Genomic DNA, 144179 nt, shown 5'->3' with positions numbered 1-144179 from the left:
GGACGGCTTCACTGCAGAGTTCTACCAAACTTTCAGAGAAGAGTTAACACCACTACTACTAAAGGTATTCCAAAGCATAGAAAATGACGGAATACTACCCAACTCATTCTATGAAGTCACCATCTCCCTGATACCAAAACCAGGTAAAGACATTACAAAAAAAGAAAATTATAGACCTATATCCCTCATGAACATTGATGCAAAAATCCTCAACAAAATTCTAGCCAATAGAATCCAACAACACATCAAAAAAATAATTCACCCTGATCAAGTGGGATTTATACCAGGTATGCAAGGCTGGTTTAATATCAGAAAAACCATTAATGTAATCCATCACATAAATAAAACAAAAGACAAAAACCACATGATCTTATCAATTGATGCAGAAAAGGCATTTGACAAAGTCCAACACCCATTCATGATAAAAACTCTTACCAAAATAGGAATTGAAGGAAAATTCCTCAACATAATAAAGGGCATCTATGCAAAGCCAACAGCCAATATCACTCTAAATGGAGAGAACCTGAAAGCATTTCCCTTGAGAACGGGAACCAGACAAGGATGCCCTTTATCACCGCTCTTATTCAACATCGTGTTGGAAGTCTTAGCCAGGGCAATTAGGCTAGACAAAGAAATAAAAGGTATCCGGATTGGCAAGGAAGAAGTAAAGTTATCACTATTTGCAGATGACATGATTATATACACAGAAAACCCTAAGGAATCCTCCAGAAAACTACTGAAACTAATAGAAGAGTTTGGCAGAGTCTCAGGTTATAAAATAAACATACAAAAATCACTTGGATTCCTCTACATCAACAAAAAGAACACTGAAGAGGAAATAACCAAATCAATACCATTCACAGTAGCCCCCAAGAAGATAAGATACTTAGGAATAAATCTTACCAAGGATGTAAAAGACCTATACAAAGAAAACTACAAAGCTCTACTACAAGAAATTCAAAAGGACATACTTAAGTGGAAAAACATACCTTGCTCATGGATAGGAAGACTTAACATAGTAAAAATGTCGATTCTACCAAAAGCCATCTATACATTTAACGCACTTCCGATCCAAATTCCAATGTCATATTTTAAGGGGATAGAGAAACAAATCACCAATTTCATATGGAAGGGAAAGAAGCCCTGGATAAGCAAAGCACTATTGAAAAAGAAGAAGAAAGTGGGAGGCCTCACCTTACCTGACTTCAGAACCTATTATACAGCCACAGTAGTCAAAACAGCCTGGTATTGGTACAACAACAGACACATAGACCAATGGAACAGAATTGAGAACCCAGACATAGATGCATCCACGTATGAGCAGCTGATATTTGACAAAGGACCAGTGTCAATTAACTGGGGAAAAGATAGCCTTTTTAACAAATGGTGCTGGCATAACTGGATATCCATTTGCAAAAAAATGAAACAGGACCCATACCTCACACCATGCACAAAAACTAACTCCAAGTGGATCAAAGACCTAAACATAAAGACTAAAACGATAAAGATCATGGAAGAAAAAATTGGGACAACCCTAGGAGCCCTAATACAAGGTATAAACAGAATACAAAACATTACCAAAAATGATGAAGAGAAATCCAATAACTGGGAGCTCCTAAAACTCAAACACCTATGCTCATCTAAAGACTTCACCAAAAGAGTAAAAAGACCACGTACAGATTGGGAAAGAATTTTCAGCTATGACATCTCCGACCAGCGCCTGATCTCTAAAATCTACATGATTCTGTCAAAACTCAACCACAAAAAGACAAACAACCCAATCAAGAAGTGGGCAAAGGATATGAACACACATTTCTCTAAAGAAGATATTCAGGCAGCCAACAGATACATGAGAAAATGCTCTCGATCATTAGCCATTAGAGAAATGCAAATTAAAACTACGATGAGATTCCATCTCACACCAGCAAGGCTGGCATTAATCCAAAAAACACAAAATAATAAATGTTGGAGAGGCTGCGGAGAGATTGGAACTCTCATACACTGCTGGTGGGAATGTAAAATGGTACAACCACTTTGGAAATCTATCTGGCGTTATCTTGAACAGTTAGAAATAGAACTGCCATACAACCCAGAAATCCCACTCCTAGGAATATACCCTAGAGATACAAGAGCCTTCATACAAACAAATATATGCACACCCATGTTTATTGCAGCTCTGTTTACAATAGCAAAAAGTTGGAAGCAACCAAGGTGTCCATCAACGGATGAATGGGTAAATAAATTGTGGTATATTCACACAATGGAATACTACGCATCGATAAAGAACAGTGACGAATCTCTGAAACATTTCATAACTTGGAGGAACCTGGAAGGCATTATGCTGAGCGAAATTAGTCAGAGACAAAAGGACAAATATTGTATAAGACCACTATTATAAGATCTTGAGAAATAGTAAACCTGAGAAGAACACATACTTTCGCGGTTACGAGGCGGGGAGGGAGGGAGGGTGGGAGAGGGTTTTTTATTGATTAATCAGTAGATAAGAACTGCTTTAGGTGAAGGGAAAGACAACACTCAATACATGGAAGGTCAGCTCAATTGGACTGGACCAAAAGGAAAGAAGTTTCCGGGATAAAATGAATGCTTCAAAGGTCAGCGGAGCAAGCGCGGGGGTCTGGGGAACATGGTTTGCGGGGACTACTAAGTCAATTGGGAAAATAATTCTATTATGAAATCATTCTGCATCCCACTTTGAAATGTGGCGTCTGGGGTCTTAAATGCTAACAAGCGGCCATCTAAGATGTAGCAATTGGTCTCAACCCACCTGGAGCAAAGGAAAATGAAGAACACCAAGCCCACACGACAACTAAGAGCCCAAGAGACAGAAAGGGCCACATGAACCAGAGACCTACATCATCTTGAGACCAGAAGAACTAGTTGGTGCCCGGCCACAATCGATGACTGCCCTGACAGGGAGCACAGCAGAGGACCCCTGAGGGAACAGGAGATCAGTGGGATGCAGACCCCAAATTCTCATAAAAAGACCAAACTTAATGGTCTGACTGAGACTGGAGGAATCCCGGCGGCCATGTTCCCCAGACCTTCTTTTGACACAGGACAGGAACCATCCCCGAAGACAACTCATCAGAAATGAAAGGGACTGGTCAGCGGGTGTGGGAGAGACGCTGATGAAGAGTGAGCTAATTATATCAGGTGGACACTTGAGATTGTGTTGGCAACTCTTGTCTGGAGGGGGGATGGGAGGATAGAGAGAGAGGGAAGCCGGCAAAATTGTCAAGAAAGGAGAGACTGAAAGGGCTGACTCAATAGGGGGAGAGCAAGTGGGAGTAGGGAGTGAGATGTATGTAAACTTGTATGTGACAGACTGATTGGATTTGTAAACGTTCACTTGAAGCTTAATAAAAGTTATTAAAAAAAAAAAAACATGAATAGAAAGAAAATTCCTCAACATAATAAAGGGCATTTATACAAAGCCAACATCCAACATCATCCTAAATGGAGAGAGTCTGAAAGCATTCCCTTTGAGAACGGGAACCAGACAAGGATGCCCTTTATCACCGCTCTTATTCAACATTGTGCTGGAGGTCCTAGCAAGAGCAATTAGGCTAGCTAAAGAAATAAAGGCATCCAGATTGGTAAGGAAGAAGTAAAAGTATCTCTATTTGCAGATGACATGATCTTATACACAGAAAACCCTAAAGAATCCTCAAGAAAACTACTGAAACTCATAGTTCAACAGAGTATCAGGATACAATATAAACATACAAAAATCAGTTCGTTACCTCTACATCAACAAAGAGAACATTGAAGACAAAATCACCAAATCAATACCATTTACAATAGCCCCCAAGAAGATAAAATACTTAGGAATAAATCTAACCAGAAACATAACAGACCTATACAAAGAAAACTACAGGATGCTACTGTAAGTTATCAAGAGACCTACGTAAGTGGAAAAACATACCTTGGTCATGGTTAGGAAAACTCAACATTGTAAAAATATCTATTCTACCCAAAGCAATCTATAGATACAATGAAATCCCAATCCAGACACCAATGACATTTTTTAATGAGATGGAGAAACAAATCGCCAACTTCATATGGAAGGGAAAAAGGCCCCAGATAAGTAAACCATTACTGAAAAAGAAGAACAAAGTGGGAGACCTCACACTACCTGATTTTGGAAAATCTTATACTGCAACAGTAGTCAAAACAGCCTGGTACGGGTACAACAGATACATAGACTAGTGGAACAGAATTGAAAATCTAGGCATAAGTCCATCCACATATGAGCAGCTGATATTTGACAAAGGCCCACAGTCTGCTAAATGGAGAAAAGACAGTCTGTTTAACAAATGGTACTGGCATAACTGGATATCTGTCTGCAAAAAAATGAAACAAGACCCATACCTCACACCATGCAGAAAAAACTAACTCAAAATGGATCAAAGACCTGAATATAAAATCTAAAATGATAAAGATCATGGAAGAAAAAATAGAGAAAATGCTACAAGCCCTAACACATGGCATAAACAGTATACAAAACATTACTAACAATGCACAAACACCAGAAGAGAAACTGGATAACTGGGAGCTCCTAAAAATCAAACACCTATGCTAATCCGAAGTCTTCACCAAAAGATTAAAAAGATTACCTACAGCTATTACAATTCTGATCAGCATCTACATGATACTGCAAAAACTCAACAACAAAAAGACAAACCAATTTGAAAAATGGGCAAAGGTTATGAACAGGCATTTCACCAAGGAAGACGTTCAGGCAACTAACAGGTACATGAGGAAATGCTCGTGATCATTACCCATTAGAGAACTGCAAATCAAAACTACAGTGAGACACCATCTCACTCCAATGAGGCTGGCATTAATGCAAAAAACACAAAATAATAAATGTTGGAGAGGTTATGGAGAGACTAGAACACTTATCTACTGTTGGTAGGAATGTAAATTGGTACAACCACTTTGGAAATCGATTTAGCACTTGCTTAAAAAGCTAGAAATAGAACTACCATACGATCCAGCAATCCCACTCCTTGGAATATATCCTAGAGGAATAAGAGCCTTCACACAAACAGATACATGCACACCCATATTCATTGCAGCACTGTTTACAATTGCAAAAAGATGGAAGCAACCGAAGTGCCCATCAACGGATGAATGGATAAATAAATTATGGTATATTCACACAATATTACGCAATGATAAAGAACAACAGTGAATCTGTGAAACATATCATAATATGGGGGAATCTGGAAGGCATTATACTGAGTGAAATTAGTCAGTTACAAAAGGACAAATATTGTATGAGACCACTATTATAAGAACTCAAGTAATAGTTTAAACACAGAAGAAAATGTTCTTTGATGGTTATGAGGGTGGGGAGGGAAGGATAGGTGTATTCGCTAATCAGATAGTAGACAAGAACTATTTTAGGTGAAGGGAAAGACAACACACAGTACAGGAGAGGTCAGCACAACTGGATTAAACCAAAAGCAAAGAAGTTTTCTGAATACAACCGAACACTTCAAAGACCAGAGTAGCAAGGGTGGGGGCCTGGGAACCAAGGTTTCAGGAGACATCCAGGTCAACTGGCATAATAAAATGTATTAAGAAAATGCTCTGCATCCCACTTGGGTGCGTGGGGTCTGGGGTCTTAAATGCCAGCAAGTGGCCATCTAAGATGCATCAATTGGTATCAACCCACCTGGAGCAAAGGAGAATGAAGAACCCCAAAGACACAAGGTAATTATGAGCCCAAGAGGCAGAAAGGGCCACATTACCGGAGACTACATCAGCCTGAGACCAGAAGAACTAGGTGGCACCTGGCTACAACCGATGACTGCCCTGACAGGGAACACAACAGAGAATCCCTGATTGAGCAGGAGAACAGTGGGATGCGGAACTCAAATTCTCGTAAAAAGATCAGACTTAATAGTCTGACTGAGACTGGAAGGACCCTGGAGGTCATGGTTCCCAGACCTGTTAGCATAAGACTGGAACCATTCTGAAAGCCAACTTCTCAGACAGGGATTGTACTGGACTGTAAGACAGAAAATAATACTGGTGAGGAGTGAGTTTCTTGGCTCAAGTGGACACATGAGACTATGTGGGCAGCTCCTGTGAGGAGGCGAGATGGGAAGGCAGAGGGGGACAGGAACTGGCTAAATGGACATGGGGAATACAGGGTGGAGAGGAGGAGTGTGCTATCTTATTATGGGGAGAGCAACTAGGGGTACATAGCAAGGTGTATATATATAAGTTTTTGTATGAGAGACTGGCTTGATTTATAAACTTTCACTTAGAGCAAAAAAAAAAAAAAGAAGGAATACAGAGTGCCAGTGTACCAAAAAGAATTGGTCAATGTTAAGCCATTTCAGGAGGTAACATATGATCAAGAACTGATGGTACTGAAGGAAATCCAAGCTGCACTGAAGGCACTGGCAAAAAACAAGACTCCAGGAATTGATGAAATACCAACTGAAATGTTTCAACAAATGGATGCAGTGCTGGAGGTACTCACTCATCTATGCTAAGAAATTTGGAAGACAGCTATCTGGCCAACCAACTGGAAGAGATCCATATTTGTGCCCATTCCAAACAAAGATGATTCAACAGAATGTGTAAATTATTGAACAATATTATTAATATCACACATGTAAAATTTTGCTGAAGATCATTCAAAAGTTGTCTGCAGCAGTCCATTAACAGCAAACTATCAGAAATTCAAGCCAGATTCAGAAGAGGATGTGGAATAAGGGATATCGTTACTGATGTCAGATGAATCTTGGCTGAAAGCAAAGAATACCAGAAAGATGTTTACCTGTGTTTTATTGACTATGCAAAGGCGTTCAACTGTGTGGGTCATAACAAATTATAGGTAATGTTGCAAAGAATAGGGTCACTATGAGTCGGAATAGACTTGACGGCACTGGGTTTCATTGCAAAGAATGGGAATTTGAGAACACCTAATTGTGCTCATGAGGAACCTGTGCATATACCAAGAGGCAGTGGTTCGAACAGAACAAGAGGATACTGCGTGGTTTAAAGCCAGAAAAGGTTTGTGTCAGGGTTGTGTCCTTTTTCGCCATACTTATTCAATCTCTATGCTGAGCAAATAATCCCAGAAGCTGGACTATATGAAGGAGAATGTGGCATCAGGTTTGGAGGAAGACTCATTAACAACCTGCAATATGCAGATGATACAACTTTGCTTGCAGAAAGCTAAGAGGACTTGAAGCACTTACTGATGAAGATCAAAGACTACAGCCTTTAGTATGGATTGTACCTCAACATAAATAAAACAAAAATCCTCCCAACTGGACTAATAAGCAACATCATGATAAATGGAGAAAATATTGAAGTTGTTAAGATTTCATTTTACTTGGATCCACAATCAATTCCTGTGGAAGCAGCAATCAAGAAATCAAGTGACTTACTGCATTGGGCAAAAAAACAAAAATGTCACTTTGAGGACTAAGGTGTGCCTGACCCAAGTCATGGTATTTTCAATCACCTTATATGCATGGGAAAACTGGACAATAGATAAGGAAGACTGAAGAAGAATTGCTGCCTTTGAATTATGGTGTTGGTGAAGAATATTGAGTATACCACCGATTGCCAGAAGAATGCACAAACCTGTCTTGGAAGAAGTACAGCAAGAATGCTCCTTAGAAACAAGGATGGCAAGACTTCATCTCACATACTTTGGACATGTTATCAGGAGGGACCAGTCCTTGGAGAATGACATCGTGCTTGGTAAAGGGTCAGCGAAAAAGAGGAGGACCCTCAATGAAATGGATTGACACAGTGGCTTCAACAGTGGGCTCAAGCATAAGAACGGCTGTGAGGATGGCCCAGGACCGGGCAGTGTTTCGCTCTGTTGTACACAGGGCCACTATGAGTTGGAGCCGACTAGATGGCACCTAACAACAACAGCCTTTTAAACTGTGAGAGTATAAATTTCTGTTTGTTAAAGGCATCCACTTGTGGTATTTCTGTTGTAGCAGCACTAGATAACTAAGATGGGGGTTTAACAAGTATGTAACTTGAAAGCTATTATCATTCTCTAAAATTGGAAATTTGGTGGTGGCACAGTAGCCAAGCGCTATGGTGAAGTACAGCTGCTAACCAAAGGGCAGTTGGAATCCACCAGCCGCTCCTTGGAAACCCTATGGGGCAGTTCTACTCTGTCTTATAGGGTAGCGATGAGTCCAAATCCACTCAGTGGCAATGGGTTTTGTTTGCCCATGGTAAGAGAAATATCACTGGGCTAACATTAATAAAATTCAATAGCCCCCAGGTCAGGCTGACTGTATTTTGACTAAAGGTATTAATCCTGGTAGAGAAACACTACATCTCTCAGAAAGTGTAGCATGAGGGTTGGGAATGACTATTGGTTAGAAACGGAGAAACAGAGGCACAGAGATGAGAACTCAGAAGTGTCCACCTTGCTAGTGAGCTCTCTAACTTTGTTCTTGCCACTGAGATAAAAGTGTAGTTGATTAAGAGAAATTGGGTGCCTTATGCTGTTCTAGTCTGACAATACCGGTCTTCAAAGTCATCTAACTCTTGCCTAGGTGACCAGGTAGTCCTCTGGTAACACTCTACCATGCTGCTATTGCCCTTTCCATTTAAAGTAGAATAATAATTATTTGAAGTATGATTAAGAATAGCCATGCTTAAGCATCATGCAATTCATGCTGAAGACTTCTAATATTACAGAAAGGTAGAATTAGCTGTTTCTTTAACATATAGACTTAATCCGAAATAAATCACATGGTTACATCTAGCATGTAATACTACTAGCCTATTTTTCTGTCTACTGATCTCAGCTAACTTCCAGTAGAACCTGCTGCCCAATAGGTAAAGATATATCTTCCTTTTATTCAAACATTATACTTAATTTTATTACTAAATTAGTATACTTCTAGCACATCTACTTCTAAGTGTATTTGAGGCAGCTTTTATACTTGGATGGTCAGTTGGTATTGAGGACCTCAGTGTAAGAGTTTTATGGAGAATAAAACCATTAATTTAAATGTCTCAAAAAAGAGAAATATTGCCTAAACACATTAAAACTAAATAATGTACATTTTTATTCAAATATTTAATGACTAATTATTATTCATTCTATTTGTCAAGCACAATTAATTTACATTGTAAGGGGTCGAGAACAAAACTGTGTTTTTACGGAAAAATATTTTGTGTGTTAAATTGTTCGTGTTTTCCTTAGGAAAGAATTTAATTTCAAAGACATTAAAACCTATGGCATTATTCAGGTTATCGAGATGCATAATGTTGAAAACAGAGCTTTAGAAAATTCAATAAACAAATGTTTATTGAGTGCCAGAAGTGAATAAGCGCTATGTCAGTTGCTTGAGGGGATAAAAAGATGCTCAAAATAGGATTCCTTCCCCAGAGAGCTTGCAGTAGAAACCAAAAGTGAGAATATGTGATTAAGCCAAAGCAGATTCTCATAAATGGAGTAATGCAAATTCAGATGGAATGCTACTGACCAGAGAAAAAGTAGAAATTCATTCTGATGATGAAGATCAGAGAAGTATTCATGGAAGAGATAGGTTTGAACTGCAATATAAAAAATGGGAAAAGCAGGGATAAAAGAGAAGGGCATTCCTCGATTGCAAGTACTTTTTTGAAGAAGGGCACATGGATAATACAGGTTCTAAGCTCTGCCATAGTTGAAATGTCTTTCTGCGGAGCATATATGCAAACAACTACCTGGCTGCCTGTGAAATTATTGAATCACACCTTTTTCCCCTGGAAACTGTGATCACTCTGTTCACAGTTTAGTACTAGAGGGGAGAAGTCTGTGCCTAGGATGATTTTTGTTCTTTTGTAGATAACTGTTCTCTCTCTCTCTGGTTAATTGTAGATTTTTCTTTTCTTTTTTATCTTTATAATTAAAAAAAAAAAATTGCCAGAATATGTCTTGTGTTAATTTTGCATACTTGAGTCCTTTATTCAGTGCAAGAAAGTCCTATCGTCTTAGTTACATAGTGCTGCTATAACAAAAAAATACCACAGGTGGGTAGTTTTAAAGAACATAAGTTTATTTTCTCGTAGTTCAGGAGACTGGAAGTCCAAATTCAGAGTATGGCTCTGGGCAGGGGGTCCTTCTTTGTCTATTTCAGCATCTAGTAGCTGCCAGCAATACTTGATGTTCCTGGGCGTTAGATGCATCTGCCATATTATGTCTGTCTTTTTATACAGCATCTCCATCCCCTGTCCCCCCCACCATACTATGTGTCTATATCTGTTGAGCTCTTTTTATCATGCTAAAGTGATTAGGTTTAGAACCCACCCTACCCTGGAATGCTTCACTAACATAATAAATGAAAAACCCTATTTCCAAACAGGATCACATCCATGGTACAGGAGCCAGGACTTCAACACATATTTTTGGGAAACACAGTTCAACCCACAATGCTTATTTAATGACATCGTTGATTACTGCTTCTGTTCCAGCAGTTCTGATACTTTCTCTAGAATAATTGTAATATTTAGGTTAGATCTCCATTTCCATTTTTTTGCTTTTTTAAAAACCATTTTTGATACAGATTTTAGTTCTGCTGTTGCAATGTTGGCATCCTGGTGGCACAGTGGTTAAGAGCTTGGCCGTTAACCAAAAGGTTGACAGTTTGAATCCACCAAGCGCTCCTTGAAAACCCTATGGGGAAGTTCTATTCTGTTGTATAGGGTCGCTATGAGTTGGAATCAGCTTGATGGCAATGAGTTTGTTTTCTTTTGTTTTTTTTTTCATTGCAATATTAGTTTCCTCTCATCCTTTCCTCGCCTATCCTTTTACTTATGTCAGTCTCTCTCTCTTTTTTTTTAATTTCAGTTCTTTTCAACTCATTCTGATTTCCCCAAATGGCTCTACTCCTCTTCTATGTCTTTATGTAGTTTAAAATTAATTTTCCTGTGATTCCTATATTATTGTATTTCATTGTATTTAAAACACTTTGATTGTGTGTGTGTCTTTATCTTTCCAGAAGTAATCAGAAGATTTTCAAGTAACTATTTCATAACAGGCACCTGGCTTTAAAAAAAGAAAAAAAATTGGATCATAGAATCGGTGAAATAGGGTACATCGTTTTTCAGAATAGTGATCTTCTTTTAAATTATCAGAGTACTTTTTCTTCCTCTTGTATTGCCTTGTCCTTTCGTGAGCTCCATTTTGTTCATTCTTTTTAAATGTGTTAATGGGTGACTCTGTAGCCTCAAAAGACCTTGCCTTTTGGAAATAGGCTCATGTGACTGCAAGTTAGAGCTCTGCTTCTTATAAGCTATGTGGCTATATTAGCTGGGGTATAGGTTAGGCTGTTAGAACTAAAAAAAAATACTAAGAGACCCAAAAATACTGTAGCTTGCATAAGACAGAAATTATTTTCTTTCTCACATAATAGTCCAGAGGTGAGCAGTTCAGACTGGTGGAACAGCTCTGCCATCCTTGACAAATGGACCCTAGGAAGCTGCTCCATCATACGTCCCTGTCAATGGTAGGTGTTATGGATTAAATTCCTCCCTCCCCCCAACCTCCTCACCCCCGCCCCAATGTGTGTTGAAATCCTAGCTCATATACCTGTGCATGTAATCTCATTTGGGAATAGGATTTTTGTTATGTTAATGAGGCCATAGCAGAGTAGAGTGTGTCATAAACCTAATCTCTTCTGAGCTATAAAACAGGGCTTTGAACCCACTCCAACTAATTCAGTCATGGCCAAGGAAGCAAAATCAGAACTGACCCAAATTTTTTAAATTTAGGTGAAGTGGACTGATACCTGGAACAGGAAAAATTACTAGTCAAAGCCCTAGAATGGAAGACTAAGGAGAGGTGTAGTGAGCCCTTTCAGGAGCTTGATGTGGGAGACTGGATTATTGCCAGGACTGTGGAGAATGACACATTTTCAAAGCAGTGCTATTGGCGGCCACCTTTGAGTGGGTCACTGCTGTTTCTGACTTGCCAGCCAAGAGAATTGACTGCTATGCAACATGCATGCTGCCCTTGTTTTCGAAGAGGAAGATTAAGTTCTAGCAGGCCTTCAACCTGTAATTTTTCCCATTCCAGGTATTGTTCTGGTTCACCCACATTTTAAAAATTCAGGTCCGTTCAGGTTTTGCTTCATCAGCAGTGACTGAACTGGGCAGAAACAGTTTGAAGCCCTGTTACGAAAAGAGCAGGTTAGACACAGAAGCAGGCACAAATGAGGGCGGAAGAGGGGGTTGTTTGTTTTGTTACTAAAGGGAAGAAAAGAATGATGAATACTGGGAGACAGTGTTCTTCTTACCTGAAATATGGGAATAATAAAACCGAACTCTGTTAGGATAGTGGTCCCTCGTTGGCTAAAAGGAAAGTACATGGCTTGCCTTTAGCCATATTTTATGATTTTTTAGAGCTGGTGAAGTCTTCCTTTCAGCCCTCAGCTGCTTGTTTCTCTGGTAAATTGAACAGATGGAATCCCTGCAAAAATTCAGTGCTCAGTATGTCCTACTTCAAGGAATTTTCCCATCTCTGTCTCGCCCCGTAACTCTTTACTTCCTATCCTCATCAAGGGCATCAGAGGCTTTTTTTTATTGTTGTTGTTGTGCTTTAAGTGAAAGTTTACAAATCAGGTCAGTCCTTCACACAAAAACCCATATACACCTTGCTACACACTCCCAATTACTCTCCCCCTAATGAGACAGCCCGCTGTCTCCCTCTACTCTCTCTTTTCGTGTCCATTTCACCAGCTTCTAATCCCCTCCACCCTCTCATCTCCCCTCCAGGCAAGGAGATGCCAACATAGTCTCAAGTGTCCACCTCATCCAAGAAGCTCACTCCTCACCAGCATCCCTCTCCAATCCCTTGTCCAGTCCAATCCATGTCTGAAGAGTTGGCTTCGGGAATGGTTCCTGTCCTGGGCCAACAGAGGGTCTGGGGGCCATGACGACCAGAGTCCTTCTAGTCTCAGTCAGACCATTAAGTCTGGTCTTATGAGAATTTGGGGTCAGCATCCCACTGCTCTCCTGCTCCCTCAGGGGTTCTCTGTTGTGTTCCCTGTCAGGGCAGTCATCGGTTGTAGGCGGGCACTATCTAGTTCTTCTGGTCTCAGGGTGATGTAGTCTCTGGCTCATGTGGCCCTTTCTGCCTCTTGGGCTCGTAATCACCTTTTGTCCTTGGTGTTCTTCATTCTCCTTTGATCCAGGTGGGTTGAGACCAATTGATGCATCTTAGATGGCTGCTTGCTAGCCTTTAAGACCCCAGACGCCCATCAGAGGCTTTTTGACCCACTTAATCCAGAACTTGTGGTTGGTTCTTTCAAATTTATTTTCTTGTTTATCATCTTATTGAGATTTACTTTTCAAAAATAAGCTACTTTTGGGTATTATCTATCAGGGTACACTAGGAAAGCAGTGGACTAGATGGTTACCTCATGGGTTTTTGCTGATCGCTGCTGTCAGGCTGCAAGCTTTGAGCCCAGTTACAGCATTTCTCAGGATTTTTTGGTTTTGATTTTTTAAATTGTAATAAAATATATGGAACAAAATTTTTTAATTTTAGCCATTTTTAAATGAAGAATTCAATGACACTGATTACACTCACCATATTATGAAGCCATCACCATTACTCATTTCCAAAAGTTTTACTTCACCCCAAACAGAAGCTCAGTACCCTTTCAGCAATACTCCTCATGATTTTTTCTGCAGAAGAGGTCACCAGACATTTTCTGGAAAGGACCAAATAGTAAACATTTTCAACTTGTAGACCATCATTCTCTTTCAGAAGCACTCAACTTTGTCACAACTACTCGACCCTGCCCTTGGAGGGAAAAAGCAGCCATAGATAATGCATAAACAAATGGGTATGACTGTGCTCCAATAAAACTTTATTTACAAAAATAGGTGACTGATTGAATTTGGCCTTTAGACTGTTGACCCCTGTTCTAGAGCAGGGTTTCTCAACCTTGATGCTATTGACATTTTGGGCCAAGCAATTCTTTCCTGTGGGGGCTGTCCTGTGCATTGTAGGATGTTTACCAGTATTTTTGACCTCTACCTACAAGATGCCAGTAGCTTTACCCCTGTTAAATGCATTGCCATCCAGCTGATTCCGACTCATAACGACCCTATAGGACAGAGTAGAACTACCCCCAAAGGATTTCCAATGCACTAATCTTCATGGAAGCAGACTGCCACATCTTTCTCCTGTGGAGCGACCGGTGGGTTCAAACCACTGACCTTTCAGTCAGCACCCAAGCACTTAACCACTGCACCACCAGGGCTCCTTAGCTTTTCCCCAGGTCCCCATTTTTGACAATCTATACTCCAGACACAGGCCTAGGTAGGGCTTGAAAGTAACAGTGACCCCTGAGTCAGTTCTGTGTGCACACATCCTTCAACACATGGTGGCCTTGAGTTCTTATTTACCAGCTAGTCTTCCATATACATGCAAAATGCTTCAGAGAGTGAGAGGATCCAGGAGTCAGTGCTCCCACCTCCTACTACAGGGTGACCTCAGCAGGATTCCAGCTGGGAATGGTGTGGATCAGCCTTCACTGTGCCTATTCTATTGATAAACAGTGATCCCCTAATAGTTGACCTCCAGCAGATACTAGGAGGCCCTACGGAGTATGTGAAAAGTATACTCAGCAATTGTTCCCTGCAAGCTTAATATCAGAGTTCAGGTAACTCCTTTTTGTTTAACCCTGTTTCTTCATGCAACTGAGGAAGGTTACTTAAGGAAAAGGTATACTGAATGAAGAATATTGTTCATTTAGTGAGTACAGGTTTCAACCAGGGTTATCAGCGAGCAAGATAGGTATGAGGCATGAAAATTCTAATCGTAAACTTAAAAGGCCAAAACAGAAATAGCCTTTTGGTGAAGGACTCAAAGGCAGATGATAAGAGGATTTAAGCAAATAGGAATAGGACATCCCATGCTAGTTAATATCAACTTTCAAAAAGGAATCTGTGTCAGTTCACTTTAGGCAAAGACAATAAAGCCAGGCAAGGTCACTAAGCTGAGTAGCTGCAAATTAGGTTTGGAAAAAATCAGCCCAAGCCTCTCCTTTCTACTGTCTTTGCCTTGGGCCAGGCCCTTGTCTCACATTTGGACTATCACAACAGCCTCCTAAAAGATGTGAATGTTTGCATGATTGTTATTTCCATGCATGAAAGGATTTTCTGTCTTAAAACTGTCTTAACACTCACTCAATGGGGATGGAAGGTGGATGTTAACCCTCATTATAATATTGAATGCGTACATGTCTCTAGACATAATTATATGTAAATTTAATGTTTACATTTAAATCCACGGAGTCTGAAGAGCTTTCATACATCTGAAACAAACAAAAATTCTGTTTTTTATATGTCTGTTATAAATGAACAATCTAGCAAGCTAGGGATTTATTGGGGTTTGGAAATTTTTAGACATTTCTATTTAATATTTTATCTATCCATTTTTTTCTAAGCCACCTAGTGTGGAACATTCTATGCAGAGGATGCAGTTGGATGATTTAGACACCTGACCATATGGGGAAGAAAGTGTGGATTTTTGAGATACTGAGGAAGAGTGGCTACTAAAGTCTACACTCTGGAAGGAATTGGAATGTGGTCTATGTTTGACATTAGAGTAAGACTCAGAATTGTCTACCTTCAAAATTCATCTTGGCGTAGTGGATAAAAACAGTCTTGGAAGTTAGAAGATGTGAATTCTAGTCTGGACTTTTCTGATATCTAGCTGGGTGCCCATCATCAAACTACTTAATTATCATGATCTCAGTTTTCTGTGTCGTTAGCTGCCATCAAGTCAGTTCCGATTCATGGTGACCCCATGTACAACAAAACAAAATGTTGCCCAGTCCTGTGCTATCTTCATGATCATTGCTATGCTTGAGTCCATTGTTGCGGCCACTGTGTATTTTGAGTGCCTTCCAACCTTTTTTTTTTTTTTTTCCCCAACCTAGGGAGCTCATCTTCCAGCAGTATATTGGACAGTATTCTGTTGTGATCCGTAGGGTTTTCATTGGCTAATTTTCAGAAGTAGATCACTAGGCCTTTCTTCCTAGCCCGTCTTAGTTTTGAAGCTCCACTGAAAACTGTCCCCCATGGGTAACCCTGCTGGTATTTGAAATACTGGTGGCATAGCTTCCAGGATCATAGCAACACACAAGCCACCACAGTATGACAAACTGGCAGATGGGTGGTAGCAGTTTTCTATAGAGGAAGGATAATATCTAATTCAAGAAGGTTGCTATGAGCATCAAATGTGATGCATGTTACCTATCCTCTCTAATCCTCATTCTATCAAATGAAGACATTTGGATGAGATTATCTCTGGGCCATGATTTTGTGAGATCTTATTTATATCTTTATGTCAATATTTTCCAAAATGTGGTTCATAAAGTTTTAGGTATGCAGAAATACTTCTCTAATTGTAATAACTATGGCATCCAAGGCAGAGTGGAAGTGAGGGCCAACACTGGTCAGGGTGTGTGCCTGAGGCCAAATATCTTGGCCTCAGCTTGTCTTTACACAAATCGCAGCTGCCTGACCTTACTCTACCCTACAACTTTCCATAATTACCAAACTGATGAAATTAAAGCAGGGCAATGAAAGGTTAATTTTATGGTAACCATTTGGAGGCTTTCAGGTATAGGAAGAAGAGGCAATCAAAGTTTAATTTCACACCCATCCAGCTCCCTACTAGGACTCAAACACGTAGACTCATATAGCATGTGAGCTTCTGAAGGAATCCTAGAGTTGGGCCCTCAGTTGGGGTAGAGAGCCGTGTCCAGGTATTGTCATGCCTGCCTCTTGCCACAAAGGTCCGCTGTAGCATAAGAATGGAACAAACAGTGCCTTTAAATGTCCTGGCCAATTTCTTGAACTCAGGGGCTGTCTAGTGACAAGTTGGTGACTGTATAGACTGTCCAACAGAAAATTCTGCAGCAGTAGCAGCACACGCAGTAAGCAACAGTGAAATGAGACGATACAGTTAGTAGAGCCCTATGTATTTATTAGTTATCTTCTGTTATGGATTGAATTGTGCCCCCCACAAAACATATGTTGAAGTCTAATACCTGATACCTGTGAGCATGAACTTGTTTGAAAATAGGGTCTTTGAAGATGTTATCAGGGGGCAGTGGTGGTTCAGTGGTAGAATTCTCGCTTTCCATACAGAAGACCCGCGTTTGGTTCCAGGTAAACATACCTCATGCACAGCCACCACCTGTCTGCCAGAGGAGGCTTGCATGTTGCATTGATGCTGAACAGGTTTCAGCAGAGCTTCTAGACTAAAATGGACTAGGAAGAAAGGCCTGGTAACCCACTTCCAAAAATCAGCCAGTGAAAACCCTATGGATCACAACAGTCTGATCCACAACTGATCATACCAATGGCACAGGATCAGGTACAGCTCTGTTCTGTTGCTGATGAGGTCACCATGAGTCAAGTAGGGGCTGACTCAATAGCTGCTAATGACAAAGGTGTTATCAGTTAACATGAGGTCATACTGGAGAAGGGTAGGTCCTAAGCCAATGTGAGCGGTGACCTTATAAAAGAGAAGAGACACAGAAAGGACAGCCAGGTGAAGATGCATCTACAAGCCAAGGTACACCTGGGCTACCAGAAGCTGGGAGAGACAAGAAAGGATCTTCCCCTAGAGACTCTGGAGGGAGCATGGCCCAGCTGCCACACAGACTTTGAACTTGCCAGCCCCTACAGTCACATGAGCCAATTCCTTAAAACCAATCTCTCTCTCTCTCTCTCTCTCTGTTTCTCTGGAGAACTCTGACTAGTACACCTATTTCTAAAACCAAAACCAAACCCATTGCCACTGAGTCGATTCCGACTCATAGCCACCCTATAGGACTGAGTAGAACTGCCCCATAGGGTTTCCAAGAAGTGGCTGGTGGATTCCAACTGCAGACATTCTGGTTAGCAGCCGAGCTCTTAACCACTGCACTACCAGGGCTCTATTTATGATAAAGTGACATGGCTTCCCCATTTTCAATAGTGATACTTTTTTTTTTTTTTTATAAAAAAGCAAGTTGATTAAAAATAGGAATATTAACTAAATAGTATGTAGTGTGTAGATTCAGTAAAAATTGTGGTAGTATACAAGAATGGTTGAAGTTTGGGAAACACTGACACATTTTTTGGTTAAATTAAATACAAAGAAAAGATTGAAGTTGTCAAGGATTTCATTTTACTTGGATCCACAATCAACAGCCATGGAAGCAGCAGTCAAGAAATCAAAAGACGCATTGCATTGGGTAGATCTGCTGCAAAGGACCTCTTTAGAGTGTTGAAGAGCAAAGATGTCGCCTTGAAGACTAAGGTGTGCCTGACCCAAGCCATGGTACTTTAAATCGCATCGTATGCATGTGAAAGCTGGATAATGAATGAGGAAGACCGAAGAACTGACACCTTTGAATTGTGGTGTTGGCAAAGAACATTGAGTGTACCATGGACTGCCAAAAGAATGAACAAATCTGTCTTAGAAGTACAACCAGAACGCTCCTTAGAAGCAAGGATGGCGAGACTGCATCTTACATACTTTGGACATGTTGTCAGGAGGGATCAGTCCCTGGAGAAGGACATCATGCTTGGCAGAGTACAGGGTCAGCGGAAAAGAGGAAGACCCTCAACGAGGTGGAGTGACACAGTGGCTGCAACAATGAGCTCAAGCATAACAACGATTGTAAGGATGGCTCAGGACTGGGCAGTATTTTGTTCTGTTGTGCACAGGGTTGCTATGAGTCAGAACTGACTCGACGGCACCTAACAATGACAACAGCAGATACAAAGCGGCAAATATAATGAGAAGGAAAATAATGGAGAGGATCTTCCAGCAAATTATGGAGCGAGGAAAACAAACATCAACAACTACAACAAAGAAAGAGAAAAAGCAAGTTGCCTTGAAGTAGACGCCGCTTCATGGTGACCTCATGTATGTCAGAGTAGAGCTGTGCTCCACAGGGTTCTCAATGGCTAATTTCTCAGAGGTAGATTGCCAGGCCTTTCTTCCTAGGCACCTCTAGGGGGACTAGAACCTCCAACCTTTTGGCTAGCACTGAGCAGTCAACTGTTTGCACCACCCAGGGACAGCAAGGGAAGAGAATCTGGGTATTATTCAGGAGTGCCAAGATGGGCAAGAAAAAATGAAATCTATGAAACGTGAAAAAAAGCCATTTTTGGGTGTAATTGAAAGCAAACAAAAATTACTATTTTAAACCAAGGAAAATTTACAGAAGTTTATGAAGAATGAGAAAATTCCCACTAGAACAGTCCTTAACACCTACTAACATACCCCATACTCTAAGGGGGCATTCTTTCCAATGCTTTTTTTACTAAAAAGACATCAACATACATTCTTAGAAATACGTGTCTCCACAGAGCACTGAGCCCAGTCACAAGCCTTTATAAAGCAGCCAGTCTTATGTTTCTCACCTCAGGTCCACGCAAATGGCCATCACCACCAGTACCTCCCAAGGCCATTTTCCATAGAGGACAAATAGGTCTGTTTCACCAGGATTCTGCGGTCACTTTCTTTAATTTGTACATGTGGCCAAGAGTAACAGGCTGAAGTATATTTGGCATGACGTACCAGTATGAGTAGCATTCCAAACACACTGCAGTGATCACAGCTCAAAAGAATACAATGACAAGAAGTGAGGTAAGGCTCAAGCTAGGAGCCTTCCCTATTGGTGTCATCTATAAATTTTCTCATAAGCAAATGATGTCATGGAAGGCCCAAGTGAAAGATATTTGGCATGATTCTCCTTCAAGGTCCATATCATACACTGTTGCATGAAAAAAAAAAAATGTTCGCAAATGATACTCTCAACAGAGAACAGAAATGACTATTTAAAGATGATGGGTAGGCAGGAAGGAAAGGGGAAGGACAAAGCCTTAACCCTGAGGATACCAAGTACTCTGCAACAGCAAAACTGCTCACATTTACTCTGATAGAAGAAGTCAGGTGGGTACTGAAGGTAAAACCGTCTAGAAAATAAAGGAGTAAAGCATGTGAAGAGAAAACAAAGGTTTCTGAAAATTGTGTATAAAATTAAATGATATGCAGTGTTTGTAAAAAAAAAAAAAAAAATTCTTCGAATTTGGTTGTTGTGTCCCCTCGAGTCGATTTTGACTCATAATGACCCATAGGACAAAGAACTGCCCATAGGGCTTCCAAGGCCGTAATCTTTACAGAAGCAGAACTGCCACATCTTTCTCCCTCCGAGCAGCTTTTGAGTTCCAACTGCTGACTTTGCGGTTAGCATTCGAGCTCTGTAATCACTGTGCCACCAGGGCTCTTTCTGATTTGATTGAGCACCAATAAGCTGCTGCTGTTAGCTGCCATCAGATCAGCTCCTTACTCATGGCGCCCCCACACACAACAGAACAAAATGCTGCCCAGTCCTGCGCCATCCCCATGATTGGTCGTAGAGTGGACTGTTGTGCTCCATAGAGTTTTCTCTGGCTGATTTTCAGAAGAACATCGCCTGGCAAGATGGATCCCAATAAGGGCTCCCCCAAAATATTTCAAATTACCCCTTGGTTTGAAGCCCTGGGAGGTTTGACAGCCTAGGTCAAAGCACCTTAGTAAGATTCAGTATGGATGAAGAGTTCACTTTTTGAAAAGTGGGGCAAGAGTGACTGTACAAGTGGAGGTGCCGAAGGAGATCCCCATGGTATGAGGAGGGTAAAGCTGAAGACCTAGAGATGCATTAAAAGCATCCATTTCCATGTAGTACTTAGAAATCTTCATGTACCTCTCTGCACGTGTCCTCCAGTTTGAAGACCGCTACCTGTACCCTGAATCATTGTTTTCATTATATATATACATACATATATAATTTATTTTTGTGGTTGTCGAGACTATATATCAGTTCTTTCCCTCCCTTCTCCAGTCATTGATTGGCCTATTTCCTCCTTCCTGTGGGTGCGAGTCAGTAATCTTCAAACTCACACAAGCTTGCAAAGTAGTTCATTCAAAGCCTAACACCTATTATGCAACAAGCCCTGCCCTCTGTGATCTTCAGTCTAATGGCAGAGGCTGACTCAGCACATCACCACAGGCTTAAAGCAGGAGTAAGAATCAGAAGCTCTGGAAGTAGAGACTAATCCAGTGTAGGTGGGGCTAGGTTAGGGAGAGCCTCACGAAGGAAGGGGAATCTCAACTAGACCTGGAAGGATGTCCCCACTGGAGAAGGGCAAAGAACTCTCCAGCACTTGAAATGACTGGAAGAAAGGACATTTTGGAAATACTGCTGAGAAAGGGTAAGTATGAGGTACATGTGCAAACAGTGGACAAAGGCTGGAAGAGTAGGCTGGTTCCCTGCTGGCGCCCATTTACATAGGTACATTGATTTCCTTGCATTTTGTTTGCATATTTCATTAGCGACAGACAAAGCAGAGAGCAGAGTCCTGAGGCACAGAAAGATTGTGTTTTGATTGAGTAGGAAAGTGCTTCTCAACCCCAGCTGTAGATTGGACTTAATCTAGAAGCCTGATTGAGAAGATGGGCCCTCCCACCCCCACCTAGCAAATATTCTAAGTGGTCTGGGGTAGGGTCCAGGCATCAGTAATTTAAATCATCATCCCTGGTGAATGTGATAGGCATCTGGAGTTGAGAACAGGGGTGGGCCAGGTTGGGGCAGGACCAGGTTAGAGGAAGGAAACATTCCATGCTACATTGAGATGCCGTTTGAACTTTAGGGCAGCTTGAAGGCTTTGGAGATCTTGGGTGGTATAAATGGTTAATGCATTTTGCTGCTAATCGAACGAAGGTTTAAGCCCACCCAGAGGTGCCTCGAAAGCAAGTCCTGGCAAGCTACTTCCCCAAAATCAGCCACTGAAAACCCTGTCTATGGTGGTCAGGTTTCAGACGCACGAGGAAGACAGGCCTGGTTCTGCGCTGACACGCGTGGGGTCAACAGCAGCTGGAGTCGACTTGACCACAACGCTTTTTTCGTTGGTTTTCTTTCTTCTTTTTGTTAATTAAAGTTTTGAGCACTCGGGAAGAGGCCTGGAGTAGAAGGCATGAAACCAAAGGGGAAAGTGAAGGTGCTGAAACGATTATAATCTAATTCTGACAAAATTAGATTTCGTTTTGACTTACTGGTCATCGAGCTAATTTTGAAATTATACAATTAGATGCTGCTCATAATAGAATTTCATTGTGCATAGACTAAAATGTGTCTTCCAAACCGAGTATTCAGAGGATCTCGTTTTTCCTTCTACGGCTACTATTCAGGACTATCTTTCTTCCGTTGCCAGTGGCTTGTCTTGGAAAGGCCGTCCTGGGGATTCCCTGTAGTTCACGCTGTACAAGAATGTGCACGTGTACATTTGTTCTGCCCACTCTGTTCTACCAACAAGGAGGTTTGAATTCCTGTGTTGGTTAACTTCTAGAAGATTTAGAAAGGCATTTATAAAGGCCACTGGGAATCCATGGCTGGGGATTCTCATTGATAAATCACAACCACTCCCAGCCTCCAGCTTAAAAAGAATGATGGTAGATCTGATGCTTAAAGATTGAGTTATTAATTAATGAATTCAAAAAGAAAAACAACTGTCTCTGGATTCCATTTGAAATATGAACTTGCCTTTCAGACAGGGCAGTATAATCATTGTGTAGGCTCCTGGGCACTCAAGAACACTCAAGGGCACACCTGGGCACACTCAGTGCCTCTTGTCCTGTCGTCCAGGGGAATCAAGCGTGAATCCCGCTCAGCTTTGTAACAACTAGCCACTTCTTCATAAAACACACGTTTCTGACTTTGGATCATTTAAATTTGTTCCCTGTAACTCAGGGGCAGTAAGGAGTTCACCTCCAACTTTGTTATTTCATGAACACACGCATGAATCAGGTGTGCAGGAAAGAATCCCAAGCCAAACGTGCCTACCTAAAATTCAGTTTTTGCCACCATTTACATATTGCTAACTAGATGGTGCAGGAATCTGCCTGGCCATTGACATTGTCCTACCATCAACCTTCCTGTAAGGGCTCCTCTAACTGAATTGATTTAGACTTTGTAATTACCAATGACTTTTTCCTTTACCTCTAATCCAGAGGTTCTCAACTGGGGGTTATTTGAATCCCCCATAGGGCTCTTAACAAAATACTGATATCCAGGCCTTACCCAGACCTTCCCAACATGAAATACTGATATCCAGGCCTTACCCAGACCTTCATAACATGAAATACTGATATCCAGGCCTTACACAGACCTTCACAACATGAAATACTGATATCCAGGCCTTAACCAGACCTTCACAACATGAAACTCCAGTATTAAAGGCTGGGAATCCATGGATTTTTAATATTTACTGGAGGTTCAGAAGTGACCTCCTGGTTAAGAATTCCTTCCTTGTCCACTCAGCTTCCCAATGCTTTTATCACTCACCTTTAACTGAGTCAACCAGAATTCACCAATCATCTCAAATTCAACCCCCTGCCCAATGACAGATAGCTGCTATCAAGCTGACTCTGACTCATGGCGACCTTACGTACAATGTAAGAACATGTTAAATTTTCAGAGTTTATTTCCTTTCTTTGTTTATTAGCAGATAATATTGATCCATTCTCTTGCCTGAATGTTATATAGAAATGAAAAATTTTGGTAGGTTGCCCAGCCCTGCTCCATCCTCAAAATTGCCAGCATGTTAAGAGTCCACCCTTGCGGATGCTGTGTCAGTCTCTCTTACCCTTGTTGACCCTCTACTTCACCAAACATGATGTCTTCTAGTGACTGATCCCTCCTGATGACGTGTCCAAAGCAAGTGAGTCGGGCAGTGTTCTGTTGAGATCCCAAGAGCTTTCACTGCCTAATTTCCAGAAGTAGATCACCAGGCTTTTCTTCCTAGTATGTCTTAGTCTAGAAGCTCCCCTGAAACCTGTCCGCCGTGGGTGACCCTGCTAGTATTTGATATACTGGTGGTATAGCTTCCCGTATAATAGCAACGCGCAGTCACCACAGTATGACAAACTGACAGATGGGTGGTGGGCCAACAACCTAGTCTCTAATTCTTTAAGAAAAGCAAATACTAACTCAGAGATGAGTTTTTAAATATGATGGAAATGTTAAGTGAGGAAGTTTGTGGTTAACCAAAGAAACTGGTTATTCTTTGAAATAATAAAAACAGGGATTCTTTTTCTTTTACAAATTAAGTTTAATTGATAATTCCGGTTCAGAAATAAAAATAACTTCTAAAAGAAGTGTATAAACATGTTAAATGTTTTTCAGAGTTTATTTCCTTTCTTTGTTTATTAGCAGATAATATTGATCCATTCTCTTGCCTGAATGTTGTATAGAAATGAAAAATTTTGGTAGGTGAGCTACCTATACCCCTCCTAAAAACACCACAGATCCTCCTAGTAGCCTCAAAAGAAGAACAACGTCCAGGTTTTGTCTTCATGTTTATGGCTGGAATATAGCACCTGCTTGAAACAAAATAAGGAGTCAGAGTTCATCTAGCCACCACCTCAAAAGTGTTTGGCTTTAAACTCAAGGACTCAAATATTTCAGGAATTTGGAAGCTATTCAGCTTCTTAATAATGAAGCAAAGATTAAATGAAATGTATAAAGGTCGAAGGGTCTAAATGGGCCAACGTAGTAAAAGTATTACATTACCAGACAGTTACGAATGGAAAGCATCACGTTTCCAGCTGTTGGTGGAACTCTATAAAAATCCGAGGCAACAGGCTGCTTGTCTAGTAACACTTTAATTGCTGTTTGCAACTGTGTTTGTTTATAATTCATCCGCTGATCATTAAGGACTCAGATATAAAAACAGTTCCTGCTTTATTCCCTATAAGCTGTCAGCAAGATGGAAAAACAGGGGGCAGTTACAGCATACAGTAGCATAAGCAGAAAGGCTAATGAACATTCAACAGATGGAGACAACGGTGGGGTGTGCACGTATAGTCCTCTACAATGGAGCACAGCATGGTTTTAGACGGTGGTAGGACCAGATCCGGAACTTGTTAGGACGCACTGTCAAATCGCAGTGGTGACCACAAACTGAATGCTAGTAAAAACATCTAATAATTCATCCTACTCAAAATGAATTCACCCAAAAGCTATATAAAGGTTCTACAATGAAAGAACTTACCTCTATGTTGTTGACAATTAGTCCTTTCCTACTAACCCTCATTCATTTATGTTCTCTTCTGCCTTCTCCCTCATAGGTCATAAAACTAAAGGCAAAAAGGAGAAGTTCTGCCTGAAGAGCTATAAATATACTGGTTTCTGACTTGTCTCTTGTTATGAATCATTACTATAGAAACCTGTTTATTTAAAAAACAGAGCACTTATACATGGTCATCTCTCGAGAACCTGTACTAACAAGCTCTAGAAAAAGCCTGAAATCAATAAATATTCCTAAAAAACTCATTTTACTTAGTAACTTCATCTTCCTCTCTGGCAGATTAAGCTGACCTCAGTGTTTCCTGGTTTCCCTATTTTGGAGACTAAGTAAGGCAGCAAAATCCACTAGCTGGACTCTCTAGTCCTAAATAATGAAGAGTTGACTATAATTTCTATTTTTAAAAATTTAAGTTTTAAAAGATCTTTTGGGTAATCTGTTGCTATTCCCTGGAAGTTCCATCTCACAATATTAAATTCAAGTGTTGGAACTACAGTACCATTTATGCTTAAATATAACTAATCTTTGGATAAGCAAGAAGATCAAACACTGATATCCCAAATATATCCCCCTAGGGTTCATCATCACAGAAGCAGATTTTTAAAAAATAGCGAACATTTACCAATTTGTGATTTTTTTTCCTGATCTTGACTCTTGGATAGTTTCGATTTTCACATTTTTCACTTTCCTTCTGTCCCCAGATCCTCCTCACCCTGCTTGAGTTAATTCACTTTGTGTAATCAAAGAAACAAACACACCTGATATTTTCATTGCATTTGGCTAAAAATTAAGAAATAAAGACACCTATTTAGGAAGCATTCTATATCATATACTATAGAAACTCCACTTCAACCGTGTTATATTGTTGACAATTGCTGAGCTTCAAAATTTCATTTTTTTCCCCTTTTGGCTTAATAAAGCTTGTCAACATTTCCAGAAAACAAACTGTGACTTCAGCTTTTATTGCATTCTGCTGCAATCAACAATTACAGAACCTCAGAATCACAGGTCGCTCTCCCCATAGAGCGCGGACGAGAAGGCGGTGTAATCCAGGGCGCCAGGCACGCTGCCTGGGCCCGAGTAGGCAGGCATCCTCTTGATACAGTACTGGGCCTGGTCTGGGGGCAGCTCACGACGCAGCTCTTCCGCCAGGATATATGGCTGGAAAAGAGGACCCAGGTGTTTGCAAAATCAATCCCAGGGAACACTGGAACCCGAAAGGCTTTCATATTTACACATTTCTTGCATTTGTTTAATATTTTTTAAAAAAAGAAGGCAGGGGGAGTCTAATAGGTAGGGTGCCAGACAACCAACAAAAAGCTGAGTTTTAGGTGTAGGAGCTATCTGCAAGGTAACTCCTCTTTTTCCCAGCAGGGATTGCTATAAAGGCAAATGCGGCTTTATCACCAGGATTTCCCAAGCTAAGCCATTATCTGAGTGATAAATACTGTGACCCAATTTCATACCAGAAAGGTATGAGGACAAAGTGATGGGAACAAAAAATCACACCTGGTTGCGAATATAGGGATATTTAAGTGTATGTGCCATGTGCTTTTAGAACATAGAATCATTTTCCCCATGTTTATTAAAAGCTAGAGATATGTTGCCACCAAAGAATACCACTCTTGAAAACAAGATAAAAGACATCTAACAATGGAACTTTTTCTTTTAAGAGTCAAATGTCTATTGGGAAGTTAGACAATTCTGGTAAAGCAGACTGGATGGTTAAGAGTCAAAATAAATCGGAAATACCACGTTGTAATTTATAGTAGGAGTTTTTTGGAGTGTTGGATGAGCCATTGTTTATTACCTTCAGCTGGGCGCTTTCTCCTCCCTCCCCATGATAAATGATAACCCCATGATTAAGACAGGTTATCCTGTCTAATTCTTTTAAGGCTTGGGCTCTGTGATGTGTTTCAGTATCCTAACTTCTTTGTGGTGCCGTTGTTTCCCCTCTCAGCTAGAACAAAGGGTAAAAGAACCACGTCCCAAATTGAATTTATACATACTAAGATGTGTTTATGGAAACCTTGGTGGCGTAGTGGTTAAGTGCTAAGGCTGCTAACCAAAGGGTCGGCAGTTTGAATCCACCAGGCGCTCCTTCGAAACTCTATGCAGCAGCTCTACTCTGTCCTATAGGGTCACTATAAGTCAGAATCGACTCAACGGCACTGGGCTTGTTTTGGTTTTGGGAGATGTGTTTATAGTTTTGGGAGTGAAATTCCTGCTTAATTTCTAGGCTATGCATAATGAAGAGCTTGGCAATTTTTTTAACGAATGAATGGCTATATTTAACTTTGCTTCTGTGGCTGGGCACAAAGCAAAGGCCATAGATCCCTAAGAGAAGATTCCTGGTTCCATAACATTTGAATTGCATGGTATTTTCTTTCTAAATCCAATCTGCCAATCTGGAATGCAAAATGAGGTTGAACCAGTAAAACACAAAACCCCCACGAAATACACCTTATTGGTTCCTTCGATAAAACTCAGTGTGAGGCCCAAGCACAAATGCCAGAAGAGAACCTGTGTTTTCTCTCTTTTGGTTATGTGGCTGTGATGTTTATGCACCACTTTCCGAATTTAGTGCTGATTTTGTTCAAAATGCACTAGTATGAAAACAGTTTTTACTCCTGAAGCTCTTTCCTTTCAGTTAGAATGACACAGGAGACTATTGCTGAAAGAGAAGACAATCTGGAAATGCAGACCTTGTCAGAAGCCAGGATTCGGAAGGAGGCGATGACCTGCTCAGCAGTGTCGGTATCCGCCGTCTCTCTCGTCATGAAGTCAATGAAGGACTGGAAGGTGACAGTGCCCTGTGCGTTGGGGTCAACCAGGGTCATGATACGGGCAAATTCAGCTTCACCCTGAGGCAAGGTTACAAAGAAACACGTACTTCAACAAGACACAACTCCCAACAGTGTGGTTCTTATTCTTTTACCTACTGACATACAAGTTCCTTTTTGTTTGAAAATTTAAATATTCCGTGTTTCCCTTTGGAGTCCTTGGGTGGGCTTGTGCTGGGCTACAACCAAAAAGTCAAGGGTTTGAGCCCACCCAGTGGTACCTCAGAAGAAACACCTGGTGATCTACTTCCAAAAAATCAGCCACTGAAAACCTGCGGAGCACAGCTGTACTCTGAGACACACGGTCACCCTGAGTTGGAATCGACTCAGTGGCAACTAGTGTGTTTCCTTTGGGAGAGACTTCCAGTGAGGATAGTGTAGGTTTATTGCCATCAGACACTTTTAAGAGCTGTGTAGTCTCAAGCCAGAGACTCTGTCCTTCCCTCTGGGGTCCCACGTCATCTTCAGGCATTACTGTGATTGGAAGAGAGCATGGGCCTTTTCTCAGACTACAACTGGGAAGACATATTACTAAATAGAAGACTGTTTAGAAGATGGCTCTATTTTATTTTAAAAAGTCTGAACGGGCTCAACTGGGCGGGAGAGATGTGGAGGTACACTGGGACTACAGCAGCCCACAGGGAAAGGTACATTTTTCTTAGCTGATTTATGAGGAAAACCTTTTTACCTTCCGAAACATTAAAGGCAAAAAATGTTACAGAGCCATCCAAAACCAAACCAAACCCATCACCACTGAGTCAATTACGACTTATAGCGACCCAACAGGACAAAGTAGAACTGCCCCATAGAGTTTCCAAGGAGTGCCTGGTAGATTTGAAGTGCCAACCTTTTGGTTAGCAGCCATAGCACTTAACCACTATGCCACCAGGGTTTCCAAAGAGCCACTAGGGTAGTAAAAACCATTGAAGTGTACACTTTAAATGTGTGAATTAAATCTCTATAAAGGTGTTTTAAAAAATTCACTAGAAAAAATCTGAACAATTACTGAAGAAAAACACATTATCTTCTGGCTCTGTGGAATTATTTTTATATAACAGTAGATGGTCTACATCTTCAAAAAAATATTTGTCTATACAATGAAAATGAATCATTTCTAAATATGCTACCCCTCAAAAAAAACACATTGCCATTGAGTGGATTCTGACTCATAGTGACCCTATAGCATACAGCAGAACAGCCCCATAAAGTTTCCAAGACTGTAATCTTTATGAAAGCCAACTGCTACATCTTTCTCCCATGGAGTGGCTGGTGGGTTTGAACCACTGACCTTTTTGGTTAGCAGCCAAGTGCTTAACCACTGCACCACACCCAAACCAAAAACCCAAACCCAATGCCATCAAGTCGATTTCAACTCATAGCCACCGTATAGGACAGAGTAAACTGCCCCATAGGGTTTCTAAGGTTGTAATCTTTATGGAAGCAGACTGCCACATCTTTCTCCTGAGGGGAGGCTGGTGGGTTTGAACCACAGACCTTTTGGTTAGCAGCTGAGTACGAACTACTGTGCCACCGGGGCTCTTTAAATGTGCTACCCGTAAAAAAGAAAAACCAAACCCGCTGCCATCAGTCGATTCTGACTCAGAGTGACCTTATAGGACAGAGTAGAACTGCCCCATAGGGTTTCCCAGGGGCAGCTGGTGGATTCGAAATGCTGACCTTTTAACCATTGCACCACCCACTGCACCACCAGGCTCCAAATGTGCTACAGTACTATAAAAAAAGCTTTAAGTTATTTATTTCTTAAAATAGAAAGTCAATCTCAATAAAACGTCAAATCTTAGTAAAATGATCAATTTCTGTCATACCAGATCATAACCCATGGAAATTAGGCAGGCTCTGAAATCTTCGTGATCCATCAGGCCATTCTTCCTCTGTTGACAGATACAGGGAGCAGAGAAAATGGACATGAGCAGCAGTGCTTGACAAAATGAGCAGAGCACCATGAACAAACTCCGAGCACAAAGGTCACCACCAACTTACAGGATGGATGGAGCCAACACAAGGAGGCTACAAAATAATTTCTCAGAAAGAACAAAGCCTAGGGGTAGGGGAGCTAAGACCAGGCAAAAGTGAGAGACTACCTACGAAAAACCAAAAGCAAAACCAAACCCACTGCCATGGAGTCTATTCCGACTCATAGCCTATAGGACAGAGCAGAACTGCCCCCATAGCATTTCCAAGGAGCAACTGGCGGATCTGAAGTGCCAGTTGGCGTTAGTAAATATTCTGTGTCCTTGTCAACGTTTTAGGAAACAGACTTACAATGACAGCATGAATACGGTTTCACACATTTTTTAATGTCCTTATTTCTGACTTTCAAATAACTAAAGAAACTACTGTACCCTGTCAAAGTGGTTGAAAGAAGCTCTGAACTCATTCATCTGCTCCTGGGTGATGCCCTTAGCGTCTCTCGTGAGGATCTGAGTCTCGACCTCATTGATGGTCCTGGCAATGGTTGTCAGCAGTAACTCCCATCCAACACGAATGTGCTACCAAGGAAAAGAGGAAATGATCAACTCTAGGTTGTTTCAGCACATCAATTTTGCCTCTTTATTCTCACAACAGGAGAGTCGACCCAAAGGGATGTAAGCAGAGCTTACTGTAGACTTTCCTCTATTTTTCAAATTCTACTTTTCCACTTTTTGCAAGATTCTGTAGTAGGAAATAATCAGAACTAGCAGCAGGGTTCTAACAGTCACAATAGGCACTAGATTAAATATACAAGGTATATTCTTCTTGTCACTAAAAATAGTTTTCCATTTACCAAGTAGCAGGATGGGCCCTGGATTATATCCACTGGCTCTCAGGGAGATCAAACTGGGCAAAACTGGAGAAAAAAAGCAATAGTCCAATGTGTGGTACTTTCTCCAAAGAAGCGTAAAGGATTTACTGGAGTGATAATAATGACGTTTTTGTTGTTGATAACAATGATAATTAATATTTAGTGCTCTACAGAGTTCACAAAGCTTTTTCACATATAGTGAGAGGGAAGCTTTAAAGACCCCCAATTCTTACACTTACAGAACTTACCAGGAATAAACAGAGACATGTGTATGGAAAAAAAAAAAACACGCCCTGAAAAGGTGAAAAGCTCACAGTTAGATGCAACAGTAATAAAGGCGTGTCTGGCTGCTGTACCTCCATGGTGTAGTTAGTGTGCTTGTTGTCAAAGACCAGAGCCTCCTGGATGAGCTGATGGTCGCCTTCCAGCTTGTCAATGTTGTTCTTGTAGTTAATGATGTTGTGCTCGTACTGCTTCAGCTGGTTCATCTGGTCTTCCAGGGCTCCTGTGATCTGGATGGAGCTCCGGGCAATCTCCTGACAGATGGAAATGGGCCCGCAGGAACAGGGTGGGAAACAAAGTCAGCAAACCCCATCATTCCTTACCCTGCTTCAGGTACTAAGCTGGCATTGGGAAGCAGCAAAGTCACTTGGTTTTCTCAGACAGAGTGGGAACCAGGGGTGTGTCACAGAATGAAGCGTGTTCTGGTTCTAGTCACTTTAAAGACTGGAGAAAAGTCACCCAAGAGCCAAAAAAGAGAAGCAAGAGAGGTAAGTAATGAGTTGTTTCAACCTGACGGCAGTGAGGATGAAAGCCTCCTTAGTCGGCCGTGACCCCTTTGAAGGAGGAGGGGGGTGTGCCGCATGAAAAGAGTTGCCAGATAGACTTAAGACCACTAGGTACTTCATCCGGCACAAGAATTCATGTTTTTAGATGTTTTCCCCTTCAAGAAAAAAATAAATATTTGATCACCAAAAGGGAGGTGGGGAGAGAAATACATGGCCTAATAAATGTGTTCTGGCTGTTCTTGATGACAGGATGAACCCAGAGATCAGTGTCATTCAAAGACTACTTTTCCTTACATGTTCTAAAAATGCCAAGTGACTCTCCACACGTCCTTCTTAGTGATAAAAGTGATAGAGTGGTTTAAAACCCAGGCCAAAAATTGAGAAAAAGCCCTGTCAACTTTCTTAATAACAAAATAATCAGATGGCAGCAGGAACATCCTGTTGCTCCTCAGTGTGCCCCTTCGGACTCTCCGAAGTACTGACGTCCACGCACACATATTGTCTGTAACAGCCAGGCGCTGAACAGAGGAAAACCCAGAGTGACAGGGGAAAGGTGCTTTCACAGCACTGAGGGGGGCTACCAGAAACTTCTCACAAGATGTGTCATTTATGAGCTGTGTCCGCTAAGGGACGTATTTCAAGGCCTGTGAGAAGCTCACTGAACGGCGCCAACCTACCTCCATCTTGTTCTGGATCCAGGGCCCGATGGCATTGGCCTGTGCGGCAAACTGGCGCCGCAGGCGCTCGTTAGCATGCTGGCGAGCCAGCTCCTCCTGCAGGGACTGGTCCCGGATTGGCACGAGCTGCTTCACCTGTAGGCCCAATGGCAACAGGGGTGAGAAAACAGCTTTGGTCCAGTATGTGCAACCACAGGATAAGGTAACAAGGGGAGCGGAGCAGAGAGGTGGGGGGAGGGAGGACAAGAAGGGGTCAGAAAAGACAAGACAGAAGAGATGGCAAAGGTGAAAGGAGGACACAGGAGGGAAGGGAAGGACATGGAGGGCAAGTGGGAAGGGAAGGAAGAGGGATGGAGGTGTTTACTGAGCCTGTTCTGTGAGACACGCCCTTCAGACAGTGTCTAAGCTTTCAGATCATGGTTGGCCCTCCCCCCAGGAACCCTTCATTCCAGAACATCTACTTTACTGTCTTCGAGCCCAGCATTTAAGTACATAAGCCTTGCTTCAAAAGTTCACTAAGTGTCCCTACTCTAGAGAATAGAGGGAGAGCCCAATGGAGCACTGACTGTCACCTTGCACCACCTAGTGCCTGCTGGAAGACTGAACGAGCCGAAGGTTATGTAAGTGCCTGTGCTAAGAACAGCAGCGTTCCTCCAGCCAGGGGCTCTCAGCCTGCAGCACCCATTCCATGGGGTCCAGGGTGCAGACGGTTTTTAGTGTGGACAGTTTGTGAACTTCGATGAGGGGAAAATGACATCTGTACTTTCACTGTCTCTAGTTGAAATTTAACATTTCCTTCAATTATGAATGTGGGCAGTAAATCCACCATGGTATTTAGCAGTACCTGTGACCTCACCACAACAGAGATCACAGACATTCTCATATAACATTACCGTTACTGCCTGTACCTCAAGACATACACACACATCACTACTTCAAAATCATATTGTTAAATCTTGTTTTTAAACGTGCTAATAAAGGGGCATAGAAGTTACTAACGCTAACCTTGTTTTTAAATATTTTAATAACTACATTTCCATACTGTTTGCTTCCTTTGTCATCATAAATACTTTTTATGCATTTACAAACGTTATCATCAGAAGGGATCCAGGGCCTTCCCAGACTGCCAAAAGGATTCCTGACACAAAAAAGTTAAGAATCCTGTAAAGTTCATGAACTCAATTCCTATATAATGTTGGGCCACTGAAAGGGTTCTATCTGGCCTACAAGCTTTCCATTCAGTTTAGAAATATGCTCTGTGAGTTCCATGTTAATGCCTCAGTTCTCTTTGAATCAACAGTTGAGCAGAAATCTTTTTGTATCATTTGCAAAACTGCTGGTAAACACTTATTCAATATCCCAATAACGGAAGTCCACGTGACCAATTTTGTTTTATAATTCACTGACAGGAGAAAAGTTTGTTTCACTTTAAGAAATAACCTATTTCCTGTTTTTCAAGGAAACTACTTAGCTCAACATGTTTCCTTTCTCACTTTTGCTTCCAAGAAGACCGTAGCTAAATGTAAACTTAAAAGTAATAACTACCAGCTCTCAGAAAAAAACACACTCCTTCCTCCCATACATTTTTTTTTATTCTTCTTTTGCATGGCTTATAACTAACATATTTCACCTACTTCTCACTTATTAACTATCTCATTATTAGACATTTTGTATTTACAACAATAGCAAAAATCTACTATCCAAAAAAAAAAAAAAAACTATCTTGCACACTAACAATGTAAGTCTGGCAGTAATGAACGCCGAGGTGCAAGGCAAGAGTAATGCTGGCTGTGACAGTTAAGTTTATGTGTCAACTTGGCTGAGCCACGATTCTGAGTGGTTTGGCAGTTATGTAATGATGTAATTTGGTAGTTGTGTAATGATGTGGTCATCCTCCATTTTCATATAACACTTATTTTCGCATAATGACCCAGTCTTTGGAAACTAATCATGTGGATAAGTGAGGAGTGGGTGTAGTTATAACTAAGCATGTGTGTTTTTATAGTAAGCTATCTCAAACCCACATGGTACAGTTAATCCTTATAGACTATGTATTAACATGATAAAATGACTAATTGTGCAATAATTTAAACTATGAAAAAAATTTCTCTTAAGAATGAGACAAAAAGGCTCAAATGATCCCATTCTGACTATAATATTTGCTGGCAGTCTCCCAAAATTTAAAAGGCAGCAGATTAGTAAGAATACTTTAGCTCCCCAGGTAGAGTATAGTTTTCTAAGCAATTTTTCTGCATTTAAAATGCACACACATTTGGGAAATTGTTCATTCCACATTCTGAATATTCTTTAATGAAGTACTATAGGCAAGCCGATTCCACCAAATTTTCAGCTGGAATTTTTTAAATAATTTCCCCTATAGTATCGTTGTCATAATCTGTACTGGTTTTTGCCAATATTTATAAGGTTTTCTTCCTTAAGGAAAATAATGTCTACTTTCTTTTCCCACAAACTGTAGAAGCTGCTGAATGGCAACATATTTCATATGTGGAATGAGAAGTAAGTTTGGGATGAATGGAAAACCTGATCGTGATGCAGAATCAGCCAGCCACTCTAATTTGCCAAGGTTCCAGCCTGCTCCCTGAGCCTAGGCTTTAAGGAATGACTCATGGTGGGCGTCACCGTTTAGGAAGCACTGAGTATCTGCTTAGGGTGATGGAACACTTGGCAATGGACACTGGTGATGGCTGCATAACATGGTTAATGTACAGGCAGTCCCAGATTACAAATGAGTTCCGTTCCGAAGTCTGTCTTCAAGTCAAATTTGTACTGAAGCTGGAACAATGAGGTACAGTTTCTGTCTAACACCAGTTAGTCCAATGCTTTTCTTAGTTTATAGTATATAGCGTACCTTCCTATGCATAAAAAACATTAAGGAAAAACTTCCAAATACACTAAAACATCTTTTGCACAATAATACAGTAGTAATAATTAAAACATTAAAACATGAGCACTACAAAATAGCGCCCGTTTGTTATTATGAATCATTGTATGTACCTCAAATTTTTCATATAATAGGTTTATGGGGGTTGGTTTGTAATTACAGGTTGTACGTAAGTCTGACGTTCGTAACCCGGGGATTGCCTGTAATTGGTGTCACTGAATCAATTGTACGTGTAAAAAATGTTGAACTGGCAAATGTCGTATTATACATAACATACTCAATCCTTAAAGCGCCCACCTTGTCCCACTTGGCCCGGAGTTCATCCATGGTGACAGTGCTGTACGGGTTGCTCGAGCTGATTCGGATGCTGTAGCTCTGGATCACCTTCTCCACCTCATTCTGGATAGCCGAGATGGACTGCCTCTCTCCATCCGCCTCCGGCAACGTAGCCTTGAACTGCTCGTGGGCAGTGATCAGACTCTGAACCAGGGACACAAGTCAAGAAAACCAGATCATACTTCAGCGTTCGTTTTATAGGCCTCCACATTCCCCTCTGCAGACATGTGCATATACTTTCAGAATTCTCTGTTAGAAAACATTCTGCATGCTTTAGAAAAGCTGTCTCATGCTCAGAAGTCAAGTTCCTTGAAAATGGGAAAAAGATATCACTATTCAACAGTCTAATATCCATTTAATTGATGGATATTAATCTAGAGTCTTCAAAAAATTTTTTCTTTTTTAAAATGTTTGCTTTCATTATTTCTGGTCCCCAACTATTGTTTAGGTCTTGCTCTCTCCACTAACAAGGAGCCCTGGTGGCACAGTGGTTAAGCACTCAGCTGCTAACTGAAAGGTCAGCAGTGCAAACCCACCAGCCACTCCACGGGAGAAAGATGTGGCAGTCTGCTTCCATAAAGGTTTACTGCCTTGGAAACCCTATGGGGCAGTTTTACTCTGTCCTGTAGGGTTGCTATGAGTCAGCATCAACTCGACGGCAATGGGTAACATGATGACTCCGCTAACAAACAGAACTCAACTTAGCTGCTCTTCCTAATTACCAGTTTCACATTGCAGTCTTCCAAAAAGAACATCTGCTGCCTTTATACCTAAAGCACATCCTAGTCTTCGAAAAGAAAAGGCCACAGAAACCTATTCTTTCCTATAAAGCTCTGTAAAACCTACATTTATCAAACCTTTTTTATACTTTGGCCTTAAAGTGTAAGACAGCAGTCCTTTAGGTTCAGCAGTAGGGAGACCTCACTGCCATGTGGATTGCCTTCAAGTGAGAAGTTAATGCTCAGTTTGGGTGCTGCAACAGGTCAGCTGCTAACAGACCTTTCACTAAGCAAAGAAACGACTTTGTGCATCGAGTGTGGCTTTCAAGGCATACGTGGAAGTCTCGCTTATTCCAAAAATAAAAGAAAGGGCCATTAACCTGTGCTTAAGAGTGCACGCACTACCATCCAAACCTCTTCCAGAACACAACTGCAATGTTCAAAGAAGTCATTTCCTTCCCCTTATGCCCAGGTGCAAATCCTTCTAGAATGTGTCTTGAAAGAAAGGTATGGGTCAAATCTCAACCTTCAGTATTTCCTTATACTTTTATTATTTTTGATGACACATATATTTTACAGAAAAAAAGAAAAAGTCTTTTCTGTTTATATTCTATTATACATCAAATTCAATGAGGTGTTCTAGAATTCCCGTTCTTCAGAATGTTATCCATAATTTGTTATGGTCCATACAGTCAAATGCCTTTGCACAGTCAATAGAACACCGGTAAACATCTTTCTGGTATTTTCTGCTATCATGCTCATGAGGAACCTGTACTTAGATCAAGAGGCAGTCGTTCGAACAGAACAAGAGGATACTGCATGGTTTAAAATCAGCAAAGGTGTGCGTCAGGGTCTTTCACTACATTATTTAATCTGTACGCTCAGCAAATAATCCAAAAAGCTAGACTATATGAAGAGGAACAGGGCATTAAGACTGGAGGAAGACTCATTAACAACCTATGAAGTGCAGATGACACCACCTTGCTTGCTGAAAGTGAAGAGGACTTGAAGCACTTATTGATGAAGATCAAAGACCACAGCCTTCAGTATGGATTACACCTCAACATAAAGAAAACAAAAATCCTCACAACTGGACCAACAAGTACCATTATGATAAATGGAGAAAAGATTGAAGTTGTCATGGATTTCATTTTACTTGGATTCACAATCAATGCCCATGGCAGCAGTGGTCAAGAAATCAAACGATGCATTGCATTGGGCAAATCTGCTACAAAAGACCTCTTTAAAGTGTTAAAAAGCAAAGACGTCACTTTAAGGACTAAGGTGCACATGACCCAAGCCATGGTGTTTTCAATTGCCTCAGATGCATGGCAAGGCTGGACAATGAATAAGGAAGACCAAAGATGAATTGATGCCTGTGTTGGCGAAGAATATTGAATATGCCATGGACTCCAAGAAGAACAAACAAATCTGTCTTGAAAGAAGTGGAGTGAGAATACTCCTTAGAATTGAGGATGGCAAGACTTCAGTACCTAGCAACAACAACATACATCAAACTCACTGTCTAACAATCTGTAAATAAATTGGGTCCTGGCTGTTTGAGAGTAATTTAAGTCTTGTTTACAACTTTGAAGTTTCAGAAGAAATTATAAAGCAGGACATTTTGGATCAGCAGGAGGCAGAAGGTGCTAATTTGTAAATTTTCTTATGCAAAAAACCGGTAATAGGCACACATTTTGCAAAGTAGTTAATTCAGCTGCCAGCAAACTCATAAATTTCCATGAATAACACCAAGTGTATGTGGGTATGTATATATCAGTGGTTCACTGTTCTTTACTAAAGAATAGACCCTTTTAGATACAGTTACCATTATTGATTGATGTTAATTTGGTTGCAGCAAATAGCAGTAAACACAATTTTAAGCTAAGATTCAAAAGTTAATCTGGGCTTTCTAGCCACGTGTGTCTTAGTAAAAAACAAATGAAATGGAGCTCCAGGTTTAAATTGAAGTTCCTTTCCAATGCAGTATGAGTGCTGAGTTGGAGTTCAATTACCTGGATTTCCTCAATGCTGTGGACGATAAACACGTCTTGCAGATCCTCCATGGCGCCCTCCATCCAGTTGTTGAAGGGAGCAGCCCTCTTGGCAAACTCCAGATGCAGCTGATCAATGGTTTCTAGCAATTTCTCAGTTCTCTGAAGATTAAACAGAAGCAGGCATTACCACAGACTACACAGAACTCTGAAAACAGAAGCAGGCATTACCACAGACTACACAGAACTCTGAAAACAGAAGCAGGCATTATCACAGACTACACAGAACTCTCTGAAAATTCAAGTAAGTATTCCAGAACAGTAAACCATCATCAGACATTTCATTAAGCACAACGTTCCCATCATTTGCCAGAGTATACAAAAGATTAACAAATGCTCAAATGATTAGGCTAAGGCCCGGCAGGTCTCTGAAAGTGCCTTCTGTATCAAAGACGGACTTAATAACACCCAGCATACTTTTATTTTTAAAGTACTCTACTAAAAAAAAAAAATCAACCCTGCTATCAGCAAGTTGATTGCGGCCCCATGTGTTACAGTGTAGAACTGAGCTGCCTAGGGTTTTCTTGGCTGTAATCTTTATGGAAGCAGACTACCAGGTCTTTCTTCCATGATGCTGCTGGGTGGGTTCGAACAGCCAACCTTTGGGTTCGTGGTTGAGTGCAAATCATTTCCCCCACCCAGGGACCTGAAGTACTCTATATGCTACTTTTTTTTTTTTTTTTAACTGAGATCCCACATACAGTATAGAGGACCTTGCTTTTAGTGGTGTTTTATAAATGAGAGGATATCAGAAAATCTGGAGTCCCTGGGCGGTCCAAATAATTAATGCACTCGACCGGGGCTGCCGTGAGTCGGAGTCAACCTGGTGGCCACTGAGTTCTTACTGACTGTTATTTATGTAAGTGTTATAATTGGAAAAGCCAAATCCACTCTGTTTCATATCAATTTTTCCTTACTTCAATGATTATTTGTTGCATTTTTCTTTTGCACATCTACAGTTAGGCTCTTCCTGATTTCCTGCCTCAATTTACTCTTACAGAAAGATTTTTGGCAACTTACTGTAATTATGATTTGCTAACCAAAAGGTTGGAGTTGGTTCAAGTCCACCCAGAGGCTCCTGGGAAGCAAGGCCTGGTGACCTACTTCTGAAAAATCAGCCACTGAAAACCCTATGAATAGCGATAGTAGCCGCACGACACGCAGAACATAATCAATGTCACTCAACGTAAATTATTATGTTGGCAAATATTTTGCTATGTATTCTTTTCACCACGATAAAAAAGTAAATAAATAAAAATCAATTTAAAAAACAAAAAAGAAAAGAAAACCCTATGGAACACAGTTCTGCTCTGACATACATGGGGTCACCGTGAGCTGGAATCGACTCCATAACAACTAGTATTGGTAACAGAAAATTCAGAGTATCTTCCTCATTTTCTAGTCGCCGTGTACAGAGATGTTGTGTGCCTTTCCCAAAGCCACCTGCCTAGTGAAGGTAGAAGGAACTGCAGTTTAAAGTCTTCAAACCCTCATTCAGGATTTAACGCAGAGATTCTCTCTTGCCTTCCTGGTCACGTGCAATCACAAGGCTTCACACCGCAGAGAATAATCCTGGGCTTCTTTCATGTGACCAAGGTAATGGGGAGCAGAAAGGGGGAGCATTCCGTTCTGTAGGGCTTCCTGAACGAGATTCAATCATTCTCCCGCTGTAAAAGACTGGAGCTCTGTTACATGCCTGCTCCGCTCTTGCTCTCAACATTTCTTTTATTAGGTGGATATGTAACAGTCATTTAGCATTTAGGAAGACTGAGATCACTGATTTTAAAAGCTTCCTCAGAGTCAAGATGAAAAGACTCAGAAAGCTGGTAACTGGATCTTTCTTTCACATTTATGAGTCTTCAGTGATGCAAGATAATTAGCTATAAATTAAACACCAGCTACTTACTGCTGGTGGTGTAAATGGTTAATGGACTCAGCTGCTAACCAAGAAGTCAGGGGTTTGAGTTCACCCAGAGGTGCCTTGGAAGAAAGGCCTTCCAGAAATTCAGCCGTTGAAAATCCTATGCAACACAGTTCTCTGATACACATGGGGCTGCCGTGACTCGGAGTCAACCTGGTGGCCACTGAGTTCTTACTGTTATTTATGTAAGTGTTATAATTGGAAAAGCCAAATTCACTGTTTGATATCATTTTTTCCTTATTTCAATGATTATTTGTTGCATTTTTCCTTTGCACATTTACAGTTAGGCTCTTCCTGATTTCCTGCCTCAATTTACTCTTACAGAAAGATTTTTGGCAACTTACCGTAATTATGATTTGATACAAAATGGGTTTGTATCATTATCTTATTATACCTGGATTTTTTTAAATCAAAAGTGTGCTTCAGTGTTACATGGATACATTCTAGCACAAAGCTACCACTTTCCAATTCCTTCTTTCCACCTTTTTTCCTATTTAGAGTCTCTTTTCACTAGATAATCTGTTTAGCTTTGTATACATAATGCCACAGAAGAACAGAAAAATAATAGCAGTGACTTAATTAAAGAGCTTCTATTAAAAGATTTCATGTCAACAGGTGCCATAAAGACTTCACCTCCAGGGCCTCTCTCCTCTTCTGAGTAAGCGTCCCCAGTCTGTCCCACTGGTCACAAATCTTCTGGCACCGATCATTGATATTCACGGCATCGTGATAGTCCAGTTCACTATTAAAAGTGAAAACGAAGATTAACTCTTCAAGATTACATGAGGAAAAATGAATACAGGCTCAAAATAAACAGAAAAAAAAATTTTTTTTTAAAGATGTGCTAGTTCAGGGTTTTGTTACTCATTGCCATTGCAAACATTACCGCTATTCTCTAACAATTCTGAGAAGAATCAGTAAAATTCCTGCTAGCCAACAGATTTCTAAGAAGAGAAAAACTGCCTTCTTAATGCCCCAGGCTAACTATATTCTTTCTCAGTTCCCTCAGCCAGGCCCCCAAAGAGCATTATTTTTATATGTCTGTGTACCTGTAAAGTAACCTGACTCTGACCTGGCCACAGTGACTAGAACATCAAAATGAGTCAAGAGGGGGAGGAGGTATCGGCTTGCACTGCATTGTGTCCTTGGCGCCTCTCAAAGGGCACGCACCTCAGCCCTGGATGGGAGCGTCATGTCCAGAAAAGGCACTGTGCCTCTACCTGGCACGGGAGGGGTTTCTACAACACAACCTGAAAAGCGCCCTCCGACTTACAGGCACAGATGCTGAATTTAGTACTATGCCGCTGGTGAGAAAGACAAGAAGAAAGTGATTTCTCACTAACTCTTTGCTTTCGCTCACCAGGCTTGTCTATACATCTTGTTGTTAGCTGTTGTCAGTCTGAAGTAGATTACGAGGACTTTCTTCCTAGTTCATCTTAGTCTGGAAGCTCCACTGAAACCTATTCAGCATCATAGCAACACCCAAGCCTCCACTGACAGATGGGTGATGGCTGTGCTTGAGGTGCACTGGCCGGGAATCGAACCTGGGTCTCCCGCGTGGAAGGCGAGAATTCTACCACTGAATCACCACTGCCTTCCTGTCTACACATCCTACATGGGATCTTTGGGAGATGAGGTATTTTGAAGTTGACTTTACAGCAAATGTTGACTAGAAGGTTAACCTAGTTATTTCTAGGGATAAAGTTTGAATCATATCCAATTTAATCATCCTTTAAGTTCAGACTGAAAGCAAACTCATAGAAGTTTAAAGACATATTCAGGAGATTTCTTCCAAAATAGTACAAGATAAGACAACTTTTAGGAAAGTCCCTCCTAGCCTACCAAATCCATTTCCCTGAAGCTTCAATTTGTTTATTTTTTCTTTTGACCTTAAATTAAGGCAACGGTTATTCATTGCTTATTTGTGTTTTTTTGTTGTTGTTTTCCTTAAAGAGTATTAAACTTGTCCTTCCTGGATTTTATTGTTTCTGTTACTGAATAAAGTAGACATATATTGCAGTTAGTTGATGGTTCTTTCAGCAGGTAAGAAGCTCCATATCACCTCATTAAAGCTTGTCCAGTTCCCAAGAGGAAACAGCAGCTTTCTACATATAGATACTTTTCACTAGACTGAGGTACAAAGTGAAAAGGTTATGGCTCTTCAGAATGCAAATATTAAAGGGAAGAAAGACTTATCCCAAAAACAAAAATCTGAGAATCCTTCTACAGACCCACATCGCAGACAACAATGCTCACCCCGCACAGTTATCTTTAGGCGATGCATTTCTCCATTTTCTCTCTAATTCCTACCTTTTTTTTTTAAGAGTTCTACCTAAAACTGTTCTTAAGGAGTTAGAGTTCTAAGCTGTGCATAATTAGTTTTCTAGGCACTTTGAGAACTGCACAAAAATTTTGATTTATTATTTTAAGAAGAAAAAAACAAACCCATTGCCATCGAGTCAATTCTGACTCACAGCAACCCTCTAGGACAGAGTAGAACTGCCCCATAGTGTTTCCAAGGAGCGCCTCGTGGATTCAAACTGTCAGCCTTCTGGTCAGCAGCTGTAGCACTTAACCACTATGTCACCAGGGTTTCCATTTTAGGAAAGGTAAGGAGAAAAGGGACATTAATTAGTGGCAGCAAGATGAGCACAGACTTAAATGCTGTCTATGATCATCTCTTAACTATGAAGAAATAGGCACCAGGGATACTAATAATATAAAATGATTACTCAAATTTTATAGGCAACACTTGAAACCATTTCAAATTGCTTATAGGAACTATTACAGAGTGATTAAATGGCTTGAGTTTCTTTTCATCCCCTTATTTTATTTGTGAGTACCTACTAATGAGCAACCAAATGGTCAACAGTCAAGAAGCATGAGAAATAAGACAATGTAAAGTCCACAAATACACTGGATCTGAAGACCACAAATAATTAAGGGTTTACAAATACAATGTAAAGTCCACAAATACACTGGATCTGAAGACCACAAATAATTAAGGGTTTACTGGGGCAAAGCCAAAAAGTTAGACACTCTTAAAAGAGGCCATATCTGTTAATTAAGGGGTTTGCTCTCATGAAAAGTGAGCAACATGGGACTGCAAAAATGTATTATATTAAAATACACTTTTATTATTTATTTTGAAAAGTTACCACTACGTGAAACACTTTAACGAGCTGGTAGACATGTAAGCGATAACACAATGAAGAGGAGAAGAGTAGAGAATGACATTTTTTAGTTATCAAAAAGGGGCACAGGTCTTTTAAAAAAGCTTGAGAAATGCCACATTGAGGCCTCTGTCCTCCTGGAGGGTGTCTTTGAATGGTGCGGACCTTTAACCTTTAAAGCACTTGGCTGCCAACTGAAAAACTAGCGGTTAGAGTCCAGCTTTCCAGGGGTGCCTTGAAAAAAAGACCCGGAGATCTACTTCCGAAAAATAAAACACTAAAAACCGTATGGAGCACAGTTCTATTCTGACACATATGGGGTCACCACAAGTCTGAATCAACTCGACGACAGCTGCTTTGTAATTGGTCCTCCCGGAGGGTGGACTCAGCAGTAGAGATGGGGACTCTGTCACTTCGCCTCAGTTTTTAAACTAGCCTGGGTTCTATGATGAATGATGATGGCATTGGCTAGGTTCCTCCCGTAAGATAAAAAATATGAAAATGAAATATAACTTATTTTATGATACAGAAAAGTGAGGCAGTAATACTTGTCTGTTCCTTCAGAGGTAAGACAGTAATTTTTGTTTTGTTTGTTTCTTGGACGGGCAATATGATACCATTTCCTGCACTCCACCTGGGTTAGGCTGCCCGTCAGTTCCACACCCCAGGCCTCCAGGTTTATTTCTCATCCTCTGGAAGCTCAGCTCCCTGTGCTGGGGGATGAGGTGCTGCTGAATGAAAGGACACGGCAATCCTACCGCAACTAAAGAACCGAAGTCGCAGTCAGTTTATTTATTTAAAAAACCGTTGGTGTCAAGTAAACTGACTCAGTGACGCCATCTGTGTTACAGTGGAACTGAGCTACACAGGGTCTTCTTTTTTAAAACTTTTGTTTGTTTATTTTTATAAGGTTTTCAATGGCTAATTTTTTGGAAGTAGATCGCCAGACCTTTCTTCTGAGGTGTCTCTGTCTCAGGGGTGACTCCAACTGTCAGAGTAAGTGAACTGTTTGTACCACCTGGGGAGTCCTTTACTTATTTAAATGAACAAACAAAAATAACAAAAACCAAGGAAACCTCCACCACAGAGTTCTCCAGCTGGGTCCATTCTAAATTTAGTCTAGAGAAAGAAAGGCAGACCCCTGAGTCCCTCCCTGGTGGCGCTCTCGGGAAGCTCTCTGTGGCATCCTTACATTGTACCTATGACCCGATCAGGTTCACGGGAAAGAGCAACTCAGCTAAATGTCAGCAGCTGTGTGCCTGGAAATAGAACGTACTTCAGCTCCTGGGCGATAGCAGCAATCTGTTCCACCCGGTCCTGGTGGGCTGCCAGGTCACTCTCGAAGGCCTCGTGTTTCCGCAACAAAGCCCGGACCTCAGTTAGGGACGCCGACTCATAATCCTTCTGCAGCAAGATCTGCTCTTTGCCTGGAAAGGTTGCAGCAGGGGTTATTAATACTCTGATCTCATGCCGCAACCTCTTCCTATCAGCAGAGCTCTGGCTGATCATTAAAATTCCAACGAATCAAGAGAAGTGGGGGGGCAGAGTGACAGTACTGAAGAGGCAGGCAAGTATTTCAGTTGGAATTCAGGAACTGGAATCCCACTAATGGTGCACCAATTCCCATTCCATTCCGAGCTCATGTCTACGAATACCTCATAAATACTGATGCTCCTCCAGATTTCTAAATACAAATTTATATTATTCATTAAAATACAAATTTGTGTTATTCATAACTCTAAGCAAGACATATTTGATTTTCCAGTGTCACACTCAGTTAAGTTACTAACCATTAGCTCACAAAAGCTACCTGGGTTGGTGAGACCAAAGATTTGTTCTCTATTTGCCTACCCCACTGGTTCTACCCTGACCCCAATTCTTTTTGTGGTTAAATGCAGCCTGCATTTTTTTTCCTGATAATCCTAGCATTTTTCCTTTCTGAACCTCTACCGATTTCCTCAGAAATATTTCTTAAATCTCACAACTTCTGTGATCCTCGTAACTGGGCCCAAATTTAATCTCCGGCTGGTGACCTTTAAGAATTTAATTCTACAAAGCTAGAAAAGGAAGTAAATCCTCATATATTTAATGATCACATATAGACCAACTATGTGCCAGTTACTAATTTACTTTATAAATAAAAACTCATTAAATCTTCATAAAAACCAAATGTGGTAGATATTACTGTTATTCCCATTGTGAAGAGGGCAGTGAGGCCCAGAGAGGTTAGGGATTCATCCAAGCACACAGTTAAGCGTTGGAGCTGGGACTCCAACCATGTCTGTGACTACCTTGCTATGCAGTAATAAAGAGCCAAACAGTGATAAAGCAAAAGGGAACCAAAGGACGAGAGCAAGCCTCCCTGACCTTTCCTCACAATAGATTATTACGTGATGGGGAGAGTGTTTTATTCTTCTACTCCAGCAAGAAGGATGCCACTATTTAGTCCAGCAGGCAGCCAAAGAATATTATGAACATATTAGCATGGCTATGGAGACATGGCCTGAAAGAAATTGGGAAATCCAAGGGAAAAAAGTGAAGCTAGACTACAGAAAATGATACCTTGAAGTCTTCCTTTCCAGGTAGATTTTCTAAGTGTGAGATTGTGTTGCTTTGTGGAACTTGTATCTGGGCCAGGGCTGTGCGACCCACACTTAGGGACTAAGCAGATACTTGCTGAATCAAACAGGGAAAGACCGAAGGAGGCCAGAACTTACACAGGTAAGTGTGAGAAGAACACATTTTGGGTGCCATTTTGTGAAAAAATATATTATCTGCTGTCCTTCCCACCTCTCCTAGAAAAATTTAGTAATAAGACAGCAAAGCAGGAAAAAGAGAAGACACCTGCCTGCAGGGTCAGAGAAGTTAGAGACAGAGTTAATAACTGGCCTTGGCCCTTCTGTCCACAGCTCAACTCTCATTTTTCAAAATCCAAATCTGAGTCGAGTCCACTTACCATATGCCCAAGTCTCATGTGTTGAAGCCTTCTGCCTAAACTTCTCAGCCAGATGCTCCACGCGTTCCAGCCTCCGTATCTCATTGAGCAGCCATTCCTCGTAGCCCTTCTCGGCCTGCTCCAGCCTCTGCCAAGCCCCAGCGATGTCCTAGAAGAGTGTGAGGACAGAGAGAAGGCACATTCGTTATGTTTCGGCTCTCAGCTTCTTTTACTATCACTCAACATCACGCATTTGACAGCGTCTTCCTGGCTGTTTTTCTTTTCCTTCCCTTCCCCGCACCCCCAAACAAACCATTCAACTGGTTTGGTTTCCAAATGTTTTATCATTGGGGGATTTTAGTTGTACCATCAGCTAATAAAACTTGATGCTTCCCCAGATTTAACAAAGACTTACAGGATTTTAGTTTTCTGGCTAGAAAAGTTGAAGTTTCAAAGTGAATCAGTTCAAAATAACTCTTACTTGGTGATGGGGGCCAATCACCCACCCATCCGTTCAGTCATCAACAACTATTTACAAAGCATCTAGTGTGTGCCAGGCATGTGGGAGAAACTTTATAAGAGTAAATAACACCTAAAAAGTCCTCCAGGGGCAGTGGTGGCTCAGCGGTAGAATTCTTGCCCTCCATGAGGGAGATTAGGGTTCGATTCTCAGCCAATGCACCTCACGTGCAGCCACCACCCCATATGTCAGGAGAGGCTTATGTGTTGCTGTGATGCTGGACGGGTTTCGGCGAAGCTTCTAAACTAGGACAGACTAGGAAGAAAGGCCTGATGATCTTCTGAAAATCAGCCAATGAAAACCCTATGGATCACAAAGGTCTGATTCTCAACTGACCACGGGGATGGGCGCAGGGCCTGGCAGCATTTTGTTCCATTGTGCAAGGGATCACAATGAGTTGGGGGTTGACTAAATGGCAGGGAACAACATAAGGTCCCCTGTCCCTTGCTTTCATGATTGTGCGGAGATAGTATACAAGTAATTAACCAAACAAGTTAATTTGAGCTATGAAGGAAAACAAAGTAGGGTCAAGTGATACTGTGGGGAGGGATGGTTCCCTTGGGCAGGTTACAGAGAAGACCCCTGGTGAGGAGGTGCATTTGAGCAGAGTCCTCACTGCAGAGAAGACAAGCCATGTGAGGAGCAGGGCACAAGAACTCAGGCCAAGGGAACAAGCTGAAAGCCTGAGGCGGGGATGACTCTGGTATGTTGGGAGAAGGAAAGAAGGCCAGTGAGGCAGTGGTGTACGGAGTGAGGGGCAAGGAGCTGAGGTCAGTGAGGTTGGGAAAGTCAGACCAGGTAGAAATGATCTGAAGTGGTGACAAACAGTAAATAATAACAAATTTGGATTTTATTCTAAGTATTTTGGGATGTCAAGGGAGGCTCTGAAATAAAAGGAGGAATGTCTGATTTTCATTTTGAAAGATCACTGTGGCTACTGTGTGGAGAATGAATTTTAGGGAGAATGATTCAGCCGAGAAGAAGAAACTGATGATACTAATAGGATCTTGAGAAGGTGAATAGGACAGGTCACAGCAGTAGGGAGGAGAGAGTACCTGATCTAACCCTGGGAGATTTCATGGGGGAAGATGAGACAAGATCACGAGGAGGCAGAGGAGAGCAAAAGCATTTACTGAAGGCCTGCTCTGTGAGAGGTATGATACCCGTGGCTATACCAGAGCCATGGGAGCATGGTGGTTAAGAGCTTGGCTGCCAAACAAAAGGTCAGCAGTTCAAATTCACCAGCCACTGCTTGGAAACTCAATGGGGCAGTTCTACTGTCCTATGAGTCGGAATCGACTCAATGGCACAGGTTTGTTGGTTGGTTTTGGTTTTATACCAATGGCAGGTAGGAGTCAAGAAGGCATGACGGTAGGTAGAAAAAGGAGTCCCGGGTGGTGCACACGGTTAAGCACTTGCCTGCTAAGCAAAAGGCTCAAGATTTGAGCCTACCCAGAGGTACCTCGAAAAAAAGGCCTGGTGATCTACTTCTGAAAAATCAGCCATTGAAAACCCTGTGGAACACAGTTCTACTCTGATACACATGAGTCAAAGTTGATTTGATGGCAATTTTTTTTTTTAAATGGGTTTAGGGAGGAAAAAAAATCAAAATGAAGTGGTTACTAATCCAAAATTATATCATGTAACTCCAAAGATTCACGAAATCAACACCTCCCTCACTGCCCAACAAAAGCCTTTGTGGAAAGAGGTGGGTTCCCATGGGGCCAGGAGGCTCCTTTCTCTCACACGCACCGACACCATCTTGCCCTCGGACGGCATGAAGGCAGGCCGGTTGCTGATCCTCAGCTTGGTCTGCAGGGTGTTGAAGTTGATCTCCAGCTGGCACTTCTCCTGCACCTTGGGTGGCTTGTGCTTTCGACGGTAGTCCCGGAAGTCCTCCAGCTTCTTCTGCATGGCTTGCATGGTCTTCTCAGGGGTCCGATTCTCTAGCCAGGGGATGGTGCGACGAATCCATTCCAAAAGCTGTTCCCAAAACACAAAAAAAGACTGCTGAAACTCACCTACCAAACTGCCCCAATTCAAAAACAGAGGCACCTAAGGATTTGGGATGGAATACCCTAATGCTCCTAAATGTACACAGGTGTGATTACAAGACCCCTGACTAAAAGGAGGGCGCTGGGGCACAGATGGAATCCTCAGTGCTTTTGGACACAGCATTCACATCGCCATTCCCATTCTGCCCCCCACCCACAGCCACCAGTAATCACCTCCATGAAACCACACACAGGTAGAAAACTGAAACGCAGCACGAGTCATGGTGTACAAAAATGGGACGTTCACAGAAAACTCAGGGACCAGACATTAGCAGACAAATGCTGGATGGAGCTTTCAAATTAAAAACAAACAAAATACCTAATGTGGTGGAAATGTGGTGTAATAAAATCAGCAAATGATTGGGGCTAACCTAAGATATACTTGTATTTTAAATAAGCTCAAATCTAATTAATCTCTTTTCTAAATAAATGTATTGTAAACCTGGGATTGATTCAATGCCAAAGTAGATTTTAGCATCTTAACTTCCCTTAACATTTAAGGAAATCCACGTGATTAAGTGAACATGGCAGCGAATTTTTAAGGATAAAGCACCCACCCCATCTCCTGAATTACTACCTCTGCCTTAGAGATGACCTGCTGATAATGCACTTAGCATCTACACTTTTGCCTACTGACCACTTGGAAGATCACAGCAGATTAGAATAAAAAATAAATGAAATGGTTCATAGTCTACGGGCTTGAGGAGAATCACTAAAAGGCCAAAGAAGACAAGGAAGGATGGATATATATTATTGAGGACTGTCTGCCCTTTGGTCCTTGTCATGCTTTGGCCCCTAGGTTTCTCACTGGTATTAAAACAATGCACCCAAATTGAATTTTTCCACAGCAGTAGTATGAACATAAAAAGTCAATCTCATTAGATTGGATTAATATAAATTACTCTTTGGGAAGACTGATTCCAAGCGTCCTGATACTTTTCCCAGTGCAGACCAAATGGGAGCTAAATTAAGTCAGACAGAAATCATTGGTCTCAAATATGTGTCACTGGGCTCAAGTTCAATTTAGAAAGGATGTGGCTGTGTACCTCACTCAGCCCTAACCTGTATCAGGGAAAACATGGAGCAGGTAGTGACAAGACTGCTGAGTTGCTATATATGCTCTTATAAGGACAAAAAGAGAAGCCATATGAAAAGTGCTGCTCTAACCAAGAACCTGGCTGAAGAGCCGTGGGCAGCACTACACAGACGCTCAAATATCTTGGACAGAGGGCTCTGTTTGCCAGATAACCCTCTGGATATTTAGATATACACATGCCTGAGCCACGTCCTCACACAGGCTGGGCAAGCTCCTTTGCAGTGGGTCCCTGCGTGGAAAAAGCTTCTGGGTATGGACAGCACCCCACGTGATGTCAGAAGCCAATGAAGCGGGGAAAAAAAACAAGGAATGCACTATCTTCTAGGGAGGTCCGGCCCTGGAGGTGCACGCTGAGAATGCAATCACATTCTACCATCTGAAACCACGCAAGCTCTCTCTATGTCTTGGGTTTGTTGGAAAGGCCATCAGGACGACATCTGTGCCAATAATTATGTTACTACAGGAGGAGGTCAAGTGTCTTTTCCTAGGTTTTTTTCCCCCATCTGAGATGAAAAATGCAAAAAAAAAAAACACTGAAAGTCCATGTTCACCATCCGTGCCTCACCCTCTGGGTGAGCGTGGACAGGGCTGCAGGTCCCCAGTTTCCTTTACCTCACTTGCTAGCCTCTCATATTCTTCCATCAGCCTCTCATTCTCTTGATTCACAGCAAGAACCTTACATATCCTGTTAGCTGCTGTCTCGGCCTGTAAAACACAATAGGTAAACAGGACAGCTCTGTCGACAGGGCATGCAGACACAAAACCGGGCATGGTGGGAAGCGGGAATGGGGAGAGATGGTGGGCTGTAAAGGGTGCAGACTCTGGGTTAGGGTGTAATCAGACTGAGGGTATGGCTGTTTAATACTGTGAATCATTCCACACTTTTTTTTTTTTTTTTTACAGTTTTCACACAGACTTACACGGCAGGCTGAATATACTGTAGGGGAATAATGGGGAGATACCATTAGTCCAAAGCACAGGCTTTGTAAAACACCAAGCAAGTTAGTGACAGAGATGAATGGGTCAAGGAAACCAAGCTCTTTGGTCCCTGCATAACTCCCTGACCACTCCACTGATCTCGTGATGTTGGGATGGAAAAGGCTCTGAATGGCATTAGCATACTGAAATCAAAGCAAAAATTACTGGGCCCTGAATATATATGTCATTGCACTTGAGATCACCTCTTCTCCTCAAAAGAATACGTAGCACGCACTAGATGGTAGCCTTCCACTCATGGCAACCCCATGTGTGCAGAGTAGGACTACTCCACAGGGTTTTCATGGCTGTGACCTTTCAGAGGCAGGTCACCAGGCCTTTCTTCCAAGGCACTTCTGGGTGAGTTCAAGCCACCAACCTTTTGGTTAGTAGTTGAGTGCTACATGGGGTCACCGTGAGATGGAATCCACGGCAATTGGTTTTTTTTCTCTTTTTTTTGGTTTTATCATTCCGCAGAGCTGAGGTTCCTTTAAGGCTTTGTTTAATCTACATAAGGAGTCACTGAGGTAATAAGTAATTCTCTACTCTTGTTTTTGGAAAGGGGACTTGGATCAAGAGTGGAACTTGGGCCACGATCATGTGATGAATTAAGAAGAGGAACTTGCCTGCCCCGGCTTCCAGCCACAGCCTATGCCAGAGCCTTGGCTTTAAAGCCCTAAAATGGGCCAGTTTCCAGGTCTTAAGGAGATCACAGAAATAGTACAGACTTTGTCCACCCCAGTCTATCAGCCCTCTCCAAGTAGAGATACTTGAAGGGGCAAAAAACAGCAACAGGTGAATACACAGAACTCTGAAAGACATTCCCCCACGACGTTCCTCAGGCTATTTATCTTGAGGAATACGTATTTTTTGGAGGTTCTAACATTGGTAACCCCTTCATTCCTTCAGTTCAAATAAGATTAGTCTTTAAAGATCTTAGAAGAAATTACTGAATGGTGAAGGCAATTTCTAGGCAGAGGAGAACAAAGTGCATTGGAAAGGCATTCGTTTCGCCTTTTCAAGCTCCCCCTCCACTGCTCAATGTATGTGGCTCAACTTCAGTGGTACTTGTTATTTTTTTCCTATAGCACAAATGGTTTCCACAATTTAATAATGAAATAAAAAAAAAAAAGTTCCTGGAAGGAAAGATAGATACAAACACTTCAGGAACTGTATCTAAAGTTAAAGCTGTTAAGAAAGTATTCACAGTTTGGAACTTGCTATATTAGATAGTTATAACACACTTAGAAAGAGTCCAAGGAAAGATGTGAAGCGCACAAACACACACCCAGGTACACACACACAATTAAAACCGATGCTGAAGAGCAGCACAACCACCCAAGTGGACGAGTGTTAAATACCTGCTCCGCTCCCGCAAAAGCATGGTAGAAGCAAGAGACGTATGTCATGATAGCTCTTTCATCGGGTTTAGGAGTGTTCACAATGTCTGAGGGGAGGGAAAAAATAACACAGAAAACAAACACACACACACACGGATGAAGAGGAGAAACCAGGGTGAACAAGGGGAAGAACAAATTGGTTTGCACCGATCAATTTTCTGTTGCGTTTCCTGGGCCCAGCATCTGAGCCTCGGGAAGACTGTATGGTACCAAAATGATCCGTGAGCAGGACGTCTGAGCCAGCATGTTTTCTGAATGATCAAACTGGGGGTTTGCTCCCTCCCCCACCCCTTGATGGGTTTTAAAAGCACATTCATCAGATTAATATGCGGACCCATCTGCTGCATATCGGAGCTTGTTACTGCCTCCTAGGCACTCATAAGGCCTACATCCTCTTGTCTGTGGGCCCTATCAGGTCACCTGCCACTTTTGTTCTGAGGAATGTATGTCACTTTGCAAAAAACACTGGCAAGACCAGCAGAGCTCTCTAGCCCCATCACTTCTGCTACTTAACCACCCCCAACCTTGTAATTTGTTAGCTTCCGCTCTGCAAACTACACTGGCCTATGTGAGGATGAAATTCACCGGAGACGGTGTGTCTTTTAATACCTTCTACGCATATACAGGAGCCCCGGTGGCACAGTGGTTAAGTGTTTTGCTGCTAACCAAAAGGTTGACAGTTCAAATTCACCAACAACCCCTTGGAAACAGTATGGGGCAGTTCTACTCTGTCCTACAGGGTCGCAGTGAGTCAGGATCAACTTGACAGCAACGGTTTTTGGTTTTTATGTATACACAGTAGAACCGTGCTTCACAGGATTTTCAATGGTTGGTTTTTTGGAAGCAAATCACCAGGCCTTTCTTTGAAGGCTTCTCTGGGTGGCCTCAAACCACCACCCTTTTGGTTTGTAGCTGAGAGTGTTAACCATTTGCACCACCCAGGGAACTCCACACATACTTACCATGCCATGTATAGAAATCGCCAAAGGTAACAAAGCATCTCAAGAGAAGGGTATTTGTACATCTCTATATTTGTTTTTTTATATTTGTGCTTGTATTTATTATGACTTTTGCTACCATTTTTAGTAGCTGCTGAAAAAACCAACAGGTAGAACAAAAACAGAACCATGTGAACGCACATCCCCTCCTCCTCCACCTTAGCAACATCCTATTTTGGTGTACTGCTTTTCAATCTTGTTCTTATACTTGGTTCTGTCAAAGGACACGATGAAGCTAAACAAATACCTTGTAACTCCCTGAGGTGAAACATTGTAATTGGGTTTAGAAAGGATGTGGGATTGTATAACAGTATGGAATCTTCTGGAAACAAACATGAATAACTTACTCTTCATAGACAGAAGGTAAGTTTCAAAGAAAACTAGACTAAAAAAGACAAACAATTGCCTCCTCAGAACTAGACAGGTTTCTTTACTCAGAGGAGAGAAAAAAGAAAAGAGAAAACAACTGAAAAAAAATTAAGACACAGAAGGTGAAGGGTGAGAGGTGACTCATCTTTTACATTCTCACCTTCTGTGCCCCAGCAAAAGCATGATAGTAACAGGAAACATAAGTCATTATGGCTCTTTCATCAGGTCTGGCAGTGTATACTAAATCTGTGTGGAGAAAAGAAGGTTAACTGCTTGGATGTTCTAGTAACATCAGGTTTCTGCTAAGTATTGCCTCAAGGGTAGGGGCAGAGAAGTCAAAGTAGTGAACCTCCCCCCCTTCCATCCATACACAAAGCACTGTTGTTAAAATCTTGCTTAAATCAAAGAAGTCACACCTGCAAAGTCATTACTTCCTGTGTACTTTTGAGAATTGCCAAGGGAAATCAAGGAACTGCCAAAGAAAAGGGCATGGCTAGCCAGAAGACCCCTGAACTAGGAAGAGAGTCATATATGGTGAGAATTGTTGCTGCTAGCTGCTGCTGAGTCAGCCCACAACTCATGACAACCCCATGTATAATGAACTATCAGTTGTGGATCTAACAGTGTTCCATTGTGATCTACAGGGTTTTCACTGGCTGATTTTAGGACGTAGACTGTTGGACCTTTCTTCCTAGTCCATCTTGGTCTGGTAGCTGCACTGAAACCCGTCGTCAGCATCATAGCAACATGCAAGCCTCCATGGACAGATGGATGGTGGCTGTGCATGAGGAGTACTGGCCAGGAATGAAACCTGGTCTCCACCATGAGAAATGAGAATTCTACCATTGAACCTCTAGAATTCAATGGAATGCTAGCAACTGGGAATACACAACTGCATATCCCCAGGGGCTTTCTATCACTATATATACCAAGGGCCCAAGGTCATCAAGATTCCTGTTCCAAGTCCACATGGAACTCTGCACCCACCAATCTAGACCTAGAACTCATCAAAAAAAAGTTTGTGAAGGCAAATAGGGAAACAATATTCATAACATTTTAAAAACATGGTAGAGAGTACAGATGAGGAAGACTTTCACCAGTTTTCACCACAAGTGAGTACGTCAATTAGCTACTGGAAAATCTCCATTTAGATTTCAGAGTTCAACACGAATAGAGAAAGTAAGGGCAATAGAAACAAGTAGGAAGGCCAGGATTCACCTGCTCTTAGGAGAATCACTAAAAGGGATTAGCGATCTGGGAGGACACCTGGACAAGACAATAAAAGAATGGCAGAGCTAAGCCATTTTTAATATAACACTGTGGTGATGGTAAGTCCGAATGTATCTAGCAAAGATACAAATGGTTAACCCATGGGTGAAATCTGTTGGGCAATTATTTCACAACATAACATACCCCACACCCAAGTCAGTCAAGTTCACAATTCTTCGTCAGCTGATTCTTATGAAAAGTTACCATACAAAGATCATAACATAGCATGAACATTTTTTCTCAACTATCAAACAGAAAGATGAAGACAAGTAATGGGAGACTGGAATGTGTCACAATGGAAGAAGAAATTAATAGGCTGCTAACCCATCTCATCACTTAGAAACGATAAACAGAATAGATGTATGCCCAGATATAGACTCAGAGATGAAGTAAAAATCTAAGAGCTGAGAAGAGTTAGAAATGCCAGAAAAAAATGATGACGATCCTGATAATAACCATAAATGAGTTTTTGAATATGAAACACACCCTCCATCTCAGGATATTTAAAAAAAAAAAAAAAAACCTGCTGCCATCGAGTCTATTCTGACTCATAGCGACCCTATAGGACAGAGTAGAACTGCCTCATAGAGTTTCCAGGGAGTGCCTGGTGGATTTGAACTGCCAACCCTTTGGTTAGCAGCCATAGTTCTTAACCACTACACCACCAGGGTTTCCCTTAGGACATTAGAGAGGCATTAATGAACTGGGAAATGAATTTACTAAATGTCACCTATTTACTCCTTTCTTTAGTATCCTGGGTATTAATTCAGGTGGGTAAACTCTGAGAAGTTATCTACCATATGGATAAGTCCAAGGACAGACCACACAAATGTAAACTTAGTTTGGAGAGGAGGGATGGACAAAGAGGAAAAGGACATTTTCTATGTTGCTTCTTCATTGTTTTATTGACTTTTTTCTTCTAAAGAGTTTTGGAGAAACCATATGTAGAACTCTGAATAGTGTGTTCAAGTGTTAACACTAATAATCCAGGTGTCTGATAAATGATTAAATAAATAGGCAAAATTTGAGTCCACATTGAAGGGTAACAATAGATGAGAAAGAAGATTGACTATTGGCTATAATCAAGTTCTGTGCTTTTCCCTAATAACGATAATTAGTGGAAGCAGCGGGCCTTTAAGGAATGATAACAACAAGAACAAACACTGGATCTAAGAACATTAGGTTCCTTGGGGTCAGGACCCTATCTCATACAGCTCACCATCTCCTGCAGTACCTAGCAGAGGGTCTTGATCAGAGCAGGTGCTCAATACATGTCTGTTGAGTGACAAATGAATCATGAATAAATGAAATGAATAAATGATCTCAACCTGCCTGTGCTTGAAATGGTGTGCTACAGGCACAACTCATACAAATCTCTTTCAGATCTAATTAAGTTTAATTTAATTTAGGAAATTTAAAAAATGCAACGTAAAAGTTTGGATGGTGCGCTGATGGCTAAAATGTTCTACAATCTATATTTCAATTCTTTAACTGCTACATGAAAGGAAGGATTTTTTTCCTTGTGTTGTCTTAACTACTCCACAAAGAGGTTTGTCTGCTGTACTTGTCCTATGTGGTAAGGAAGATACATTATGTTGTTGAAAAAATAAAGATAGAAAGGTTTTCTTTGAAAATCATTAGCCAAAGCATTTTGTTTCTTAGCCAAAGCCATACTTTTTATCAAATCTTCTCACTATGGTTTTGCTGGTTTGTTTTTGAGCAGGATTTTTAAAACTCATTTATGAGCTAGCTACACATGGAATTCTCTACTACTCAAGTGGCCAATGATAGAAACTTGTTGGGACTCATAAGTACTTTCAACACAACTTGGCTATCAAGTTTTACGAAGTCCCCATGTATAGCCATAACATATGCAGCCCATAAATTTTTACGTCAGTCAGGAAACACAATTTTTATCTCACCTTCAGCATCCAACATTTTAGGAATATCCAGGTGCTTCTCTGCAATTTCCATGGCCAGGTTAATGTTTCCTATTGGGTCATCCTACATGAAAAACAATATAACCAGTTTTTAAAAATACACATTTTAAATGGAACTTATGAACAATGTTTTTTATATGCCTCACTTTTAGCAGGAGACCTATCTACCCCCACACAACCACTGCAGTCTAAGTAACTTCTTATTTTTTCCCATTCACTTCCAGTGTTTAGAGGAACATCAAAAACTGTATTAAAAACCACTCAGTCCATGCACACTGCAATCCATAGATGTGAGCAAAGGTTTACACGTACAAATGCTTTAAGGCTGGGAGACAAGTTTGTCAAACATTTTCTCACTAATAAGAAAGAACATGCCGAAAACTCCAGAGCTTATTTTCAACCCTATTAGCAATGAAATTGAACCTATTCTAAAAGAAATCATGAAACATAAATTTCCCAGATCTGGAAGGGCATCTTGGAGATCATTTAATCTAACACCCTTGTTTTAAATGTAAGAAGGCTGAGGCATGAGAAGTGAAGGAAATATGCTAAGTGAAATGTTTGGGTCACAAAAGAATGTTTATTACACGGTGGTTACAAAGAGCAAAAATGATGTCTCTATGCTAACGATGACAACCAAAACCAAAAATCCCAGTGCTGTCGAGTCAGTTGCGACTCACAGCAACCCTATAGGACAGAGCAGAACTGCCCCATAGAGTTTCCAAGGAGCGCCTGGTGGATTCAAACTGCCGACTCTTTGGTTAGCAGCCTTAGCACTTAACCACTACGCCACCAGGGTTTCCAATGATGACAAGGGATTCCAAAATCTTAAAAGCGTAATTGAAAATGGTGAAGAATTTGTATACGCTATGTTCATTTGCCACTATGAAACTGGTTAAATACATCTATATAACAAGATTAATTTAACCCGAGGTGTACAACTGAAACACTGAAAAACTAAAGGACTGGCATTTTTAACATTTTCTGACTTAATGTCTAATGAGAACGAGCTCTTGTGAGTCTAAAACAGGATGGGGGTATGTGTAAGACAGAAAAATCAAAGTGAAAAGTGGCGTTAGTCCTGGGATAAATTTAATGAATTTTCCTGTCAAAACCATTTAAATATTTTAGAAACTCTTCAATGCTATGCAGGGAGCACAGTCATTTTAATGCTGAGAAACCTGAAAAGCACAGGCTTCAAGAACACACAGTGCTAAATGAGGAAACCACATCAAGCATCCTGGCCTCTCATAGTATACAGTTATCTCAGGCATAAAATATTTCAACTAAATGTTGTTTCAACAAAGCATATAATCATTTGATTGAAAGCATCCATATCATTAAGCAAATCTTACCTGAATATTTTATGAAATGTCTGTAAAGCCAAATAGTTGAGTACAAGGGTCTCCTTTTCTCTCTCTTTTAATTTATAAGAGTTTCTCATTAAAAGCAGAGTAATGATTATGAGACTTCATGAAAGCTATGTCACTTAGACTGTAAACTTAAAGAGATAAAATGTGGCAACTAAGTACTTCCTGGCTTAGTTACTGGCTGTGTGACCTTGGGCAGATTACTGAACTTCTCTGTGTCTCAATTTCTTCATCTGTAAAGTTGGAATAATAACAGAATCTACTTTATAGGGTTACTGTGCATTGTGAAGGAGCCCTGGTAGCATAGTGATTAAAGAGACTGACTGCTAACCGAAACGTCAGCATTTTGAAGCCACCAGCGGTTCCGTGAGAGAAAAATGTGGCAGTCTGCTTCCATAGAGATTCACAGCCTTAGAACCCTATGGGGTTGCTGTGAGTTGGAACTGACTCGACAGCAGTGGGTTTTTGGGGTACTGTGAAGACTGGATGCATGCGCATGTTTATGTGTGTGACTTTTATATATACATGTACACACACATATACATACATATCTATATTTATAAATATATATATTTAGAACCGTGCCTGACAGACACAGCACTATATAAGTGTTAGCTGCTATTGTTACGATCATTTCCCCACCCATCTTAGATAGCCAATCACCATAGGTCTACTGACCTCTTCTAATAAAACCTGACCATTATAAACTGCTAATGAAACTGGATCTATCCAGTACAATCATCCTCATTTTGCAAATGACATAAAGCTTACAGTAACTGGAAAAAGAGGTACTCTGTCTATCTGTTGAGACATTTCAAAATAACGCAGAGGATAAGAAAACTTGTGTTCAAAAGCTAGTAAACGCTGGCTGTTCAGTCTTCTACAATATTAGAGTACTACGATATTAATCTTGAGAATACAGCGGTAAATTCTTCATGTGGTACCCGGTAGTCATGGAGAGAGGCCAGGAGAGGGGTGGTGGGCAAATGGTCATTTAAAAGACAGTGAAAGTCAGGACACTCTTCCAGCAACCCCCACGACACAGAGGGGAGGGCCAGCATGCAGCAGGAGCAGATGCCATGCCAGACACAGAGAGACAATGTGAACAGCCGGTTAAGCACACCAGCAACCAGGAGAAGTGTGATGTAATGACCACTGGCAGGACCGTTTATCCAGGCACGCGATGCCTCAGCTTTAAGTGTCCTTATTTCTAGGGCAGCATAAATCAGCCACCACAAGATTCAGAAGGGGCACTTAATTCTTTTTCCATCCCAGGTGACATTTTTAAACTACTTTTAATGAGAGAATTCAAACATGTATTTGAGGCTTAAGCATACTCAGGCTTAAGCTTAAAGGGAGAACTAAAGCTAAGTTGAATTTTCTGAAAAAAGAAAACCTCTTTCCTAAGGCTCAACTAATGTCTTAAGTCAACACTGAGGTACTTACAAAGTGTTCCCTCCGCAGGAAACAAGTTAATCAATTCTGAGTAAATAACGTCTGTAACTATATACTCCAGAAAAGGTAAAGGGAAATTAAAAAAAAAAAAAGTTTTGGAGTATTTGAACTTTTCTTTTCCCCCAAAATATATACTTTTCTTTTTATAGGTACAATCCAGGAACGAAAAATCTCTAAGAAACACTACATAAAGCCCTCACATTAGATCAAGCCAAATCAATAAACATCTTAATTTGAGCAAAAGGGTTGATGCGTCTTTAGATCTCGTCCTTGCCCTAACTGTAAGAGATAAATGTCTTCCTGGCTACCCATCCATACTTTTCATTCCGTGAAAAGCTAGCGAAGAGAAGATGTATCCTCCCAGTGACTTTTTCTGGAGTACTGGGGGTTAGTGGAGTGCTGATGTGCTCATCCAGAGAAGACATGCGGAGGCGCCCGGGCCAAGACCCAGCATGCTGGCCACCCAGAATGACCTTATTAAGCTTTGAGTAGTCAATGAGGTCAGGTCGGTGTCTGTGGATAAGTGCACAGAGTCCAAGGCCGTCTTTCCAGCTTCACAGCCGTTGAAAAGAACAGGAATACACGTTAATCAAGGTAAAGCAGTGGCAAGGTTCTGCTCTTGGTCAGGTGTTTCCCTGAAATTTGGGATGAGTAGTCTCTACCTTACTTCTGACTTAATATACCCAGCCAGTGCCCCTGTGGCCCCATGAGCACCCCTCTTCTTCCCTGGGCCCCCAAGGACTTCCATCCCTTGTTCCTCTCTTCCCACCCTTTTGGGGTTCATCCCAATGTCCTGCCCGAGTCCGTTCTGTGGGGGGAGAATTGGCAGCAAGAGAGGAGAGGCACTACTTGACTATCACTGCTCGTCTTGTCTATCACTGCCCGACAAGGCCCAGGTGTCCCTCCCGACCCTTCAGCAAGTCTCCATTCTACTCCTTACCCCAGGGTCTATCCGATAAACACGCACAAGGACTTCTGCCCTAAAATGTCCAAGACAGACTTTCTCCCAAGAGGTCTCAGTATACTTAAAAAGCCATCACTAGCTCCCAGGTACTCCTCTTTCTTTCTTTATAACGTTGCTTACTGAAAAACCCACAAAACAGAAAACAAAGGCCAAGATATGTAGGAACCCAAGGGACTGGAGGGAAGGAAACACAACTAGCAGGGAGATTTTGATTTCTGATCTGTTTCCCCATAGACGCCAGCACTAAACATTCTTTAGACAACATCAGGCTCTGAGCTTGTGGGGGAGGACCAGTAGGTTCAGGGAAATCAGGAAGCGAGGGTCCTGTTCCTCAAAGGAAACCCTGGTGGGGGCGTCAGGGTTACACTGTCGAAGGCTACACTGTTGGCCCAATCTTGGGGCAGAGGAAGAAAAGCAAGAAGGTGCACAGGAAGCAAGTCTGAGACCTCTCTGCTTATGTTGGCAGCAGATCCCCGCCCTTCCCGACTCCTGCCATCCCAAGACAGCGCTGTGGGGCCAGGGAGGGGCCCCTTCTTCCCTGTGACTTCAAGGCTGGACTCAGTGCCTGACACTCCGTAAACACTCTAATAATTTGTCTAACTAGAACAGCCTTCCTGGTTTTTCCTGTGGCTCATCCTTGCCCTTCGTTTCTCTAATTATCCTTGGCCACCCAATGGCCTGTTTATAGTCATGGGTAGCCCACCATCCAGAGGATGAAAATATAATCAACTCTTCTACTTATACATAATAACAACAAAATATCTGCAGGAGAAAGAAGGCTGAAGCAAATGAAAAACCATGCTCTCATATTATGTCAGTTCTACTCCGTCCTATAAGGTCGCTATGAGTAGGAATCAACCTGACAGCAATGGGGTTTTTTTAGGTTTCATATTGTGTTTGGATTTCATCCATCCAGTTTCCTGCAATTTTTCAAACATGATTTTCCTACTTCTCTTGAGTTCCAGGACAGCAAAGCTGAATGGTTAAGTATCTTTCGTGTCTCGAGCTGCTGCAGGGGCAGAGGGACCAGGGTGCAGTGAACACACAGCCTCACGGAGTCTTTGCTTGCCTTGTTCCTGAGGAGCAACGGCCATTCCTGCCTTCTCCTAACACAGAGTCCCTGGTTGATGCAAACAGTTAACATGCTCAGCTGCTAACCGAAATGTTGAGGGTTCCAAGTCCACTCACTGGCCTTTGGAAGAAAGGTGATCTACTTCTAAAAAATCTGCCATTGAAAACCCTGTGGAGCTCAGTTCTACTGTGACACACATGGGGTCACCATCGGTTGGAGTCAATTCAATGGCAACTAGTTTTCTGCTAACCAGTGGAAAATCAAAGTAAGGTACATTCTTATACCCCAAAATTCTGAGGAACCATTCTGGCACTGTACAATAAAAAAAAACCAGTGCCATCGAGTTTTTTTTTTCATATTAATGTATAAATACAGTGCTGTTTCTCTAGGATCCTAAACCTTTAAACTATTTCCTGTGAAAGGCTTTAAGCATCAAAAATTCTATAGCCTTAAGTCTCCTACATACAGAAGAAAAATATGTGTGTAAATAAACATGGGTCTCCCCAGCACCAGTGGGTTCCAGCAAGACCCTGAGGACCCTAAGGATCCTGGCTGCTTACCTAGTATGGAAGTTCTGTATATTCACATTTCTGTAAGGAGCCGTTTTCCTTTGACACCAAAGCAGCAGACCTTCTTTGGCAGAGGTTTCTGTAAGGAAAGCCAAGAAAAAGTGTTCAGAGGAAAATACTGACCACCTGCCCTGCCCTCTCTGAGCAGACATCACCAGTGGTAGCTACTTGCCACACCCGTCACCTCTTCTCATAGCCCCAGTGAAGGGTGGAGTTGGACACCAGGGAGTGACTTATCCTGATGACATTGCAGGGACTTCAAAAGGACAATGCAGGAGCAACTGCAAGTTACAACACAGACACTGCCGAAACCAGACTGCAGGGCTACGGGCGCTTTACCCGTTTTTTATGAAAATAAAAAATGCGCGTGGTTTGTGACTTAACTAACTTGTGATTCATCTCACTTTTAATTTATATTCTTCAATAAATGGAAATTCACAGAGGCTACTATGTCCTCAAATTTATCCCCCTACCCAGTGATTTCACAATACTTAAAAGGACTTGACTGGTAAATTTCAAGTTTGGTCACTTGAGTTTTGAAAATTAAAAAACACCACCACCCTGTGGTTAACCATGAAAAGGTGCTGCTTTTGAGGTCAAGTTCACCTCTGTAATACTTGTGGAAAAGAGATTTGCTAGTCCAGCCAATGCAATAGTGTGAACAAGATTTTTTTTTAAATAGCATTTCTTCTTTAGAGTTCAACTGTCAAATTATTTAAATTCAGAAGTAAATAAAAATGGATAAAATTAGGACAAATTACTCTTTATTAATAAAGCAAGAGGAGCTTTCACAAAACATCTTATTTTCATTACCACGAAGGGAATCCCTTTTAATAAAGCCATATTTTTAAAAGTTTGCAGATTCAGTCTATTGACTAATTCAAGCTGGCTGTCATTCTTAAGCCTGGATGATTGAGGCTTTAACGTCATTGTATTTTAGTTTGATTTTAAATGACAGAAATGGGTCTCCAGTGCCAGAAGGGAATGATCTAACTAGATTACTCACTCCTGAAGTGCAAGTCTGCAGGTTTCAGGTCACCTGGTGCCATGTTAGGCAAATTGTATGCTCCTCATGTGTGCTGACCGATAGCAACTAAAATCACTTTAAGAGGCACAGTCAGAGGGTACTCTGGCCTGGGCAGAACTATAAACAGCACCCCATTCCTCACCAGCTTAGGTACACGGTCACAGAGTTAGGGACGCCTGGCTAGCTCAACAATTCAGACTGCTCTTACATACCTTCTGCAGGTTTACAGCTTGTGATTTGGGGGCTAAATAGGCAAAGTTCTAGTTTTAAGAACATCAATTTGACACTTTTCAACTGTGCTGAATTCATCAAAATATTTGGGAGTGCAGTGGGAGTGAAAGACTAAAGGTTTTTGTCTTCAGAGGTGGTGCCAAAGATGAAGATTCTGTTATGATCAGGGAACAGTTATTAGGTAGAAAGACATAATGACAACAGAGATTTTGTTTAAAAAAAAAAATAAGAACTTGGATTTTAATAAGTCATTTTTCTGCACCAGGACGAGGCGGGTGGGATAGTTCAGCTGTAAGCCTGAAGAATTGTCATAGCCGTGAACTTACTAGTATAACAAGCAGTAAAGAAGCTCAATAAATGCTAATTGTTAAAAGCTAATTCTGTTCTGAAAAGTGCTCTTCCCCACCCCCACCCCCACCCCCCGCCAGTGATTCCACCTGCATGAATGAAACAGCATTGCCAGGGTCTTCCCCATACAAATACGAAACTTACTAAAACCCAACTCATGCAATCTTTCATTCAGCCATGTAAGAGGCTGTTCAATTTTATGATGCACTAATTCAAATATTTAATCCATAAGTTCAGTTTACAGATTGTGCTACATATCTGAATCAGCTTTTTAAGCATGTCATTTACCTTCAACTGAAATATCCTGAATAGCAAAGCGAAGGATGATGGTCCAGATCATACCCAGCGTCATTTTCACATTGCCATCAACAATTTCTTTAGGTAAGAAAAACAACAAGAAGTTACTGTAAAGACAACACTAGCAGTACATCAACTTTTCCTATGTATAAGTTTGGCTTCAGAGCTACTGGAAACATACATATGGAAATACCAGTTCATGCTGTTATACGCGTTGCAGTGGGTCTAGTTATAAATACGGTATTCATAACCAAACGTCTCAAGTTGAAATGAATCCCAAGCTAATAATAAGCACAAATCTTGCATATGCACTATCACTGAAAATAACCGAGGAGTTTCCAAAGCTTTGCGACCACGTGAGCTAAGGTTTGAAATAATCCAAGGCAACAGGCTCGTCTTTGCCCTGGTCCTCTGACAGCGCTCCCAAGTGGCAGTTATGCAGGGGACAGTTATACACAAGGAGACAGATGCAAGGCAGTCCCTAGCAACATGGCCGTGCTTCCTAATCTCCCACAGAGAATCAGGAGGCCAGCTCCTTCCTTCTAATTAGTTCTTTCTGGTTCCTGTAATCAGTGTGAACAAGATATATACAAATAAGCCCAGAGCCTGGTCTGTCATTCACAGTGCCATTTGTTCTCATCCCCATATGCCCAGTGCCTAGCAGAGAACCCGACCCGAAGCAGGCACAGCAAATGCTCCTGGGAAGGAGGGAGGGAAGGACGAGCAGAGCTGGAGGCCACACACCACTGTGAGATCAGTATGGCAGCTGGACTATGCCCATCAATCCCTCGTTTACCTTCCGCCCCAATGGACACCAGCTTCACGCCTTTGCTGGCTATGTAATCCAAGGCCTTGTTGACATTAGCAATTTTGTGGAATCGCATTTTTCCTCGGTCAGGTTTGGGCAGCCTTTCCCCTGTCAGATGAAAAAAGAATAGTGTAGACATAGAGAAAATGAACCTTGATATATGATCAAAAAAAAAAAAAAAAAAATTCAGAGTCTGCGCTTTCTGGAAACAGTAAATATGTTACTATAACCCTGGTTTCTCTATTATCAAAACCCAGGGGGAACTCTAATCAAAAAAAACTTTTACAATCCAATGGACCAGTGGGGAGCCACACTAGTAAGGCTGGGTGCTTTTCAGGTGTGCTGGGAGAGGTGACCTACAAAAGAGTAAAGAGAGAAGCTGCTCAGTGTCCTGGAGTATTTGGAGCTATTGGCCTGCTGCTAGAGGAAGCCGGGAAAATCTAGTTCAAGTCACAGCCGCTGCCAGGGCTCATCGGAGCCTGGTTATGAAGATATATGCATCAGGGAGACTGGCCAGAAGCCTTCCCAGGCACTTCTTCGAGTGTGGTCCATTCTCTAGTCTAAGGTCCAATCCAGCCAAGGGAAATTCAGGACACAAGATAACACCACTGAAGTTTTAACTCATGTTTTCTAAGTTATGCTAAAACGTATGTTGGCATTTTAGATGTGAGATGATTTCTAGGATACACACAAACAAGCTGGACTAAGAGCAGAGAAGGCAACAACAGTAGACAGTCACATATACGTCACGTTTGCTTTTCCTGTTTCAAGGTGGGTGGTATAAATATTATTTTAATAAGTCAATGTGAAACAGAATTCACTTCTTTTTTTAGAACAGAAAAGTAATTCCTGGCGGACAGCTCTTTAGAAAGATTGTCTTTGCCAATAACTCCATGTGCTCGTCTGGCCAGGTTAAAGGGGGAACTTCTGGGGCAGTCATCTTCAAATGGATGCTTGTTTACCGCTTACACACAGAGAGAGAACTGAAACCTCTGAAAAACGTTTTACCACCAACCTGAGATGACCTCCAAAAGCAGCATGAGCTTAAGGCCATTCCTGAAGTCTTCCTCAATGTTCTCGATCTGGGTGCCAGCCTTTCGCAGGTGGGAGTTACACCAGGCAGTGAAGGTCTGCAAGGAAACCAAACACTGCTGAGCACAGGACCACCTGCCGCCAGACTCCCTGTGGGAAACAGCCAACACTGTATGCATTCTGGGGAGCTCACGTGGCGGGGACTCCTCAAGCCTTTTAGTAAAATATCGTCTTTAGAGACCAAAACTCATTTATTTGACATACTAACCTGAGGAATTTCTGCCTTTAGTTTACACCAACACCTTCACCTTTTGAAAACCTCTTACTCTGTAGGAAAGACTGTCTTACTTTACTGCAGAGGGTGGGTGATAATGTGTACTAAGTATAAAGGAAAAGAGAGCAGGGACCCATCATCATTAATTATCTACTCGTTTCTCCTGGACAAACAACAATTTTAAATTAGTAATTGAATCAAACAAATTTGCAGTGCAGTCATTCATTTAATAATAATACTAATAATGACCTCCTTCTGGCATATTCCAGGCCCTGGGCTGGACCCGAGCTTTCACAAAACAGATACAGCCCAGCCCTAGAAGGGCTCATGGTCCAGCCGTCTTAACAGATTACAGGGCAATCTTCAGCAGAAAGATGGACTATATATTAAATGGCATCCAAAGTCATTCTGCTTATTTTCCAAGCTTCTTTTAACTTGGCTTCCATTTGGGCACGATTTCCTGCCAAAACCAGATTAGAAACGCAGCAGGCAGCTGCCGGCTAGGAATACAAACTGTTCCCTAGTCTTACAACAGCTGCTGGGCTCAAGAACAAAGTGTCTGCCTGGTACTTTAAACTGGGGGGAGGACACACAAATAGGGGCTGTGTTACAGATTAGAAACCCAACCTAACCTCTCAAAAACAGGCTGCTTCCAAGTAAGACTACAAAAAGATATACCAAAAAAAAAAAAAAAAACCTGTTGCCGTTGATTCCGACTCATAGTAACCCTATCCCATAAAAATTATTTTTTCATGTAATAAAGGAGATTTTCAGCCTGACTAATAGTCCCTTTTTCAGGAACTTTGTGGTAGCATTAGTTTCTAAGGTGAAAAGAAAATTTAGATATTTTCTTAGATTTTTGTGTAATGAATTTTACCCTGAAAGCCTAAACTCATAATTATTGCTTCTAAAACACATCTAAACTGCAGTCAGTTCTAACTAGAAGAGATACTCTAAGCCATTTACTCTAGGTCTATGCCGTCCAATCAATATGGCAGCCACTAGCCACACACGGCAGCTGTTTAAATTAATTAAAATGAAATAAAATGAAAAATTCCATTTCTCAGTCGCACAAGCCACCTTTCAAGTGCTCAGTTGCTACATGTAGCTAGCTACTATATTAGACAATGCAGATATAGAACCTTTCCATCATCACGGAAAGTTCTATTGGGCAGCACTACTCTAGATAATTAAGCTTTGTTTTTTAACCTAAGAGTCTATTATTTATTTATTTAAACGTTAATTTTATTTACTTTTTTGAACAGCTAATACATTTCCTTGTTCATCTACCCAGTTCCCCTCCCTAGAGGCAACAAATGGTGTCAGCTTCTTATGTATCCCTTCAAAGATAGCCTATGCATATGTAAATACACACGTATGTTCTTTTGTCCTCTTAACACAAGTCAAAGTGTATACATTGTTCTGCACCTTGCCTTTTTTACCCACCTAAAAAAATATATAATCTACAAATCATTCCATATCAGTATAGATCATTCTTTTTATGGCTGCATAGTATTCCACCGTATTGTGTATACCAGATTTTATGTAACTAGCTCCCAATTGAGAGACATTTAGATTATTTTAGATAATTAAATTCTTATAATAAAAATCATCTAAGATCCTTTTTCAGCAAGTAAGACTATTTTAAAGGGGTTTAGTTTTGTTTTATCTGGCAATATTGAGACCAATCAAATACCTGATTTTTGGGGAAAGGAGCAAGAGAACAGAATGGTTGTGATAAGAAAAAAAAAAAAAAACTGGAATTGACAGAGAGAAAATATAATGATATAAAATATTTATAGAGCTGTTTTTATTTTATTTTATTCTATTCTACAGTACCACCCCATCTGTTGTTTCACTTTCCATTGTTTCAGTTACCCAGAGTCAACCACAGTCTGCAGTGCCTGTGTTCAAAGAACTCTTATTTTACTTAGTAACAGCCCCAAAGTGCAAGTGTAGTGATATTGGCAATTCAGATATGCCAAAGGGAAGCCACAAAATGCTTCTATTTTATTATTAGTTATTGTTGTTAGTCTCTTACCGTGCCTAATTTATAAACTAAACTTTATCATAGGTACGTATAGGAAAAAACATAGCGTTTATAGGGTTTACTATCCACGGTTTCATGGGGGCCTTGGAATGTATTCCCCACAGATAAGGGCAGACTACTGTACTTAAAAATGGCGAATTACCAAAAAAGAAGAAAACCCAAGAATCAGAGAAGGAACTGGACTACAGGACTAATTGTCTACATGAACCACTGCCTCCTTTGCATTGAGACCAGAAGAACTAGATGGTGCCCAGCTACTATTACTGAACATTTTGATCAAAGATTCTACAGAAGAATGTTGATCAAAAGGGGGGAAATGAAGTAGAGAATTTCAAATTCCCAAGGAATCCAGAATTTCTGGAGCCATGAAACCTGGATGAACCCTCAAACAACTGCCCTGAGATAATCTTTTAAATCTTAAACCAAAAATATGCCCAGAAGCCTTCTTAAAAGCAAATAATAGTTTAGCTTAACTACTAAAGAATGTCTGCCTTGAGCATTGTGCTCTTTTAAGAACTATCTATATGGGATCAAATTGACAAAAGTAACTCAAAAGATTAGATAGGAAACTTAGGGGCAGTGAGTTTATGTTAATGGAGGAGAAACAACTCAGAAAATGAGAGTGTGAATGGTTGTACAACTCAAAGAATGTAATCAATGTCACTGAATTTTACATGTAAAGATTGTTGAATTGTCGTATGTTCTGCTGTGCATAATCGCAACAACAAAATTAAATTATACGAAAAAAAGCATTTGTATTAGTCACTAGCTGCAGAAGAACAGGGAATAAGCTGTTCACCAGGAAAGAGGTAGAGAAAGGTTTGAGTTGGAGTCAAGAGAGGAGGTCAGAGGACCTCAAACGGGACTGGGCAACTTCTGGGCTGAGCTGTGGGCTGGGTTGACATTGGCCTCTTTCCTTGATGGTCTGTGCTTGGTTCAGAGGGCACCATTTCTCTAAAGAAAGGACACTGGGCTTGTTATATTCTGTTTTGGCTTCACTAGAGAGCTTGTAAGCCAAGGCGATCAGCCTCCAAAATCATGTAGACTTACCTTCACGCCCATTTTAGTTCTCCAAGATTTAGCTTCCATGGACCTTAATGATGCATGCTGCTATTCAAACAGGAAGAGACTCCACGAAGAAGTCTTCAGTAAGATTTGTGGGTTTTGTTGGCATTGCTGCGTTTATCTCCTCCACCATTAGCAGGATTTTTGCAGAAACAGGACAAATGAAAAGGCATAGGGACAGTCTCCCTAGGCTGAGGTAATTAAAACTGTAAATAGAATGAGAATTAAACCTCTAATAAAGCTTCCTTTCTTCCTTTTTTGGAGTATACTGGCCTCTTTGGAAGCTATTATTTCAGAGCTGCTGGAGTTCTTTTTCGCAGTTAAGTTGGTTAGTCACCTCCTTTATTGGCTCTCAGGAGCACTCGCTAAAGAAAGGGAAACTTCATTAGGTTTAACTCAACTAAATAAATTGACCTTTTAGTTTAAATTCATTCTCCGGATTTGCACAGCTGAATAATTACCTATGGTAAATCACCTTGTTTGTATACCTATAAAAAGGTAGTATCAAACCAACTTTCACAGTTAGTTCATACTGGGGATCAGGAAATTTGCACTGATTTTATGAGCAGCTTTGGGGTTATATCTGGAAGCACCTCTGGTACCTTTATTATTAAGGGACTTAAATAATAAGGTAACAAGGTAAGGTAATTGCCAAATTTTTATTTTATTTTTGGTGAAAATATACACAGCAAAACCTACTTCTATTCGACAGTTTTAGTGACTTTGGTTAAATTCTTCATATTGTGTCAACATTCTCATTATTTCTGTTCCAGTTGTTTCACTTCCATTTACTTCATCTCCCTGCCCCCTAACCATCTCATCCACACTTTAAAACAGCTGGTGATCCTTCGGTCTTATGTGATTTTTTTTTTTTTTAAACTAACGCAATACTCAAGCATGACAGTCTTTACTCTTTGAAATAAATAAACTGTTAGTTTAAAGGTGACTTCTGGGGATAGTTTCAATTCAAGGTTTGAAGAGCAACTCAGGGCCATAGCCTCAGCCTTACAAGCCTTAATACGCTGCTAAGTCTGGATTCTTTAAGAATTTGAAGTTCTGTTCCACATTTCTCTCCCTTTTTATCAGGATTTTCTATCATGTTCCCAGAACACAATGTTCGGTAGTGTCAGCCAGGCACCATCTAGATCTTCTGGTCTCACGGCAAAGGGTGCAGTTGTTCATGGGGCCAATTAGCCTCACATTCCATTTCCTCTTCGTATTTCTGACTCTCCTTCCTCTGTTGCTCAAGACGAATAGAGACCAACTGTTCTGCCTTGGATGTTCACTTGCAAGCTTAAAAGCAGGCACTACACCATGAACAGAAGCACTAAACATGCTCTCAGGCCAATTAACTGGAATAGCTCACAAAATCATGACACTAAATCTCCAAACCAAGCAACCAAATCCCATGAGGTGTTTGGCTGTACATAAGGAGCCTCAACATCTACTCTTTTCTTTTTTTGTCCCTGCAGTAAATATATCACACAACTTTCGCCAATTCAAGTTTTTACAGGTGTACAACTTATTGACAGCATTTATATTAATCAGCTGTGCAACTCTACCCTTAATCAATGGGATTTTTCCATCACCATAAACCGAAACTCAGTACTCCAAAAGCAATAACCCTCTTTCTCCCTCCCTCCTGACCCTGGTAACCACTAATAAACTTTGGTCTCCATACATTTGCCTGTTCTTGTCTTTTTATCTAAGTGAGCCCATACAATATTTGTCCTTTTGTGACTGGCTTATTTCACTCAGCACAATGTCTTCAAGCTTCATCCATAGCGTAGTATGTATTAAGACTTCATTTCATTTACTGGCTGAGTAGTATTCCATTGTACATATATATGTACCACATTTTGTTTACCCATTCATCTACTGATGAGTATTTAGGCTGTTTAATACAAATGCTTTTAGCCTCTTAAAATTAAGCACATAAAAATGTTTCAGGAGTGGTACAAAGAGAACAAGATGGAAAACCACAGAACCACCTATGGTTGGTTTTCCAGAGAGGAAAGACAGATTTTTTTTTTAGCCCTAATCACTCTCAAAAGCAGATCTGTGACAAAGCTAAAAGAAACACCATTCAACTTACAGAGAGAGGAAAATGGAAATGCAGTGGAAGGCACACCTTCATGATGTACATTCCTTAGAAAACTGGAACAGTATCAGCATCTCTTTCCTAAATATGAGGTATCGCAGCCCATAAGTCACTGGCCAGGATGGGCAGTCTTGTAAGCACAGACTGATCTACACTGCCCTGACAGGCTTTTCTGGCCCCAGTGTGGAAAGACTCCAATCCAAAGAGAAGGAGCCTTGTGGTTAAGGCCACATGCTGGTGACTTGTAGTTTTGAGGTTTCATAAGATAAGACTGATGAATATTTAAACTATCAGAAGTCTCTGCCACCTTTACATTCCTGAACATAATGCTGCTGTTGTTAGCTCCTGCAGTCAGCCCCTGACTCCCTGACTCACGGAGACACCATGAACAATGAAGGAAACACTGCTTGGTCCTGCCCAGCCCCATGATGGGTTGCAGATCAGACCACTGTGATCCATAGGGTTTTGCTTTTTTTCTTTTTTAAATAATGTTGTGTTTTGGTGAAAGTTTACATTGCAAGTTAGGTTCCAGTTTGACAATTTCCATGCAAACTGATCAGTGATATTATATTTTGTACAATGTGTAGACATTCTCTTTAATTGTATTCTGGTTGGACCATTACCAATACTCTAGTTTCCCTGCCCCCTTATCTTCTCATCTTTGTTTCAGATTAAATGTTGACCTTTTGGACTCATACAGATGGTTTTTTGGTAGAGTACCAATCTAATGGGTAATATCCTTTGTGTGTCACTCTGCTTTTCTGGTAAAAGGTGATTTCAGGGGACAGTTTTGGTTCAAGGTCTAAAGAGTATCTCAGGGCAATAGTCTCAGGGAGTCCCCTGGTCTCAGGTGGTCCAGTCAGTCTGGCGTTCTTTAAGAATTTAAGTTTTGTTCTGTATTTTTCTCCCCTTCTATCCAGGATCACCTATTGTGACCCTGGTCAGATCAGTCAGTGGTGATAGCAGGATACCATCTAGTTCTTCTGGTCTCTGGGTAGTTGAAGTTGTGGCTCATGTAGGCTACCAGCCTTATAAATTTGTTTCTTCTCTGAGATTTTGGTTATCTTCTTACTCTTTTGCTGCTAATGAGTAGAGACCAATAGTCTTATCTTAGATGGCTGCTCGAAAGCTCTTAAGATCCCAGACACTACTCACTTCACTAGTATGCAGGACATGAACTTCATGAAGTATATTATGCCAATTGACGGAGTTGTCCCAGGAGACTATGGTCCTAAGTTTTCCAACCCAGAAAACCAACCTCAGAAGGTGTCTGATTATGCCTGAGGAGTATCTATAGTTGTGTCTTTAATGAATATATGTGCCTACCCACACATACCTGTATTTACATGTACACATAGATACTTCTATCTGTTCTCACATATGTATAACACCTGTACCCACCTGTATACCAACATGCCTATACCCATCCATGTGTGATCCTAGACTCCCAGGTATATACCCTAGAGATCTAGTAATAATTTCATAAAATATTCATTTCAGATCACATTTCCCAAGATGGAGGCTCATTACAGGCATGGGACTTTTGTAAACTAAATCGAACGGGGAAAATTGAGAACTGGGACAGCCACTTTGTGAGGGGATACTCTGGGATAGGCAGGTCTGAGTAACTTTTAGCTTTTAAACTCATAAGGAGTCCCTGGGTAGCACAATGGTTAACAAGCTCAGCTGTCAACTGAAGTTCACCCAGAGGTGCCTTGGAGGAATGACCTCGTGATCTACTTCCAAAAAATCAGCCATTGAAAAACCTTGGGGCACAGCTCTACTCTGATATACATGGGGTTGCTATGAGTTGAGGTTGACTCTATTGTAATAGGCAACCAACAATTTCAGGCCATCAATTATAAAACACCATTGTCTAACAGGTCAACAATGTCTTGAGGCAATCTCAGAGTGTTCTATGGTTTTGAGGTTCCATATGATTTAAGTTCCTCAGTAAGTAAAGCATCAAGAAGCACCACCGGCTCATTCCGGGCCTTCCTGACCCTGACTCTGATGTGTATCCTTCGGGAGGAATGGCTGCAGCACCAAGTGAAGGAGCAGCAGTGGCACCTGAGAGGGTGCCATGAAGGACAGGTGCAAGGCAGGCCAGCCAGCAGTCATGGCTCAGAACTGGGATTCTCTTTCTGACTCTGACCCCTTGTAAGTATTTGTCCTTCATGTCCTGCTACTTCCCCAACTATTCAAAGGCAGGATCATTGCCATGATCAACTTTATGAGATGTTTCAAAGTAATATTGAGAAGAAAAGCAATAAAAAAAAAGTAGGCCGCCCAACACTACCCATCACAAGGGTTCTGAATACCTCCTCATGTAAAACTACTGAAAAACAAATCTATTGAGTTTCTAAAAATGCTCCATTTATTTTTCTATTTACAATAATCACTTTAATAGTGTTTTCTACTTCACAAGTTCCCAATTTACCAAGCTTACTTCTAATAGCTTTTCTGGTTCATTCTGAATATTTGAAAAGCAAGAGTGCTCTAGAAAGCTGTACACATTTTAAAAATCTCTGGTTAAGGTGGGAGAGAAGGCCCAGGGCTGCTGCTTTGCAGTGAACGTGATCTCGGTTTTAGTATCATGAGAAGAGACTCTTCCCCCACGAAGAGCACGTGCCTAATCCCTGGGAAGGTAGAAATTTCTGCAATCCACATTGCTGGCAGAAACAGAAAGTACTGTTCATTACAAAGCTTTCCAATCCAGATAAATACCTACCTTCCTGCAGCCAAAGGGACACACATCACACTCAGACTTGCACTGGCTGATCCTCCCAAATGCTACAATGCCTCAGACAGTGACCTACTCCTGAATCACACCAGAAAGCAGCAGTATCATCTTCGATTTAAATACTCATATACTCAATCATCTTTAAAAAACACTTAAGAATTGTTTCTGCTGGAGTTTACAACACTAACATCAAGGAAGTTCTCTGAACCCCAAAATAATTCCCAGTATTGACTAACCATTCAGCATAATAATTAGTTATCATCTGATTTGAAAACACAAACCTTCAAGGTTGTCACGTGCCCAGAAACTCCATCCAAGTACACAAAATTAAAAGTTAAGTCAAAGCAAGAAGCATGTAAGTACAAAGAGTTCATTCTAAAAATTCTGTATGTGCTACAGTCAATTACTGAGATGTCTCGGAAGCCCATTTGGGGCCCTAATTTTCTCATAGCTTACATAACTAGGCATCTGACTACACTCTGGGCAGCCCTTTTCTTCTTTGCTCACAAATCTCTGCTTATTCTCCAAGACGCTATTAGATAACATGGTATATGACAGTTCACTTTAACAATCCCTGAAAAACAGTAGTTCTTAAATGCAAAACCTGGCTCTGTTACCAGCACAGTGTCTGATGTGAGCCAGTTCCTCTCTCCTGGGCTTTTTGCTTCCCCTAAGGAGTGCACTATTCACCGAATTCAACTTGTTTGCTGTGAAATAGGATGGATTATAGAAAATATTTTGCAAATCTAAATCCTATAGAAACACAAAAGAACAGCAATCAGTGATGGCAATTCAAAGAAATCTGAGGTGCTTTTGCGTTTAAACGGAAAGAGAATTAGTCATTCCAGAATCTTGCTCGGTAGGGCAAGATTATTAAGCTCAGAAATATAAAGACAGCCTGTAGTCACGATCTAAGTCTGCTTGAGCATAGGAAATATCCCACCTCCACTAACTAGGCATCAACATGTCGTTGCTTATCACAGTTCACATAATGCTGCTGTACACAGACAGGGGGCGGGAAGCAAGAAGATTTATGATTCAAGAACACAGACAGCTTCCAGGTCTTTGTCTTTTTGTGCTTTATCGCCATTTACACCACTGATCAAAAACAAAAGAGCAGCATTATCGTATCTTAACTTCCTCAGGGTTGAAGGTGTTCAGAACATCAGTTTTTGCCATTAGGAGGTAAAAGCATTCTACCTATGCATTTTTCTAAACTTATTTCTAAGGAGCAATTAACATGATGGGTTATGCTTTAATCAGACTCACTCAGCTCATAATACACCAACTATGAAGACCCTTAAAATTAATTCTTGTAAAAAGGCAGAGCCCCTTGCATTCCGTTGCCATAAGAAGGCCCACAACAGGCTTTCCAGGCTTTTATACACCTCAAGCACAACATATTATGAATCAAAATTAACACCTTAACCCAGTTGCTGTAGAGCCGATTCCGACTCATGGCAACTCAGAGTAGAACCGTGCTCCATCACGTTGTTTTTTATTTTTACTTTTTAGAATTGCAGTGAAAATATACACAACAAAACATACACCAATTCGACATTCATGGGATTTCCAGTGGCTGATTTTTCAGAAGCAGAGTGCCAGGCCTTTCTTCCATAGTGCCTGTGGACAGACTCGAACCTCTAACCTTTCACTTAGCAGTTGAGTCCTTTGACCATAACCCATTGCTGTCAAGTCGTTTCCAAGGAGTGGCTGGTGGGTTCGAACGGCTGACCTTTTGGTTAGCAGTCACAGCTCTTAACCACTGCACCACCAGGGCTCCCTTCTCCACCCAGGGACTCCTAAAATAAACATAGTAGCTTCTAATCTTACCTTATCCACCTTTGTATCACCTAGAAAACCCAGTCTCTAGCAGGTACAAACGAGTATCTGGGTGGCACAAGCAGCTAAGTGCTTGATTATGAACTGAAAGGTTGGAGGTTTGAATCCACCCAGAGGTGCCTGAGAAGAAAGCCTTGGCAATCTACTTCTAAAAGGTCACAGCCATTGATAACCCTGCGGAGCACAGTTCTAGCCTGACACACGTGGGCTCACTGTGAGCTGGAACTGACTTGATGACAGCTGGTTAGCAGGTATAAACTAGAGGTCTATTGAATGAATGTACACCTGCAGTCACACACACAACACTAGTATGTGCCCAAAGTTTCTATACTTCAAGTTTAAACTGTGGCCATTTCAGCCATAAATAAATTGGAACTTCAAAAGTACCAAATTATTGCTTTAACTTGAGTTCCGACACAGATTTAATTACTCCAACAAACCTGTCTGCAAGGAGGATTCAAGATCTCTTCCTACATGACACCTTAGTATACTTAACAGCCTCAAACTAAGAGGTAAGAAAGCCCACAAACAACTTGTGTTCTCTGAGGCACCATTACCACCACCACCAGAACGTTCTAAGAAACGCTGGCGAACGTGACTCACGAAGGAGCAGGGATCTTTGTTTGGATCTTTGTTTTGTGTTCAAAACAGGGCTTAGAACATAGTGGCACTCAATAAGTATCTGTTGAATAAGATCTTATTTGTCAGACTCTCTGGGACAAATCAAAGAGGACAGCAATCAGATTTTTTTTTTGTAAACTGGAAAAATAAAAAAGACCCAGGAGCTAAAAGCCTGTTACCTGTTCAAGTTTCAGGTTTTTTACTTTTTACTATCATTTCAAACTTAACCAGAGAAGCCTTAAATGTTAAGACTCTGTAACACTGCAAGAAAAAAAAAACCTTGTAAAAAGGAACAGGCAACCTCACTGCCGAGGGTCTCTAAAAACAGAAAGGGCCTAATGGATGACACCTTAAGTGGGCAGGTTAAAGATCGCTCTCCCAGCACTTGGAAAGATAGGCCTATCCAGTTCTGGATTTGATCAGAAATCCTGAAATGTGAGTTTTAAGCTTCAAGTGCCAGTCTCAGAGGGCTGGCTTCCATTTAGTCCATGGGCTGTTCTATTCAGAATACACACAAAAAAGGGTGTAAACTCCTTTTAAAAATGCTTTTCAGGCTCTTAACAACTGTAAATCCAGCCTAATTTCAGTCTGATGAACGGCTCTCTGATATGTGCAATCTCTCCCATAACATCCAGACGGGATGGAACAAATTAAAGTTACGGAATATGGGAAGGGGAAATGGCTGACAAAGCTACCTGATGCAGGGAAAGGAGGATGCAGTGCGGTTTGACGGCAGACTTCTTGCCTTCCGTGACGGAGACCCAGGTTTGATTTGGGAAGGCCTTGCTCTGACGCTGAACAGGTTTCAGCACCGCTTCCACTTGGCTTGACTAGTTGGCAGCTAAAAATAACATTTAGGGAAAACTCTGTCCTTCGATAGGAAATGTGTGCAATTTCTACAAAAAAAAAAAAAAAAAAAAAAATTTCTACAGCACCCTCTATATTATTTCACAGCTTCGTAAATTGTAGCTGAGAAGCCCTGGTGGCGCAACAGTTAAGTGCTCAGCTGCTAACCTGAAGGTTGGTGGTTCAAACCCACCCAGCGGCTCTGCGGGAGAAAGACTTGGCTATCTATTCCTGTAAAGACTACAGTCAAAAAAAAACTCTGTAAGGCAGTTGTATTCTGTCATACGGGGTTGTTATGAGTCAGAATCAATACACAACACCTAACAACAAGTTTTAGATAACTGACACCAATACAAAACAATTCTTCTCTAAAACCCATTGTCGCTGAGTCGATTCCAGCTCAGCAACTCAATGGACACAGTAGAACTGCCCCACAGGATTTTTTTCAAGGAGGAGCGACTGGTGGATCTGAACTGCAGACCTTTTGGTAAGCAGTAAGCTCTTAATCCACTTTACCACCAGGGCTCCAATTCTTCTCTAGAGGGACGCAAATGCATTCCGTCCGGTAGCCAGACAACCCTCCTCCCTCCCATGGATGTGCCTTTCATCTTCCTGATGTATAAATGCGTCTTTGGGTTCTCTTCTAAACTGACTGTACCACCTCACCAGATTCCTCACTAATGAATTAAATAGCATCCTTAACATGTGCTCATTTTTATATTTGTATGAGTGTCATGATTTTATGATTTTACCTTTATGTGAGAATTATCTTTTAATACTTAGTTTCAGAATCTTTCTCCTAAAAACAGATCAACATTCAAATATGCTAAAATATTCACTCTTCCAATTCAAAATGTACTTATTTCAATGAAGACAAATAATCATTAATACATGAGAATGGCACACAGACTCCCTGAAGGTTATTGTTTACTGATCTTATAGTGTGCCTCCCCTGTCTGTGAAAATGACAACTGTCTTAAGTCTTGGCTTACTCTCACTGCATTCCTTTCCCATGTCAAACTCTCTATTTAAAACCCAACATGTGTCCCCACGTTCCCTCTTATACTGATCACCATAATTAATACTGAATTTGGGTTAAATAACTTAGTACTTTTCTCTGTTTCATAAAGATATTGCATTTATCTGGAAGCTAAAGTATTTCTATCTGTTAGTTTCCTCCCTGCTCAAGACAATTCCCTACAAACATTTTATCACCACTTGTAAGAGTCCTTAATACTCATTCTCTCAATTCTTATTGTTCAGCTGCAATTATTCATCTCTATGTATCTTTAATTCCCAATTTAGAGTTAAGCAGCAGAGCAAAGACATCAATATTTCTGAGCCATTTAATCCAGTGCTAGTTTTAACTCAAGCTAGCTCTGCCTTAATTCCAAAGGGTGTTTTACAAGTCTTAAAACAATAAAATTTTTATTTTGTTGTTGTTGTTGAGAATATACACAGAAAAACATAAACCAATTCAACAGTTTCTACAGGTACCATTTACTTAACACTGATTACATTCTTTGAGTTGTACAACCATTCTCACCCTCCTTTTTTGAGTTGTTCCTCCCCATTAACATAAATTCACTGCCCCCTAAGGTTCCTAAATAATCTTTCAAGTTGCTGTTGTCAGTTTGATCCCATAAAGGTAGTTCTTGAAAAGCATAATGCTCAAGGTAGACATTATTTACTAGTTAAGCTAAACTATTGTTTGGTTTTAAGAAGACCTCAGGGAATAGTTTTGGTTTAAGATTTAAAGATTATCTCAGGGCAATAGTTTCAGGGGTTCATCAAAGTTTCATGGCTCCAGGAAATCTGGAGTCCCTGAGAATTTGAAATTCTGTTCTGCATTTTCCCCTTTTTGGTCAGGATTCTACTACAGAATCTTTGATCAAAATGTTCAGTAATGGTAGCCGGTACCATCGAGTTCTTCCGGCCTCATGGCAAAGGAGGCAGTTGTTCAGGGAGGCAGTTAGCCACACATTTCATATCCTCCTCCTATTCCTGACTCTCCTTCTTCCTCGGTTGCTCCAGGTCAATCGAGACCAATTGCTATGCCTTGAATGGCCACCTGCAAGCTATTAAGATCCCAGACACTACATAACAAACTAAGAGGTGAACAAAAGCACTAAACATATTAGATCAGTTCAATGGAATGTCCCATGAAACCATGACCCTGAACCTCCAAACCAAGAAACCAAATCCCATGAGGTGTTTGGTTGTACATAAGCAGGCTCAGCAGCTATTCTTTTGTTGTTGTTGTTGCTGTCATTGTTGTAAATATATCTATCACACAACTTTTGCCAATTCAGCTTTTTACAGGTGTACAACTTATTGACAGCAATTACAATAATTGGCTGTGTAATCCTACCCTTAATCAGTAAGGTATTTCCACCACTGTTGACCCCCGCCCGCCCTTTTCTCCTCCCTCCTGCCCCTGGTCTCTATACATTTGCCTTTTCTTGTCTTTTTATAGAAGTGAGGTCATACAATATTTGTCCTTTTGTGATTGATTTATTTCACTCAGCGTATCATCTTCCAGCATTATCCGTATGGTAGCACGTATCAAGACTTCATTTCTCCTACTGGCTGGGTCATATTCCATTGTATGTATGTACCACATTTTGTTTATCCATTCATCTGCTGATGGGCATTTAGGCTGTTTCCACTTTTTGGCTATTGTGAATAGTGCTACAATGAACACTGGTATCTCTGAGTCTCTGCTAGAAGTGGAATTGCTGGGTCATATGGTAGTTCTATTTTTAGTTTTTTGAGGAATCATCACACTGTTTTCCACAACGGCTGTTCCATTTTGCATTCCTACCCGCAACGGGTAAGGGTTCCAATTTCCCCACATCCTCAACAACACTTGTTTTTTTCTGTTTTTTTTATAGCATTCTCTCTTTAAGGGGACAGTTAAGTGATACTTTATGAAACTCCCCATTTTGACTGCTAACCAAATCCAAAAGAAAGAGTAGAAATATTCAGATTCTTCTCAAACTATTTAAGGGCTAGAAACATAGGTGAAACTAAAATCAAATATCCTCAGAATCAAAGTCTAACTCATCTTTACTCTAAAAGGTAAGAAGCAGTAAGTTCAAAGAACCATAGGAAAGCTACTGATGCACAGTTACCCGTGCTTAAAGGTTTCCCAAGGCTTCACACATGGTTCTGTAGAGCTGGCCCAGCTGATGTGGAGAGTTCCTTCGGGGACGTTCTGGTACGCAAGCATCTCAGGCTCCCAGCAAACAGCCTTACATACGATTGATCCTGAGCTATGCTTCCCAGAATAACCTGTTCCCTTAGAGCCTATGTAATCATGTGCACGATGTGGACGTGGGATAGGGCAGACCAAACTGTTGCTTGGTTTTAGGCAATATCAACATTTACTGAGTTTCCACTACACTCTCCTTGAGGAAGAACTGAAGCTTAAAGAAAAGCACACTGATGTTTTCCCCCCGCCCTTTCCCAGCAACTGGGGAAGCAGCTTGTACTATGCAGACAGTAAAATAAATATTCTTTAATTCAAGTTCACCATATTGTTGCTATTTTCAGGGACCCAAATAAATGGCTGCCTACACAGAGGGATTAAAGCCTTCGTTTGAGAATGGAACCGTTCTCTGTAATACACTGTATTCTCTGGATTGGTGTACTAGGCCAGAGTACAATTCTAAGTAAGGAACAGCCCACAGTCAGGTATATATACATACAGGTTTCCTCTACATATGGGGAAAATGCTGGGTACCATATGGGGTGAAAAACAGAGAAGTCAGCATTTCCAAAGTCCCTGCCGATTCCACAGTGGAGGGAACCAAGGCTGGGATTTCCTCCATCAAGATGCTCTTCCCCAGGGCTCATGCTGAATGAAGTGTCCATACAAATAGACTAAGTCTTTGTATCCTGAGTCATTGCAGACAATTATATAAGTATAAAATACATAAACATGGTGGCACAGTGGTTAAGAGCTCAGCTGCTAACCAAAAGGTCAGCAGTTCGAATTCACCAGCTGCTCCTTGGAAACCCTATGGGGCAGTTCTACCCCGTCCTTTAGGGTCCATACGAGTCAAAATCAACTCCATGGCAATGGGTCTGGTTTAGTTTACTTACATTACGGCATAAGGTGATCTATTAGGCATTACGGCCAAATGATAAAACTGTTTTTCTCTGGGTTGTGGCTTTTTAAAATTTTTCATCTATATTTTCTACAAGGAACATGTATTACTTGTGGAATCATTTAAAAGTTTATCTTAAAAAAATAATTTAGGAATCTATATGCAATTTGTCAGCTCAGATGCATAAACTATTTTCTTTCCTCTCCACTGGGTTATCTTCAACTATGCTAAAAAATTAATTATGCTAGCTAGCTTTATTTCATTAATCCTCCATATTCCTAAATGCAAAAAACCTACTCAAATTGGATATAATTCAGCAACCCGAGATTTCTGAAGTTAATCACCCAATGAAGTGCCTTCAAAAATTGTTTCACGTTAACATTTCTGTGTTGACATTACATTTAAGAACACTTAATTGTGCTCATGCAGAACCTGCACATAGACCAGAAGGCAGTCATTTGAACAGAACAATGGGCTCCTGCATAGTTTAAAATCAGGAAATGAGTGCGGCAGAGTTGTATCCTTTCACCATGCTTATTCATTCTGTATGCTGAGCAAATAATCCAAGAAAACTGGACTGTATGAAGAAGAACATGGCATCAGGATTGGAGGGAGACTCATTAACAACCTGTGATATGCAGATGACAAAATCTTGCTTGCTAAAAGCAAAGAGGACTTGAAGCACTTACTGATGAAGATCAAAGACCACAGCCTTCAGTATGGATTACACCTCAACATTAAGAAAACATAAATCCTCACAACTGGACCAATAAGCAACATCATGATAAACAGAGAAAAGATCAAAGTTGTCAAGAACTTCATTTTACTTGGATCCACAATCAACACCCATGGAAGCAGCAGTCAAGAAATCAAACGATGCACTGCATTGGGCAAATCTGTTATAAAAGACCTCTTGAAATTGTTAAAAAGCAAAGTCACCTTGAGGACTAAGGTGTGCATGACCCAAGCCATGGTATTTTCAATCACCTCATATGCATGCAAAAGCTGGACAATGAACAAGGAAGACCGAAGAAGACTTGATGCCTTTGAATTACGGTGCTGGAGAAGAATATCGAATATTCCATTAAGTGCCAGAAGAATGAACAAATCCATCTTGGAAGAAGTACAGCCAGAATGTTCCTTAGAAGTGAGGATGGTGAGACTTCTCATGTACTTTGGACATGTGATCAGGAGGGACCAGTCCCTGAAGGACATCATGCTTGATAAAGTACAAAAAAAACAGGGTCATCAAAAAAGAGGAAGACCCTCAATGAGATAAATTTACCCAGTGACTTGCAACAATGGGCTCAAGCATAACAACAATTGTGACGATGGTGCAGGACTGGACAGAGTTTCATTCTGTTGTGTATAGGGTCACCATGGGGTCACTGACTCAACAGCACCTAACAATAATACCACAATGGAGAAGGTACACACTGCCAAGTTCTAGGCCCACAGAATAGAAATCCTCTGGAGTCCTTAACATCCAGTTACCTCAGATATGAGTTACAGCAATAGAACCTACTGACACACATCAGGTATTTCTGACAGAGCTTTTCCTGCTCCTCTACAAAGTCCTTAAAGAGCTCTAACAGTGACAGCCCCAGCTTGTGTCTAATTATAGAAGGAAAATTTTTATGTTAAACATGACTTTGTCACACAATAAAGTAAGACTCACTTTCCTCCTATTTTTCTAATTTTCACTCCTAGATTTTCAAGCATCAAAACACATAAATAAATTCTTATAATTTTTAGGCAAGGCTTAACATATCAGAAGAACAAATCTAGAGGCCTAACTTTGGTTGTTGTTTCAGATATTTAAATAAGGTTTAACCCTTAGTTTTTCAGATGTGCAAAATAAGCAGCCATAAGGCCTAGTACATTAATATCAAATTGTCTGAAGTATGAGTATTTAAAATATGTATAAAACCATACGCTATTGCTGTTGTTAGCTATTGTTGGCAGAGGGTCAGCAAAAATGAGATGGATTGACACAGTAGCTACAAAAATGGGCTCAAGCATAACAACAGTCATGAGGATGGCACAGGACCAGGCAGTGTTTTGTTCTGTTGTACACAGGGTCACTATGAGTTGGAACCAACTCGATGGCACCTAACAACAACAACAAGCTACTGTTGAGACGGCCCCCAACTTATGGCAACCACGTGTACAACGGAATGAAATGCTGTCTGGTCTTGTGCCATCCCCATGATCGGCTGCAGATAGGACTGTAGTGATCCATAGGGTTTTCACTGGCTGATTTTCAGAAACAGATCACCAGGCCTTTCTTCCTAGTTTATCTTAATCTGGAAGCCTAACTAAAACCTGTTCAGCATCATAGCCACATAAAAGCCTCCACTAACAGACAGGTGGTGGCTGTGCATGAAGTACATTGGCTGGGTATCGAACCCGGGTCTCCTGCATGAAAGGTGAGAATTCTACCACTTAACTATCAGTGCTCCCATAAAAACATGTATAACCCCAAACCCAACCCCCTGCTGTCGAGTCGATTCCGACTCATAGCGACCCTACAGGACAGAGTAGAACTGCCCCGTACGGTTTCCAAGGAGCACCTGGTGGATTTGAACTGCAGACCTTTTGGTTAAGCAGCTGTAGCTCTTAACCACTATGCCACCAGGGTTTCCAAACCATGTATATCATATGTAAAATACCAAAAGTGCAACCACAGCACGTATTTCAGAGAGGAACCTTGCCCACTGGAGGCCTCCAGGGGGCACAACTGTCCCCATAGCCCTCCTATCACAAGGCTCACTCCCATAGCTCTCTGCAAGACTCGGTCTTCCAAGATTCATGAATTAGACAATTCAGAAATTACCAGACTCCTGGTATATATTTCAAAGTATTAGGAATCTTGACTTTACCAATATTTGCATTTTTTATTGTAAAAAATACATAACAAAAATTTGCCATTTCAACCATTTTTACATGTATAATTCGGTGACATTAATTACATTCACGATGTTGTGCAGCCATCACCTCTATCTGTCCAAATTTTTTCATCACCTTTAACAGAAACTCAGTACCCCTTAAGTACTCTCTCCATGTCTTCCCTTCTCACCTGCCTCTACTAACCACTAATAAACTCTGGTCTCTATGCCCCGTAAGGTTTCCAAGAAGCAGCTGGTGGGTTATAACTGCCGACCTTATGGGTTAACAGCAAGCTCTTAATCACTGCGCCACCAGGGCTCCCTATGCATTTGCCTATTTGCATTTTCTTAAAGCTCAGAAATAAACCAGTCCTTTGAGAAAAGATATTACTATGCTACGTGTAAATTACTGGTTTCCCAGCATTATTTTAACCTTCCATAAGGTTGCCTTCTATATCTCCTCAGAACAGGGTAACCATATAGTTTGTACCCTGAACTGGGCTACTTTTGAGAGTCAAAGGAGGCACTATTTATAATTACTGAGACAAGAGTCAAAACTGGGATTGCCCTGGGAAAACCTGGATGGATGGCCACCCTCCCCCTGAAGTTACTACACTGTCCTTCATCACTGCATTCCTTAAAAGAGGAGAGGTGCTGACAGATGACGTGAGGGGCCCAAGGTCACGTGACTATTTTGCTGCTCCTCACACACTCTCTGGGTGAAAACGAACCTTGTAAGGAATGAGGTGTGTTTGCAGCCCCCGCCATCACTTCCGGGGCTACCCTTGAAATTCACATATCTAAGAGGGCAAAGCCTGATCTGTGTCTAAATAAAAGTCCCCCCCTCCCCCAGGAAGCAGTCTTGGCAAAGCTGCCCCTAAAAATAACCTTTCCCGAAGAACCCTTTAAACGTCTGTTCTGCTCCTTCCTGTAGCTGTATCCCGGGGGTGGTGAAAGAAATAAAGATGCCCAAGTATCAAATTCAGTATCCTCAGACACTGTTTGTTGAAGAGCAAAGATGTCACCCTGAAGACTAAGGTGCACCTGACCCAAGCCATGGTATTTTCAAACACATCATATACATGTGAAAGCCGGACAATGAATAACGAAGACCGAAGAAGAGTTGACTCCTTTGAATTGTGTTGGTGAAGAATATTGAATATACCATGGACTGCCAAAAGAACGAACAAATCTGTCTTGGAAGAAGTGCGGCCAGAATGCTCCTTAGAGGCAAGGATGGCAAGAGTGCATCTTACATACTTTGGACATGTTGTTAGGAGGGATCAGTCCCTGGAGAAGGACGTCATGCTTGGCAGAGTACAGGGTCAGCGGAAAAGGGGAAGACCCTCAATGAGGTGGATGGACACAGTGGCTGCAACGATGAGCTCAAGCATAACAACGACTGTAAGGATGGCGCAGGACCGGGCAGTGTTTCATTCTGTTGTGCACAGGGTCGCTATGAGTCGGAACCAACTCGACGGCACCTAACAACAACAATAACAACAGACACTGTTCCCACCTCCCGTCTCAAATGCAAGCGCAGCACTCAAAGCTGTAAAAGCAGTGCTCAGAGGAGATGAGAGACTAGACTAGTAAATCTGATATGGTCTGTAGTATAGTATTAAAAAAAAAACCCCACCGTTGTCAAGTTGGTTCTGACTCATAGCAACCCTACAAGACAGAGCAGAACTGCCCCATAGGGTTTCCAAGGAGCAGCTGGTGGACTCAAACTGCTGACATTTTGGTTAGCAGCCTGAGATCTTAACCACTGTGCCACGAGGGCTCCCTCTGTAGTATAGAGTTAGTTTATAAGATCAGTGTGCAGCAAATACTCTGGGGGGGAGAGAGACATGCTCCTTACACACAGCCTGTGTCCTAACAGTGCAGACATCACACAGCGGCACAAACCGTGGTTAACCACCCAGAGTTACAACATGTTAGAAGGCTTCACCTGTGCCAAAAGTGCTGTCTTAGCACATCTTCTCCTATGGGCCTGAAGTTCACCATGAGGTTCCTTCCCAGAAACGGACAACAGGAGTAGCGTCTCAGAAAGATCAATTTTAAAATGTCAGTGATCTCTGGAAAGGGAAGACAGGTCTTGGGAATCTTTACTGGAATGCCAGTTGCCATAGAGTCAACCCCAATTCAGGGCGATGCTACATGTGCCAGCGTAGAACCGCTCTCCATAGGGTTTTCAATGGCTGATTTTTCAGAAGCAGATCACCAGGCTTTTCTTCTGAGGCACCTCTGGGTAGACTCAGACCTCCAACCTTTCAGTTAGCACTATCCACTTGCACTGCCCAAGGACTACAGTTTAAAGGAATAAATAATTATGTTAAGGGCATGAGAAATCATTAGGAAAATCTGGGAGTTGGAGAAGGTGTACAAGTAAGTATGCAGAAGGCCTAGCTGACCAGAAAGGGGTAGCAGGAAGCATAGGGTCTATAGGAAGAAGAGAGGAGTACCAACACAGGAAAGCAGTTAAGTACTCACTGGCCTACTTTCAAGTTCACTGCATGCCAGTTTCTTTCATAATTTATTTTAAAGAATAAAGCATTTGTTGGCCATAAAGACTTTTTTTTTTTTTTTTTTTCATTTTAGAATTGGACATCCCCTATCTATGGGACTTAGTTTTTCCAATTACAAAGCTGGCTTTTTCCTTGGCCAGTTGGGTTTGGAGGGATTTGTTATATCCTCTCTGCTTTTGTGTATGTTTGAAATTTCCCACAGTAAGAATTAAATAAATAAAAGCAGGTTTTTTTTTTTTTTTTAATGTAAAGAAAATATGTTCTTGATACTATCTTTTCAAAATGTGTTAGGCTAAAGCTGTGTGGTACTCTCTTAGACAGCACTCCTGTAGATTTAGACAACACCGATTAGAACATCTAATCTCCACTCTTGCCTCTCGAAGTCTCATTTTCCAGTTCTAAAAAGGAATCAACTCAGATACTTACGCATCCTGAACTGTGGCTTCTTTTGGAATGGAGTCAGACATACCAGCAGTGAATTCCAAAGACATGCCCTTAATAGCGTGCACCATTTAGAAGGTTTAGTTGGCTTTTCCTGTGGTCTCTTTCCTCCTACTCTCGCATTTCTTTTGGACAAGGCAACTGCTAGAGCTTGACTTGGAGACTCGACCACGCTGAGGAACTGATTTGTCTCATTCTCATCAGATGTTTCAGTTGTATAGTTCAGAGATTAAAATCTTATAGACACACACACCCTTCCACATGGGCATCAGGTTTTTGGTCAGTGAAAAATTAAGAATAGTGAATCCCAGGCTTCAGTTCTGGGCTGCTGGATCGACTAGTGTCTCAAATTAGAGCAAACCAGAAACCAAACCAGTTGCCGTCAAGTCGATTCTGACTCCTGGTGACCCCATGTGTGTCAAGGTAGAACTGTGCTCCATAGAGTTTTCAGTGACTGACTTTTTGGAAGCAGATCTCCAGGCCTTTCTTCTGAAGTGCCTCTGGACAGATTCGAACCTCCAACCTTTTGGTTAACTGCCGAATGTTTAACCGTTTGCACCACCCAGGGACTCCAAAAACCAAGGCAGAAAGCAATAAAAAGAGGAAGCTTAGTGGTTAAAAGTATGGTCTTTAGATTTAAGCAGCCTGAATCTGAAGCTTAGTTCTACCATCCCCAGGCCAAAATATACAGTAAGATAATCAGCACCTCTACATTTTATACATTTAAATTGTGGAACACAACTATGTCTCCATAATTTATGCAAAATTCTACTTGCATTTTCCGCTACCACTTCCACACCCCAACTGAAAGTTACCCAACCTTCCTAACTAAAAAGTGTGGCTAATGATATTCATCTCTCAATATTGTTGTCAAAATCAAGTCAAATCATAATATATGGTTAAAACAGTGTCTGGAAATTCTCAATAAATTGTTGCTTCTCTGCCTTATGCAGTGACTGCTTTGGGATGCTCAAAATGACATACAAAATCCCTTCCCCTCCTATTTTCATCACTGGCACAAATGTATATGTTAAAATATCGCTTTTACTCTCATTGGAATTCTTTGTGTTTTTGTATCACACTGAAAAAAAATTATTTTTGCATTATCCAACATTTAACATAAAAGGGCTAAATGTGCAGTAAAATAATCGATCACCTTATATTTCATAAAATTACAACAGTGGAGTCGAAATTACACAGTTTGTAAGATGTAAAAAAACATGGCATATACTTTTTCAACTAACATGCCTCTCCCCGTATCCCAGCCCTACCTGACACTCATCCCTGCCTCCCCCACAAAAATGTGTTTTTTTGAAAATAGAAATATATTATCCTGTACGGGCTATCTCTGAAGCTCTGGTGGCACAGTGATTAAGAGCTCAGTTGCTAAACCAAAGGTTGGCAGTTCGAATCTACCAGCCACTCCTTGGAAACCTTATGGGGCAGTTCTGCTCTGTCCTATGAGGCCACTAAGAGTTGGAATCAATTTGACAGCAATGAATTTGGTTTTTTGGTTTGGTTATGGGTCATCTCCAAGCTGATTATAATTACTTATGTTTTTACCGGGTTCATGACTAATATTCTCCCACACACAAAACACCTATGATTAAAAAAACAACTTAATGCACCTAAATGAGGACAATCATTGATTTTACTGGTCTTAATTTTATAAATAATAAATGATAAAAGAGAAAAAGAAAAATTTATCTCAGGTTAATTCCTATATGTGGTATGTTAAGATGAAACAAATTCTCTTTTTTCAGTTGCTCTTACGAATTTACAGTCTTCTTCAATAAAGCCTATCATTGGCCTTTCCGATCACAGAAGGATTTTATGTCACAGTCTTGAGCTCAACACCATGAATAATTTCTTACAGTCTTTCACTTCCTTTGAAACTATAACTTGTCTCATGAGCTAAAAGATGTCCCATTCCATAGTGCTAAATCCTCGGAATTCTCTTCCAGCAACTAAACCACCAATTCCAGTGCCAGATTCAAGCTTACTGACAAAGTTCCCATGGTATACCAGGGTGAGATTTCTCCAGGAAGAAAATCAAAGACATCTTGACAGTTTAAGTGACTCCAACCCCTTCCATCTTTCTCCTTGTGTTTTAATCCTGAGAAGCACTGCTTCCTCCAGGAGTTCTCTATTCTTAGCTCACCTCAGTGCTTGCTGGGAAGATCTTCTTCCCCACTCCATGCACCTACTTTCCACCAGTGCCTCTTATGCACCTAATTCCTAGGCCTAAATCTCTAGCCTTTTTGCAAATTTAAATCTATATAAAATACCTGAAAAAAAACACACACTTAAATCCACGTGTGTGTGCATGTATATATATATAATCCATTGCCATCGAGTCGATTCTGACTCACAGCAACCCTACAGGACAGAGTAGAACTACCCCATAGGTTTTCCAAGGAGCAGCTGGTGGATTTGAACTGCTGGCCTTTCAGTTAGCAGCCTGAGCTCTTAACCACTGTGTCACCAGGGCTCCATATGCGTAGCCCACCCACTGCCGTCAAGTCGATTCTGACTCATAGTGACCAAACTGGAAACAAATTATGGTGATGGTTGTACTAGATGATGAACATAATCAATGTTGCTGACTTGCACATATAAAAAGTGTTGAAATGGCCAATGTTTTGCTATCCATTCCATTGCCATCAAGTCAATTCCAACTCATAGTGACCCTCCAGAACAGAGCAGAACTGCCCCATTGGGTTTCCAAGGCAGTAATCTTTAGGGAAGCAACTGGCACATCTCTCTCCCAAGGAGTGGCTGGTGGGTTCGAACCACTGACTTTTTGGTTAGCAACCAAGTGCTTTACCACTGCACCGCCAGGGAGTCAATACATAAACAATACATATTTGTTTATGTATTGACTCTAACTCATGCTTGAGTTAAAGTCAATAAATTTATAGCTCAAGGAGCTATAAGAATGCCAAAAACTTTTAAGGGTACTAAATCCTTTTCAGAAATATGGTTCATAACTCATTCATTCAACAAATGTGATTGCAGACTCTGCAGGCACGGTCAGGGCACTGAGGGCTACAGAGAACAGAGCAGCTCACAGCCCTCAGAGGGGAGACAAAGAAAGCCCTGAGTGATACAGGAGGGCAGGTCTGGGGTGCTGTGGGACCACCAAGGAAGGGTCTGGAGGATGAGGAATTCCCTCCCAAGATGAGTGGAGGAAGTAGGGGCTGTGTATAAGACAGAGGAGCAAGTGAAACCTAGTGAGGACACTCAGCAGGGTCAGATCTCAGAGAACCTGAGGTTAAGGAGACAGAGCCTCACTCAGGCAGGGCCTCATAAACCACTTGAAGAGGTCTGAGCTCTCACCTGAACCACAGAGGGCCTTTAAGCAGGAAAATAGCACGACCAGCCTTGTGTTTTATAAAGACCATTCTTGTCAGCATCATGGAGAAGAGCCTGACCCATGGAAGGGTGAAAATCAGGAGGCTACACCATAATCTAGGTGAGAATGCAGAGGGGCTAAAGCAGAGGCACATAAAGAGAGGAAGGGACAGGGTCCAGAGGGGAGATGGACACCACCATGGCTGGTTGGCTGTGGTATGGGAGAGGGAGGCATCAAGGATGATACCCAGGTTTCTGGCTTGGGTACCTGGGTGGGAAGTGTTTCCATTCACCATGACAGAGAATGTAGCACAGGAGGGGTGACTTTGGAAATATTTTTTAATTCTTTCTACCTGGTTGAGTTGAGTTTACCATGGTGCTTCTTACTAACTTGTTTTGTCCCTTGAACTAGGCTGTGAGCCCCTTAAGGGCCAGGGTAGTATCAACTCAGTTCTCCATCCTGGACCCCTTGTTAGTTGCTGTTGAGTCATCTACGACTCACGGCAAGCCCACGTGTAACAGAAAAAAATACTGCTGGGCCTGTGCCATCTTCACAATCCTCGGTATACTCGAGCCCATTGCTGTGGCTACTGAGTATTTTGAGCGCCTTCCAACCTAGGGGAAACCCTGGTGGCGTAGTGGTTAAGAGCTATAGCTGCTAACCAAAAGGTCAGCAGTTCAAATCCACCAAGCACTCCCTGGAAACTCTACGGGGCAGTTCTATTTTGTCCTATAGGGTCGCTATGAGTCAGAATCGACTCAATGGCAACGGGTTTGGTTTTGTTTTTTTTTTTCCAACCTAGGGGGCTCACCTTCCAGGACTACATCAAATAATATTCTACTGTGACTCATTCGGTTTCCAATGGCTAATTTCCAGTAGATTGCCAGGCCTTTCTTCCTGGTCTGTCTTAGTCTGGAAGCTCTGCTGAAACCTGTCCACCACAGGTGGCCCTGCTGATATTTGAAATTTTGGTGGCATAGCTTCCATGTCATAGCAATGCAAAAGCCACCACAGTATGACCAATTAACAAATGGATGCAGCAGTCTGACCCTGACCCTGGCAGGACCATAATACATGTTTGCCAGATTAATAAAAGGATGAATGATCATGCTTGTGCTCCCACTGTTACTCAATAGTACTGCACGTAAAAACATCTTCCAGTTTCTAATCCAGAAAACTGTGGAGTGGGAAGGTTGTGTGTGCATACATGTGCTCAAACAGGTAAGTATTGGTGTAAAAAATTTTCGTCAGACTTCTTTAGAAAGATCAAATTCTTGTACTCAAGATCTTCCTTCCTTTGAAATTTGTCTAGCACAGTTAGCAGGCTCTTCACTAATCTTTGCTTTCTGTTCTCTCTGGAAGAATCAGTACCGTTCCCAGGGAAACGACGGGACAATTCTGACTGTCCTCCAACGTATTCCGTATCAACTCCTCTGCTCATCATGGTAGCTCCCCCACCCACTCCAGAGCTGTGCCTTTTCTGTAGGTGTCTCCCAGCTGCAGCTACTGACTGCAGAGCTTTCTGACAGTTTTCTGAAGCTGCCTTAATTAAGTTTCCCAGCTAAGAGTTACATTCCTCCTCCCACACACTGAAAACCTTACTTTGGGCTCAAATTTCCTTCTTAATGAATTTGGCTAGAGGGTTAGGGCAGATCCCAGGACACAAAGAGTGATGCTTTCACCTTTGAACTCATGCACCTATGATTCACCACAGCAAACTAAATGCATATTGAACAGTCCCTCTGGGAGCAGAGGTTTCTTAGGGTTCCTATAAGAACCTCCCTCCCACCATGACCCAATTTTCCTTTACACTCTTACCCATCAACAAATTCTTCCCCCAACATCAAAGACTACCTGAAACTCCAGCTCTCCCTCCAGGGAATGGCCATGAAGACAGAAGACTTGCCACCTCAGCTCGGTGGCTCATTTCCCTGCACTGAATAATGACACATCCTGTAAATATTTAGCTTTCCATCTAGACACAATCTATTAGAGGATAAACAGACTCTCCTTATTAGTTTGTTTGCTACTTGTCAATATCACTGTCTTGAGTTTCAAGTACAGGAACGCTAATGGTGAGGATCATGTCTGCTTAATTGGATTTATACAACACCCTACAGTGGAATCACACGTGGTTATTTAATACTTTTTATAATCCCTCCTGATCACTCTCAAATTGATGCCTTCCTCACCATCGCTTCTACTACCCCCCACTTCTAATCCTCATCACTTGATTTGTATAATCCCACAGCTTTGAAAGCCTGAGTCCCCCAGCCTCAGGTCTTTACCCACTCCAACTTATTCTGGAAAAAAAATGCTACTTTAAACATGGCTCTTCCTAGCTCAAAAACCATCAGAGCTCAGCACTGCTGGCAGAGTAAAGTCCCCACTCACGCTGGCATCCAAGGCCCTCTATAATCCGGCCACGTTTTATCTATCCCACTTTCTCTCTAAATGTGAATATGAAACTTTAGCTTCAATTAAGCCTGTCTCCTCTTCACACTTCCTCAAACACATTGTGAGTAGTAATGTCATTCCAGAATTTGGAACTGGGAGCCGGAAGATCTGAATTCTGGTCTCGCCATCTTGGATACTTTCTTGTCTTATAGTCTTAATTCTCTAAGTTTATCTCATCTCTTTATCAGAGATGAAATACTTCGTAGAGAGGATGAGGGGGTACCATGAAATAAGGGATTCAAGGGAGCCATGACAGTGCCAATGGGTTAGGTAAACACTTTATTATTTTTATATTATACTTTATTATATTACACTTATCATTCCCTTCCCCACCAACACACACACACACACACACACACAGAGCGGGGTTTTTACTCTATTTCTCTAGCCAGGTACCTCTCTCCTCTCCACTCAATCTATATTTAATTGTTACTCAAATTAAGGTCCAACTTAATGTCAAGTCCCTTATAAACTCTGTCCTCCTTATTCTCCACAATGATTTTCCTCCTATCATTTTTATTCTTTACACATCATGCATTCCAGCCATTAATATTAAAGAATTTCTTATGTTCTCAGTTTTCAGGTATGTAAATCCTATCTTTAGAAAATACTGTACATCAAATTCACCAAGGACCAAATCTTGTGTTTCATTACCTCTCAGAAGACCAAACATGGTGCTGATATAAAATTAACCCTATGAAATTAACAAATATTTGCTGCACAAGGATAACATTTACAGATCACTTTATAGTTGATAAAGCCCCTTCAACATCAATTAGTTCCACCGCTGGATCCTGACAACCCTGTGAGATAAGAAAAAAAAAAAGGCAGCTGCAGTGGAGTTGACTCTGACTCCTGGCAATCCCCCGTGTGGCGTGGTAGAACTGGAATCCACAGGGTTTTCCATAGTTGATTGTTGGGAAGTAGATTGCCAGGACTTTCTTCCGAGGTGCCTCTGGATAGACTCGAACCTCCAACCTTTCAATTAGCAGCCAAGCATGTTAACCATTTCGACCACCCAGGGATTTCAAGGTAAGAATGGCAAGTATCATATATCTTTAACTTGGAGATTAAAAACCTGAGGTTCAAAAGTTTTTGTGGCTCGACTGGGGTCATAAAGAGTACCAGGCAGAGCGGAGATTCACTGGGTCTCACGAATCTGAGTAATTTCACAACCTTTTTCTTAATTGTTCACTGTGTTAGAACAGAGGAGTCAGTACCTCTTCTCCTGGGAAGAATTCATGCCATGCTTCATTACCCAGGGGAGAACAGAATTCACCTTGAGGCCTTAATGAGCAGTTGGTCTCACAGAACACTAACTACTAGCAGCGACTCTCCAATTCCCAGGCCCTCTTTAACCTGGACCCTGAGGACAGCTGCTCCTGCATGTGCGTCCTTCCATGCTGCCTGACTCTATAGTTCAGTGGCCATCGAGTCAACCTGACTCATGGCCACCCCGCATGTCAGAGAACTGTGCTCCATAGGGTTTTCCACTGCTGATTTTTTCAGAAGTAGATTGTCAGGCCTTTCTTCCAGCGTACCTCTGGGTGGACTCAAACCTCCAACCTTAGGGTTAACAGCTGGGCATATTCACTACAGCACGAGGGGCTCTGGCTAGTTTTTCAGGGCAAAGGATTAGCCTAGGGTGCCAGAGCTGACAGAAGGTGCTCCAAGACAGATCAGTCTAAGTTGTGAACAGTAACGAATAACTTGAATTTCATTAGGGACTATTAAAACAATCAGAACTCGGAATATAAAATAAATGAACTACTCTCTTATGCTCTGTTATGGATTGAATTGTACCCCCGCCTCGCCCCCGCCCCACCCAATATGTGTTGTGAATCCTAACTAGCCTCTGTGGTTATAACCCCATTTGGGAATGGGTTGTCTTTGCTATGTTAATGAGCCGGGATTAGTGTAAGTGTCTAAAATCAATCTCTTTTGAGATATAAACAGAGATTAAACAATCAAGAGAAGCGGAGATGGGGAATGATTGAAGCCAAGTCACATGTAGATCTCCAAGGAACCAGGAAACAAGCTAAAGAGACAAGGATCTTCCTCAAGGACTGACAGAGAGAGAAAGCCTTGCCCTAGAGCCAGCACCTTGAATTCAGCCTTCTAGCCTCCTAAGCTGTGAGAAAATAAATTTCTGTTTGCTAAAGCCAGCCACGTGTGATATTTGTTACAGCGGCACTAAATAACTAAGACATGCTCGCTACAACTAGTACAAAGGTTTGCTGACCATCTACCCATATGCAGATTAAGGATGTATGAACCCTTCATGTATCGAAACACATATTCTATGACCTTAAAAGGCCTGTTTAGCCTCCCAGAGTGGTTCAGGACAGCATGTTGTGCTTATTGACATAGTACACATATTTAGCATTGCTGCTCTGACAGGTCAGCTCCTGATTCCGCTTCAGTTGAGTTAGAAGCTGAGTATGTTCCTTGGTTCCAGAAGAAGGCTGCTTCTAGACACCAAAGCTCCACACGCAACTTCAACAGTAAAACTGAAGAGAGTACTTTATTGTGAAAACAAATTCCCAAACTGAGTCCTATATGGTTAAAAGTCTCTTTGACTCCAGTAGTAAGTTTCACAACTTAGTCTTTTTTAGCAGGCCATTACTATTTTAAATATTATAACACTGCAGGAGTTTTTCTTCTACCCATGAGTTGTATGAAGTAAAGTACAATTGTATTTACAGAAAATACATAAATAGTCTTATCCCTGAACTAAACACACCCCTGAAAGTTAAAGGGAGCACTTTGAAATGCCTTGTACATACTAAAGCTAAGTCCAGCATCTCCTGGATTGCTTCCTTTTATAAAAAGCACTACACTTTTACTAAGTCCTTCTGCAGCAAGGAATTCCATACTAGAGAGCAAGGATTACCATAGCCCATGAAACTCTCTGAACTGTGGATATAATTAGGCACCACATCCATTATAACGCTACAGACGTCATCATGTGTTACCAGCATCTGTTGACAGATCTCATACCCAGCATATCACTGAAATGGCAAGTGTGGAGAAGGTAGCCCACAATAGAAACAATGGCATTTTATCCTTGGCCTGTTCCAACAGTTTGTCTCATAGGGCATAAATAGAGGCCATGGCTCTGGCTGCACTGAGCTCACAGTTCAATATTATTTTACTGACTTGAGCAGGTTCTATACCAAAAGTAGAAATTGAGTATCTTCTGGAATTTTTCAGTCTGTGTCCCAAGGGAGTTTTTTGTTTTTTCTTCCAGCATCTACAACAGTCAACCTATCTTATGGGGGGGTGGGGGGGGGTGGGGGAATTCTCACTCTAAACTCCTTAGCATTATTTTAAAATGGGATCTGGAAGTATGTGTTTTTAAATAATATACTTAAAGTGCTATACAATTATGATACTATATTCACAAAGAGATCCCAAAACTGAAAAAAAATCACTATGCCATTATATCAGAAAATACTGTGAATAGATTAAAAAATTAAATAAGGCAGAAGACTTGCCAATGTGGCCTTTGGAAATTCACATTAGCTGTATCGTGCTATCGCACTGTACTTAAAAAAAAATCAAAATTATTAAGAATCATTGTGATTAGACAATCACTTTTCAAAACAATGAACAGACTATCTGTTTGCTATTTGTATTGTTCCTCGCAAGAAAAAAAAATCTTTGAACCCAAAGGGTCAGGAGTTTTTTAAAAATCCATGAAAAATGTGGTAATGAAAGTTGTGAGAGAAAAATTAAAAAAAAAAAAACTTAAAAATTAAAGTCACTTTTTAAAAACTGTATTATAACTTCTTGCTGACCGATGATGCGTCAACTCGTCTGGGGAACTTGTTAATGTTCCTCAGGCCACATGTTTCCCTCACGCTAAATCCTTTAAAAAAGGGTAAAAACAAAACCAAACCCATTGCCATCGAGTCAATTCTGACTCATAGGACCTTATAGGACAGAGCAGAACTGCCCCATCGGGTTTCCAAGGAGCACCTGGTGGATTCAAACTGCTGATCTTCTGGTTAATAGCCACAGCACTTAACCACTACACCACCAGGATTTCCAAAAAATAAAAAAACTATAGGTTTGAAATGTTGTTTTCCTTCATAAATTCAACATTTATCACTCTCATTCTCTTGCTTCCACGAAAGGAGGGGATGGTAGATGCCTTAGGAAATTACGAGGTGATGATGGAAATGTAGCTAAATTAGAGCTTTAAAATGATAATTAAATGGTATTTTAACAGAGAGGAGAGACAAAAAGAGAAACCTTGATATAAAAAAAGTGCTGGTTACTTGATAATTATCCAAATATGGGACCCCTTTCCTTACTGCTAACACCATGGTCTGAGAGAGATGTATGTGATAAGTGTGTTTTACACCGTGGTCAATTAATTTACCATACACTATCATGCAATCACCCCCAGTGTCAGCTACATGGGCTCCTCCCACTGGGTCAACACAGGTTATCCACTTAAAACCAGTCCCTTACGAGGGAAATCCACTTTGCCCTACTCCCACAAAAATGGGAGAAAAAAATCAGAAGCACTTCGCTTTTGCCATGACACTGTCATCACAAGATTGGATTAGCAGGTCTCTGCCGAGAGCCTGACCCAGCCAGGCTCCAGCACCACTCCAAAAGGGGGCAGGATCAGCCTCCCCCGGTGAGCACTCCCTGCTTGTCCCGGCCCAGAGGATCAAGAGGAAACCTTGAAATGGTGGAATGTTCCATTGGGCCCCCGGAGTGTGCCAACCAGGATGGGCAGGGAGTTTTTAGACCTGGCTGACTCCCTTGTCCCTGTGTGCTTACCTCAATGAACTATAAATAGAGTGTGAAATAATTATTACTTTATCGGGGAATATCTCCTATTCATGCAGCATCCCTCACTAAAGAGCCTGAAACATTTAAAGAATAATTTTCAGTTACTCTTTGGAGCAGTCCTGTGAAAAGCAAAGCTGATGCTAATTTGATCACTTTTATTTAGAGAGTGATGGGTTATGCACACAAAGGGGCCGGGAGAGTATGATACTGTGGCCAAGGTCACCGGACTCAAGGGATGAGGAGCAGACCCCAGATTCTCTCACATTCTGGTCTAATGCAAGTTGGTATGGCAACAGAAACACACATAGCACTTTTCTTCAATATTTTTCGTTTTGTAACTCTATGTCTCTCTCACACACACACACACACACACACACACACACACACACGAAGGGCAGCCAGTTTCATGTTTGTCCCTGGACGTGTTCTCCTCTCTAACGGGGTTTCTCATCAAGGCTACGCTGACACGGGACAACACACCCCTACAGAACCCTCTCAGCTAGTCCGCACCGTCGGCGATGCCCACCGGCCGGGGCCCCACGCAGGGACAGAGACCCACAGACACGGGCCGCGCGCGCAGACGGCGCCCCGGGACCCCTTGCTGACCTTCCTCTGCTGCTTCTCCCAGGCCGGGTCCAGGAGCAGGTCACGGTCCCACTCCTCCTCCTGGATCATGTACTCGTCGTCTTCGTAGACATAGTTGTACTGCACGCCGGGCTCGATCTGGTTCATGGTGCTGGCTGGTGGGGGCTCGGACGGGCGCACGGACTTACAGACAGACGGACGGAGACGCTTCCGGGCCGGCGGGGCGCGGCGGGCAGGGGGTTGTGACCCGGGCGGGGCGCGCGGGGCTCTGGAGGGGCGACAGCGGTGGGAGCTGGCGGGCAGGTGGGCGCAGAGTGACCTTCGCGCAGGCTCCTGTGCGGGTGGGACGCTGGGGCGCTGGGTCTCCGGCGAAGCACCAGCTCGGGCTGCGAGCAGCTGCGGCGCCGCTTAATAGCCCCGCCACCGTCACGTGGCCCCCGGCCCGCGCCCCACGCCGGCCCTACCCGCCCCTTTCGCTGTTCCCACCGGCCGCGCCCGCCGCCCGCCCGGGCCGCGCCCGCCTCGCCGTGCACCGGCCCCGCCCGTCGAGCCTGCGCAGCCGGCCACAGCGAGCCACGTGCGGGCGAGAAGGGGGCGCCCGGCCCGGCTCCCGAGCCCTGGCTCCGCCGCTGCCAGCCTGCCCCCAAACCTCCTTGATGCCGCGTGCTGTTGCAGCGGAGAATGTGCAGCCGAGGGGCGGAAAGCCAGCGCCAGCCCACGCCTCCCGCGGACTCTCTGCTCCCGCCTGGCGCGCGGCCCGGGATCACTTGCAGGCGCCTCTGGTCGGTTACCCGGTGGGTGTACGCGGCTCGGTGAGGGAGACACCTATGGTCCGGGGTCAGTGACACGTCCTCTGGGTGAAGTACTCTGACCACTCCCAACCCACCCAAGTTTTCCATGTATTATTTGCATACTGAAGTTTTCCATGTATTTCTACATATTAAATATCACGCACACACACACATTTATTAAATATCACACACACCCCCCTAAAAGGTAAAGTTTAAAAGCTACGTAATAGCCGCTTTCTTTCTTCCTCTCTTCTCTACCCTCCCTGAGAGAAATCAAGGCAAGAGACTTGGGTCAACCATATTGAAATGTCAGGAACTAAACCAAAGACAGGAAGTGTCAGCTCTCACCTGCCAGTCATAAATTTAAGAGAACTGACAATGAAGGACGTGCAGCCAGCTTCGTGTTGCATTTCCAGCTTGCCCTGATGTGTTGCACTAAACCCTTTTCGTCCCAATGGCGCTGGGAAGAGGTGGGTGCAAGTTTTCCATTAGATATTTATTAAGCATCTATCTTAAGGCAGACACTGCCCTTAGGGACTCAGGATACACAGGCGAGCTGATAAGCAGGGATCTGCCCTCAGAAGGCTTTTGTCTGAATTCAATAAAAGTTGCCCACGGATGGATGTTACAGTACAGACTGTGACTCAGGGCTGCTAATTTGTTGAAGTGTTTCAAGCTCGAAGTGTGCCTGAAAATATTATTGCTCCTTACAATTTTTACATCATTTAGCTTAATTGTTTTGGGCTTTCTGCAAAAGCATTGAGATAACATCTTTTTCAAACATACTGTGATGTAAACTCCAGGAGGACAGGGATTTTGATTTTTTCCTTTTCACAGCTGTAATCTCCAGCAACTAGAAGTGTGCCTAACACATAATTAAACCATTTGCTGTCCAGTCAGCTCTGGCTCGTGGTGACCCCCATGTGTGTCAGAGTAGAACTGTGCTCCACAAACTTTTTAATGGCTGGTTTTTTGGAAGTAGATTATATATGGGTGGACTTGAACCTCCAGCCTTTCAGTTAACAGCTGAGCATGTTAAGCGTTTACACCACAGAGGCTGCTGGCACATAATAGGTATTCAGACATTTGTTGAATGTATAAATATCCCTGGAAACAGTGACTGACCTAATTTGTTTGGTCAATTGTTAAGCTAAAAGTTTATCATTTGAATTTAAGTTATGTTCTCTGGACAATTAATATATCTTGACAATTAAAAATCAAGTCAACAATAACAAAAAATACTTTAGTGTTAAATCTTTGCCTTCCAAAATTAACTGTGGGGACTTTAGGTTCAAAACAAGATGGAGTAAAACGCACCAGATTTACTGTACTACCTGAAATGACTAAAATGACTAGAAACTGGAAAAATATGTGGAAGAAGGATTTTTAAGACATTGACTATCAAGATGAAGGATTACTCTAAAGCAAAGGTGAAAGAGTAAGGGGACAGGAAAACCATATTACTGGAAATGAAACTTCCAGAACAGAATTAATGAGAATGTTGACAAATTCCAAAAACGTAACCAGTGTCACTGAGCAATTTGTGTAGTAATTGTTAAATGGAAACCTAATTTACTGGGTAAACATTCACCAAAGACCCAATAAAATGTTATATAAGAGAAAAAAAAAAGACCTTGGACATCAGGCAAGAAAGGGCAATGATCCCTGAGAAAGGAAATAAATGAGCCCTGTGATTGCCCACAATTTATTGCCTAGAAAGTGTCTAAGATACAGTGTAGTAAATGGGAACCCAGTCATGGCTTATTGGTCTCCCTGAATTGAGAAGACAGAACCAGAAGTTCAGAGAGGCCAAGGTGGCTACAGTTTGCAGGGCCAATTACCAGAGCCAGCGGAGAGAGTTGCAAAGGCGGACAGTCCTGAAGATTTTCAAACGGCCCCTTGGAGTCTGATCAGGGAATACATGGGAGAAAAATACCTGAAGCCAGGAGAGAAGCACCCAAAAGGGTTAGAAGGAACGATATTTGGAACTCATAAAGGGCCAGGTAGGAGAAGCGGTTGCAGCAGTACATAGACGGGGAACTGCCAGAAATTCAAACCAGATACAAAAGAGGACATTGTTGATGTCAGATGGATCGTGGCTGAAAGCAGAGAATACGAGAAAGATATTTACCTGTGTTTTATTGACTATGCACAGGTATTCGACTGTGTGGATTAAAACAAATTATGGATAACATTGCGAAGAATGGGAATCCCAGAACACTTAATTGTCCTCATGCAGAAACTGTATATAGAACAATAGGCATTCATTCAAACTGAACAGGGAGATACCGTGTGGTTTAAAGTTAGGGAAGGTGTGTGTCAGGGTTGTATCCTTTCACCATACTTACTCAGTCTGTATGCTGAGCAGATAATCCAGAAGCTGGACTATGTGAAGAAGAATGCGGCATCAGAATTGGAGGAAGACTCATTAACAACCAGCGTTATGCAGATGACACAACCTTTCTTGCTGAAGGTGAAGAGGACTCGAAGCACTTACTGATGAAGATCAAAAACTACAGCCTTCAGTATGGATTGTACCTCAACATAAACAAAACAAAAATCCTCACAACTGGACCAATAAGCAACAGCATGATAAACAGAGAAAATATAGACATTGTCAAGAATTTCCATTTTGCTTGGATCCGCAATCGGTGCCAATGGAAGCAGCAGTCGAGAAATCAAGCAACATGTTATACCTTGGGCAAATCTGCTGCAAAAGACCTCTTTAAAAGCAAAATGTTGCTTTGAGGACTAAGGTGCGCCTGACCCAAGCTGTGGTATTTTCAATTGCCTCAAATGCATGTGAAAGCTGAACAATGAATAAGGAAGACCGAAGAAGAACTGATGTCTTTGAATTATGGTCTTGGTGAAGAATATTGAATATACCAAACAAACAAATCTGTCTTTGCAGAAGTACAGCCAGAACGCTCCTCGGAAGCAAGAACGGCAAGACCTCGACTCACGTACTTTGAACATGTAATCAGGAGGGATCAGTCCCTGGAGAAGGACATCATGCTTGCTAAAGTAGAGGGTCAGTGAAAAAGAGGAAGACTCTCAATGAGATGGACTAATAGTGGCTGCAACAATGGGTTCAAGCATAACAGCAATTGTGAGGATGGTGCAGGACTGGGCAGTGTTTCATTCTGTTGTACCTAGGGTCGCTGTGGGTCGGAACTGACTTGATGGCACCTAATAACAACAAAAGGGCCAGGAATAGTTTCTATCCCTATCAGCCAGAGTAGAAAACTTCTTAGTTCACAGAGCCTTGGGTAGAGTACTCAGAACAGTTTATCATCAGAAGTCAGAGAAGATTAGCCCCAGACTAAATGCTGTACCAGTCCTATCTGGAGAAGCTCAGATGTAAGACTGGAAACCATCAAACTGCTTCCAAGTAACTTAATTGCGTCCCAAAACAAAGCTCAAGAATATTTATAGGAATAAAGAAATATATATATGCAGTACTCAACAAGGTAAAATTCACAGTTTTTGACATCTAATAAAAAATTATCAGGTGTGCAAAGAATCAGGAAAATATGACTTATAATAAGAATAACAATCAAAACTGACCCAGAAATGGCATAGATGATAGCATTAGTAGAAAAGAACATTAAATAAGTAGTTATAACTATATTCTACGTATTCAAGAAAGGGAAGAAAAATTAAAAATGCTAAATAAGGTCACGGAAGATACAAAAAAACAAATTGAATTTCTAGAAATAAAAATGACTATGTCTGAGATGAATACACTGAATTGGCTTAACTACAGAGTAGACACTCGTAGGCAGAAGAAAAGATGCATGAACTTGAAGACATAGCAATAGAAACGATCCAATATGAAACACAGAGAGAAAAACGGCTTTTAAAAAATGAACAGAGGATCAGTGAGCTGGGGAAAACTTAAGCAGCCTAATATCCATGTAATTGGAGTCCTCAAAGTAGAGAGGACAAAAAAAAAAAATTTGATGACACAATGGCTAAAGTTAAAAAAAAAAAAAAGGAGACTTCTGCTTTTGGCCAAGACCCAGTAACCAAAAAAAAAAAAAAAAAAAGCCAAACGCATTCCTTACTGTTGAATTGATTTCGACTCATAGTGACCCTATAGGACAGAGTATGATTGCCCCATAGAGTTTCCAAGTAGGGCCTGGTGGGTTTGAACTGCCAAACTTTTGGTTAGCAGCCATAACAGTTAACTACTACACCACCAGGGTTTCCAAACAGAGTAATGGAATGGAATTACCCTCTTTTCTGAAACAACCTCAACCCTCCTTCCCCACCCCACCACCCCAAAAAAGACCTAGTGCTGTTGTAACAGAAATACCAAAAGTAAGTGGCTTTAAAGAACAGAAATTAATTTTCTCACAGTTCTTCAGTCTGAAAGTCCAAATCAAGGTCTCTGCCATGTAAAATTCCTTACTTGTTGGTAGCTCCACATGCTCCATGGCTCCTTGACTTACAGACAGACCTCACGTGGTGTCTGTTCCCCATTACCACCACCATGTGTGTCTCTGCATCTATTCTGGCCTCTTTATAGCTCAGAAGTCAATAGGGTCATGATCCACCCTACACAGGTATTACCTTACTAACATAACAAAGGAAAAAGACTGTTTCCAAACAGGATCACATTCGCAGGGATAAGAGCCAGGAATTCAACACATATTTGGAGGGGGTGGGGGGGAGGGTTGGAATACAATTCAACTCATAACACTAGATATCAGATAATGAAGGGCAGTGATACTGAGAGATGGGAAACCAGTGAGGGAGGTCCTACGACTGTGCCACTTACAGCCTTGAGAGTTTCCAGCACTAAGCAGAGTCCAGGGGACTCCTTGTATTGAGGAGATGAAGGTAACAGCCTGGGAAGAACAAAGCAGCTAGTATTCATAGCACAGAGTATGAGAGAGGAGACATCTGCAAGAGAGAACCCCAGAGATCTGCAGAGAGTTCTCCTTGAGTGGAGGAACAATCAGAGCGTGTGTGTGAGAAAACTACCCAAGGTCAAGGAAAGAGCCATCTGAAAGGACTGGAGGAAGCAGGGCACAGTGCTCACAAATGGGACAAGTGAGTGCCTGTTCTTACCAGCAAGACTCGAAAAACTCATAATTCACAGGGCATCGGGTAGACTATTTAGGATTGTCTTGCCTCAGTAGTAGCAAAGATTACCAGGTGTGGGTAATACAAGGAAACATAGCTCATAGTAAAGGGAAAAACAGTTACTCAAAACTGACTCAGAACTGTCACAAATATTAGAATTTGAAGATAAGAACATTAAAAGAATTTTTGTAACTGTATTCTGTAAGTTCAAAATTTAAATAGAGTGATGGAAGATATAAAAAAGACCTATATCAAACTTCTAGAGATGAAAACTATTATGTCTGAGATGAAGGATACACTGAGTGGAATTAAGAACAGATGAGACATTGAAGAAGAAAAGATTAGTGACCTAGAAAGAATAGCAGTAGAAACGATCCAGAATGGAACACAGAAAGAAAACATCATTCGAAATAATGAAAAAAGCTTCAGTGAGTTTGTTAGAGGAGCAGTCTGTTGTAGGTCCTGAGCATCCCCGCACGTTCTTGCTGAGTACACCAAGAATGCAGGACCCTGCTAACTCTACCCAGGCCATTTCTCAGGGATGTATTTGCAGTGAACAACCTTGAGAAATGAAGTGATATATCCAGAACAGAGAGAAGGCTTGCTTCTGCTTACAAGTAGTGAATCCCCAAGCTCAGTGTTCCTCTCCTGTGACATAACCCACTGAATGTGCACACTTCCATTGTGAGCACCCCCATGAGACTTGAGGGTTATGGGAAACTAGTATGAGCATCAAGATAGATCATATTCAGGAGCAAGTCTCAATAACTTTACAAGGATTCAAGTCACACAAAGTATACTCTCAGACCACAATAGAATTAAATTAGAAATCAGTGAAAGAAAGATCCCTGGAAAATCCCTGATATTTGTAAAGTCAATAACACTTTTCTAGGTAACCCATGGATCAAAAAATAAATCAAAAGGCACATTAGAAAATATTTTTAGCTGAATGAATATAAAGATACAATATATCAAAATTGTGCAATGCCACTAAGTCAATACTTATGGGGAAATTTGTAGCACTAAATCCTATATTAGAAAAGAAGAATCTTAAATCAATGACTTTAGCATCCACCTTAAGAAACTAGGGGAAAAAAAGAGCAAACTAAAATCAAAATAAACAGAAGAAAGGAAATAATAAAGATCAAAGTGGAAATCGATGAAATTTTAAAAAACCAAGAATGAGTAGAAAAATGAATGAACCCAAAAGTGATTCTTTGATATCAATAAAATTGATACACCTTGAGCCAGACTGATCAGCAAAAAAAGCAATAATACGCAAATTATCAATGTCAGGGATGAAAGAGGTGACATCACTACAGAGTCTATAGATATTGAAACAATAATATGGGAATAGGATGAATAACTGTATGCCAAAAATCAACTCACATTAAATGGACATTCCTTTAAAGACGCAACTACCAAAGTGCACTCAAGAAGAGAGAAAGGATATAGGGACAACATACAAAAGTCAGTTGAGTTTCTATGCATCAGCAATGAACAAGCTTAGAAGGAAATTAAGGAAACAATTCCATTTGTAGTAATATCTAAAAGAATAAACTACCCAGAAATAAATTTAACCAGGAGGGTAAAGTCTTGAATGCTTAAAACTAGAAAACATTAAAAAATTAAAGCAGACCTAAGTAAATGGAAAGACATTTTGTAGTCATTGATTACGAGACTTACTATTGTTAAGATGTCAGTATTTCCCAAAGCAACTTATAAATTTAATGAAATTCCCATCAAAAGTCCCATACCCCCTTTTGTAGAAATGGAAAAGCCAATTCTCAAATTTATATGGAATAGTAAACCAAACCAAACCTATTGCTCCCAAGTCAATTCTGACTCATAGTTACCCTATGGGACAGAGTAGAACTGCCCTGTAGGGTTTCCAAGGTGTGGCTTGTGGATTCGAGCTATTGACCTTTTGATTAGCAGCAGAGCTCTTAACTATTGCGCCACCAGGGTTCCAACCAAACCAGAAACCAAACCTGTTGCCGTCAATTCCCACTGAGAGGAACGCAAAGCAATTTTGAAAAACAAAAATAAGGTGGGAATACTCCCATTTCCTAATTTTAAAACATACTATAAAGCTATCCCAACACACCTATTGCGATCGAGTTAATTCCAACTCATAGCGACCCTATAGTTACAGTAATCAAAAAAGCCTGGTATAATAGCCACATAGACCAATGGAATGGAATGGAGAGTCCAGAAATAAAGCTATACATCTATGGCCAATTGATTTTCAACAAGAGTGCTAAGCCCATTCAACAGAAAAGAAGAGTCTCTTTAATAAATGGTGCTGGGAAAACTGGATTTCCATGTGCCAAGGAATGAAGCAGGATCCATACCTCATTCTGCATATGAAAACCAATTCCAAAAGAACAAAGACCTAAATATGAGAACTAAAACCATAACATTCTTAGCAGAAAAGATAAGGATATGGCTACAGGACTTAGTTTTTAACAATGGATTCTTAGATATGATACCAAAAGCACAACTAGCAAAAGACAAAATACATAAATGGGACCTCATAAAAATTAAATACCTCTGTGCATCAAAGGACTTTATCAACAAAGTGAAGAGACAACCTACAGACTGGGAGAAAATTTGGGGGAACCATATATCTGATAAAGGTTTAACATCCAGAATATATACAGAACTCATACAACTTAACAGCAAAGAGAAAAAGAACCCAATTGAAAAACTGGCAACCCTTAACCACTGTGCCACCAGAGTTTCCCATTAGCCATTATAGAGATGCAAATCAAAACCACAATGAGATAACAACTCACCCCCACTAGACTACCTATGCTAAGTTAAAAAAAAAAAAGGAACAGATATTGGTGAGGATGTGGAGAAATTAGAACTCAAATCCATTGCTGGTAGGAATACAAAATGGTACAGCCATTGTGGAAAACAGTTTGGCAGCTCCTCAAAAAATTGAACATAGAATTACCATATGACCTAGCCTTTCCACTCCTAGGTATATACCCAGACGAAGTGAAAGCAGGAATGAAAACAGAAACATGTACGCCAATGTTCATTGCAGCACCATTCACAATAGCCAAAAGGTGGAAACAACCTAAACGTCCATCAACAGATGAATGACTAAACAAAATGTGGTACATACATACAATGGAATATTACTTAGCCATAAAGAGAAACGAAGTCCTGATACATGCCACAACACAGATGAACCTTGAGGACATGCTGAGTGAAATAAGGCGATCACAAAGACAAATACTGTATGATCACACTTATATGAAATAAGCAAATGTATAGAGACCAAAGCTTTTTAGTGGTTACCAGAGTCGGGAAGGAAAGGGAAAGGGAAAGTTATTCCTTAGGGGCACTGAGTTTCTGTTAATGGTGGTAGAATAATCGGAAAAAGGATAATGTAATGTCTGTGTGACATGATGGATGTAATCAATGTCACTGAATTATACACATAAAAATTGTTGAGTTATCAAATGTCTTCTTACATATATTTTTATCACAATCAAAATAATTTAAAAAAGAAAAATAGCCTTAATAGCCCTATATCTATAAAGAAATTCAATTTGTAGTTAAAAACTTTCCCATGAAAAAACAAAACTCAAGGCCAGTTGTTTTCAGTGAAGAATTCTACTAACATTTAAGAAGGAAATAATATCAATTATACACATCCAAGAAACTGAAGAACAAAAAATACTTCCCAACTTGTTCTATGAGGCCAGGCTTAGTCTGACACCAAAGATAGAGACATTACAAGAAAAGAAAACTACAGATCAATATCTGTCATGAATATAGATGCAAAAATTCTTAACAAAATTTTAGCAAGTTGAATCCAACAGTACATCATGATCAAGTGAGTTTTTTTTTTTTTCTGGGAATGCAAGGTTTGTTTAATATTAATATTAAAAAATCAATCAAGGTGACATCTTTGCTTTTCAACACTTTAAAAAAGGTCTTTTGCAACAGATTTCCCTAGTGCAATTTGTCTTTTAATTTCTTGACTGCTGCCTCCATGGGTGTTGATTGTGAATCCAAGTAAAATGAAATCCTTGAAAACGTCAATCTTTTCTCCATTCATCACGATGTTGCTTATTGGTCTAGTTGTGAGGATTTTTGTTTTCTTTATGTTGAGGTATAATCCCTACTGAAGGCTGTGGTCTTTGATCTTCATCCTAAGTGCTTCAAGTCCTCTTCACTTTCAGCAAACAAGGTTGTGTCATCTGCATAACGCAGGTTGTTAATGAGTCTTCCTCCAGTCTTGATGCCCCATGCTCGAATTAGTCCAGCTTTTCAGATTATTTGTTCAGCATACAGATTAAACAGGTATGATGAAAAGCTACAGCTCTAACGCACACCTTTCCTGACTTTAAACCACACAGTACCCCTTGTTCTGTTTGAACAACTTCCTCTTGATCTCAGTACAGGTTACTCACAAGCACATTAAATGTTCTGGAATTCCCATTCTTCACAATGTTATCCATAATTTATTATGATCTACACAGTCGAATGCCTTTGCATAGTCAATAAAACACAGGTAAACATCTTTCTGGTGTTCTCTGTTTTTAGCCGGGATCATCTGACATCAGCAATGATATCCCTGGTTCCACGTCCTCTTCTGAATCAGGCTTGAATTTCTGGCATTAATTAACTAGTTAATTTCTGATATTAATGATATTGTTCGATAATTTCCTCATTCAGTTGGATCCCCTTTCTTGGGAATGGGCATAAATGTGGATCTCTTCCAGTCAGTTGGCCAGATAGCTGTCTTCCAAATTTCTTGGCATAGACAAATGAGCACTTCCAGTGCTGCATCTGTTTGTTGAAACGTCTCAATTGATATTCTGTCAATTCCCAGAGCCTTGTTTTTTGCCAATGCTTTCAGTGCAGCTTGGACTTCTTTCTTCAATGCCACCCATTCCTGATCATATGCTACCTCTTGAAATGGTTGAAGGTCGACCAATTCTTTTTAGTACAGTGACTCTCTATATTCCTTCCGTCTTCTTTTGATGCTTCCTGTGTCGTTCAGTATTTTTCCCTGTCAAATCCTTCAATATTGCAACTCAAGGCTTGAATTTTTTCTTCAGTTCTACCAGTTTGAGAAATGCTGAGCTTGTTCTTCCCTTTTGGTTTTCTATCTCCAGCTCTTTGCACATGTCATTATAATACTTTACTTTGTCTTCTCAAGTCACTCTTTGAAATTTTCTGTTCAGCTCTTTTACTTACCATTTCTTCCTTTTGCTTTAGCTACTCAACGTTCAAGAGCAAGTTTCAGAGTCTCTTCTGATATCCATTTTGGTCTTTTCTTTCTCTCCTGTCTTTTTAATGACCTCTTGCTTTCACACATATGATGTCTTTGATGTCATTCCACAGCTCTTCTTGTCTTCAATCATTAGTGTTCAACACATCAAATCTATTTTTGAGATGGTCTCTGAATTCAGGTTGTTCAAGGTCGTACTTTGGCACTTGTTGACTTGTTCTAATTTTCTTCAGTTTCAACTTCAACTTGCATATGAGCAATTAATGGTCTGTTTCACAATCGGCACCTGGCCTTGTTCTGACTGATGATATTGAGCTTTTCCATTGTCTCTTTCCACAGATGTAGTGGATTTGATTCCTGTGTATTCCATCTGGCAAGGTCCACATGTATAGTCACTGTTTATGTTGGTGAAAAAAGGTATTTGCAATGAAGAAGTCCTTGGCCTTGCAAAATTGTGTCATGCGACCTCCAGCATCATTTCTATCACCAAGGCTGTACTTTCCAACTACCAGTTCTTCTTTGTCTCCAACTTTCACATTCCAATCGCCAGTAATTATCAATGTGTCTAATACTTATATTATCAATGTACCTAAATAATTATAGCTAGTATTTATTAAACGCTCTGTGCCAGGAATAATGGGAAATGTTTTGAATGCTACCTAATTTAATCTCATAACAATCTTATGTGTGAATAAAATATAATTATTCCCATTAAATGTGAGGAAACTACAGCTTAGAGAAGTTAATAACCTGCCCCAGATCATACAACTAATAGTTGGCCAAACCCAGAACCCGAACCCAGGGCTTTTAACCACTGCTAAAGAGATTAGGTGCCTTAGCGGTTAAGAGCTTGACTGCTGCCATGGGTTGAATTGTGTCCCCCAAAAATATCTGTCAACTTGACTAGGTCATGATTCCCAGTGTTACGTGATTGTCCACCATTTTGTCATCTGGTATGATTTCCCTCTGTGTTATAAATCCTGTCTCTATGATGTTAATGAGATGGGATAAACAGCAGTTACTCAGACTCACTCTATAAGATTTACCTACAATTTAAGCCAACCTCTTTTGAGATATAAAAGAGAGAAGTGAGCATAGAGACAGGGGGACCTCGTATCACCAAGAAAGCAGCACTGGGAACAGAGTGCGTCCTTTGGACCCAGGGTTCCTGCATGGAGAAGCTGTTAGTCTAGGGGAAGATTGATGACAGGGACCTTCCCCCAGAGCCAGTGGAGAGAGAGGGCCTTCCCCTGGAGCTGACGCTCTGAGTTTGGACTTCTAGCCTACTAGACTGTGGAGAATAAACTTCTTTTATCCACTTGTGGTATTTCTGTTGTAGTAGCACTGGATAACTAAGACAGCTGCTAACCAAAAGGTCAGCAGTTCAGATCCACCACTGCTCCTTCGAAACCCTATGGAGCAGTTCTTTGTCCTATAGGGCTGCTATGAGTCGTAATCAACTCAAAAGCAATGAGCTTGGTTTTTTTGAAAAGATTAGGGGAGCTGGTTAGAATCAACTAATTAGTAAAAGGTTACATCTGCATCTCCCCAGACTTCTCTCCCTTCAGGTTGGCTCCCCTAACTCTTCTCACCCAGTAATCTTCTCACCTCAAAGTAATGAAAAATTCCACAGTTCAAGAATCAGAATCTCTCTCTAAGTTTCCAAAATATTTTTCACATGCTTAAGAATCTCAATTCCTGCTAGGTATATTCAAGCCTTGGTTGTTTGCTTCCCTGCTGCCTTCATCCTTCCATTTTATTAATATTTCTGACTTTCTATCATATTTTCTTGAGCCTTCCCAGTCCCGTTTCCAATTTTCACTGCATTATTATCACACGATTCTTATTCCTAAAAGAAACTTAAAATTTAAGAAATGTTGCTTATTAAGAGAATAATATCTCATGTTGGGAATGATTTGCTCTTTCTTCTCTTTCTGGATGCACATATTTAGGCCATTTTGATATATATTAACAACTTTCAGATTCATAGCAACTGAGGAATTTAAGAGCTGTTGGATATAATCTAGTCTCAATGCCCACCCAGTATAGGAATCAACTAAAGAACACCAAGAGAAAATAGTTTGCTTCCTTGTATTATGACTAGACCTCTGACATTGCCAGTATGACCCTGAAAAATAATAGACCGGTCCCAGGAGGCTCACCACCTCACAAAGTGACTCATTGAGGGGTGGGTTTACCAAAGCTTGAGTTTCAGAGACCTTCACTTGCATAGCTGTTTCCAAGACTCTGTACCAAACTTTGAATTCATAATCTTGTATTCTTTTTTCTTAAATCAGAAACCAAACCCATTGCCGTCCAGTGGATTCCAACTCACAGCGACTCTATAGAACAGAGTAGAACTGCCCCATAGGATTTCCAAGGAGCAGCTGGCAGATTCGAACTGCTGACCTTTTGGTTAGTAACTGAGTTCTTAACCACTTTTCTTAAATAGGGCCCACCAAATTTAATATCTACAGGTCTCTGACTCATTCTGTTTTTGGAGAAGTGATGTACCTTATACCCATTAGTAGCCCTATCTGTCTTCTGTAACTCCAGAGAAGACATCTAATCTGATCGCACATGACCACCTGTTATGGATTGAATTGTGTCCCCCCCCCAAAATATCTGTCAGCTTGGTTAGGCTATGATTCCCAGTATTGGGTGGTTTTCCTCCTTTTTGTGATTGTTGTGATTTTTCTATGTGTTGTAAATTCTAATCTCTGGCTGTGGTTAACGAGGCAGGATTAGATTATGTTAAAGAGGATTAGAGTAGGATGTAACACCCTCACTCAAGTCACATCCCTGATCCAATGTAAGGGAAGTTTCCCTGGGGTGTGGCCACACCACCGTTTATCTTACAAGAGATAAAAGGAAAAGGAAGCAAGCAGAGAGTAGGACCTCATACCATCAAGAAAGTACTGCCAGAAGCAGAGGCATCCTTTGGACCCGGGGTCCCTGCTCTGAGAAGCTCCTCAGCTAGGGGACGATTGATGACAAGGACCTTCCTCCAGAGCCAACAGGGTAAAAAGCCTTTGCCTGGAGCTGATGCCCTAAATTTGGACTTGTAGCCTTCTAGACCATGAGAGAATAAGTTTCTCTTTTTGTTGAAGACATCTACCTATAGTATTTCTGTTATGGCAGCACTAGATAACTAAAACCCCATCTTTCAAACATTTTTTTCCAATTTTTTATTGAGCATTAGGTGAAAGTTTACAGATTGTTTATATATAAAGTGTTCCATGACATTGGTTTCATCCCCCGCAATGTGTTGGCACTCTCGCCATTTCCACCCCAGGTTCCCTGTTTCCTTTCTTCCTGATTTTCTACCGCTTCGTGTCTTCTCGTCTTTGCTTTTGTGCAAATGTTGCCCTTTCGATCTCATATAAATTGATGGTTCTAAGGAGCACGTTCCTCTCATGTGTTGTTTATTCCATGGTCCTGTCTATGGCTTGGCTGAAAGGTGGTCTCTGGGAATGGCTTCAGTTGCAGTTCAAAAGGTTGTCTGTCTTCGGGCCATAGTCTTGGGGTCAAGCATTATAAGATAATCAACAGTAGATATGGGTGTTATATTTTCTCACACAAAGTTATCTTCTATTATCTCACACACTTGTTTTTCAGATTCTTCACCCTAATAGCATCTGTTAAGGGCTGTCTTTGTGGCAGACACATCCCTGGGTGGCACAAATGGGTATTGTGCTTGGCTGCAGACTGAAAAGTTGGCAGTTCAAGTCCATCCGGAGGCATACCAAAAAACCCACTGCCATCGAGTCGATTCCGATTCATAGCAGCCGTAGCACTTAACCACTATACCACCAGGGTTTCCATCCAGAGGCACAGCCCTGTTTAAAACTGAGATCGTATCTAACCAAGACCTTTCTTATTCACTTTATTTTAGCAACAGTGTTTGCTATGGACTAGTCTCTGGGTGGTACAAATGGTTAACACGCTTAGCTGCTACCTGAAAAGTTGGAGGTTTGAGTTCACTCAGAGGCACTTGGGGAAAGACCTGATGACCTTCTTCCAAAAAATCAACCATTGAAAACTCTATGGTGCACAGTTCTATTCTGACTTGAGTCAGGATGGGTCGCCATGAGTCAGGGTCACCTCTATGCCAGCTGGTACTGGTATGTGGCAAACACTGTGGTAAGTTCGTTACATGGATTGTCTCCACACATGTTTAATACACACGATCACCTGGGGAGAAGAACTTTGATTCCCATTTTACAAATAAGGAAACTGAGACTTGGAGGTGTTATATAACATGTCCAAGGTCAGACTGCTCAAATAAGAAGTGGATTATAACAAAGTCCGTACATTTATCTGCTGTCTCATGTTACTTTTTCATTTTTTTTGTTTTTTTCTGGGCTCACTCCTGTGTGTATATATAGCACTTCCAAAATATTATTTCCATGCAGCCTTTTTGGAAAGGATTTATTATGGAGCCCTGATGGAACATTGGTTAAGAGCTCAACTGTTAACCAAAAGGTCAGCAGTTTGAATCTACCAGCTGCTCAGTGGAAACCCTATGGGGCAGTTCTACTCTGTCCCATATGGTTGCTATGGGTGGAAATCGACTCAATTGCAATGGTCTTCGTTTTTTGTATTTTTAATCAGAAATTATAAATTTGACCCAGAAATTCTGCTTTTTTGAGCCTGCTCTACAGATATACTGACACTACTATGCACAGATGCATGTACTAAGATGCTTATTGCAGTATTGTTTCCTGTGAGACACGTCCATCTGTAAGGGACTGATTAAGGAAGCTATGGAACATCTATAAATTTAGATGTCTGTAATTCAGAAATGAAAAGCAAGTTGCGGAAGTGATTTCTTTTGAATAAAAAAGTTATGTGTGTCTGTAAAATGTCTGTATCTGAAAGAAATCACTGCAAAGTGCTAACACTGGTGAACCATGGGGAATGGGTTGGGGTGAAAAGTTGGGGGACCTTCCGCTGTTTATTTCATACAATTTTTTACTGTTTGTTTTTTCTGCACTGAGTATATGTTACATTAATAATAAATGACAGCCCTTTTTGCTCCAGCTGTGTTCTCGCCAGCTCCAAGAACAATATGTCATCAAGAACTGAACTGCACATCTACTAATCCAGTTTAATTTTGCATTTGATTTTTTTTGTCCACCTGCAGTTGGCTTATACTGAGCTTGCGGTCAGTTAAAACACCTAGGTCTTTTACACAGAACCAGAAAGTAGTGTGGGTAAAATGACAAAAGATAAAATTCAATCCAATCATTGCTACTTACTGTTAAGAGCAGACTTAACTCGTTGCTGTCAATTCTGACTCATAGTGACTCTATGGGACAAAGCAGAACTGCGCTGTAGAGTTTCCAAGGAGTGCCTATTGGATTCAAACTGCTGACCTTTTGGTTAGCAGCTGTAACTCAGCCACTACGCCACCAGGGTTCCCTTAAAGCAATAGGAGATCCTTGGCGTTTTCAACACTCATTCCTGTGCCAACCCGTCTGCTCTTATCCTGTTAATGTTGTTTACAGGTTTTCTTGAATTGCCACAAGGTTCAGAACCCCTTAAAAAAGTGAAAAGGACAAGTGGGTGGTGTACAAATGCAGCTATTCAGCAGTGTTTGAGGGTATTTAAATCAGTTTGTTTTAAAATTATAAATGTAATACTTTTAGTCTATAGGCAACCAGATGAACAGATTCTTGTGAATCCTTCCAGAATTTTTCTGTGCATATTTATGCATATATAAATATTATTTTTAAGAAACTTAAATAGGATTGTTGTTAGCAGCTGTTGAGTTGGCACCTGGCTCATGACAACCCCATGCACGATAGAATGAAATGCTGCCTGGTTCTGCACCATCCCCATGATTGGTCAGGGATTGGACCATTGTGATCCATAGGGTTTTCACTGGCTGATTTTTGGAAGCAGATTACCAGGCATTTCTTCCTAGTCCCTCTTAGTCTGGAAGCTCTGCTGAAACCTGTTTAGCATCACAGCATCACACAAACCTCCACTGACAGACAGGCGGTGGCTGTGAATGAGGCGAATTGGCTGGAAGTCAAACCTGGGTCTCCTGTATGGCAGGTGAGAAGTTTACCACTGACCCGCCAATGTAGGGTTAAGTATACAAATTATTCTACAGCTCTTTCTGAGATACCTTGCTATACCATTGCATGCAGGTCATCCTTCCTTAAAGCAGCATCATCTCAATAATGTTGATCTAACTTTTTGACCCTTGACCTTTGTGTTTTGGGGTGGGAGGGGGACAGGGAGGAGGCAGCCAGACAGGGGAAGAGAAGGAAGGAATATGCATTTTCCTGAAATTTCAAAAGGCGAGAAATAACCAGAAGTCCATCTGTTGAATAATTATTTCCCAAATATCCCACTCACTGGAGAGCCATTTAGGCTTATAAACCCTTGGCTTAATATGTGGATGTTGTTACCTTCTATGGTGGTTATCTCTGCATCACAGCACAGCAAGCACCTGGGCAGCAGCACTGTCTCTGGAGTTCGAGGAGGTTACCTCCCACTTTTTCAGTCAATCCAGAATCTAGTCTTGTGCCCCTGGCTCCTGCAGTGCTGGCCTTTTACTCCATCTCTTAACATCTGCCTCAGTCCTTCTCTCTTATTTGGACAATTCCTTTAAACTCCTTCCCTGCCACCTGACTCTTTACTTATTGTCCATTTTGGCAAAGTCAAATCTCTGGGAAGGGGGCCTCTCTTTGTTACTCTAGCCCTTCAAGTTGCACATGGACCAGGATAGAACTCTTGCACACCTCCCGGGGTTGGGAGATTGAGTGACACACAGGGAGATTGAATGCCATTCATAAGCATCTATTTGTACCAATTGTTTCATTTAGCCAATGTCTGAGATGGACTTAGAATTTGAGTTTGGGCTATACCCATACCCATTGCCATCGAGTCAATTCCAACTCATAGCGACCCTATAAGACAGAGTAGAAGTGTCCCATAGAGTTTCCAAGGAACGGCTGGTGGATTCAAACTGCCGACCTTCTGGTTAGCAGCCTGAGCTCTTAACCACCGCTCCACCAGGGCCCACTTGGGCTGTAGATTCAATTTGGACTCCTAGAAAGTGGAAGGCTTGGGTGGATAAGATGTAGGATGTTAGAAAATAAAGGCCAGAAAACAGTGATAGAAGAGAAGAAGGAGAAAGTGAGAGAGAATGTAAAAGGCAAAGACTTTTATATACTTGTAATTTTGACTGGAACACAAGGAGCAGCTGGAATAACTCATTAAAAACATCTTTAACTTCACTCACGTTTGTATGATTCCTTAGTGTACCAGCGTGTGAATTTTGGATGAATTTTGGATGTCAGGACGAGTATGCAATTGCTAATAGTACTGCCTATCGTCTGTTGACATGATATTTGCAAGGCATATGCTAGATGCTTCACTAATATTAGATCTCCTTATCCCTAGAATCTAGAACAGTACCATGCACAGAGTAGGCCATTAAATAAATGTCAAATGGATGGGTAGGTCAGCCCACAACTAGTAAATGCTGCAGTCGGGATTCAAACATCAATTTATCTGATTTCAAACTTTTTAACACACTGACAGACATGTTATGCAGATGACACAACCTTGCTGGCTGAAAGTGAAGAGGACTTGAAATGCTGATGAAGATCAAAGACCACAGCCTTCAGTATGGATTGCACCTCAACATAAAGAATACAAAAATCCTCACAACTGGACCAATAAACAACATCATGATAAATGGAGAAAAGACTGAAGGTGTCAAGAATTTAATTTTACTTGGATCTACAGTCAACACCCATGGAAGCAGCAGTCAAGAAATCAAAAGACTCACTGCATTGGGCAAATATGCTGTAAAATACCTCTTTAAAGTGTTGAAAAGCAAAAACGTCACCTTAAAGACTAAGGTGTGCCTGACCCAAGCCATGGTATTTTCAATCACGTCATAGGTGTGCGGAAGCTGGACAATGAAGAAGGACATGGTGCTTGGTAAAGCACAGGGTCAACAAAAAAGAGGAAGACCCTCAATGAGGTGGATTGACACAATGGGCTCCAGCATAACAATAATTGTGGGCATGGTACAGGACCGGGCCGTGTTTCGTTCTGTTGTACATAGGGTTGCTACGAGTCAGAACAGACTTGAAGGCACCTAACAGCAATAACAACAAGCTTTTTAACCACTATGTAATACTAATTCTCTTGAAGGCAGTAATCTCAGTCCGTTTCATCATCGTAGCTGGTTGATTCTGATCCAGGCTAGTCACATGTCCTTTTTCATGCAATTCTTGAATTTAATCTAGTGTTTCTTCTCAAGACAGTGTTAGGAAACTTAAGGCAAAAGAATTTGCCAATCACGTGCTTCGGAAAATAGGTTCAACTCTTCTTGAATGATCCATCTCCCTGGGCCACTCCGATTTAGGAATACTTCCATATTCCACCGGAAGAATTTTTAGAACTCAAATGGGCTTAAACAATTTGAATAAGGCTGGTCAATAAGTGTAGTAGAATGATACATATCACTATCATTCATTCACTTCCTTATTCAGCAAATATTTTGAGTATATTCTAAGTACCAGACGCCATGGTAGGTGTTGATGAATCCAAGATTGAAATAAGTTGTTCTCACCTTCTGGGAGTTCACAGACTAAAGGGGAAAGAATCACACAAATGAACAGTTACAGTACCAGGATTTAATTGCTGTAACGGAAGTATATGCAAATGCACAGGAGCACAGGACCGGGTCTGATTAGGTGAGACAGAGCAGGCCTTTCAGATGAGGTAGGGTTTGAGGTGAGATGTGAAGGATGAGCATAAGTGTTCCCAGTAGGTAAGCTTGGGGATGATGTTTAGGAAGAAAGAGCAACATGTGCAAAGACAGGGGGACCTGGTAGAGTTCTGCGCACAAGAGTGAGGGAGTGGGTGGGGAGTGGCAGGAAATAAGACTGCATACATGGGGACATGGGCTGGTGCTAACTAGGAGGGGCCACATTGAAGACTGCAGATTTTGTCCTTTAGGTAAGAAGCTATGGGAGAATTTGCTCAGGGCGTCAGATGATTGGTTATCCCATTTGAAGGATTATTCCTACAGCAAAGGATGAAGAGGGAATTGGAACAGTGACAATGGGAAAGGGACAGAAAATGGCTATGAAAGACATTTGGAAGGTAGAAGAAGAGGGTTTATTAATTGCTCAGATGGAGACAGGGGAAGGTGGAAAGAGGAATCTAGGCTTCTTCCTAGATTCCTGATCTGGGCAGGACAACAGAGGGAAAGGAGCAGACTTGGGGCAAGGATATGACAAAGGGCTGGGAAGATGATGCCTTCAGTTTGGAGACATGTTCAGTAGTCAAGCCCAACATGTGATCTGTGATGAGGAGACAGATCTAGTTAGGAGAGATTGGGTGTAGATGAGATTGCCCAGTGAGAATGTGCTGCTCAAATGTGTTTATATAGATGAGGTTCTGTGCTCACAAAAAAACCCATTGGTAGGACAAAGTTCAATTAGGGGGAGATTAAAAATAGTTCTTGATGGTTATTAATAATCAGGATGTATGGATCTATTGACTATACTGAAGGGCTAGTTGTTTTTCTTTGGCAGAAAACCAAAACATTTACTATTCTAGTTTAGTCTTCTGTTTATTTATTTGTGTGTGGTATCCAGTAATATACTCTTTTATCTTTGTTTTCTGAATGTTCATTTGCTTGTTTTTTGGAAAATTATAAAATTGTTAGAGATTTTTATTTTCTTTACCAGGAGAAATCTTCACATCTTTCAAAGACCAATTGCACCATAAGCACCTCTTTCTCGTTGCCTCATAATGGACTCTGAGAGTCTAAACAAAAAAAAACCAGATAGCGGAGGATGTGTAGGAAGACCACAGCTGAAGGCCTGTTAAGATTCTCTCCAGGGAGATGTGCCAATGATAAAGGGATAGAATTTTTTTTTTTTTTAATCAACTCAGTCGCAGTAAGCCAAGTTATAAGTTCCCCCTATAATTTATTCCTTAAGCCAACTCGGCTGAAAATAAGACAAGTGTTATGAGGTAAAAGGCAATACAATTTTCTCACTTAACAGAGTCCAAGACCAGAAGACACTCTTCTAAATGTGGATAGAGTACATTCCCACTTGAAACTTTATTGTGCTTGGGTTAATTGTCTTAGGTCTAAAGTTCTACAGCAGTGAAAAGAACGCATTTCTTCTCCTTCTTCTCTGTCCCAATATGAGAAATAAAGTGGATATCATTTTAGGGAGTTTTTGAGCTAGAGGAATGTTAGTGATCACGTCTAACCCTTTCATTTTAAAGATGAGAACACTGAGGCCTGAGAGATTAAGGACCCTGCTCCAGTTCTAAGCACTGTTAGTATCTGGAGAGGCTCTGTGTTATGCCAGAAAAGAATGTGCATAAGAACCTGTGACCCAGGTTCCGGTCCTGCTAGTTATGAGACCTCGAGCAGCTTTCATTATCTCTGAACCAGTTCTTCACATGTGTGAAAATGGAAACCCTTGCTTAAAGGATCTCTCACGTCACTTTAAGCTCTAGCATCCTGCAAGTGTGTTTTATTTATTTTTGTTTTAAGGTCAGGACCAACATATCTTGGTTTCTAGTTCTGGATTTTTCTGCCACACTTGCCAAACCTTGATGATTCAGCAAAAATCTGTTTAACCCTTGCTACTCAAAAAGTGGTCTGCTTCACCTGGGAGCTTATTACACAGCATATCTTTGGGCCTCATGAATCAAGACCTTCATTTTTACAAGGGCCACCACTGTGTTGTATACACGTTAATGTTTGAGAAGTGCAATGTTAAAATGCTCTGTGCTGTAGTATTTAGCAATCACTGAAATAATTAGGGAAACCCCAGTGGTGTAGTGGTTAAAAGCTATGGCTGCTAACCAAAAGGTCACAGTTCCAATGCACCAGGCACTCCTCGGAAGCTGTATGGGGCAGTTCTACACTGTCCTGTAGGTCACTATCAGTTGGAATCAACTCAACGGCAATGGGTTTGGTTTGGGGGTTTAAAATAATTAGATTAACCAGTTCATCCATTTAAACCTTAAAAAGTAAAAATAAATGGAAGGCATATACAACCAAATCACTTACTAAAAGATCAAATTCACATCGCATATCACCATAACTGGAAAATTTAGATCCTAGGTCCAGGATTATCACTTTATAGCTGTGTGACTCTGGACAAATCATTCTCCAAGCTTCAGCTTTCCCATATAAAAATGTGAATAACCCCTGCCTTGCATACTTCACCAGGGGTATTATGGAGAACAAATGAAATAATATATATGAAAGAACATTGTAAATTTTTAATATCATAGAGAAGAAACTTCTAAGAAAGGGGATAATCCTGACTCTACTGACAGTAAAACAAAGTACCTTTGAGAAGTTGATGAGATGAATTTTATTTATTGAGAGAAGTAATTGCCTGCAAAGCCAAGTTATGAGATGACTGGGAGACCTCTTCCATTCTCCCATAGTCATTCTGTCCTCTAGGCAGTGTCAGAACTTTTCTAATGGGGGCTGAGATTGAAAGAAATTCAATGAAATAAATAAAAGGCTAGACGGAATATGTAAAAACCTACTTTTAAATGCATTGATGAGCTGGCGATAAAGAAATACCTAGAAGATTAATCTAAGTGAAAGTAGGAGCCATAAGAAATAATACAAACCAAAAGCCAAATTTCAACCTGAGGGCCAAGCCAAAAACCAAACCTACTGCCGTTGTGTCGATTCCGACACATAACGACCCTATAGGACAGAGTAGAACTGTCCTGTAGAGTTTCCAAGGAGTGCCTGGTGGATTTGAACTGTGGACCTTTTGGTTAGCAGCTGTAGCACTTAACCACTACTCCACTAGGGCTTCCAACCTGAGGGCACTAGTTTAAAAAAACTGATCTTGATTTTTTGGATTTCATGCAGGGAATAAGACACAGAACACAAAGGCTAGGGCACACTTAATATAGAAAGCCTAATACAAGATCTTTTCTAAAAAGCTGACACCCCAAAAGATTGCAATGTCAGTGAGTGGTGAACTAGAATGTCTGGCAGAGGACAACCGGAAAATTATCTGTCATAAATCTTGTGCCGAATAAAAAGGACAAATAATTCTTCTCTAAGAATTTCTAAGCATAAGCTGGCATTCACATTGCTTTGGACTTGCAGCCTAAAATTACACTTCCAAGAATCTCATGCCAAGAGTTTAATTTAAAATGGTCATCAGAAATATTGTTGTTAGGTGCTGTTCAGTCGGTTCTGAGTCATAGTGACCCTATGTACAACAGAATTGTGCCATCCTCACAATCATTGTTATGCTTGAGCCAGTCTTGTGCCATCCTCACAATCATTGTTATGCTTGAGCCCATTGTTGGAGCCACTATGTCAATCTGTCCTGCTGAGGGTCTTCCTCTTTTTCGCTGACCCTGTGCTTTACCAAACACGATGTCCTTCTCCAGGGACTGATCCCTCCTGATAACATGACCAAAGTACGTGAGATGGTAGTCTCGCCACCTTGCTTCTAAGGAGCATTGTGGTTAGTGAAATTGAAATTATCTAAAATTAAAAACAAAGAAAAAAATTAAAAAAAAAAAACCAGAATCAGTGGGTGGTAGGACAGCTTCAGGCAGCCTATTATACAAGTAACTGGAATCCCTGAAGAAGAAGAGTGAGGTAAGGAGATAGAAAAAAATCTTGAAGAAATAATGCCTAGAATTTTTCCAAATTCACAAATCCAAGACACTCAACAAATCTGAAGTACAAAAAACATAAAATGACATCAAATTGCTTAAAATCAGTGATAAATAGAACATCTTAAAAGGAACCAGAGGAAAAAGACATGTTGCAAACAGATAAATATGACAACAGATTTCTTGTTAGAAACAAAGCAAACCAGAAGGCAGTGGAGCAACGTCTTAAAGTATTGAAAGAACACTGACAGCCTCCAATTATATGCTCAGTGAGAATATCTTTCAAAATGAAAGTGATATATTTCTAAGACAAAAGCTGAAATAATTCATAACTAGCAATAAATGTTAAAGGAAGTCCTTTAAGAAGAAGGAAAAACAATACCAGATGGAAATATGGATCCACACGAAGGAATGAACAGCACTTGAAATAGTAACAGCATGGATAAATATGTAAGATTTTTTCATCTTATTTAAATTTATTTAAAAGAGTATCTGTAATTTAAAAATAATAATGATATAATGTGGGGTTTATAACATATGTGAAAGCAAAATGTATGACATTAAAAGCATAAAGGTCAGGAAGGTAGAAACTGAAGTATACTTTTGGAAGGTTTGTATACTATATGTGCAACTAATAAGTTAAAGATGTGTACTAGAAACCCTCAACCAAAAACCAAACCAAACACACTGCGGTTGAGTTGATTCTGACTCGTAGCAACCCTATAGGACAGAGTAGAACTGTCTCATAGGGTTTCCAAGGAGTGCCTGGTGGATGTGAACTGCTGACCTTTTGTTTAGCAGCCATATCTCTTAACCACTATGCCACCAGGGTTTCCAGAACGCTAAAGCAGCTATTAAAATAACAAACAAAACAGAGCTAAAACACCAACAAAGGAAATAAAATAGAATTATTAAAAAACACTCAATTGATCTAAAAGAAGGCAGAAAAAGTAAGGAAATGGAATGAAGCATGGATTAAAAAAAAGATAAAATAGGAAGATGATAGATTTCAACCCAACTAATCGGAAACCCTGGTTGCGTAGTGGTTAAGTGCTATGGCTGCTAACCAAAAGGTCAGCAGTTCCAATGTACCAGTCACTCCTTAGAAACTCTATGGGGCAGTTCTGCTCTCTCCTATATGGTCACTATGAGTAGCAATCGACTCAACAGCAACATGGTTCGTTATTTTTTGGTTTATGTAATAATCACATTATATGTAAATAAACTGTGCACTTAAAAGATAGAGATGATTACATTAGATTTAAAAAAGTGAGATCCAACTATATACTGCCCACAATATATGTACTGTATTTTATGTTTATATATTTTTAATTTTTTTATAGTAACTTTTTTATTATCACTGTGTTTTAGGTGAAAGTTTACAGTGCAAATTAGTTTCCCATTCAAAAACTTATACATAAATAATTTTATGACATTCGTTGCAGTCCCTGCAATGTGTCAGCATTCTCTTGCCTTTTCTTTACACCCCGGGTTCCCTGTGTCCATTTGTCCAGGTTTCCTGTCCCTTCCTGCCTTCTTATCATTGCTTTAGGGCAGGTGTCGCTCATTAGGTATCCTATACTTGACTGAACTAAGAAGCTCGTTCCTCAGGTGTGTTAACCTTTGTTTTATAAACTTGTCTAATCTTTGGCTGAAAGGTGGACTTCAGGAGTGGATTCAGTTCTCAGTTAGCAGGGTGTCCAGGGGGCCATACTTCCAGGGGTCCCTCCAGTCTCTGTCAGACCAGTGAGTCTGGTCTTTTTTTGTGAATTTGAATTTTGTTCTACATTTTTCTCTCACTCTGTCTGGAACCGTCTATTGGGATCCCTGTCAGAGCAGTTGTTGATGGTAGCCAGGCAGCATCTATTTCTTCTGGTCTCAGGCTGGTGGAGGCTGTAGTTCATGTTGTCCATTAGTCTGGACTGATATTTTCCTGTCTTTGGTTTTCTTCAAAACCAAAGATGGCTGCTTGCAAGCTTTTAAGACCCCAGATGCTACTCACCAAAGTAGGATGTAAAACATTTTCTTTATGAACTATGCTATGCCAATTGGACTAAATGTCCCCAAGACCATGGTCCCCCGCCCTCAGCCCCAGTAACTCGGTCCTTCAAGGTGTTTGGATGTGTCTAGGAAGCTTCTGTGGCTTGGCCTTGGTCAAATTGTGCTGACTTTCCCTATATTGTGTTGTCTTTCACCAAACTTAACACCTGTCTACCATCTAGTTGGTGATTTCCCCTCCCCACTCTTTCCTCCGTTGTAACCATCAAAGATTGTTTTTTCTTTTCTGTATATAAAACCCGAGTTTTTATAATAGTGGTCTCATACAATATCTGTCCTTTTATGATTCACTTATTTCACTAAGCATAATGCTTCCAGGTTCATCCATGTTATGAGATGTTTTGCGGATTCATCATTGTTCTTTATTGTTTCGCAGTATTCCATTGTGTATATGTACCATAATTTGTTTATCCATCCTTCTGTTGATGGGGACTTAGGTTGTTTTCCATCTTTTTGCTATTGTGAATAATGCTGCAGTGAACGTGCGGGTGCATATGTCTGTTCGTGTGACGTCTCTTACTTCTCCAGGATATATTCCTAGGACTGGGATTGCTGGATCATATGGTATTTCTATTTCTAGCTTTTTAATGGGCGCCATGCCATTTTCCATAGTAGCTGTACCATTTTACATTCCCACCAGCAGAGCATAAGAGTTCCAATCTCCAACATTTATTTTCTGCTTTTTTGATTTATGCCACTAATGTTGGGGTGAGATGCTATCTCATTGTAGTTTTGATTTGCATTTCTCTCATGGCTAGTGATCGAGAGCGTTTCCTCATGTGTCCGTTAGCCGCCTGATTGTCTTCTTCGGTGAAGTGTCTATTCATATCCTTTGCCCATTTTTAAATTGGATTATTTGTCTTTTTGTTGTAGAGGTGTTGAAGTATTATATAGATTTTAGAGATGAGATACTTGTCAGATACGTCATTGCCAAAATTTTTTTCCCTGTCCATGGGTTCTTTTTTTTTATTCCTTTGGTGAAGTCTTCTGATGATCATATGCATTTAATTTTTAGGAGCTCTCAGTTATCGAATTTATCTTCTGGTGTTTGTGCATTGTTAGTTATGGTTTGTGCTGAATTTATGCCATGTATTAAGGCCCCTAGTGTTGTCCCTAATTTTCTACCATGATCTTTATAAGTTTTATATTTCAGTTTTGACCCATTTTGATTTAGTTTTTGTGTATGGTATGAGGTATGGGTCCTGTTTCAATTTTTTACAGATGGACATGCAGTTTTGCCAACACCGTTTGTTAAAAAGACTGTCTTTTCCCCATTTAATGGACTTTGGTCCTTTGTCAAAGATCAGCTGACATGGATTTACATCTGGGTTCTCAATTCCATCCCACTGGTCTATGTGTCTGTCATTGTACCAGAACCAGGCTCTTTTGACTACCGCAGCTGTGTAGTAGGTTCTGAGGTCAGGTAGTGTGGGGCCTCCTACTTTGTTCTTCTTCAATAATTCTTTGCTCACCCAGGACCTCTTCCTTTCCATATAAAGTTGGTGATAAGTTTTTCCACCTTGATAAAGAATGTTGCTGGTACTTGGATCAGAGTTGCATTTTATCTGTAGATTACTTTGGGTAGGATTGACATTTTCACAGTGTTGAGTCTTCCTAACCAAGAGCATGGTGTTTTTCCATTTATGTAGGTCTATTTTGGTTTCTTGTAACAGTGTTTTGCAGTTTTCTTTGTATAGGCCTTTTACATCCCTAATTAGATTTTTTCCTAAGTACTTTAGGGGCTATTTTAAATGACATTGTTTTCCTGATTTCTTTTTCAAAGTTTTCTTTGTTGGTGTGTAAGAATCCAACTGATTTTTGTGTGTTGATCTTATACCCTGCTAGTCTGCTGAATCTTTCTATTAGTTCCAGTAGTTTTCTTATGGACTCTTTGGGGTTCTCTATGGGGATCATATCATCTGTGAATAGGGATAGTTTTACTTCTTTCCAATTTGGATGCCCTATATTTCTTTTTCGTGCCTTATCTAGCTAGGATTTTTAGCAAAATGTTAAATAGGAGTGGTGATAAAAGGCATCCTTGTCTTGTTCCCATTCTCAGGGGAAATGCTTTCAATCTCTCTCATTTCAGAATGATGCTGGCTGTTGGTTTTGTATAGATATCCTTTATTATGTTGAGGAATTTCCCCTCTATCCCTATTTTATTGAGAGTTTTTATTAGGAGTGGGCATTGGACTTTATCAAATGCCTTTTCTGTGTCAATTGAGATGATAATGTGATTCTTTTCTTCTGTTCTATTTACGTGGTGTATTATGTTGATTAATGTTCTAATGTTGAACCATCCTTGCATACCTGGTATGAATCCCACTTGGTTGCGGTGTTTTTTTTTTGATATGATGCTGAGTTCTATTGGTGAGAATTTTGTTGAGGATTTTTGCATCTATATTCATGAGAGATATTGGTCTGTAATTTTATTTTTTTGTGGTGTCTTTGCCTGGCTTTGGTATCAGGGTTATGATGGCTTCATAGAATGAATTCAGGAGTATTCCTTCCTTTTCTATGCTCTGAAATAGTTTGAGTAGTACTGTTGAGAGCTCTTCTCTGAATGTTTCGTAGAATTCTCCAGGGAAGCCTTCTGGGCCAAGACTTTGTTGGGAGTAAAGGGGGAGCTTTATTCTTACCTCTGTAGTCTCTTCTCTTATTATGGGTCTGTTCAGATTTTCTGTTTCAGTTTATTTAGTTTAGGTAGGTAGTGTGTTTCTAGAAATTTGTCCATTTCCTCTAGGTTTTCAAATTTGTTGGAGTATGATTTTTCGTAATATTCTGTTTTGACCCTTTTTATTTCAGTTGGGTCTGTTGTAATGGTCCCCATCTTATTTCATATTTGAGCTATTTGCTTCCTCTCCTGTTTTTCTTTTGTCAGTTTGGCCAGTGGTTTTTCAATTTTGTTGATCTTTTCAAAAACCATCTTTTAGTCTTATTTCTTTGTATTGCTTTTCTGTCCTCTATTTCATTTATTTCTGCTCTAATACTTATTATTTCCTTTCTCCTGATGGCTGTGGTGTTTTTTTTTTTTTTTTTTTGCTGCTCTCCCTCTGTTTGTTCAGGTTGTAGGGCTAACAGTTTGATTTTGGCCCATTCTTTTTTGATGTGTGCACTTATCGCTATAAATTAATGCCTGAGCACTGCCTTTGCTATGTCCCGAAGGTTTTCGTATGATGTGTTTCCATTCTCTTTTGATTTTAAGAATTTTTTGATGCCTTCTATTACCTAGTGGTTTTTAAGCAAGGTGTTATTCAGTTTCTGTGTATTTGATTTTTTTTCCCCGTGCTCTTCATGTTATTGATTTCTTCTTTTATGGTGTTGTGATCAGAGTAGATGCTTTGTATTATTTCAGTGTTTTGGAATTTATTGAAGGCTGCTTTGTGGCCTAAAATATGGTATATTCTGGAGAATGTTCCATGTATGTTGGAAAAGAATGTTTACTTTGTTGCTGTTGGATAGATTGTTCTATATATGTCTATAAGGTCAAGTTGGTTGATTTGGGCCTTTAGATCTTCTGTATCTTTGTTGAGTTTCTTTCTAGGTGTGCTGTCCTTTCCCGAGAAGGGTGTGTTGAAGTCTCCTACTATTTTGTGGAACTGTCTATTTCTCTTTTCAGTGCTGTTAGAGTTTGTTTCATGTATTTTGGAGCCCTGTTGTTGGGTGCATAGGTATTTATTAAAGTTATGTCTTCTTGGTATATTGTCACTTTAATCATTATATAATGTCCATCCTTGTCTTTTATGGTGGATATTGTTTTAAAGTCTATTTTATCTGAGATTAGTATTGCCAGTCCTGCACTTTTTTGGTTACCATTCGTTTGATACGTTTTTTCCATTCTTTGATTTTAAATGTATTTATGAATTTGTGTGTCTGAGGTGTATCTCTTGTAGACAACATATTAATGGGTTGTATTTTTTTAGACATTCTGTCACTCTCTGTCTTTACTGGCACATTTAAGCCATTTACATTCAGTGTGATTATCAATAGGTATGAGTTTTTGCTGTCAGTTTGTAGTGCTTTTTTTGTGGTGCTGATATTTTTTGTTCCTTTTACTCTCCTGTGCTAAGTTCCTTTTGTTTGCGAATTTGCTTTTCTTTCATTTTTGTAGATTTTGCATTTACTTTATGTTTTTCTTCTTTTTTATTTTAATGAGAATTTTTCTTTGTGGTTACCATAAAATTTATCCATATCTTCCTAAGTTTGAATCAGTATTTTATACTTGATATCTCCTTGACTTCCTGTCCATTTGAAATTTTTATACCTACACTGTTTATGGAAATCCTGGTGGCGCAGTAGTTAAGAGCCACAGCTGCTAACCAAAAGGTCAGCAGTTTGAATCCACCATGTGCTCCTTGGAAATTTTATGGGGGCAGTTCTTTCTCCTATAGTGTCACTATGAGTCAGAATTGACTCAATGGCAAGGGGTTAAAACACTGTTTATTACTCCTTTTATTGTTTTGAAGTTGTCATCATTTACAGATTGATGTCTCTATTTCCCTGTGTTAAGTCTTTTAGTTTTGTTTTATTACTGAGAGTTCTAGGTGGAAACCCTGGTGGCATAGTGGTTAAGTGCTATGGCCACTAACCAAAAGGTCAGCAGTTCGAATCCACCAGGTGCTCCTTGGAAACTCTATGGGGCAGTTCTACTCTGTCCTATAGGTTGCTATGAGTCAGAATTGACTCAACGGCAGTGGGTTTGGTTTTTGGCTTTTCACCTAGGTTGGTGTCTGGCTGATGCTGTCCTCTGTCCTAGACTCCAGTTGTTGTCTGAGGTTGTTGGTTCTCTAACCAGAGGACTCCCTTTAATATTTCTTGTAAGTTTGGTTTGGTGTTTACAAATTCCCTTAAATTCTGTTTATATGAAAATGTCCTAATTTTAGCATGATATTTGAGAGAGAGTTTTGCAGGATGTATTATTCTTGGTTGGTAGCTTTTCTTCTTTCAAGGTTTTATATATGTCATCCCATTGCCTTCTTGCCTACATAGTTTCTGCTGGGTAATCAGAGTTTAGTCTTATTATTTCCTAATTTTTAAGTGTCTTCATTTTTCTCAAGCTGCTCTCAGGATTCTTTTTTTGTCTTTGGTTTTGGCAAGTGTGATTATGCTATATTTGGTGACTTTCTTTTGGGGTATATCCTATATGGGCTTTATTGAGCTTCTTGGATGGCCAGCTTTTCTTCTTTCATGATACTTAGGTAGTTTTCTGCCGGTAAATCTTCAACAACTTTCTCTGTGTTTTCATTTTCTCCCCCTGTTCTGAAGCTACAGTCATATACAAATTTTGCTCTTGATTGTGTCCCACATAATTCTTAGGCTTTCTTCATTCTTTTCTGTGATTTTTTATATATTTTATATTTTTGTTGAGAATATACCAGCAAAAGAGACACCAATTAAAACCGTTCCTACATATACATTTCAGTGACATTGATTACATTCTTCGAGTTGTACAACCATTCTCACCCTCTTTTTCTGAGTTGTTTCTCCCCCATTAACATAAAATCATTGCCCCCTAAGGCACCTATCTAATCTTTTGAATTGCTGTTTTCACTTCGATCCCATATAAATAGTTCTTAAAAGAGCGTAATGCTCAAGGCAGACATTTTTTACTAACTAAGTTATACTAGCATTGGTTATTTTTTTAAATTTATTTTGCTATTCTTGTTGATAACATACACAGAAAAACATACACCAATTCAACAGTTTCTGCATGTGTTATTTTCAGTTTGTTTGTTTTTATCTTAGCCATGTCAGTGGGGGTGAAATTGTATCTCATTGTGGTTTTTATTTGCATCTCTCTGATAGCTAATGACACTGAGCATGTTTTCATGTGTTTGGTGGTCATTTGAATGTCCTCTTTGGTGAAATGTCTGTTTGAGTCCTTTGCCCATTTTATGATTGGGTTACTTGTCTTTTTGTTAAGCTATTGAAGTTTTATATATATTTTGGTTATTAGAATCTTGTCAGATGTATGGTTTCTGAAGGTATTTTCCTAATCTGTAGCTGGTCTCTTCTTTCTTTCTTTTTTTTTGGTAAAGCCTTTTGGTGAAAAAAAGTTTTAAATTTTACAAGGTCTCATTTATTTTGTCACTTGTTGTTTGTGCTTTTGTCATTGTATTAGATAATCCACTGTTAGGATTATCTAGACCTGAAAGTGTTGCATACTTTTTCATCTAAGAATTTTATGCTTTTTCTTTGCACATTTAGGTCCTTAACCCATTTTGAATTTGTTTTTGTGTGTGCTTTGAAGCATGGATCCTGTTTCATTTTTCTGCACATAGGGATCCAATTTTCCCAGTACAATTTATTGAAGAGACTCTTCTTTCCCCATTGAATGCACTTAGCACCCTTGTAAAAAATCAGTTGACTGCAGATATGTGGGTTTATTTCTGGAGTCTCAATTTTATTCCATTTGTCTATTTTTATACCAGTACCAGGCTGTTTTGATTACTGTAGCCATATAATATGTTTTAAAATCAGGAAGTGTGAGTCTACCTACTTTATTCTTCTCTTTAAACATTGCTTTAGCTATTCAAGGCCTCTTACCATTCCATATAGAGTTGAAGATTGGTTTTTCAGTTTCTGTAAAGAAGACTGATGAAATTTTGATTGGAATTGCATTGAATCTATAAATTAGTTCGGGTAGTATTGACATCTTAACAATATTAAGTCGTCCAATCCATAAACATAAAACATTTTTCCATTTATTTAAGTCTATTTTAATCTCTTTCATCAGTGTTTCATAGTTTTCATTGCATAAGTCCTTTACGCCTCTAGTTAGATTTATTCCCACGTATTTTATTCTTTTAGATAAAGAAATGCCCTTAAAATATAAAGTCATAAAAAGCTTAGAAGTCAAGGATTGATGTCAAGAACTAAAGGATATGAGATTTTAACACTACTTGAAGGCTTGTACTCTAGTGTGCTACAGTTTCATGGTAATCTTCAGAAGACATGAGACTACTGGGTCAGAGACAAGGATTTTATTACTCAAATCAATAGCAGCAGTAGAATATCAACACTTTTACACCATTTCCCTGAGTCTCAGATATCAGACTCTACAAATATCAGCAGAATAATAAAGGAATATTATGAGTACCTGTTTGCTAAAAAATATTAACAATTTAGATAAAATGGACAAATTCCTTGAAAGACATAAATTACTAAATCTCACTCCATAACAAAAAGATGTCCTGAATAGCCTGATTGAATAAATTGAAATTATGGTTAAAAACCTTCCCACAGAGAAAACTCCAGACCCAGATGGCTTAGCTGATGAGTTCTATCAATTACACCAATTCTACACAAACTCTTCCAGAAAATAGTAGTGGAAGGAACATTTCCCAGCTTAATCTATAAGAAGACTGTAGCTCTAATACCAAAATCAGACAAAGGTGTTACAAAAAAGAAAACTACGAACAACATCTCTTGTAAACTTAGATGAAAAATTCTAAAATAAAATTTCACAAACCAAATCCAGTAGTACATAGGAAGGAGAATACCTCATGACCAAACAAGGCTCCAGGAATTGATGGAATATCTATTGAGGTGTTTCAACAAACAGATGCAGCGCTGGAGGTGCTCACTCGTCTATGCCAAGAGATATGGAAGACAGCTTCCTGGCCAGCTGACTGGAAGAGATCCATATTTATGCCTATTCCCAAGAAAGGTGATCCAACCAAATATGGAAATTATAAAGCAATATCATTAATATCACACACAAGCAAAATTCTGCTGAAGATCATTCAAAAATGGCTGCAGCAGTATATCGACAGGGAACTGCCAGAAATGCAGGCTGGTTTCAGAAGAGGACATGGAACCAGGAATATCATTGCTAGTGTAGGATGGATCCTGGCTGAAAGCAGAGAATACCAGAAGAATGTTTACCTGTGTTCTGCTGATTATGGAAAGGCATTCGACTGTGTGGATCATAACAAGTTATGGATAAAGTTTCGAAGAATGGGAATTCCAGAACACTTAATTGTGCTCATGAGGAACCTTTACATAGATCAAGAGGCAGTTGTTGGGACAGAGCAAGGGGATACGGATTGGATTAAAGTCAGGAAAGGTATACGTCAGGGCTGTATCCTTTCACCATACCTATTCAATCTGTATGCTGAACCAATAATATGAGAAGCTGGACTATACAAAGAACAATGGAGCATCAGTATTGGAGGAAGACTCCTTAACAACCTGCTTTATGCAGGTGATACAACCTTGCTTGCTGAAAGTGAAAAGGACTTGAAGCACTTGCTAATGAAGATCAAAGACCACAGCCTTCAGTATGCCTTGCACCTCAGCATAAAGAAAACAAAAATCCTCACAACTGGACCAATGAGCAACATCATGATAAATGGAGAAAAGATTGACATTTTCAAGGATTTCATTTTACTTGGATCCACAATCAACAGCCATGGAAGCACTAGTCAAGAAATCAAAAGACGCATTGCATTGGGTAAATCTGTTGCAAAGGACCTCTTTAAAGTGTTGAAAAGCAAAGGTGTCACCTTGAAGACCCAAGCCGTGGTATTTTCAATCGCATCATATGCATGTGAGAGCTGGACAATGAATAAGGAAGACTGAAGAAGAATTGATACCTTTGAATTGTGGTCTTGGCAAAGAATATTGAATATACCATGGACCGCAGAAAGAACAAACAAATCTGTCTTGGAAGAAGTACAACCAGAATGCTCCTTAGAAGCAAGGATAGTGAGACTGCGTCTTACATACTTTGGGCATGTTGTCAGGAGGGATCAGTCCCTGGACAAGGACATCATGCTTGGCAAAGTACAGGGTCAGCGGAGAAGAGGAAGACCCTTAACGAGGTGGACTGGCACAGTGGCTGCAACAATGAGCTCAAGCATAACAATTGTAAGGATGGCACAGGACCGGGCAGTGTTTCATTCTGTTGTGTATATGGTCGCTATGAGTCAGAACCAACTCGATGGCACCTAACAACAACAACAATAGGGTTCCCAAGAAGAAGGCTGTATTCATGCTCAAAAATCAATTATCTAATTCATCATATTAAAGAAAATAAAAAAGAACAACTACATAAAAATGTAGGCAGTTGCAGAAAAAGCATTTGACAAAATCAATAATCTATTCCTGATAAAAACTCTCAGAAAACTAGGAATAGAAAGTAATCTTTTCAATCTGCTATAGGACAAATGGAATGTGTAAATTATGAAACTATATCTTTAACGTCACACGCAAGTAAAATTTTGCTGAAGATAATTCAAAACCAGTTGCAGCAGTACATTGACAGGCAACTGCCAGAAGTGCAAGCCAGATTCAGAAGAGGATGTGAAAAGAGGGATGTCATTGCTGATGTCAGAAGAATCTTGGCTAAAAACAAAGAATACCAGAAAGATGTTTACCTGTGTTTTATTGACTATGCAAAGGCATTCGACTGTGTGGATCATAACAAATTATGGTTAACATTGAGAAGAATGGGAATTCCAGAACACTAATTGTGCTCATGAGGAACCTGTAAATAGACCAAGAGGCAGTCGTTCAAACACAACAAGGGGATACTTCATGGTTTAAAGTCACGGAAGGTGTGTGTCAGGGTTGTATCCTTTCACCATACTTATTCAATCTGTATGCTGAGCAAATAATCCACGAAACTGGACTATATGAAAAAGGACGTGACACCAGGATTGAAGGAAGCCTCATTAACAACCTACAATATGCAGATGACACAACCCTACTTGCTGAAAGTGAGGAGGACTTGAAGCAAACAGAAATCCTCATAACTGTCCCAATAAGCAACATCATGATAAATGGAGAAAATATTGACATTGTCAAGGATTTCATTTTACTTGACTCCACTATCAATACCCATGAAAGCAGCAGTCAGGAAATCAAATGACACATTACATTGGACAAATCTGCTGCAAAAGACCTCTTTAAAGTATTAAAAGGCAAAGATATCACTTTGAAATCTGAGGTGCACCTGACCCAAGCCATGGTATTTTTTAATCACCTCATATGCATGCTAAAGCTGGCCAATGAATAAGAAAGATGGAAGAAGAAATGATGCATTTGAATTATGGTGTCGGCAAAAAATAGTGAATATACCACTGACTGCCAGAGGAACAAATAAATATGTCTTGGAAGAAGTAGAGCCAGAACACTCCTTAGAAGCAAGGATGGCAAAATTTAATTTCCTGTACTTTGGACGTATTATCAGGAGGGACCAGTCCCTGGAGAAGGACATCGTGCTTGGTAAAGCAGACATCAGCGTAAAAAAGGAAGACCCACACCAAGATGGACTGACACAGTTGGCTGCAACAATCAGCTTAAATATAGCAACAATGAGGATGGCACAGGACCAGGGAGATTTTCATTCTGTTGTACATAGGGTTGTTATGATTCAGAACCAACTTGATGGCACCTAACAACAACAACGCAGGGCAAAACTATAGCTAACATCATACTCAATGGTGACATATTGAATGCTTCTCCCCATCAAGGTAAAAAAAAAAAGGAAAAAGAGAATTTCACTCTCACCATGTCCACTGGGGTTTGTAGCCAGTACAATTATCAAGTCAAAGTCTGAGGTTGTTAATACAAGTACAACTCACGCACAGGAACTGGATGGAGTAATACTTTACTCACATAAAGAAGAGACAGCAAAGTCAGATTCAATAGTTGGTGCCAGTTCCCCAAGCTGACATTCTGAATGCACACTTTTCATGTTGCAAGTGAAGAACCCTGTTCCCTCCCCACCAACCCAAAACCAAACCCATTGCTGTCGAATTGATTCCAACTTATAGCAACTCTATAGGACAGAGTAGAAGTGCCTCATTGGGTTTCCAAGGCAGTAATCTTTATGGAAGCAGAATGCCACATCTTTCTCCCTCAGAGCAGCTGGTGGGTTCAAACTACCGACCTTTTGGTTAGCAGTCGAGTGCTTTACCCACTTTGCCACCTGGGCTCCTCTCCCCACCAGGAACAGATGTAATAGTGGGGCTGGCCAGGTGCCATATGATGGCATGCACATAAGCAGAACAGAGAGGCACTCATTAGGCATGTAGCAGAGAGAGGAGTTTCCTGATAAGGAAGAAGAAGATCGGAGAAAGGCCCAGTTCCCAGATGCCTTTATCAGAGAATGTTCCAGATCCAAGGCTTCTGATTAGATGATTTGGGTAGGAGTTGCAAGGCCGTATGACAGTTCATTTTTCCAACACCAATAAGGCAAGAAAAAGAAATAAAAGCCACCCAGATTGGCAAGAAAGAAGTACAAGTGTTCTAAGTTACAGATTACTTCATTTTCTATGTAGAAGATCTAACGAAATCTCAAAAAAAAAAAGCTAGTGGAACTAATAAACGAGTATCGTAAGACTTCAGAATACAAGACTGATGCACAAAAATCTATGATATTTCTATATAAAACAAACAAAATGCAATTAGAAACAGTGGCATTTATAATATAAAAAATATGAACTACTTAGGAATAAAACAACAAAAAAATTGAAAGATTTATACACTGAAAACCATAAAACACTCCTAAGAGAAATTAAGGAAGACCTAAATAAAAGAAGTACAGCCAGAATTCTTAGAAGCAAGGATGGAGAGACTTTGTCTCTCATACTTTGGACATGTTTTCAGGAGGGACCAGTCCCTGGAGAAGGATGTCATGATTGGTAGAGTAGAGGGCCAGTGAAAAAGAGGAAGACCCTCAACGAGATGGATTGACACAGTGGCTGCAACCATGGGCTCAAACACAGCAATGATTGTGAGGATGATGCAGGACTAGGCAGTGTTTCACTCTTTTGTACATTGTGTCATGGATTGAATTATGTTCCTCCAAAAAAGTGTGTATCAATTTGGCTGGGCCATGATTCCCAGTGTTGTGTGGTTGTCCTCCATTTTCTGTTGTAATTTTATGTTAAAAAGGAAGGATTAGGGTGGGATTGTAAGGCTCTTACCCACGTCACATCCCTGATCCGATGTAAAGGGAGTTTCCCTGGGGCGTGGCCCACACCACCTTTTATCTCTCAAGAGATAAAAAGGAAAGGGAATCGAGCAAACAGCAGGATCTCATTCCACCAAGAAAGCAGTGCCAGGAGCAGAACACATCCTTTGGGCCTGAAGTTCCTGCACTGAGATGCTCCCAGACTGAAGGAAGATTGATGACAAGGACCTTCCTCCAGAGCCGACAGACAGAAAGCCTCCCTGGAGCAGATGCCCTGAATTTGGACTTCTAGCCTACTGGACTATGAGAGAATAAATTTCTCTTTGTTAAAGCTATCCACTTGTGGCATTTCTGTTATAGCAGCACTAGATGACCAAGACACATGGGGTCACTTTGAGTCGGAACTGACTCAATGGCACGTAACAACCACGAAACAGAAGGAATAATACACTGTGCTCATAGGTCAGAAAACTCAATACTGTTATAATTTCTCCCTAATTGATCTATAGAATCAATGCAAATGTAAGTAAAAACACAGCAAGTTTTTCATGAAAATTGAAAAGCTGATCCTAAACTGATACAGAACTGCAAAGGATCTACAGTAGAGAAAAAGAAAGACAAGGTTGGAGGGCTAATACTACCTGATTTCAAACATTTTTATGAAGTTACAGTAATCAAAACAATGTATTACTGGCATAATCACAGACAAAGAGATCAATGGAACAGAGTAGAGTCCAAAAATAGATCCACACATACATGAACAACTGATATTCAACAAAGTTGAAAGGCATGCAGTGAAGAAAGGCTAGTCTTTCCAGTAAATGGTGCTGGAACAACTGAATATCCATATGCAAAAAAGTGAACTTCAACATATACCATGTACCATATGCAAAAATTAACTCAAAATGGATCATAAACCTAAATATAAAACCTAGAACTATAAAATTTCTAGGAGAAAAATCTGTTTGCCCTTGAGTTAGACAAATATTTTTAAGATATAACACCAAAAGCATTATTCATAAAAGGAAAAACTGATAAATTGAACTTCATCAAATTTAAGAAATTCTGTTCTTGAAAGGGTACTATTAAAAGAATGAAAAGACACAACAGACTGAAAGAAAATATTAGTAAATTATACATCTGGTAAAAGACCCTATATTCAGAATATACAAAGTCAAAACTCAAAAGAAAACAACCAACCCAATTTAAGAAGTGGGCAAAATATTTGACCGGTTACTTTACCAATGAAAATATAGGCATGGCAAATAAGCATAGATAAAGATGCTCAGTCATTAGGGAAATGCACATTGAACACACAATGAGATAACACTGCACACCTACTATAATGACTAAAATTAAAAAGACTGAACATATTAAGTCCTGGCCAGGACGAGGAAGAACTAGAACTCTCATACGCTGCTAGTGGAAAATAGTTTGACAGTTTTCTTAAAAAGTTAGTGTCTTAGTTACCTACTGCTGCTACAACAGAAATACTATAAATGGATGGCTTTAATGAAGAGAAATTTATTCTCTCACAGCCTAGGAGGCTAGCAGTCCAAATTCAGGCCGTCAGCTCCAGAGGAATGCTTTCTCTGTCTGTTGGCTCCGGAGGAAGGTCCTTGTCATCAGTCTTCCCCTGGTCTAGGAGCTTCTCTGCACAGGAATCCCAGGCCCAAAGGATGCATTTTGCTCCCAGCGCTGTTTTTTTGGTGAGATGAGGTCCCCACATCTCTCTGCTCGCTTCTGTCTTTTGTATCTCAAAAGACTTAAGACATAACCTAGTCTTGTAGATTGAGTTCTGCCTCATTAACATAACTGCCTCATTCACATAATAGAGGCAGGATTTAAAACACATAGGAAAATCACATCAGATGACAAATTGGTGGACAATCACACAGTACTGGGAATCATGGGATAGCCAAATTGGCAGATATTTTGAGGGGACACAGTTCAATCCATGAGAGTTAGATATATGCTTACCGTATGTTCCAACCTGTCTACTCCTAGATACCTACTCAAGAGAAATGAAAGCATACATCCTTACAAAAACTTGTACATGAATATACATAGTAGTTTTGTTATAGCCAAAAAATGGAAGTAAAATGTCCATCAACAAATCAATAGATAAACAAATTGCGACATATCCATACGTAGGCTTAAAAAAAAAAAAAAGGCCTCCCAAAAGACGTCCACATCAAATACCTGGAACCTATGAATGTTACCTTATTTGGAACACCTTTGCATATGTGCTTAAGTTAGTCATTTTGAGATGAGAGAAAAATCCACGTGAGCCCCATATATGCCATCACAAGTATCTCTATAAAAGAGAAACACAGAGTATAAGACAAACAGAAGAGGAGAGGCCAATGTGGCCACGGAATCAGAGACTGCAGTGAAGCAGCAATGAACAAGTCAAGGAATGCTGATAGTCACCAGAAGCTTGAAGAGACAAAGAACAGATTCTTCCCTAGAGCCCACAGAGAGAGAGTGGTGCAGCCGCATTTTAGACTCCTAGTCTCCAGAACTGTGAGAGAGTAAATTTCTGTAGCTTTAAGCCACCCAGTTTGTGGTAATTTGTTACAGCAGCCCCAGGAAACTCATACACGTACAATGAAATATTATTTAGTAATAAAAAGGAATAAACTTTTGATACACCCCAAAATACAGATAAATCTCAAAATAATTATGCCAAGTGAAAGAAACAAGACCAATATATGTATAAGATTTCATTTATATAAAATTCTGGAAAGTCCAAAGTACAGTGATGGAAAACATCTGTGTTTGCCTGGGGATAGGGAGGGACAGGAGGAAGATATTACAAAGGGGTATGAGAAAACTTTTGGAGGTAATAGATATGTTCATTATCTTGATTGTGGTGATGTTTTTACAGGCGCATACATATGTGAAAGCTTATCAAATTATACATTGTGTTAATTATACATCAATAAAGCTGTTAAACAATTCATTGTCAGCTGCTAATGCTCACAGTCACTTGGTAGAAGCAAACCCAAATGCTGTCTGGAGGAAACAAACCCATTGCCACTCAGTCTATTCCAACTCATAGGGAACCCATAAAACAGAGTAGAACTGCCCCGCTGGGTTTTCAAGGCTGTAAAAAATAAATTTTTTTTTTTTTTTAATCATTTACAGAAGCAAACTGCCACATCTTTCTCCCGAGGAGTGGCTGGTGGGTTCAAACTGCCAACCTTTCTGTTAGCAGCCGAGCATTTAACCACTGTACCACCAGGGCTCCTTTCTGGAAGAACACACGCCTTGAATACTGATATCAAAAAATTTGCCTCAATCACCTTCAAAAGAATATGAGCTTACATTCAAAAATCACAAAGAAGCACAGCAGAAGCAAGAACCAACAGAAAAAAAATAGCTATCAAGATCGGACTCACTAACATTTCAGATATTGAAATTATTAAAATCAGAATATAAAATAAAATATGTTTAATAAGTTGAAGGAAATAAAAGAGATTATAAACACAAGATGCAAGAGACTATTAAATAAGAAGATTTTTAAAATAATAAAACTTTTAAAAATTAAACAATACTGTATTTTTACACAAATAACATGGGCCTTCTGTGTTTGTCGGCCACGCCGTTCCCCACAACGCACCCTCACAAGTGCTGCCACGCCAATCCTCTTCCACATGTTCCTGTTAAAAAAAAAAAAAATTAGCTTTGTGTGCTTAAGAAAATACCTCAGGGGGAGAGGTCACAGCCGGCAAACAAATGCAGAAGACGCGTTATTTGCATAAAAATACTGCAATTGAAAATTTAAACCCAAAGAAGTTTAACAGCAGCTTAAATACACCTGGAACTAGACTGTGGTAGATTGAATAATGATTCCTAAACCTTAACTTGTGAATATGTTATGTTACATGCCAAAAGGGACTTTTGTAGATATAAATTAAAGTTATGGATCTTGGATATGGAGAGATTATCCTGGATTATCCCGGTGGGTGCAGTGTAATCATATGAGCTGTTAGTAGCAGAGAATCTTTCTTGGCTGATGCCATGAGAGATGCAGGAACAGAAGGAGGCAGAATAGAGATTTGAACTGTGAGAAAGCCTTGACCCGCTGTTGCTGGCTTTGAAGATGAAGATGGGACCCTGAGAAAAGGAATGACCTCCAGCAACGAGCCACCAAGGAAACAGGAACCTCAGTCCTACAGCCACATGGAACTCAATTCTGCAAACAATGTGAATGTCCCTGGAAGCAGGTTTTCTCCTACAGGCCCCAGAAAGGACCGCTGCCAATACCTTGATTTTAGCCTTTGACTTGGGCAGAGGAAAACAACCAAGCCCACTGGATTTTTGACCTGTAGATTTGTGAGGTAATAAATTTCTGTTGTTGAAGCTACAAGTCTGTGGTAATTTGTTATGTAGCATAGAAAACCAATACAGATACCCTGAGGAAAGAGTAAGTAGAGATTGATGTGAAGGAAAAAAAAAAATACTGAGAATGCATCACAGAGAGAAAGAGACGGAATGATATGGAAGAAAGCTTTAAAACATGGAAGATAGCATGAGATGGTCTACTGTGTGACCAGTAGGAGCCCTGGGAGGACAAATTAGGAGAATGGGAAAGAGGCAAAGTTCAAATAAATAATTATATAGAATTGTCCTGACTGATGAAAGATCCCATTCCTCAGATTCTGGAAACTTACTGAATCTCTAGCAGGATAAATGAAAAGATATCCATACCTAGATACACCATAGTAAACTGCAGATCATCAAAGATAAAGAGATTTTTAGAAAACCCAGTTAAATTACTTCAGAGGAACAACAATTAGACTAACAACTACTTCTCAACAGTAATAATGGAAATTTTTTTTTTTTTAGAGACAGTACAAAGTGTGCTAATGTCTTAAACTTATAGCACTTTAGAGTGTGACAGGAAAATTACTGCCAACCTAAATCATATTTAACAAAACTGCTTTTCAATAATTAGAGTAAAATGAAGATGTTTTCAGAGATACCGAAATCCGAGAGAATTTGCCATCAGTAGATCCTAATGAATGTACTTCAAACTGAAAGAAGGAGTATTTAGAAGGTCTGAGATTAATAACTATGTAGATAATCTAAAAAAAAATGGTATGGACCGAAAATAATAATATTTTGTGAAGTTAAAACAAACAAAAAAAGCACTAGAACTTAAACACACGACAGTAGCATATAAGTAAGCAACAAATGCTCAGCATTAAAGTGGTCTGAAGCTCTGTGGTGTTCAGGAGGCGAATAAAGAATTTGATAACTTATATAACCCACTGTTGTCGAGTTGATTCCGACTTACAGCAACACTATAGGACAGAGTAGAACTGACCCATAGGGTTTCCAAGGAGTGCCTGGTGGATTCGAACTGCCGACCTTTTGGTTAGCAGCCGTAGCTCTTAACTACTACACCACCAAGGTTTCCAATAATTTATATATCATGTTGAAATTTCCAAGCAGCCACTAAAAGAATAGAATTATAGGACAAAATAGCAAATGAGAAAAAATTGGATTGAGATCCATAAAAGGGCAAGAAAGAAGGATGCAGAAAAATGGTGCATATTAGAGCAGCTTTGAATATGGAGGAAGAGAATCCAGAAGTGAGGGGGAGAATGACGATTCCAGGGAGAAATGGGAAACAGGGAGCAAGACTGTCTGTGCAAGGAAGAAGGGAATGGGATCAGGAGCACATGTGGAAGGGACAGGTCCTCCATTGAAAGAAGAGGAGGGAAGGATGCAGACGCTGTGTACGGAGGCAGGTAGGTTGGTGGATTTGGGCTCAGGAAAATGAGGCACTCAAACCTGATGGTTTACACGTTCACCATGAAGTGTATCAGTCACGGTTATCTGCTGAAAGTAAGAGAGGAGGGGGGTTCGGAGGTATGAAAGAGTTGAGAAGTCTGCCCAGAAAGTATATGCACAAATAGAGAGACAAATATCCCTTCACAACTGTGCGCAGTTTCCTGAAAGACTGCTTCTAGATCATAGAGACATTTAGAACTATAGATGGGCCTGATTTGAAACGATAATATGGAAAATGAAACCTATTTCATTTTTGCTTCATTAGCCACCCAGTCTTCCTATTCTGCAAATATCCCTGTCAAATTCAGTCACAGAATTAAGGAAACGTGGTGTCTTTAAGCTTGGAGGAAATTGGAGATCGTTTTACAGATGAGGAAGTCCCAGAAATATTAATCCAATTTTTCTCACTTGGATCTTTGCTTTATTAATTTTATTTGAAAAGAAGATTGTAGTAATACTAGCAGTTAGCATTTCTACAATATTTCATTCTTAGCCCGAACATCTACTGGCTGAACAGCTCCCACGTGCATAACAACAGGGTCTCATGCCCCCTCAAAGTACCCCACAGTTATTTTTGGAGGACTTACGGGGAAGATTCTGATGTGCACATGTGTTAGCTTTACTCCCCTACAGCACCTGGCGTGCTCTCACTCTGCCCCGAAAGACATTTTCAATGGTTGCCCACCAGTATTTTACCAACCTCCAAGCCACAAAGCTTTAGGCCTTGGGGTGTCAGAGCAGTGTCGGCTTCCACGCAGAAGCCGGGAGATTGGCCTTTTTTCTGACTTTAATGTGTGGAACTCCAAATAACTCTGCTTGAACCCAGAGCCACTTTTTCTTGAATACCTCCTTCAATTTCTAGGCTTCAGTCTCCTAACCAAGCTCCTCAAAACTCCTTTACAAGCCTAGGTTTATAACCAGAGGCCAGCCCCTTCTTTCCTTTCCCTTTTTCCTTCATGTTCTGTTTCCAACTACGAGCTCTTCTTTCCACCTCGTTTATCAACAATAAAACCAAAAAAAAACAAACAAACCCATTGCTGTCGAGTCGATTCTGAGTGTTGCCTCAAATAACGGGAAATCCAGGGAGTTCCAAGCTGGGTAATGCCAATCAGTGACTTTTTAAAAAATAATTTTTTGTGTGTTAAAATATATATAACAAAAAAATTGCCGTTTTAATCATTTTTAATTGTACAGTTGTTGCTGTTAGGTGCCATCAAGTCATTTCCGACTCATAGCAACCCTATGTACAGCAAAAGGAAACACGGTCTGGTCCTGCACCACCCTCATTATTGTTGTTATGCTTGAGGCCATTGTTGCAGCCACTGTGTCAATCCATCTTATTAAGGGTGGTCCTCTTTTTTGAAGATCCTCTGCTTTACCAAGCATGATGTCTTTCTCCAGGGACTGACTCTTCCTGATAACACAGCCAAAGCATGTGAAACATAGTCTCTCACCATTCTTGCTTCTAAGGAGCATTCTGGTTTTACTTCTTCCAAGACAGATTTGTTCACATTTCTAGCAGTCCATAGTATATTCAATATTCTTTGCCAACACCACAATTCAAAGACGTCAATTCTTCTTCTGTCTTCCTTATGCATTGCCAGCTTTTACAAGCATATGAGGTGATTGAAATCACCATGGCTTGGGGTGGGGATGCAAAAACACTAAATAGACAATAGATAAATGGTAACTTTGGTGAAGGGTAAGACAGTACACAATACTAGGGAAGGCAGCACAACTTGTCCAAGGCAAGGTCATGGAAGCTCCATAG

General features: G+C 40.7%; 1 protein-coding gene and 1 non-coding gene across 2 annotated transcripts; both read right to left on the bottom strand.

Annotated features, from left to right (window-relative positions):
- Positions 1–23628: 23628 nt before the first annotated feature.
- Positions 23629–99028, bottom strand: ACTN2 (actinin alpha 2). The gene is made up of 21 exons (XM_010591032.2): positions 98839–99028; positions 66084–66198; positions 65057–65176; positions 64252–64338; positions 62349–62436; positions 60226–60304; positions 56910–56991; positions 53879–53964; positions 50589–50681; positions 48579–48809; positions 46328–46475; positions 44648–44798; positions 40832–40940; positions 38239–38379; positions 35466–35648; positions 32267–32401; positions 31158–31337; positions 30362–30508; positions 29825–29890; positions 27861–28019; positions 23629–26316 (listed from the first exon to the last, which is right to left on the bottom strand). The coding sequence occupies exons 1-21, from the start codon at positions 98962–98964 to the stop codon at positions 26158–26160; spliced, it is 2685 nt and encodes an 894-aa protein (XP_010589334.1). The 5' UTR covers positions 98965–99028; the 3' UTR covers positions 23629–26157.
- On the bottom strand, positions 41722–41792 carry TRNAG-UCC (transfer RNA glycine (anticodon UCC)). Its single transcript has one exon. It is a non-coding gene; the product is annotated as a tRNA-Gly (tRNA).
- Positions 99029–144179: the final 45151 nt, after the last annotated feature.

The sequence above is a fragment of the Loxodonta africana genome, chromosome 25, assembly GCF_030014295.1.
Source record: "Loxodonta africana isolate mLoxAfr1 chromosome 25, mLoxAfr1.hap2, whole genome shotgun sequence".
In the NCBI taxonomy this organism is placed as follows: domain Eukaryota; kingdom Metazoa; phylum Chordata; class Mammalia; order Proboscidea; family Elephantidae; genus Loxodonta; species Loxodonta africana.
The sequence above is the reverse complement of the archived record's forward strand: the minus strand, read 5'-3'. Positions and strand labels throughout refer to the sequence as shown.

Excerpts from the sequence above, each read along its gene's own strand:
- ACTN2 (XM_010591032.2), bottom strand. The coding sequence starts at position 98,964 with ATGAACCAGATCGAGCCCGGCGTGCAGTACAACTATGTCTACGAAGAC. Across the intron at positions 50,682-53,878 it reads CTTTTGCTGGGGCACAGAAG|GCCGAGACAGCAGCTAACAG; the intron begins GTGAGAATGTAA and ends TGTGTTTTACAG. Across the intron at positions 28,020-29,824 it reads TTTCCATGGGTTATGATCTG|GGTGAAGCTGAATTTGCCCG; the intron begins GTATGACAGAAA and ends ACCTTGCCTCAG.